At 39.3% G+C, this 139,704-nt stretch overlaps 22 protein-coding genes across 22 annotated transcripts; 11 read left to right on the forward strand and 11 right to left on the reverse strand.

The window, feature by feature from the left end:
• Window positions 1-21,843: 21,843 nt before the first annotated feature.
• K441DRAFT_106234 (HET-domain-containing protein) lies at window positions 21,844-24,150 on the reverse strand. Its single transcript, XM_067639930.1, has 3 exons — window positions 24,058-24,150; window positions 23,365-23,949; window positions 21,844-23,298 (listed from the first exon to the last, which is right to left on the reverse strand). The coding sequence occupies exons 2-3, from the start codon at window positions 23,783-23,785 to the stop codon at window positions 21,968-21,970; spliced, it is 1,752 nt and encodes a 583-aa protein (XP_067510117.1). The 5' UTR covers window positions 23,786-23,949; window positions 24,058-24,150; the 3' UTR covers window positions 21,844-21,967.
• Window positions 24,098-26,103, forward strand: K441DRAFT_719801 (peroxisome biosynthesis protein Peroxin-2). The gene is made up of 2 exons (XM_067654031.1): window positions 24,098-24,708; window positions 24,846-26,103. The coding sequence occupies exons 1-2, from the start codon at window positions 24,409-24,411 to the stop codon at window positions 25,929-25,931; spliced, it is 1,386 nt and encodes a 461-aa protein (XP_067510118.1). The 5' UTR covers window positions 24,098-24,408; the 3' UTR covers window positions 25,932-26,103.
• A 332-nt stretch (window positions 26,104-26,435) lies between these two features.
• K441DRAFT_533324 (6-phosphogluconate dehydrogenase C-terminal domain-like protein) lies at window positions 26,436-28,152 on the reverse strand (the record flags this gene model as incomplete). Its single annotated transcript, XM_067642274.1, has 3 exons — window positions 26,436-27,254; window positions 27,374-27,888; window positions 28,026-28,152. The coding sequence occupies 3 exons, from the start codon at window positions 28,150-28,152 to the stop codon at window positions 26,436-26,438; spliced, it is 1,461 nt and encodes a 486-aa protein (XP_067510119.1).
• A 550-nt stretch (window positions 28,153-28,702) lies between these two features.
• On the reverse strand, window positions 28,703-31,120 carry K441DRAFT_702461 (glycoside hydrolase family 76 protein). The gene is made up of 2 exons (XM_067653403.1): window positions 30,803-31,120; window positions 28,703-30,748 (listed from the first exon to the last, which is right to left on the reverse strand). Exons 1-2 carry the CDS (start codon window positions 30,905-30,907, stop codon window positions 28,895-28,897), a joined length of 1,959 nt encoding a protein of 652 aa, XP_067510120.1. The 5' UTR covers window positions 30,908-31,120; the 3' UTR covers window positions 28,703-28,894.
• Window positions 31,121-31,914: 794 nt separating this feature from the next.
• On the reverse strand, window positions 31,915-33,075 carry K441DRAFT_106239 (RNA-binding domain-containing protein). Its single transcript, XM_067639931.1, has 3 exons — window positions 32,635-33,075; window positions 32,092-32,515; window positions 31,915-32,041 (listed from the first exon to the last, which is right to left on the reverse strand). The coding sequence occupies exons 1-2, from the start codon at window positions 32,869-32,871 to the stop codon at window positions 32,285-32,287; spliced, it is 468 nt and encodes a 155-aa protein (XP_067510121.1). The 5' UTR covers window positions 32,872-33,075; the 3' UTR covers window positions 31,915-32,041; window positions 32,092-32,284.
• A 1-nt stretch (window position 33,076) lies between these two features.
• K441DRAFT_106265 (uncharacterized protein) lies at window positions 33,077-34,692 on the forward strand. The gene is made up of 2 exons (XM_067639932.1): window positions 33,077-33,143; window positions 33,220-34,692. The coding sequence occupies exon 2, from the start codon at window positions 33,238-33,240 to the stop codon at window positions 34,543-34,545; it is 1,308 nt and encodes a 435-aa protein (XP_067510122.1). The 5' UTR covers window positions 33,077-33,143; window positions 33,220-33,237; the 3' UTR covers window positions 34,546-34,692.
• A 1,174-nt stretch (window positions 34,693-35,866) lies between these two features.
• On the forward strand, window positions 35,867-37,185 carry K441DRAFT_106311 (uncharacterized protein). Its single transcript, XM_067639933.1, has one exon. It carries the CDS (start codon window positions 35,949-35,951, stop codon window positions 36,813-36,815), a length of 867 nt encoding a protein of 288 aa, XP_067510123.1. The 5' UTR covers window positions 35,867-35,948; the 3' UTR covers window positions 36,816-37,185.
• Window positions 37,186-37,845: 660 nt separating this feature from the next.
• Window positions 37,846-39,565, reverse strand: K441DRAFT_683890 (uncharacterized protein; the record flags this gene model as incomplete). The annotated part of the gene is made up of 3 exons (XM_067651734.1): window positions 37,846-38,748; window positions 38,910-39,313; window positions 39,400-39,565. 3 exons carry the CDS (start codon window positions 39,563-39,565, stop codon window positions 37,846-37,848), a joined length of 1,473 nt encoding a protein of 490 aa, XP_067510124.1.
• A 252-nt stretch (window positions 39,566-39,817) lies between these two features.
• On the reverse strand, window positions 39,818-41,143 carry K441DRAFT_702464 (ubiquitin C-terminal hydrolase L3). Its single transcript, XM_067653404.1, has 2 exons — window positions 40,694-41,143; window positions 39,818-40,606 (listed from the first exon to the last, which is right to left on the reverse strand). Exons 1-2 carry the CDS (start codon window positions 41,073-41,075, stop codon window positions 40,236-40,238), a joined length of 753 nt encoding a protein of 250 aa, XP_067510125.1. The 5' UTR covers window positions 41,076-41,143; the 3' UTR covers window positions 39,818-40,235.
• Window positions 41,144-42,124: 981 nt separating this feature from the next.
• On the forward strand, window positions 42,125-43,969 carry K441DRAFT_692411 (Aminoacid dehydrogenase-like protein). The gene is made up of 5 exons (XM_067652572.1): window positions 42,125-42,733; window positions 42,784-43,005; window positions 43,055-43,258; window positions 43,311-43,439; window positions 43,488-43,969. Exons 1-5 carry the CDS (start codon window positions 42,527-42,529, stop codon window positions 43,707-43,709), a joined length of 984 nt encoding a protein of 327 aa, XP_067510126.1. The 5' UTR covers window positions 42,125-42,526; the 3' UTR covers window positions 43,710-43,969.
• Window positions 43,970-48,416: 4,447 nt separating this feature from the next.
• On the reverse strand, window positions 48,417-49,202 carry K441DRAFT_683892 (60S ribosomal protein uL14; the record flags this gene model as incomplete). The annotated part of the gene is made up of 5 exons (XM_067651735.1): window positions 48,417-48,449; window positions 48,504-48,581; window positions 48,705-48,951; window positions 49,050-49,100; window positions 49,189-49,202. The coding sequence occupies 5 exons, from the start codon at window positions 49,200-49,202 to the stop codon at window positions 48,417-48,419; spliced, it is 423 nt and encodes a 140-aa protein (XP_067510127.1).
• A 446-nt stretch (window positions 49,203-49,648) lies between these two features.
• Window positions 49,649-50,771, forward strand: K441DRAFT_651620 (uncharacterized protein). The gene is made up of 2 exons (XM_067647225.1): window positions 49,649-50,055; window positions 50,143-50,771. Exons 1-2 carry the CDS (start codon window positions 49,868-49,870, stop codon window positions 50,405-50,407), a joined length of 453 nt encoding a protein of 150 aa, XP_067510128.1. The 5' UTR covers window positions 49,649-49,867; the 3' UTR covers window positions 50,408-50,771.
• K441DRAFT_106357 (uncharacterized protein) lies at window positions 50,545-53,218 on the reverse strand. Its single transcript, XM_067639934.1, has 4 exons — window positions 52,629-53,218; window positions 52,440-52,542; window positions 51,515-52,227; window positions 50,545-51,462 (listed from the first exon to the last, which is right to left on the reverse strand). Exons 1-4 carry the CDS (start codon window positions 53,007-53,009, stop codon window positions 50,683-50,685), a joined length of 1,977 nt encoding a protein of 658 aa, XP_067510129.1. The 5' UTR covers window positions 53,010-53,218; the 3' UTR covers window positions 50,545-50,682.
• A 2,540-nt stretch (window positions 53,219-55,758) lies between these two features.
• K441DRAFT_626410 (putative fatty acid oxygenase PpoC) lies at window positions 55,759-59,891 on the forward strand (the record flags this gene model as incomplete). The annotated part of the gene is made up of 15 exons (XM_067646130.1): window positions 55,759-56,142; window positions 56,197-56,241; window positions 56,289-56,341; window positions 56,394-56,442; window positions 56,494-56,521; window positions 56,571-57,512; window positions 57,561-57,776; window positions 57,830-57,986; window positions 58,036-58,082; window positions 58,132-58,417; window positions 58,469-58,639; window positions 58,693-59,107; window positions 59,171-59,628; window positions 59,696-59,757; window positions 59,811-59,891. 15 exons carry the CDS (start codon window positions 55,759-55,761, stop codon window positions 59,864-59,866), a joined length of 3,369 nt encoding a protein of 1,122 aa, XP_067510130.1. The 3' UTR covers window positions 59,867-59,891.
• A 160-nt stretch (window positions 59,892-60,051) lies between these two features.
• K441DRAFT_601340 (proteasome subunit beta type-1 precursor) lies at window positions 60,052-61,224 on the reverse strand. Its single transcript, XM_067645225.1, has 2 exons — window positions 60,939-61,224; window positions 60,052-60,888 (listed from the first exon to the last, which is right to left on the reverse strand). The coding sequence occupies exons 1-2, from the start codon at window positions 61,043-61,045 to the stop codon at window positions 60,201-60,203; spliced, it is 795 nt and encodes a 264-aa protein (XP_067510131.1). The 5' UTR covers window positions 61,046-61,224; the 3' UTR covers window positions 60,052-60,200.
• A 42-nt stretch (window positions 61,225-61,266) lies between these two features.
• K441DRAFT_692417 (uncharacterized protein) lies at window positions 61,267-62,382 on the forward strand (the record flags this gene model as incomplete). Its single annotated transcript, XM_067652573.1, has 3 exons — window positions 61,267-61,329; window positions 61,398-61,449; window positions 61,502-62,382. The coding sequence occupies 3 exons, from the start codon at window positions 61,267-61,269 to the stop codon at window positions 62,323-62,325; spliced, it is 939 nt and encodes a 312-aa protein (XP_067510132.1). The 3' UTR covers window positions 62,326-62,382.
• A 204-nt stretch (window positions 62,383-62,586) lies between these two features.
• Window positions 62,587-63,746, forward strand: K441DRAFT_601345 (proteasome endopeptidase complex, beta subunit; the record flags this gene model as incomplete). The annotated part of the gene is made up of 3 exons (XM_067645226.1): window positions 62,587-62,616; window positions 62,671-62,818; window positions 62,891-63,746. The coding sequence occupies 3 exons, from the start codon at window positions 62,587-62,589 to the stop codon at window positions 63,496-63,498; spliced, it is 786 nt and encodes a 261-aa protein (XP_067510133.1). The 3' UTR covers window positions 63,499-63,746.
• A 274-nt stretch (window positions 63,747-64,020) lies between these two features.
• K441DRAFT_651623 (putative alpha/beta hydrolase) lies at window positions 64,021-65,360 on the forward strand. The gene has a single exon (XM_067647226.1). The coding sequence runs from the start codon at window positions 64,493-64,495 to the stop codon at window positions 65,312-65,314; it is 822 nt and encodes a 273-aa protein (XP_067510134.1). The 5' UTR covers window positions 64,021-64,492; the 3' UTR covers window positions 65,315-65,360.
• A 1,722-nt stretch (window positions 65,361-67,082) lies between these two features.
• K441DRAFT_601350 (amino acid transporter) lies at window positions 67,083-69,352 on the forward strand (the record flags this gene model as incomplete). Its single annotated transcript, XM_067645227.1, has 5 exons — window positions 67,083-67,638; window positions 67,736-67,781; window positions 67,838-67,863; window positions 67,924-68,063; window positions 68,119-69,352. The coding sequence occupies exons 1-5, from the start codon at window positions 67,489-67,491 to the stop codon at window positions 69,350-69,352; spliced, it is 1,596 nt and encodes a 531-aa protein (XP_067510135.1). The 5' UTR covers window positions 67,083-67,488.
• Window positions 69,353-109,329: 39,977 nt separating this feature from the next.
• Window positions 109,330-111,876, forward strand: K441DRAFT_683900 (uncharacterized protein; the record flags this gene model as incomplete). Its single annotated transcript, XM_067651736.1, has 3 exons — window positions 109,330-109,932; window positions 109,980-111,737; window positions 111,787-111,876. 3 exons carry the CDS (start codon window positions 109,330-109,332, stop codon window positions 111,874-111,876), a joined length of 2,451 nt encoding a protein of 816 aa, XP_067510136.1.
• Window positions 111,877-112,063: 187 nt separating this feature from the next.
• K441DRAFT_673138 (uncharacterized protein) lies at window positions 112,064-113,288 on the reverse strand (the record flags this gene model as incomplete). The annotated part of the gene is made up of 2 exons (XM_067650621.1): window positions 112,064-113,224; window positions 113,274-113,288. The coding sequence occupies 2 exons, from the start codon at window positions 113,286-113,288 to the stop codon at window positions 112,064-112,066; spliced, it is 1,176 nt and encodes a 391-aa protein (XP_067510137.1).
• A 1,987-nt stretch (window positions 113,289-115,275) lies between these two features.
• Window positions 115,276-115,700, reverse strand: K441DRAFT_719812 (uncharacterized protein; the record flags this gene model as incomplete). The annotated part of the gene is made up of 2 exons (XM_067654032.1): window positions 115,368-115,700; window positions 115,276-115,307 (listed from the first exon to the last, which is right to left on the reverse strand). Coding segments are annotated over exons 1-2 (162 nt in total), but the record flags the coding sequence as incomplete, so codon positions are not given.
• Between the last annotated feature and the right edge of the window lie 24,004 nt (window positions 115,701-139,704).

The following is a 139,704-nucleotide window of genomic DNA, read 5'->3' on the forward strand; positions in this document are numbered from 1 at the left end:
GCTTTTACTCTACCTAGTATTTAAGTGCACCGTTTTCGGTTACGCCTTTTAAAACCCAGTTTAGTCTTCTTAGGAATCTAGTAAGCTGTTCATCTTCTCTTTTATAATCTAAGCTAGCATTAGAAACACCCGTAAAGTAGGCTTCATCATCACCTACTTAGCCGTTAGTGTAATTAAAAGATCTATAATTATTTGGCTATCTTACTAAGAGATATTAGAGAAACGTACTTAATACTAGCGACTATATTCGCGGGGTTAGATAAGCCTATTATTAGGTAAGAAATTCCTACCTATTTGGAACCGGATAGCTACAGGTAGTCCTTAACTAGAGAAAGCATAGCTAGTAAGAGCTTAGGGCTAGAATAAAAGAATTAAAAATTATAAGTACTATAAAGCAAAAAAACACTACGCGATAGCGCCCTTTTATACCCTCGCGCCTAAAACTAACGCCAAAAGTATAGCTTTAATCTAGAAATATTAAACCACATAAGCTGCTTCGCCGTAACACTAAGTTACATTAACAGTTATAGGATAATCTCTATACCGCCCGTGACCTCTAGGTATTTAAGTAGTTAATACCTCTACCGGCATTTAGTATCTAAGGTCCTTCTTATAATATCAAGTAAGTCCCCTATTTAATTTTAAGCGTAAAACTTAGCTTAGTTGGATTATTAGCTTTAAACGATAATTAACTATTAGGGCTACCCCTAAACACTAGTACATAGAGCCCCTTATTTAGTTCCAAATAGAGTAGGAACTATATTTCTAAACTTCTTCTTAGTTATATTAGAGCTAGCCAAATACGCCATAGCTTTATCTCCTAACTCCTTACTTACGCTATATACCTTAAAAACCGTAGCACAGCGCTTAAAAAGCGGCATTGCTTTTAAGGCGACAGGAAGTTACATTAAGGCGCGTAATGGGGCTTAAGTAAAGCCATATAACTAGATAGGCATTGCTATATAAAGCAACGCTTAACCGGCTACCTCTATATCACCATCTTAGAATAATTAGAAGAAAGGGGTTAATATTAGCCCTTACCGTTTAATATAACCCTCCTATAGAGGCATAGCAAAGTAGGGTGTAGATAGGGAAGGATTATACTCCTATCGTAGCTATATTATAGTGCATTTATAATACTATACTAGTATCCCTAAGTTAGTAAATCGGCTCAACTTTTAAGGCATAGTCAAAGCGGAGCCTACTATCAGCTCTCCTATTAGCTAAGCGGTAGAAAAGAGCAGGATATAAAAGGCCTCTATATTCTTTAACTAAACCTATATTAAGTATAGTATCCTTTAAAGAAATCCCTCCTTACTTTCTTATAAAGACACTCCGTAACCTTACTAGCACTAGCCACTCTAAAATACTTCTAGTCTTAGCCCTAAGAGTTTAAATAAGCCTTAGTTTTAAGTCCTTAAGTTAAGCAAACAGTCCTTATAGTGGGAGTAATGCCTTTTAGTATCTCCTTAATATTGGTAATAAAGACGCCATATACCTAAGAGCGGCGTAGCGCAGTATTATAAGCGTATAAGCGGCTAGCCTAGCCGCCCTATTACAACAATTATAGCATTATTAACCAGCTAGTTATCTTAGGCATAGTTATAGTCTCTATAGCCATATACTGCTAGGGTAAGTAGTAGTAACTTATACCTTACTCGGCCGCTTCTTATCCCCCTCCTCTTTATCGCCTATATTAAGAGTCCATCGCCACTTCCGGCCCTTCTGCCGTGCTATATTAGGTATAGCATCTTTTATAGCGGCGGAGACTCCTTAGGTAAAGCTAACGTGCTTCTTAATAAGGCGCTTTTTCTCCTCCTCATCTTCCCCAGATATCCTCCGCCGCTTCCTCCTATATAATATAGCTAAAGGGCTTTTAGCAGACAGTAGTAGTATTAAAAGCCAGTCTACTTAGCGTGGCCTCCGCGGCCTTTAGGGCCGGTTTAGTGCTACCACTAGTTTCCCTAGACCGACTTTAGCGTTAATATTATTACCGCCTTTATCTTTATTGTCATTATCGTTATCGCTGCCATTATTAGAGGTGGCCCCCTTAAGCTCTTCCTGCGCCTTTAATTTAGCCTTACACTTCTCTTTAACCTCCAGTAGCGTATGCCCTATAGGCCATTCGTTAGTGGCGCTATAATATATAACACTTTTATATATCTATTCGGTGATAACCGCATTAAGGTACTATTTAAGTGCGGCAGCGAATTGGTTATCGTAGGCTTCCTAGGATACTAGTATACCCATATAAGGAATAAGGTAGGCACCTTAAGTAGTAATAATATCAAGGTAGTCCTGCAAGTTCGCGCTGCTATTAGTTCAGTAGGCCGCATTGCGAAACTGAATTAAAAGGATACAGGCTTATGATAAGCAGATCTTAGCTAGCCGTAGTAGTGGGTAGGCTATCTAGCCGCGATATTATAGCTAGTAATGGCTATATACAGAGACGTTACAAGTTAAGCTGTTTTAGGTGGAGGTTAGAAAAATAGGGAGGTAAGCCTTTAAATAAGTCGGAAATCTATAAGTTAGCACAGGTGTGGTAAGGAGGCGTTATTACGTGATCTAATATGTGGGGCATAATAAGGGGGTGGTAACCCTAGGCCTTACTATAGTTAGAAGCGACAGAATATAGGGCAGCGGCATTATCGTTAAGAAAAACGGGAATTTAATTGCTATAGGCACTAAATATAATATATACACTAGTGCTACTAGTCTCTCTCTTGCACAACTATAATATATTAGCTAGGCGGCCTTTTAAATAACACTTACTTATACCTCCTTATCTTTAAGGCTATACTCTAACCGTTATCTCTTTACCTATAGAGATTCGGGTAACAACGGGCCCTAAGCTAAGTGCTAGAGAACCTTGTTAATATTAGGGCGCTATATATAGTTATTCGCTGCCTACTAGTATCTCACCATTTTAATAAAGAGACCGCTAACTATAAGTTTAGATTAGCCCGTCTACTACTAAAAGCCATTAAAACTCTATAACGTGGAACACTTACGATATATATAGCCTCTAGCCAGTAACGCGCACGCACTCTTATAATCCCTAGCTATTTTATTAATAGTATTCTAATAACTCTTCCGGAAGAAAGGGCGTAGCTTCTTATTATTCTTACTATCGCGCTATAGGTTAATAAGGAACTTCTATAGGTAGTAGTTGTATATTAGCTTAAATAAAATAATGCCTATAGACTAGATGTTAATAGAGTGGTTATAATCCTCTAGCTTAAGCTTAAAAGCGAAATAGCCGATTATACCAACTATGCCTGGCTTAGGCCGTAATGACCCACCTACCTAGATATACCTAGATATACTAACATTTAGTAAGACGGAACGGAGCGGCTTGCTAATAAGGCCGATATTAGTTAGCTTTAGGTTATAGTGCAGCCAGCGTCCGTTATATATAACTTTAACACCTAGCAGTACGGCGCGGAATGCAGTCACCGCCTCTATTATTATGCCCTTACACCCTCTATCGAGCTTATACGTTAGCTACATTCTCTTAAACTATAATTTTAAGAATATAAGAGGCTTACCCCTTACTCTAAGTCCCTACTAAGTCGCCAAAGGTCTAGGGCGTCATTGGCTTTAGGATAATAGCAATATTATTAAAGGCCGTCCTAAAGGAGAACTCCTTACTATTAGAGTAGATTACCTCTACTATACGCAGAATTTGCTTACCGTTATCTAACTTCTATATAAGATTAGTCACTTATATCCTCCGTTATCTTAAATTTATAAGCTCCAATCTCCTCCTATTCCCTACTAAGCGCCTTATCCCCGGCCTTAGCGGATATAATCTATATAGTTAGAAGTGCGACTACGTAAGTTAGCGGGACTAGTGGCTATAAAGGAGAGGTATTCTATAGACGTAAAATATTAAGCAAATGTTATCTTTTATAAAGCGTTCTTAATTACAGATAGCCGTTTAAGGAGGAATGGCGTTTAATTTAGGAATTTGTTTTAGAATAAAAGGCTATAAAGTATATACGTATTAAAGCATAACTATTATAGAAGATGTAAGTAATTAGGTATATACTGCGCGGGGTAGAATAGCTAAGCTAATATTTACCTTAATAGTAAGAATAGAATTGTTAGATAACTATAAGAGGCAAAATATAAGAAATATAAAAAGAGGTAGATCGTAGGCTTAAATAGAGAGTGGCTTTACGGAACTGCGCTATAAACGATTAACGAAGTAGGGTTAAAGGAAATTTATAAGGGTGTTGCTGCAGCTAATAGGTTTATAGTTGCTTAGAGGTTAGTGCCTAATAAAAAGGCTTATATAAAAGAATTGCCAAGCGGCTACCTTTTAGGCTAAGCTGTAGCCGATTTACCCTGCCTACTATTAAAGGTTTTTAGTATAGAATATCACGAATAGTAGAACGGGTAAGGCGTCCGCTATAACACGCATTTTAGCTGTATATTGGAGTCACTAGATATATATAGCCCCTCCGCCGACTAAAATATTTTATAAGGATTGGATTCTTATGGCTTGTTCTTATTTATAAGGCAAATTAACTAAAAACTAAGTTTCTGCAGCCAGTTTATGCACCTTTACGTCGTATATATAAGTTAATTAATTATTAATACCTGACTTTATATTATTCGGACTGCCGTTTAGTTTTAGCTATGCCACATAATTTAAATTAGCTGGCTAAGTCGTGAACGTAGTTTCAGCCTTACATTCTTTATCGTTTATAGTGCTGTAAGTGGTAATAAAGTAGCTCTTGCTTACCGCCCTCGAAAAAGTAATGCTCTTGCGGACCTTTTTATGCAACCCTTATATAATAGGAAATGCGCTATAAATAAATCGAGCTAGAAATGGAATATATAATAAGATATAGACCTCTAAGCCAAAAGAAGGGTAGTACTATTATTGCTGTCTCTTCCACCTAGCAGGCCGGCCCCTTTTCTTCTACACAGTAGGCTGGGCCTTCAATTTCGAATAGTAATGCGCCCGTAGTGATTTAAGACTTCTTTTTAAAAAGTGGTCTTTAATCTGTTCCTATAAAAGATCCTATTCCTTCTTTAACTTAATAAGTAGCGCGTCTTCCTCTTCCGTGAATTTTATTCTGGACTTCTTAAATCTTCCATACTAATGATATAATTACGCTAAGACGACCACTGACCGTAATATAAGCGCAATCGGTTTAAAGCTATAGTTAGATCCCACTATTATAGGCCTAAGAAGTTTTCTACCTCTTCCTTATACTCCCTTATAAGCGCGTCTTCCAAACTATCTTTAACTCTAGTTTTCCTAATTATGCTAGCCATGGTATAGTAATCCACGACAATTAAAGTAAGTTATAATTGGTGTCTCTATCGCGTGATATATATGCTATTAAGAAGCCGAGCCTAAGGGCAGATCGCGGTAATAACTAATAGAGCTATTATACTAGTAATATATAAGGTTAAGAGGAGGGTAGTCGTGTTATAGGCTTATAAAGATAAAGAGAAACCAAGAAACTGAGTGAGAATTCCGGTAAGCTTCCTATAAATATTAAAGACGTTCTATAGATTTCTTTAAGGGAAACGCCTAACGCCAAGTATATTGCTAGCTAGGAGCGGCTTTATTAAGGATTGTGCTTCTATTTACTCTCTTATATACCTCCTATAGGTGTAAAAAGCTAGAGTCTAGTTGGAGTTTAGTTAAAGTCTAGTTAGAATCCGGTTGGAACCTAGTTAGAACCTGGTTAGAGTCCTATTAGAAAATAGCCGCGAATTAGTAAATAACCGCACTCTAAACCTTATCCTATAAGCTGTTACATATTAATACTATCTATACTTCCTTTAAAGCATCTCTATTTCGTTATAATATACTATAATATACTAAACGTATAGAGGCCGAGCTAGATAAAAGGAATGCTCTAATCTTATTTATTAGAACGCCCGAACTAGCTCCTTAGCTTCCATTATTGATTTAAATAGCAATTTACCCCTTTAGGATTAGAGCCGCGATCCCTAGTACATAGCGATCTCTTCATATATACGGCAGTAATATGCCCATATATATACTCTAGCGTCTCCTAAGGGGGTACCAATAAAAAATAATACTATTAGCTTCCTCCGCATACTTAGCTTATTACCAGTTTTATATATATAAGCAACCTCCTATACTAAGTATAAGGTTCCTATAATTTACCACAATTCTATTAATTAAAGTAGTATATATATACCATGGATTCCGGAATAGCTCTAATATTAGAATCTACATATTGCCTATACTTTACCTAGACGGAAAATTATTATTATCACCTTATAAAATATGCGACTATATTTAAATAATGCTTAAATACGGCTATTCTATTAATAGAGTAAAAACGTAGTACCTAAAATACTATAAGACCTGCAAACTATATCCTTCTAACGTTATAGAAATGTAAGTATAGAGACCTTCTAATCCACTCTAGGGTTATTACTTACGGCGTGATTTAGAGAGGGCTACCTAGATAAAAACTGCGGTAAGCTTTAAAGCAGCTAAAAAGATTAGGCGGTTAGCTTATTAAAATATATAGCGGACTATTAATTAAAATTATAGATAAAGCAGAGGATATAATTTGGCTTTAAAATGAGGTTATTAAAGCTCTAAATGATATGAATTCTTAACGCTTTATTAAACTCCCCTATAGGAACCAATGTCCTATAGCTTCCGTTCTCCTATTCCTAGATTTATAAGCGATTTGCCCGCGCTATAGCCTACTATATAGGCTTTATTGTTATAGGAGCAAAATTAGCGAAGAGACATCCTCCTTGTAAAGGTAGCTCCTGTATTAGCTAAGTAAAACTTAAAGACAACATCTGCCTGGCTAAGTCTTTGTCCTTACAACACTATAGCTTACGCTTTACCTATTCTATAGCTTCCTCTCCGTTTTCTATTTTTTTAACTATATCTAATAGCACTTTACCTAGCTTCTGCGACCTATTTGAAAGAAAAATCCTAAGTAGGGTAAACCGTCTCCTATATAGGGGGGAAGTACTTAAAGTAGGGCGGAAACCAATTATGTCTAAGACCTATAAAACTGTTAACTTATAAAAAGCTATATTATTTATAATATTTACCTTAACTTGCTTAAGTTAGTCATTAAAGGAGACCCACTTAAAGAATTTTTGAGAAGATAGAGCATTTTTTATCTAAAGCCAATTATTCCCATTCTCTACCTTACGTTCTACCTGTTTAATCATTTCTAGCCCGCCTTTTATAAGTATGAGATCACCTAAGAATACCGTGCGTTTAACTACTAGACTATTAAAATTAAATATCCCTAAAAAGATACGTTCGCCGTAATATAGGTGCGGGCCTTATTACTAGCACTGCCGTATATAGTAGAGGGCAAAAATATCTTTAACCTATAGAACTATTAGACTAATATAACTAAAGGGTATATAGTATCTTTTACCTTAATACCGTTATAATCTATACTAGGTTTATTAAAGCCCTATAGGAAATCTTAAGGAGAAATAGAAAGACAATCTGGTCTGATAATTAAATTATCCTTTATAATTTCTGGCAGCTTTATTATAATGTTATTCTTAAGGTAAAAGTACTAGGTGAGGATAACGACGGAAGTGGAGATTTAGTGGCCTCTTTATATAGGACTAGAGGATATATATTTATATACGCTCTATAGCACATTCTCTTCACCTATAAATATTAAGACAATTTCTATAAGTCGCCCGCACCTCTTCCGTAAGGCGCGTTAGTGCGATAACGGTTTTTAGGAACGGGCGGTGTTATATAGGCCCTGCCTAACCGGAAATCAGCCCTACTAAAAATCAGCCCCGCTAAAGAAAAATCAGCCCCTTTAAAGGGTCTTAATATCTATTTACTAATACGTTCATTACTTACATCTTTCTTAGACTTATTATGTCTGTACTATAAATAGCTTTTGGCATAGATAGCAGATATTTAGATTACTTACGCGCCTTTCTATTAGCATAAAGCCAATCCTTATCCTCTTAAAAGGAGGATATCCCCTTTTATAAAATACCTAATAGTGAAGCAACGTCACCTTATATTTTACTATACATTAAGGTATTGCTAACGCTAGGTAGATCAGTAGTATACTAATAAAAAATATTTAAAAAGTCGCCAGGTAGCACGCTACTAAAATCCTCCGTACTACTAAAGACGCGGTCTCTATCAAAAACCAATATTTAGTATATTATAATAATATAAATAAGGAAATCTGGGCGAACCCCAGGGATAGCGCGGTAAAGGCTATAGTAATATTAGCACTTAGCCAGCTAAGTTTAGATAACAGTTTACTAGGGTTTAAGATTTTTACAAAATATAAATACCCTAAACTTTAGAGCGGCAATATAATAGGCGCACTTAATAATACGCCTTAACACTTTATAGGAAAGGGGGGTGGATATATTTATATATTTATATAGGTTTATACAGCCGCAGCCTTATAGGAGCCATTTAAGGCTATAGGTTCCTTAGAAGTAGAGTAGAAATGATATTAAAATATATAGGGTATACTATATTGCGAATTCTAGTTTAGGTTAAGGCTTGCTATATATAGAAATATAGGGTACGAATTAAGCTAGTTATTTATCACTATAGTAACTAGTGGAGTAATTAGCTAAAGATTAGAATTTAAATTAAAAGGAATTAATAGAGGATCTAAATAGATTTTAGGAATTAATAGAGGTTTAAAAGGGGAAGGTACTTTAGAATTTAAGTAATAGTCCAGGTATATATTAAAAGGAATTAATAGTAGATCTAAGTAGATTTAAGGAATTAAGGTAGGTTTAAAAGAGAAGGATATCCTAGGGGTTAAGTAATAGCTTAGGTCAAAAGGGATTTTTAAAGGGTACAAGTAGATTTTAGGGATTAAGGTAGATCCAAAAGATAATAATATCTTAGGAGGGTCCGAATAAAGATTAGCTAGTATAACTATATTATATTAATCCCTTAAAGATATTAAAAATATTTAATTAGAACTTCCGTTAGGGACGGCTTACGGACTACTTATTTTAGATAACTCGCGCCTAGTACGTTTAGTATTAGGCTACTTAGTAGTAGTTAATCTTTTTATACCCCTAGGGCTTTAGATAGCGCTGCTAGCTTTAGGCTGACTTATAGAGTTAGTATTAGTATAATAGAGATATATATCCTTTAAGTTCCTCGCTAAGGGGGACAATTCCGTTTATTTTTGGTATTATAGTTATATTTCCATCCAAGTAATTAATATATCGAATTCTTTGGGTACTATATACCTTTTAATACTATTATAGGTTAGTCGTTAATTTAATAGAGATAATTAAAAACTAATATTATACTAGAATCTAGGTTGTAAAGACTAATAAGTACTCTAGGTTTAAGATAACTCTATTTTTAGCTAGCAATATTATTTAGTTTAAGGCGCTCTCCTCCTAATAAATAGGCCATCTCCCGTGCCAAAGCTCTAAATCGTTAGCCCTTTTTAGGCTTATAACCTTTTTTCTTTAATTACTCTACCTTATTATTTAGTGTCTTAGATAGAATAGACTTTATTAACCTATAACTAACTGCATTTTTGCCTACGTTAAGAATATTAGCTAGGTTACGAATTATTACCTAGTTATTAGCTTTTATTAGTTTAATATATAGTTCCTAAAGGGCTTTAAGTGATTTGCCCTTAGCCGGATTATAAAGCTTAAGAAACTGTTCTAATTCACAATTATCTAGAGACTAAATTTTCGTGCAAACTATAACTAGTCGCTCTATAGCTGCTGGCAATAAATTCTAGTATTTTATAAGCGCGGTTTCTACTTCCTTAGAGGTAGGGCTTCCTCCGTAAAGTAGGTCTGGGCTTTTATTAGGAGGTAGGGTTCCTTATCTTTTAAGAATCCGGAATAATAAAATTAATTTAACTATGGCTTTCCTAGTCTCTGGATCTATAGGGGTCGTTAAGGCCTTTAGGGCTTTCATAGCTTTTAGGGCTTTTACAGCTTTTAGGATTACTAGGGCGTTTTAAGGGCCTAAAACTATTAGGGTTTTATTTAAGCTAAGCGCCTCTCTATAGTTAGTAGGTAAGGCCTTTAGAATTTTATCTACTACCCTTTTATAGGCTTTCACTACTTCGCCTTTATTAGTGGAGCGTAGGAATTACGTAAAAAGCTCAATTTTATTTAATAATGACTATTATCTATAAGTATCCCTTATAAGAGGAGTAATAGAAGGTAAACCTATAGTATAATAAGGACGGACGGTGCAAGCAAGCTATAACAGTGCACTAGGAAGAACTACTTCTCCGTTCTATAACAAATAATAATTAGCCTTAAAAAGGGAAAGGCCATAAAATAGAATTATTATAGCGCTAAAATCTATTTTACTATACTTCTAAAGTAAAGAGGCATTCGTAATCCTATAGGCTAGTTAAACTAAAAAAAGAAGGCAATAGAGTATAAGAGTAAGGGAAGTAGAAAACGTTATAGGGGATTATTATTGCAATCGCAATAATAATACCCCTATAATTTTAACTTGGTATATAAGAGTAAGGGAAGTAGGAAACGTTATAGGGGATTATTGTTGCGATCGCAACAATAATACCCCTATAATTTTAACTTGGCGTATATTGGCCCCTCGCCTTATTATCCCCAAGACGCCACACTATGCTAAACTCTACTACTATAACTCGTGCTCCTCTAAAGATCTATAATGGAAAACTAAATAGCTAATTAAAGTAAGGATTTGCAGCTATTTCCCTAGTTAATTAGACATAGCTTACCTACTACTATAAAGTCTAGAAGCTCCCGTTAATTTCTTTTTAATAATATAATAATGCGTCCCGCAAAAATTAAAAGCTAAAACGCCTTAATAAACCTAAGAATGCTTTAAATCTTAAGGGTATAAGATAGAGATAAGTGATATATAAAGCTAATTTCGCCCTATTACTGGGGATATATAGTTGCCTTTATTATTTACTTTACTAGTTGCCTTATTACCTTCTTTTATAGCTTTTATTCGTTACTTCCTTAACTTTACTATTTTTACCGCTCCTTTTAAACTATTCCCTAGTCTGTTTTGTTTCTGCTAGCCATTTATAGCCACTTTATTCTTTAATATAGATGCTACTTCTTTAACAATTAGCTTGCTCTTTTAAGCCGCAATTCGCTAGACCCTACTAGTCTTAGATTAGTATATTTGGCAGCCTCTTATAACTACTACTAGTAGCTAGGATTAAGATTTGGGCTATAGTGTATTAACTATTAACCTTGGCCTAGGAGTAAGTGCCTTATTATATACCGATATTAATTTAGAAAAGGCGTCTTCGATTATATTGGAAAGCTATTCTGGATTAACCACTAAGTTTAAAACTTCTTCGCGTTCCGGTATTTACTAACTTAAGGGTATATAAGGCTAGTAAACGGAACCTCTAAAGTTATATTCTAGTACCGGCCTATTAGGGTATCAAATTACTATAGGCCTAAAAGACTAATAAATAGTAGGTGCGGGTTTAGGAAATCCTAACTGCCTAAAATACTAATAAGTCGCTTAAACACCTAATGATTTAATATTAAGTGAAATTCTCTACATCCATCTAGATAAGAGGACTGTGGATAAACTCTTTTACTTCTTAATTTATTCCTTCTCTAAGTCTTAACGGGAGTTCCTTAGTACTCTTTATAGAAAAACTAGAGAGTAATAAGTATAGGATGTTATCTATTTACCTACTTTTCTTAAAATAATGTGTAACTATTCTAACGTATATACGTTTTAAGTACGTTTAATATCTCTTATATAGTATCTATTTTAATTAAATTATAGACTATAATTTAGGGGAATCTCTAAGGTTTAGAGAACTATATTAAAGAGAAAGGCGTAAAGAATATTTTAAAGTGGAGGCCGCGTCTATCTATTATAGACCCTTAATAGTAGTTATTTGTATCTAGCTTAGGAAACTAAATCTTTTGCCTTAGCACCTTATCTTTGCATTTAATAGTATTCGGCAGCGTTAGGCTCACATACATATATTCCTAGAGGTTAAGTATTAGGTAATACTAAGCAGACATAAAATATATAACGATGAATTAGTATAATGCGTACGGCGATAATTTTTAGCTATGCCTACTATATGGAATCCTTTACCAAATTCTATCTGAAGGAAGGATAGAATGGTAATACTAAAGAACCTAATTCCGTTAGTTGGAGTAGGGGCTATAGCTACTATATCTGTAATGGTCCCAATAGCTCTTATCTAATTAATATTGTAACTTCTTCGTATATCTTTTAAGGGTGCTCCTCCTTTTACTACTAATTTTACTTTCCTTTACTCTCTTTTGCGATAGCTACTTGCTAAATTCGACCGCTTACACATATAGATGTATTTCGAGCAACCTATGTTATTATTTCAGCTTTTAAAACCTCCCTATCTTTTAAGATTTGGAGACTATATTTTAAAGAATTCCTAATAGATATATACGACTTTTACGCAGTTGATCTTATTAATGCGCTTCTTAGTTCTACCTTAAGGGTTTATAGTGTAGAAAGCCTATACAATGAAAACGAAGCTGAGGTGGTTAAGTCGCTATAGGCTAGGCAAGATTTAACGGTGTTAATTGGCGAAATTGTGATTTCTGGCGTCCTTGTTATAAGTGGCCTAGAACCCTAGCCACCGCCTAAGGAGGGCATTTGTACAGTACTACTATTTATTTAGTATAAGTTTGCAAGCTAATAAAACGAAGGTATTCTTAATAGCCTTTTAGAGGGTATCGAAAATCTATATTAAGATAAAAACCTAAATAATATTGAGTTTTATAAGGAAAAAACTTACGCTAAGGGGTATTAGTATAGGTCTTAGGTTATAGGCTTAGGGGCGTAGCTAATTTTACGCTAGGTACTCCTAAGATTGCTAGATAAAAATCTCTACTCTTGCTATATATAAGTCTTATTAGAAGTCTGCCCTAGGTAGAATACTTATTAAAATGGCAGTAAAAAAGTAGGATAAAGAGGGAAAGAGGATATGGGTATTAGCTATACTAGTAAGCCAACTTATTTTAAGGCACTTTAGGTTTAATATTAAGACTAAGTTAATAGAAGGTCCGGTAGAGTATCTATATAGTTTTAGTGCTTATAAACCATAGCGCCGCATTATAAGCGTATAGCTAGGAGATAAAGATTAATGTAGGGTATAATAATGTAGAAAACTTGTAAGTTACCAGCTAAAATAAAAGATTTATACTCTTCTCTTTTTTTATTTAGTATTACCTAAAATTATAGACGGTATTAAATACTTAATCTAGTAATAGAATGGAGAAGGTAACTGACCCCTATACGCCCTAAGTGCCTTCTTTAGTTATTCGTCGCCTAAGGTTTAGGCAACAACTTATTAGAAAGCCGCTTAGTTAAGTTATTTAGCGGTAATAATATAGCATTTGCATAGCCCGCCTTATTTCTTAGGAATAATATTGTTATAAGCTAGCCTGCTCCCACTTTTATCTTCATTCTTTTCTATTTTCTTAGATATTTGAGATTATAGCTCCCTTTAGTAGATTTACCTACCCTGCTCTTGCCCTTGTTATAACTGCTTGGTTTTTACAGTATCTAAACCCTTCTATTATTGAAATAGTGTTATATAGTGCCTTTCTCTACTTATTTATTATTTTCTTCTAGGTAATATACCTCTTTAAGGAGTTAGCCGAAGATTCTGAGGTCTAGCGCGTCTGGCTTTATTGCGTTAGTATTGCTCTTAGTTAGTATTTGCGATTATAGCTTTAACAGGATCGCCCTAAATACGCATTTTCTATTTAGCTATTAGGTTTCTAGTATATAGGCATGATTAGGATAGTAGCGCAAACCACTAAGACGGAAATTAAGGCCGTAAGGTCAATTTTAACGTACAAAGCCTCCCCCCCCCTAATTTTAGCTATTAGTTTACTGATATATAATATAGTTATATAGGCCTCACATTGGCCATTTTTATAATTATACAACATTAAGAGTTCTATTTTTGGCATTGGAAAATAGTATAAAGGTAATCTTTTACTCTATAAGAAAATTATTTTTCTGGCTTATATAGAGCGTTAGGGAGGTTTTGCAATCTACGAAATAAATTGCCCCTCTAATAACTAGGGAAAATGTAACTATTATTATTAACTTAGCTATTGCACCTAAGAGCCCTGGCTTCTTTTACTTCTATAATATAGTAAGCAACTTCTAGCGCTTTAACTCCTCGTAGTAACCCTAGGACTATTAGTATAAGAAAGATCTAACGTATTAGCTAGGGGCTGCCTAAATCGTAACCTTATATAGTTCTTCTGCATATTCCATAACATAGTAGAAGTGCTAGGTGGGCTGCGTTTAGCGCGGCTGCCAGAACTGGCGGTGTTTAGCTAAATAGTTAGTGCGACCCTAGGGAAGGCGGGAGGACTAGTCTTATAAAACTAAACTAGTAGGGGTGATACTGGTGGCGTTAGCTAAGACACTTAAATAACTTAAAATTCTTTGTTCGCGAAACCCTACTTTGCTATAATATATTAGGACCTAGTAATTTCACCAATACCTATTTCTAAACGCCACTACGTATAATGGATATTAGGGCTAATGCTACTGCAAAGTAGGTATAGGATGTAGTTTAGTATAATTTAGAGTAGTAGTAGCGTTTTCTGGCAAGTATATAGGCCTAGGCTAAGGCGCCTTTTTTTAATAAGGATTAGCAGAAATTTATGAATAAGGAAGCTAGAAATATTATTATATCACGGCGCGGCTAGAATGATGTGAATTTACTTAAAAGGGAAAAAATTCTAGAACGCGTAAACGAAAAGCTAAGAAATGATAGGTTAAATAAAGTAAACTAAAAGGCTATAAGCTGGCGTATACTAAAAGCTATTAGAAGTGCTACTGGTTAGTTTTAATATAAATATTATAACTAGCACGTTTTTACTAAGTTATGTTTTAGTTCTAAGGGATAAGGAATCCTAAGGGGAATTAACTAATAAACCTATTTAGAAGCTCCCGTAGAATCCTATATAAGACAATATACAAAAATAAGTAGCGGGTGGTGCGTGTAGGTGTATAGCTATATGGATTATTAAAGATAGGCGCTTAAATTAAAGCCTAATGTAAGTAGTGCCTGTCTCGCCTTATGAAATTAGCAGCGTATTATGCCCTAATTAACGTAGCTATGCCTTATGCAAATTTGTGCCGTATAATGCTGCTACCTATATAAGCAGTACCCAAAAATATAGGACTTTTGCTCTTTTAGTCGCTGAGTTTTTACCATAAAATTGAGAATAGAATATCCTATATAGGCCGACCGTCTTAGCGCAATTCTTTAAGCTCTAAGAACTATAGGAGTAGGCCTTACTATTTACTTCTTATATTTAAACGCTAAGCCGTTCCATTAGGGTATAATAAGGTATTTAGGTATAAGTGCAACTAATAATAAACCTTATATACGAACTTCTGCAGTATTTCTAAGTTATTACTATATTTCAATTTAACTATAGGCATATACGCCACGCGCTTTAGCTTATAGAGGATTTAGGCAGCCCTATATATAGGAAGCCGCTTAGTGCTAGTAGCTCCGCTATACTTCCCTTATATAAATACTTACTCGGTATACTCCATTTCTATTTTCTATAAATACTTTCCTTCTATAACCGGTAACGAAAATCCATTAATAACTTCTTATAGCAACTCCAAACTACTAGGCTACTAGCTCTATAAGTAACTAAAGGTAAATTATACGCACTAGAGACTTATTATTAGATAAGGCTAGTAAGAGCACTACTAACTCTTACGTTAGTAATATAATAAGCGATATCTAGCTTTATCTTTCTCCTCCCCCTTTAGTAGATATTAACGAGGAACTAATACCTACTAAGCTTAATAGCATTGGGGAGATAGTAATTACTACTAACTCTAGTGTTAACGATATGACGATAAGTATTTAGCCCCATCTTTCTCACCCTCTAGTAGATATTAATGAGAAATTAATACCTTCTGAGCTTAACTCTCCCAGCGGTATTAGAGCGACGGTGACTCCTTTTAGTGTTAGCGCGCTAAGCTATCCCTTTCCCTCTTTTACGAATGCTACTGAGGACCCAACCTACCCTGATAATAATAATACCCCCTTTATATACTTTAGAGTGGAGGATAGACTTGCTTAAGACTACTTTAAGGGGGAACTAAGCGCATTTTTAACCCCTATATAATTATCGCCAGTAATACTAGTTGGGGGTTATACCCTTTAGCCGACCGTTTTCGGTTTGGCTATAGGAGCAACAGCTAGGGATAATATTATTAAGTATTTAAAAGTTTATATAAGTAACTAGTTTATATTTTTATAGAAGAAAACTAACCGTTATAAGAATTTTGTTACCACGTTTTGTAGAACGGCAAAACTTTATTTTAATAATTGTTAAACGTTTAGGCTTAAAGCGGTATTGGGATATAGACGTTGCGGTATAAAGATTATCCACCAGTTATTGGACGATCCTAAACTCCTAAAGTATATTAAGATAATCTATATAACCTATAGCCCTACTAGCGAGTAGATACCGACAGGAATTTCTAAAGATAAAGATAAGCCGGTATTTACGCTTAACGGAGTAGTAGATAGATCTTATAATAATTCTCTAAGGCGCTAGCGTTCTTTTGTATGTATAGTATAGACTAGAATAAATAAGGGTAAAGAGGAGATAAGGATAGTCCAGTATCCATCGCTAGGGGCGGTTATTACGCATGCGTTGGATAAGGCCGAAAGAAATAGGTGGTCACTAAGATGTAGTTTTACGTTTATTAGTTATATAAAGGATAAGCGGTATAAAGGAGTCCTTAAAGCCATTGAGAATTATATGCTGATAGATAGGATATTCGTACTAATCTAGCTATGCAATGTATATTCGTTTCCCTGTAGTGGACTTTCTTCAATAACTAGGTGCTTAAAAGTTAGAATGGGATAAGCGAAAGGTAGGATATAAAGCTATCCGTGCGAGCCGCTATAGGAGATAAGCCGGGATGCCGAAGGATTAGCTTTAGCCTTTTTATAGTGAGATTTACGGCGCTTAATAAAGTAGGTTTGTGGGGGGTGATTTTAGTAAGGGGGTTACCTTCTTAAGGGATAACCTATTAGTAGAAGTAATTACTAGATCTTATCTACCTCGCTAGTTTATCTAAGTACTAAAAGTATATTTTATACCTAAGCTAAAAGCAGTTAGTTAAGTTACCAAATATAAAATACTAAAAATGTTATTCTTTCTTTAATGCCAACGCTAGATAAGGAATAATAAAACTATTATAGTTAGTAAAAATACCTAGTTACCTTCTCTAAATCTTCTGACCTTTACTTTAGTGTTTTAGTTAGTAGCTTCCTGCTTCTTCCGAAGCTGCTACTCCTACTTCTCCCCTCTATATTTCTCCCTAAATAGTTTCTTAGCTTATTTAAGTAGATCTTCTCTAAGATTATCCTCCGCTACCACTAATAACGCTTATTTAACAGTGTATTGTATAGATCTATCCTCTATAACGTAAAGAGCCTTAATATACTTAACTATGTAATCGTTATCCTCTCTATTATGTGGATATCTTACTATCTTTTAAAGCCGCTTCTTCTGTTACAGGTCCTACTCCTTTTCTCTAAACTTTATTTTAAATAAAACCTTAAACTGGCTATAATGCTCTTCTCTTACTAGACTATCCGTTAGTACCTCTAACGACTTTTATTTTATAGTGGATAGTATAAACCTGTTATCTGTAAGATAAACAGCTTTAATATGTTTAACTATATAACCTATATTTATTTTATTAGGTAGATATATATAAAGAGGCATTTTCTTTTTATAAGGATCTAATAACGGTAATTACCCTATTTTCTTTACCTTTTTAGCCTTTACTCTTTTCGCCCTTAAGATTTTACGTCACTTGGCGGATTAATTATTTTAAGGGGGCGCAGAGGAATTAATGGACGAGGTAAACCATTTTTGAGTAGGAGTATTCCGAGGTAGAGTACTAATACTAGATAGTAGAGCCTCGGTTTAAAGTGGAGCGTATTAACTTTGCTATTTTAGTAATAGTTGGTAGATAGGGTTTAATCTATTAACTTTCTTAGCTGGACTATACTTATTAATAGCATTTTCTAAGGAAATATATTAGATAGGCTAGGATAGTTTTAGGACTATTTTGGTATACCTTAATAAGGTCTTTAAGAATGCTCTAAATGCTAGTTACTATCTTATCTAGAGTTGACTTTTTTACTACAAAGGTATTTGCTATAAACGTTATTAGTATCTACCTTAGTCGGACTTAGTGCGTAAAAATCGTTAACTATTACTATAGATTTGTCCTATAGTTTTTCTCCAATAAGTTTATCGCGGGAATTAGAACGTCCGATTTTAGTTATATGGGTATAGTCTAGTCTATTTTATAACTTACTCCCTTACTTCTAAAGAGTATTAGCGTTCTAATTACTTATATAGTTACTAGCGTTATTAGGGCTAGAGCCGCTTCTCTATATTATTTTGGAGCGATTAGGGACTAATACCTTACCCTAGGCACCTATATTATTTATAATTCTCTTAAGGTTACCTTAATTAAAATTTTTAAAGGGGGTTAGAGAGTATTCTAAGGCTAAAATGATTCCAACTAGCTTCTCTAGCCGCTTGTCTACCTTTTTAAAACCAAGTTAATTATAGGGTACTCTGTTAGTACGGTTGTAGGCAAAAAGGTTACGGGCTACTACCTTAGCTAAAGCCTTATTATAAGCTGATTCCCCAATTAGGCTGCTAAGCGGACCGCTATAGATAGAGTTAGCGTTATTTAAAGAATCTGGACTGCGTTGTCTCTGCTTATAATAGCGGCTTTTAGGCGCCGATGCCTTTTAGTCTAGCTTATTAGTACTTTTACTAGTATTATAGGTTTAGTCATTAGGGCTCTAACTACTGTTAATACTGTTAGTGCTCTTTAGGTTAACACCTAGGTAACTAACTATAATATTACTTAGAATACTAGAAATAGAAGTAAAGTCGGTTTAGTCGCCAACGGTAATAGGCTTAAGGCTTTAAGTGCCGTAGTAGGGTATACCACTATATAGTTTTCTAGTATTTAGTGTAGCTAGTTTATCTATAGTATAGTGTAAGCAATTTTCTTAAACTAATTATAAAGAAATTTTAAATGTAATATGTTTACCTTTACTATTAACTAATACTCTAGTCTTAACTCTAGCTTTAGCTCTAGACCTAGATCTAGATTTATACCTATTATAGAGAATACTATTCTCCTAGCCCCTATTGCCGGCCGGCTACTTAGCGGCTATACACCTAGGGCTAGGACTAGCTATTAATACGCTTCTCTAATGTTTCCCAGAAATAAGGTCTTCTACCTTTAAAAGAAAGTTATTATTATTGTTGTTGTTATAATCGTCATTATGGCCACCAACACTAGTTTTCCTAATAGGATTATTATTTATAATAGATGATTTTCCTACGTAGTATTAGATGCTGTTACTATAACTTAGCTGCGTATACATCTACCTTAGGTCCTAGTTAAGCCATCTCTAGCTTTCTAGCGCTCTATAACTTTTTTTTCCGGGATAGGACCTATAAAATCCACAATTAGTATAGAATAGTTGTTTCCCTTAGTAGGTTTCCAGCTTTGCCCGCTAGGTTTTAAGGCAAACCCTTTAAAGTAGGGCGATTGAGAAACTAGTCTGGCTTTAGGTAATTAGGTAGTTAATCTTACAGGATTATAGAAAGTCTGGGAATTTATTTATAGGTTAAAATTTAGGACGAAAAGACGTAGAATGGGTAAGTAGTCTTTTTAAGTGAGATAATCCAGAAATAAGTAAGAGAGTGTATTCTTTATAGGCGTGCTTTTAGCATAGGTTAATCCTTAGCTTGCCTCTAACCTTACTAAAGTAGTAGCTTAGCTTAGGTAGCTTCTAGCGAAGACATTATAGTGTATAAATATTACGCCCATCCCCTTAAAATTAGTAGTACCTCTAATACTAGAATCGGCCTAGTAAGTTAGCCCCTAGCTAGAGGAACCACTTATAAAGTTATCTAAGATTTGCGTATTATTCCCCCTACTAAATCCTTTAAGTTTTTTTGTAGAATACCGCTTCTTTTAGCTAGCAAATATATAAAGGGGTATAACTATTACTGTCTGCGCCTTGCTATATTAGGGCCTATATTAGTAATACTTTATCCATAACTCCCGGAAGCAGAGGCAGCATTAGTATTTATTAGTAGTGTTAAGTCAGCTTACTCCGCCCCTTTCGGCCATATTACTACTTACTTTCTCGCTAATTTAAAAGTAGATGCTTTAGGTGCCCCTTATACAGTATAATATAGCTCCTAGATAGACAACTTACCACAGCATTACTGTTAAATTAAGGCTTTATATCCTTAGCTATTTTTTATAAAGTTTAAATCTAGCCTTTCTAAAGCGGATTAAAGCTAATGCTTAAGATTTAGGGGGTTAATAGTAAACCCTAGATCCTAGTATATTGGCCTTGGTTTATAGTATTTAATTACTATAGTATATTACCCGTTCTCGTATAAGATAGAAACTCCGTAGTAGAGACGGAGTCAACTAACCTAGAATTATTTGGCGAGCACTCTATATTAAGCATTAATAGGGGTATATAGACCCGTTTTGCCACTATAGTAGCTTTATATAATAAGGCATTTCCTTTGCAGTTATAAGGTTAATATAGTGGTCCTTTAACCAAGTCTACCCATCCTCTAAGCCTCCTGCCGCCCTTTACTGCCTCCTTCTACCCCACTTACACCGTACTGCTGCGGCAGCTATATTTTAGTAACTAGTTGCGGTTTAGGCTCTATAACTTCTTAATCTAGCTATAGCCACCTAAGTTATACTCTTAAAGCAGTAAGAATAAGGCGTGTTCTTTAGTTATCCATAATAATGACCTAATAAAGTGCTAGTGCTAAAGCAATTTCCGGTACAACGTATAAGGGTTAAGTTGGTGTTTTAACTCCGGGGCAGATAATCATTTATTAGAACTAAGATGATAGAAAATGGGCGAAATAGGGCTATATAGATGTTAGGAGCAAAGGCTAATGTAACGTGGCCCGCCTCCACGTCGCCATATGGCCAAAAAGACTGAGAGTGCTTGCGAACTTGTCGCAAGCGCGGCGGGACCTAATATATATACTCTTACAGCTAAGAACGTAGACAGCTATAAAAAGAGTACTAGAGAGGAGAACAAACAAAAAGCAAGGCGGAGAGGAAAAGAGGCTTAGAGGATACTTAATATCAGTCTCCCCAAATCTAATGCGATGGTAGTATATAGGCCCTAGAAGCAGAAATAATAGTTAAATATTTAGAAATCAGCTAAAAGGGTGCGCATCTCAGTATTAGTCGTGATTGGAAGGTCAGCGTTAAGGGGTGGGCGCAGGGCAGCGAGGGTGGGGCCTTACAGTAGGGGTATAATGAAGGCAGAAGTGGAATTTAAGAGAGAAAGAGCTGGTAGAGAGGGCAGTAAAGGTGATAAAGCATTTTATAGACGTTAAAAGCAGCGGTCGACTAAGCGAGAGAGCGATACCCGAAAACGGGTGTCGGGGCCCCGCTAAACTCAAAGAGGTAGCGCACCTGGACACAGATTACCAAAGCGACTTAGGCTATGGCTGAATCGAGAGGCGAGTTGATTAGAATGCTTATTTGTAACTGGTCAATGAGCCTGGGGGCGGCAAGGAAGTAAAGCGCATGGGCCAGGCCAAGACCCGGGGGAGGTGTCCAGCCGCTGAGCCAACACGACAGGCAACGGCCGTCTTGGCGACGCTTCGGTTTCATCTGCACATACTGCAATCGCCCATCTTGTGACATTTAAGACCGGACCTCACATATACCCACTCATTAGAGTGTAGTGGATAGGTGTAGTAGAAGCAGAAGCTTTGCTAATTGGCTACTTCCTTCAGAATGAAGAGCCATGAACTATGAAGGCCTTCACAAGAATTGTTCCTTGACATTTTCTAGGAGCAACGTAGCACCCTGCACAGCGTTTTAACGCAATTCGAAGGAGTCCAGTTCGTACAATCCATTCTCCAAATCAGCAATAGCCTCTCCGTCGGTCAGATTATCCACGTAGACAGCTCCAATGAATATATAGTGGTTGCCGTTAGGCCGAATCACAACAGGAAAACTGCAGCCTAGAAAGACACATATCATGTCACCCTCCCTTATCCCAGATCTGCCAGCTCCCATTAGCGGAATTGCTGCATCCGTCACGAGAGGGCCGCTAATACTCGTTTCGATCAGGAAAAAGACCATGTCCCCGCAAGAGCGTTGAATGTTCAACAACACACCCTCTCGAGCCATGGTCCGCATACCGTCGGGGCGGTTACTGCGTCCGCTCGGAAAATGTGTGCTGCCGCTGCTAGTGTCAAACAGTTGAAGAGCTTTCACTAAGTCGCTGTTTGACTCTGCTGCCCCGAACGTAATAGTATTCAGGACATCTGAGTCCAGGGTTGAGGAATCACCCGGTATTTCCAGAAGAAGCTTTCGCCACTCAAGAACGTCCCTTTGTACGGCATGGAACAATTCGTGTTCATCGTTTGTCAAATGCTGTCGGGCCGTCATGGACGCTCCACACTTCTTTACCGTGCCAATGCAAAAGCCTGCCGCGCAAAGTATCCCCTTATCTGAGCGGAATCCTACAGATGCTGGGGTATCTCCCGCCGCATTATTATCAGATATACTGCACTTGTAAGGAACCAATGATGGGACGTAGGTGCTCCAGTCAGGCACCCAGGACGGCAGAACGGTCTGGCCGGTGCCTAGGATTGCCTCGGGACTCCACTGGATGGCGCTGAAACATAGAATGTCAAGCTTTGAGGTTATATCAACGATGGCCTGCAAAACCCCAATGTATACGTCGCGCATCGTCCGGTTATAGTCTATTTCCAGTCCAGGGTGAGTACTAGAAGACAGATCAGAGAGCCCTAAAAGTCCGAAGACTTTGTCTTTTGGGTCGGATGCGAGCTTCCAGCGGTTCTTCCACAACAGGTCCAATAGCGGCATGCCCGGAACGAGTTTTGTCGAAACCTCGTTCAGCTTGATCTTATGGAGTACCACGCTCAGCGTGTTTACGCCCTGAGTGCCACTCTGCGACAAGACCTCTTGGCGGAACTCGTCATGGTGCATAGGATTCGGAATGAGCATCTGTATGAACCTTTGCACAGCCCAATACGGTATGATGCTATCTCCGCATTGGAGAATACCATCCTGGGCAAAGGCGATCTCTTGCGTGATCCACAACCGGCCCCAGTAGCTCTGCATTTCCTCGGAAAGATGCAACCCCAGACGGAGAAGGACCTCGCGCATATCGCCGTTCTCTAGGAGTTGGGTTTTCAACCATTCTATGGAGAAATCCTGGTCAATAGCTTCAGAGATAAACCTACCGGCATAAGCTGCATTTTCATCCTCATTGCCAAGCCAGCTTACGACCTGATGAGCGTCTCGGTAGATATTCTTCATCAGCAGTACTTGGGCACTGCGCTCGTCCAAGTCATCCTGGTTGACGCAAATCGCGTCGATCCATAGCGTCCTGTCATCTGCGGGTAGTCGTAAAAACCTGAGTGCGAGGCCTAGATTCTGAGTGACTCTGAATGGATGCTCATCAAGCAGAATAGATATACGAATGCTTGGGTCACCCCAAACATAGGAGAGCGCTTCGTATTTGGGCGTATCGTCCAGGGAGACATAGCTAAGGCTGCATCGAATCGGCTCTAATTGCGTTCCTGGCTTGATGGTGGCAAGGCGAATTTCTCTTTTGTGAGAGTTCAAGGGAGTATATATCCTGCTAGAGGATGACTTGTCCATTTAAATGAGTTTATAGATTACTCACCGAATAGGAAAGCCTCTCCTAGGATTAATAATTTGATGCAGTATATCTGCGTAGGCTGCACGAGCTAGGCTGCTAGTATGACGGGTAATAAGGTCTGAAAACGGAAATGGAATTTGGAGAGGTCATTCTTGGTGATCGTCTATCGCGCGAAAATATTATATCTCAGGCAGGCAGAAGTTTGCGAGAGATTATTGCGAAAGATTAATTTGCATAAAAGTAGTGCATGCCTGAACGCCTGGGAACTTACTCTAGTTAGGCTGCTAGGTTGATCGTCCTGTCAGTATTTCTCACCATATCTCACCATCCCCCTAGCTCGGAACTTCATCCGGATGTCTTTACGCGGTTGACCGCAGTCTGATTTACATTTAAACAAAGGGCCTTCTAAGGAGACCTTTCCTTGGTACGGCATGGCACATACTACCCTCTAGATCTTTCTCAGACCTTCCTCAAGCATATGTTGTGCGGCAACACCTAAACGAATCGTCAACCTCGGCCCAGAGCTGCAACTCCCAAAATCTCATGCGACCTGCCAGCAACACCTACATGCACATCATACCTCCCACACCTCCACACCATCCCAACCCCCAATGCCGCGCAGATGGCCTCCGCCGACTTCGCCGCCGCTCAAGAACGCATTGCAGCTCGCCGCGCCCAACGCGACTCTGAAGCCCGAGCACGCGCTACTGCTAGGAACGAAGCACATGCCTCGTCGGTAGCACGGCTACCATACCCATTCAACAGACTAGGAGGCGCTGGATTTGGTTTATGGGACAGTGTTGGTGGACGAGAAGGGACAAGGCCTGCGTTCAGGGTGGGCCAGGTCGACGCGGAATTGCTGGATGAAGAGCTGCTAGAGCTGTTGAAGGGACAGGTGGGGGAGGGACTGAAATATTTAGGCGTAAGTGTGCTATCATTTTCTCTGTCCTTTTAGGTGTTATGTGGTATTCTTTCACTGCTACCCCTACGTCCCCCGTCTCTACAGCACCTCCCAGGAACGCTAGAATCGAGCAGCATGGCTAACAAGCAACATCACAGTCCCACCTCACCGACACCTACACCCCGGAAATCCTCCTCGTCCTCCGCGCCATCGTCTTCAAACTCTCCATATGGGACCACAGCGCCTCGTATGGCGCGCTCCTCCAAGGCCTCCGCTACACCGACGCCCGCTCCTCGCTCCCCTCCCGCCCTCCCCCAAAACCATGGCAAAAAGCCGTGTACGGCGCCCTAACAGTCGGCGGCCGCTACGCCTGGACAAAATGGGAAACGCACCTCCTCACCGCATCCGAAGACTACACCAGCGCCCCATCCCCGCGCCTCCGCCTCGCCAACCGCGTCACCGAGCTCCTCAACTCCGCCCACGACATCGCCAGCATGGCCTCCTTCCTCGTCTTCCTAACCAACGGACGCTACCGGACGCTCCTCGACCGCCTCCTGCGCCTCCGCCTCACCCCGACCTCGCACGCCGCCTCGCGCGAAGTCTCGTTCGAGTACCTTAACCGCCAGCTCGTCTGGCACGCCTTCACCGAGTTCCTGCTCTTCCTGCTCCCCCTAGTCGGCATCGCGCGCTGGCGCCGCATCCTGTCCCGCGCCTACCGCCGCACCGCCGCCTTCCTCCTCCCCCTCTTCCGCCGCCCCTCTTCCGCCTCCCGCACGGCTTCTCCGGACGCTGAGGAGGCCGCCGCCCCGACGGGCGAGCTCGGCTTCCTCCCCCCCCGCACCTGCGCCATCTGCTACCGCGACCAGAACCCCGCCGCGGGCAGCGAGGCCGCTGCGCTGGCGGCGAGTGCGGCTGGCGGCGGCGGCGTTGTTGGGTCCGCGGCGACGGATATCACGAATCCGTATGAGACGGTGCCGTGCGGGTGTGTGTACTGCTTCGCGTGCGTGGCGCAGTGCATCGCGAACGAGGACGGGGAAGGGTGGACGTGTCTGCGGTGCGGGGAGGTGGTGAGGGAGTGTAGGCCGTGGAGCGGGGATGTGCTGGAGGAGAAGGCGGGAGGGGGAGGGGGGTGGGAAGAGTGTGGGGTTTGCTGCGGCGGCGGAGGGGGGTGCGGATGCGGAGGGGGAGGGGGAGCTCAGAGAGGTCGAGCCGGTACCGGAGGAGGAGGGGGAGTCGCCGATTGAGGTTACGGCGTCGATGGTTGCGGAGGAGGTGCAAATGGGGCTGGAGGGGAGTAGGGGGTTGAGCGAGAGCTTGGCGCTTGCAGAGACTGAGGAGTGGGCGAGGGGTGGGGCGAGTGAGGATAGCCAGAGCGAGGAGTATGAGGAGGAGGAGGGGGGCGTAGATGAGGGGTTTGGCGGGGGTTGATGCTGAAATTAGGGAAGTACCGAGTAGAATTGGGGAATTGGCTGATTTTTGGAGGTTGGGAGTAACTGAACTTACTTGAATGCATGAGCGGCTTTGGGGAATATTGGAGTGTATCTTACTAAAGAAAGGCGCGCGTTGCGTTAGAATGTACTTTCTCTGTATAATTTTATATTGTTTGACATGAGAATCACGCAGCTTGAGCCACCTAGGAATAAAATCTATTACATCCGACGCCATATCATAAGACACATCCTTCGTCTATTCATACTCATAACACTCGTGACCAGATCTATCCTTTTTCACAAAGCCAACCCTTAGGATCAGAGATCTACGAGCACGCCCTTCGCAGGCTTCCACTCATAATGATGCTTCCCTTCTGTCGGCCCCTCAATCTCCTCCTCGCCCTTCTCATCGAACATATGATGACCAAAGTAATCCAGCTCCGCTCCATAAAAGCTCGTCTGAAGATCCGTGCCCGTGACAATCTTGAAATACTCCAGACTAGCGCTCAGGGCGGGGACGGCCTGATCCGTCTCGACGCACTTAGCGACGACTTTGCGCAGCGAAAGGAAGCACTTCTTCACGTCCTGCATGGCCCTCTGGCTGAAGAGCAGGTTAAAATTGTCGGCGGACCTGTTCTTGTCGGTCAGCACCGGCGCGAGAATCTCGGACGAGATGTAGTCCGCTTCTATGATGCAGCCGGCCTTCCAGATCTGCACCACAGCCGCATAGTCGATCTCCCACTTGTGCTCCTTGTTGGCTGCGTCGATGGCGTTCAGGCCCTGGATGAAGCTGGCCAGGCAGGCGGTGTAGACGCTCTTGCGCAGCGACTCGAGGAACTGCACCTTCTTGAACTTGCCCAGCTCGATCTTTTGCGGCGGGAAGCCACCGCCCATGGTCTTTTCGGCGCACTCGCGGTCGCCGAGATAGGCGGAGGCGAGGCGGAAGGTGTGGGCGGCGTTGAGGGTCGGCGCGGGGATGTGCCGCTCGATGGCTTCGGTGTTGGACCAGATGCCTGTGCCTTCTTCACCCGTGATGTCTTGAACCACTTTGTCGGCGACGGTGGGAAGAACCAGGTTGTTGGAGGAGTCGCGTTTGTGGGAGAGGTCGGCGCCGATGGAGATGAGGTATGTGCCGCGCTAGTTGAGTGGTGAGCATGCTAGTTGATGTATCTACTGCTATCTCTTGAAGTTGTGCGTAAATGGAAAGGGGAAGGGGAAAAGGGGAAAGGGGAATATCTCAAATTTAGCACACCTACAAGCTCACCACTTTCATTCCACCTCCCAAATACATCGCCAATTTCTTCATATTCCATTCCCATTGCACGCATGATACCCCAAGCCTCACTGATCGCACTCATCATCCCATGCTCAATGCCATTGTGGACCATCTTAACATAATGACCAGCGCCTCCTCTTCCCACCATGCCCACACACGGCTTGCCCTCCTTACCCTTCGCTGCTACCTGCTCCAATAGAGGCATAACGGTATTTAGCGCCTCTTTGTCACCACCAGGGCACATAGAAGGCCTAGCTCTCGCAGCTTGGTACTCGCTGGAGACACCGACGCCCAGGTAGTGGATGCCTGTGCCCTTACATTTAGCCTGACGATGCTCAGTATTGGCATAGTGCTCATTGCCGCAGTCGAGGATGATGGCGTTAGAGGTCAGGTGGGGCATCAATCCTTCGAGGACCTTATCGCCGACATTGCCGTGTGGAAGAGAGAAGATGAGAAGTTTGGGGGAGGAGAGGCTGGCACAGAGAGATTTGTAGTCTACCAAATATTAATTATGCTGCCAGTTATGTCTCGGCATACAGCACCGACTATTCCGGCGGTTCCGAATAATAGGTGTAGATACAGATACGTAGAAATGCCAGCAGAAACAATGCGTAAGCTGAACATTCTCTCACCTTTAAACTTCTTGATCCTCTCTCCAAATCCATCCTTCTTCGCCTCGTCAATCACCTTATCCATAGCCTGTTCCGAAGAATCCGACAGCGAGACTCCAAGGCCATTCTCGGCGAACAGCAGCGCCATACCGCCGCCCATGCTGCCACAGCCGATCATGGCAATCTGTACAGAACCGCATCAACACGTCCGCTTCTCCAATCGCAGATCCAGCGCGTCCTCAGCCCTCCATCTTACCTTCTTGAACTTAACCGAGTGTCCGGTCGTCTTCCGCGTGCTTCTACTGAACCTGGTAAGATCGAAAGTGATTAAGAAAGACGAGAGAAGAATAGTGAAATAGAGATACGCGAGAGAAGAGAAGGGAGGAAGAGAAGGGTCAGTACTGGGAAACAGCTCCATGGTGGCTGGTAATTATAGGTGAATATCACCATACGCTACGCTGCGTTTCGTCGTTCGCGAGCGATGATTACCTTGGGAAACTTTCATAGTGGCGTAGAACCTTCAGACCGAGGCTAAGCTTTCTGGCAAGCTTGGCAGTCGATGGCTTGCTTACCTAGGTAGATCGAGCAGTGGATAGCTATATATATAACTTACATAACATTTTTTGCCGAAGTTTCTTAGGTCGTCTTGTGGCTGTTATCAGATCCAAAATGCACAGGAAAGTACCACCTTTAGATATACGACCGTATTTAGAGCTAACATCGCCCTTTAGACTGTGTGTTCAAAGCGAGCCTCTTTTTTACGCCAAGGTTGGATTCATAACACACCACCGCCTTAGGATACACAAATACTGAAGTCACAAAATCACATTCCAGAACCCATATATAAACTACATGTACTTATAACATGAAAATGCATTCCCACAAACCATTTACTCCTGCCGATACATATTCACAAACTCCCACATGGCCCTCACAACCGCAACCCCACACCCCTGCGTCTCGACCGTGCGGCCTCTCCCCCGATCATTCGGATCCGCCTGCGCCTGAACGCCTCTCCGCACGTACCGGCCCTCCGACATCCCACCATACAGCGTGCCAGCACGCTCCGCACCGTCCTCAGTCCGCTCGAGCAGCGCGGTGGGATCATTACGGTAGTCAACCGCGCCAGCCGGGAGCGGCGGGACGGGATACTCTGCAGGAGCCCGATCCGGCCTCTCCTCCGGCCTCTCTTTCTGCCCCTGCTTCTGGCCCCCCGCCATCCCCGCACCCCACCACATGCCGAACCTGCCCATACGGTCCCTCGTGCTCAGCGCCGCTTGCGCGTTCCGCACGACCCACGGCGCGTACTCCTTGCAGCTCTGGGAATGCAGCATAGCATGCGTCGGCGTCGCCGCGTGCGTCTTCCCCGGCACAAGCGGGTCCAAGGGGAGCGGAGCGCAGAACAGGGTCAGGTGATGAAAGAAGATGCCCTTGAAAGTCTGCGCGTCCTGTGAGCACTTGCCGGCCGGGTCGCACAGCTCGGTCAAGATGCCCGACACGCCGAGGCCAGCCCATTCGCCGCCTGACGCCGGTTTTGGGAGGGGCGGAGGAGGGAAGTGGTGGGGGGTGAAGGAGGCGACGTGCAGGTCGTAGCCCGGCTGCCACCCGGTCGCGCGGATGACGTTGCGGACGAGCGTGTGGCCATCCTCGAGGTAGGCGACGTCGCCGGTGCCCTCCCACAGCCCGCGCAGGCCCGATAGCAGCACGCCCTGGTTGTACGTGTACACCATCTCGTTGCGGACGTCGCACTGCCCCGTGCCAGAGCTGCCGTTCTTGCCCCAGTTACGGATGTGAAAGCCGTCGACGTATAGGCCCTGCGCGTTCGTCATGTTGGAGCTCTTCAGCCACTTATACCCGTTCACAGCGGCGGCCAGGTATATCGGGTCGTGGGGGACCGCGGGGCCGTAGGGCGGCGAGCAGCAGCCCTCCGTAGTGTAGTCGCGCGTGCAGGCGGCGTTGATATGGCCGGCGAGGTAGGGCGAGCAGTTGGAGTCGCCGGGGAAGTGGAGGTACATGCCGACGCTGGCGGTGATGAAGAGCTCGTTCGTGACGGCGTTCTTGTACGGTGTCGTGTGCGGGCTCCATTTCATGCCGCCGCCGCATAGCTTCCAGTCCCAGCCTTTCTGCGCCAGATCGTAGAAGACGCGAGCGCGGTGCGCAAACGCGGATTCGAATTGCTTGCCATACCATTTTGACCCGCCAGCCGAGTGGCTTGTTGGCGGGTAGTGCAGATCATCGTGCTCTCGAATGAACCTGATGTTCTCGAGCCACCCGAGCACGACCCACAGCATATCGTCGTAGGCCTGCGTGCGGATTGCGAAGTGGTCCTCCCCGAAGAAGTAGGTGATTGCTTGCGAGAAGTACTTGTTGATCTCGTTCTCGATGCGTTGTCCCTCCAGCTCTAGCTCACTGTCCTTTTTCCGCATATCTGGCGTATCCTTCACAAGCGTACCGGGCATTATGTAAGAGAGCGAGCGTGTGAGAGAGTAGAGGGCGGCAGAAACGTGCGTGCCCATGACTGCAGCCGTCCAGTCAATCGCGGCGGGCCATTTTCCCAACCATATTTCGAAGTAATCGCTTTGCATCGTCTCGAGCGCATGGTGTAATTCTTCAAGGGAATTGAGTGGAAGGTCGAATGTGGGAGATTGTTCGCCGGGCTGAGGTATCTTTGGATGGAAAGGGGTTTGCGTATCCGTTTTAAAATCCCCAAGAGAATGCAGCGGGATTCTAGCTTGTCGTTGCGGCTGATGGTAGTTAGCGCGTGATCGTCCTAGATGCTCACGCAGAGAGATCCTAACGTTACTGTCTACATGACTAGCTTCAGTTACCAGAAGGAAGAAAGCACCAAGTACCAAGGCCCAGCTCCAGGCTGAGACCCCTGATGGTGCTATACGCAAGATCATGTTTTTCGGTGAAGCCCAGTATGAAATACGTAGAAGGCGGAGAAGGAACAGACGCAAAAAAAGCCGCTCCACAAGAGGGCGGACTAAAAGTGTTATATGGGAAGCATTTGGGAAATTCGAGCGGTCAGAAAGCTGTTGGTGTAGCTTCAGACCAATTGGGATTGAGTTCTGGGGGTTGAAAGGTGTATCGAGGCTTGCGATGGAGGCTGACCGCTCACGTGGTTTAGTCATACAACCACTTTTAGTCACCCCGCCTTCCACAAATATCTAGCCCAGCTGATCCAGGGACGCAAGGGGGCCAAAAGGAGACCTTGAAAACAAAAAGAGAGTGTCCCATGTTGTCATATTGACAAGAGTGGGATTCACCCACGCATCTTTCGATACTAGCAGTTTCCTCAGGAAAATCCCGAAGCTAGCGCCATAGACCGCGCGGCCATCTTGCCATGGAATAGAGGTATTAAAATTTTATAGTGTTTAGATTAACTTCATTAATGAGGAGCCAGACAGCTTTTTCAACTTTCGCCAAAGTTGGTTCACGCAGCTGCAATGGTAGAAGTTGACGAGCGAGCCATGGCTATGTGCGAGTTGAATGGTTCGAAAAACATGTAACATATTGAAGAATAAGATATATAAGGCGTATATCATGACGTAGCACCAATCTTCTAGGGGCCTATTATAGAAAGCCATGCGTCAAAACGCTATGGAATCACGTAATCTGACCGCTATGATTGGTTTAAAAGGCTATTTATTGTATGTGCGTATCTTAAGCGTCGTAAGCTAGGCTCCTTAAAATCGAGGTCATGGTAGTTGTAGCTGCCTGTAGAATGTATGGAGCAAATTCCTACATATTACGATCTCTAGAATATTTCCAACTAAGGAAATAGCAAAACAGCCCTCCTTTTTCAAGTGAGAAGAGCATTCTGCGAGATTTAGCGACTCTTTTAAATTAGTTCAATTAGATGCCTTTGAGACGATCTTGAGAAATACCGCCTTACCCAGTGCTAATCAACACAATTAGTACAATCAAGAGTCGAGTAAAGTTCGACTTAGAAGAACTCGAAGGAATAGAGCGGCCTCTTCATACACTGTATGGATATAAAATAATCATGAAGTTTTCAGTATCAGAACATGCGCCTATAGACTTATTAGACGCGTTCTGTTAGTGGATTCGAGCAAGTACTTACAATGCAATGGTAGAGAGGCCAACCTGTCTTGATCGCAAAACAGATTGGTAAGCTTGATTTTCCTATGACTCCATACGCCTTGTTAGGTCGGGAAAAGGCCGAATTATTTTAGCCCTCATTTTAAGATCATGTCCACTATGTCTCCCAACCGACCTCACTCGTGGTAGGTAGTCCCCTAAACCAATAGTAGAACTCAATCATCTCTATCATCTCTTGCTTCTCCAGGGCTCCTACTTCGCGCGCGCCCGGCGCCTCTGGCGGCGCCACCACCTCGTCCACCTCTTGCCTGTTGTCCCTTCCCAGGTGGCGGCCGCACAAACGCAAAGTCAACAGCAATAGTCTGATCTAAAAGCTTTTGACCATTCGCGCCTTCGATTGCAGCTTTCGCTTCTGCGAGGGTCGGATACTCGATCAAAACATATCCCTATATCCCAATTCGTATCAGCTTTGCCCCACTAACCCACAAGACAACATCCAGGTGCAGTGCAGCGGAGCGATACAAACATGCGCATGCATCAGCAGGGGTAAAAGAAAGAGTTGTACCTTCACGTAACCAGTCCTCCGGTCCAAGTTCAGATGTAGATTCTTGATTTCGCCGTAATCTCCAAACATATCCGTAAGATCCTCTTCACTAGCTTCCTCATGCACGTTCATGACCATAATAATCCAGCCCTCGATAGAGCGTACAGCAACAGCGCCTGCTTGTGTGCGCGCTTCGCTGGCTTTGGGCTCGGAGAAGGCTGCCTGTGGTTGGTCGATGTCCATTTCGATATCGGNCATGGTGGGCAAGGTTGTTGGGAAGGGTTTATCTAGATGGCGAGGCGAGTTTTAAAGACAGAGGTCCTCGAGGGTCGAGTGAATTGAAAGGTTGCTTGACAGGGAGGGTTTCAATATTGTGAGCTGTGTGAAGGTCTGAATAATATCGAGGATCGCGAATGGGACTTCAAGGTCTCCGCCTTCCAGCACGGGCCAACACTGGAAGACCCTTCTACCATCGAAGTAACTCTAATGAAGAAAATCTCTATTACTACTCGTTTGAAAATTCAATAATTGTAAGTAATGCTCATAAAAGCTTATGGAAATACCGCTCTCGCTATTACAATGATCTAAGCCTGAACCTTCATGCAGTGACCGGGCCCACTCAAAATGGCATTTCGTATCAAAGACCTTCCGGCAGAACTCTTCATTCATGTTCTTGAAAAGTTGCTTGAGTGCTCCTCGTCAGGTATTTTCCTTCGGTGTATACGATGTTGCCGTCACTGGTACGAAACGGGGATTCCCATCCTATACGAAAATATCATCTTCGAGCTTGATAATCGCTCGCCCTCGCGAATAGAACAATTCTTATCCCAATGCGTGAACCTCGAACGCATACGGTCAATCACGTTCGGTTTTGACTCCAAGAACATGTTCGCTGGCCGGGCTACCTTCAAGCATTTGATACCATTTTCGAAGCGGATCATGCCAAGAATGTCTTTTTTAACAACTTTTTCTTTAGTTGTAGCGGGCGAACACAGGCGGAGATGGGGAGTATATCCCAAGTTTCTCACCCGAATTCTCCGAGCACTTCCAACAACGGTTGTCAACCTTGAACTAGACACGCTAGGTCTTGATTTTAATGAAAGCAACACCATCCAAGAATACTACTTGACGCGCGACACCTCCGGTACCTTTGTCAAAGTTTTCCGTACCCAGGCACAAATTGAGGAGATCAGGGTCAACAATCATATCTGTGCCGCAGTTGGTGCCATCATACCTCGTTTACACCATTTGCGTTTAAGGATTTCCACGTTGTGTCCTAAGCTTCTCTGCCACCTTTCCCAAGATACATACGAGGGCAACCTCAATCACAACAGTAGCAGACCTCGAGTTTATTCATCACTACGGTCAGCCATAATTAGATTAGATCCGTGTAGCAATCGGCCGCCAACTCACCGCTGTGGAACGGATACCGTGTGTCCCGAGTGGCATGACGAGAATTATATGACTACCGGAGCAGAGCTAAAGTCGAATCTTCGAAAGCTGTACGAAGCTGGAGCGTTCCCTAACCTTCGATTATTGAAGATTGTACAACTCGTACCCAGTGACCCCAATGAGGACCTTACCATTGCCGAATTCACCAGCATCTGCAATATTGTCGCTGGGTCCGAAAGCCAATACCCAAAGTTCTTCTCCGCAGCTTACCTGGAGATTCACGACATCATCCTGGACTCTGTAACAAACCTTCCATTCCTGCGTACCGAGCGCCTGTACGCCCGCTTGCGAGAGGACAGTGGCGCTGCCATAAGGGAGCCACTCTGGGGTTCTGAGACTTTGTCGACACAGCCGCCCTCTCATACCGAACGGCTTCTCACGTCTGATATTGCATTAATAGCGCGGCAGCTTGGCTATAGGCGGCTTTCATCAAGGGCGTACTCCCGATTGTTGCACCCGAGAGACTCTGACTCTCTTTAGCTCTATAACCTATCTTCGCTCAAAAGCGTCACGTACTAGAGTAGGCATATTTGGACATCAGTATGAGTTACCAAAGGCTTCTCCAACGAGGCAGGACGTTGAGATTTGTTAGGCACGAACCTATGATGACGATATACATTTTTATTTACGCATTTACTTTTATCGCGGCTGGTTGGGTTATTCTATCATTTCAAGGTCTGATGAGCCGTAGCAAAGCATTTCAAGGCGTCTTTGGGATATCGCCTAGCGCCATCATACTTGTGAGTCTTGGCGTTGCGGAGTCCCAATACGGGAATGCGGTGCTTCATTGCACCCGAGCGTATTTATCTCATTCAAATCACCATTTATACATTTGGCTTTATTTCACCATCATTGCCTCCTCCCCGCAAATATTATTCAATTCTATGCCATCGAAATATTCAATTTCTTACCGCCAATGCTAGCCTTGCAAGGCTGAGATCCGCTCTCTTCTACTTATCCTCATCTTTTTACGGTGTAGCAAGCTGTTCAGAATATATTCAACCAAATTCATTTATCCTACTCAATTGACATATCCTCCATTACCATGTCCATAAGTTCTACGCCCAAAAGCAAGGGCTTTAAGCTTTCCCGAAAATCTGCCCAAGCAAACGACCCGTACGATCCATATTCCGGCATCGAGTTCAGCCCAGACAAGGATTCTGACGAGCTTTTCGAATGTCTCAAGCGGTCTTTTCCTGCTGGTAAGACCCATAAGGAAAGGATGAAGCTGGCATTGATGGGTTTCATTATCAATGAGCATAAGGAAATGAACCCACGGCCATTAAACCTTCCAACCACGAAGGGTGCCTCAGAGTCATTAGCTAGATCTTCTCATAGTAATTCGAATCCCAAAGCTTTGTCGCGGACGATCGGAAAAATCAGTCAATCTCGTAACTCGCAATCTGCTCCACACCAAGCGGTATCCACAATCACTGCAGCTACTGCACGTCCAACGTATGCTGCCGTCTTAAAAGGAGAGCAGTCTGTAAAGGCCTCCATTAACCCTAGGGAAATTAGCAGCGCCACCCCTTCCTTAGCCGCGATGACCGATGTCTGGAGGGCTTCCGACGGCGCACAGCTGAACCCACGGCGGAAGAAACCTATGACTGCGCAAGAACGAATTGAGTATCAAATTACGAGAGTCAAGGGTGCGTGTGTCAACTGTAAGAAGAAGAAACGCAAGGTACGCCTCTTCTCCCTGTTTGGAGCCAACTGCTAATAAGGTTAAGTGTAAACATGGGCTACCGCAGCTGCCGCACAACCAGCCACTGCACATCCAGCCGCTAGAAGAATGGTAGGTTAAGTTTGGTCTAGCTCGTCGCAATATCCCATGCTAAGCTATCTTTTACAGTCCCGAAGACACCGGCCTAGAAATTGGCAGTATGCAGCATGAACGTTCCCAGAAGATTGCACAGTACGCCCCGCAGCCAGAGCAGCATAAAGACGACAATGAGAGCGGCGCGCTCATAAGGGAAGGTCCCGTTTTGTCTCCAAGGATTTGCAACCCTACTCCTCCGCTCCATGGTTCACCGAAAGGTAGTCCTATCAAAACACTGGCTGGCTTGCCAGACCTGGGAGAGTCTCAGAACCCACGGCTTAGAAGTGCAGAAAATGACACTTTGTTACGGAGTGGTCCCTACCAGCATGCACACGGGCATTACGGGCTAAATGTTCTCAGCCCCCAAATACAAAAAAACTTCATAACTAACCCCCAGCACACGCTTCACGAAAAGGAAGGCACGACATTTTACGGTGAGCATCCGGTCCAATTCCATCCTACCGAAACTATGTTCAATGAGCTTTATACCAAAGGGTTAAAATCGCAACCTTCCAACAGTCCGCAACCCCTTGCTTCTGCTATCGGGGAACACGGCGGACGTAAATTACACACCTCTATCCCCAACAACGCCAATGCGGAAACCTGGGCCGACACAAGATCTATCATGGACTCACCACCGCTAAGCAGGTTGTCGGATGTCCACCACAACCACGACTTCAACGGAAAGACGAATGCAGAGTTAGATGATCCAGAAGTTGCGCGAGTTCCAGTAACTGAACCACGGAATTCCTCCCAAAACTGTCCTGCCACACAAAACGGAGTCACGGAACCACCAGGGCAATTCCGTTTCTCTAGAATCACCCCTCCGGAGATAGAAGATTGGGAAAATATGTTCGTCTGGACTTCTTGGGACGATATTCTTGATGACATTTTCCCCTCCGGAAATTTTGATCAGCCTAAGACTTGGTAGATTGTTGCAGCTCTCTACAAACTCCGAAACAAGTGTGCGCGACAATGGGGGAATCGGCTAGTAGAGTTAATTAATGGAATATTTCCTAAAATTAGCTAGAGGGTCCTGCGTGGATTGGCGGGCGCCCGTGCCACCTTTAATTGATTAACTGCGGCTGATCAGTAGCTAACGGCCATGAAAATTTGCTTGTGGAGCAGCTCGCGCTTCTGAATTTACCAGTAATATCTCGGGGCCGTCTACGATAAATTAATCGAAGCAGCGTATTTTACGTTCTAACAAATAATGAGTCGAAGTGTTGAGTGTAAATACTGCCTCAGTGGAAAAGATTGTTCGGTTGAAGAGGACAACGGATGTGTGAATATGCGTGGTGCTACATGATTAGAGACCTAGGGAGGTGAACACGGAAAGGGTTCGTTACTTTTTGGTTAAATTGTTCTAATAAACACGTCTACAAAGTCACAACTTACAGCAGTATATACCATCTAGCCATGCATGGGAAGCAAGTTTCAGAGCATCTATGGAAGGGAAGACCAACCGTTGTTCAGACTTACATTGGTAGTAGTGAAAGCAAGAAGCAGGTACCAGGAGTTGTTCGCGGCAGGGATGATGGGGAGGAGGCCTTCCGTCACCCAGCCATCAGCCTCTACGCACTGATCGAATTATCCGAATGAAAAAATAGGCAGACACAAAAGAAAGAAACCAACTAATCCACTCACCGACGCTGGATCGTCAGAGTGATTATGACTCGCTCAACCCGTAACCGTGGTTACCTCCATACTCCAAATCTCGTCCCCGGCTGCAAAGTATCAATTTTCAACACCAGTAATTGGAATTGTATGTCGGAAAAGCCAGCAAACTTAGCTGCTCCACAGCATTTCCATCCACCGGCTGCTGCAAACTTCGCCATTCCCTCCCAGTTGAGGCACACTGCGGTTTGTAGATCCAATAAAACGAGTCATGAAATGTAAGTTGACAAGATGAAACGTCGGACTTCGTAGGGAATACGTGAAAAGGCCGTTGGGTAGGTGTTTTAGGCGTCCACTGTTCCAATGACAGCACCTTCGGGAGTTCCTAACACTGTCTCTTCTTTGCGATCTGGAACGAATGCGTACCTGGGCAGTTTCGACATCTTCTCCTCGGGACTTACTTCTTCGTCTGAGTAGACAAGTCTAGTAGCCTTGTCCTTGTCTTTCTTAGATTTCTTCTCCGAACTAGCTTCGGCGTTAGGAGTCGTCGGAGTTGCTGCACCTTTAGCTGTTGAGATAAGCTCATCAACAGAGGCCGCAATAGCAGAGCTAGATAACTCTCTCGGCTCAGGTATGTGCTCTTGATTTGTAGCGTGACCAGGAGCGGTATTAGCAGAAGGCTGGCTCTGAACTGTTCCAGGTGGAGCATTCGGAGCGCTTGGAAGGTGGCCTTGATGCATTTGTTGCAGCTGGAATGCGTTGACATGCGGGGCACCGAAAGACGGGCGTTGTGGAAGCCCTGGTGGCGCAGGTAGACTGCCTTGTCGCTGGGGTACGGCTCCATTCATTGGTGGAGTCCGACTAGGCGCAGGTGGTTGCTGATTCTGCGCCGCGTGGAATGGCAGAGGTGGAGAGCCAGCACCAAATTGGTGTGGTGGACCCGTTTGAAATGGAGGCTGGTACTGAGGTCCACCAGGTGGAGGAAATTGTTGACCTGAAGCAGAGTATGGTGCACCGCCCGGAGGTGGATATTGTTGTAAAGGTGGTGACGCAAACCCAGGCTGTTGGTGAGGAACAAAGGGAGGCTGTTGCTGGGGAAATGGCGCCTGCGAAGGGAATGTAGGTTGTTGGGCTGCCTGGGAAAATGGAGGCTGCCCATAAGGTTGAGAGAAGGCTGGCTGTGGACTNCCATGCACTCCAGAGAAGCCTTGTTGGTGTGGCATAAATGGAGGTGAGCCAGCGGGCGGCTATTATGATTGTTAGCCCGATGTGCTAGATGGGGGAAAGGAAACATTCAAAGGCGACAATGAGTGAGGATAACTGGAAAACATAGGAAGAGAACCACACGAGGTCCAGGAGAAGTATGCACGAGATTAGGCATGGAATGAGGTCAACGAAAAACACTCACAAATCCACCAGGGCTATGACCTACTCCAGGACTCTGCGTGCCTTGCCCGGCACCCAGCGGCGTTACATCCCCACTACTACCGCCCGCTTCTTGTACAGCTTTCTTTGCTTTGTGCTCAGCTAGACGCTTCTTTAAGTCTGAGGGGCTCTCGAATTTTGGTCTCTTGTTGGCGTTGCCGGCACCAGCACCATTGCTACCACCAACCGGATTGCCGGTTACTGCTGCTCTCTCCTGTTCATCTGCGTAATGTTGCTGGATGACGCGCTGGTTGTGCGCCTCAACGACATCACCCGGGATACCCTCCATTCCAAAAATCTCGATGTCCAACCCTTGACGGTTAGGAAGCGCGTTTTCGACATTTGCAAGAGTCTCTTTATGGACTTGATTCATATGAACATTGAGCCCTATCCGAAAAGTTAGCTCTGTCAAATGACTAGTATGCTGCCGAGCTTTAATGCGACGGAGCTTCGAAGAGCAGAATCAAACATACCTCCAGCCGTGTTCAGTCGACGGCCGCATCGCTCACACTTGAAGTGCTTAGCCTTCTGGTGCGATATAAGAATCTTCAAATCGTCAAAGTCACGCTCACAATAGTAGCACCATGGACGGTCAAGCTTCTCTTGTAAATCGGGGTGGCCGCGCTTCTTTTTCGTCATGTTAGAGATTTCACGTCAGGAACTGGGAGTGAACTGGAGTATGAAGCAGTATTTAAAGCGAAGCGGCACACTGACGTAAGTTGTTGGTAGGTTGTTGATGAAAGGATATGAGGGAGTAAAGGTTAAAAGTTGTGAGCGCAGGTGAGGTCAAGTCGTGCCAGCTAGCGTGCACGTGACTCGTTATAGTGCTGAGTCACAATTCTGCTTCATGAATTTTTCTTTCCTCAAGCCCTGGAAGACCAACATGCTCAAGCGTGGTGAAGAAGGCAATGATATCAAGACTTGCCCATCTCACTACTAGAACTACCACTAACCGTTTTATGAAATGCTCTCCTAGTAAATTATTGTAGTTTCTGTGCTAAGTCCGCACCCGCAACTGCACGAACCGGCCACTTCCTCCTCCAGGAGACAATCGAGAAGTTCTTCTTCGAAGAGCAGCCCTTTTCATCGCGTCCTGCGTTGGATGGGGTTGTATGGCCGGGGTTCTACCCTCGTGGTATAAGTGCGCTTGTTGCAAGATGAATTCAGGGCTTTCATAGTTCACACTTCTTGCTCTTTGGAGATCTACAAAGAGTGTGACTCCTTGCGCCCTACATATACCCAGTTCCTTCAAATAATCTGGGAAGGCAACGAACCTTTGCTGTAGAAGAAGTTTCTTGTACTGCTCAAATTACTCGTTCAACACTAGAGCCATGAGGCTAAAATTCAGATTGCCCTTCTCTTTAGTAATAAAATCTCGTACTAGGTTTAAGCAACCTTCGGATAGCATGTCCTCTGCGCCCTCGAACTTCCCTCGATCTATTGGGCCCTTCCGGTCACCGTCCAGCTCATATATGTGACCGCTCTTGGATGACCTGACGAAGCAAACATAGTGAAAGTCGACTTCGTCCTCTGGATTCTCAGGGACTTCTGAGTCCCCTTGCCGAGCTACTGTCGCATAAGCAGATTCTACCTCTTCGTTGTCTTCAAGGATCTTAGCGCGTTCATCTGGTTGGAGAGACAAGCCTTCTTCTAGCAGCTTCGAAAGTGTCGAATCTGAAGCTGTGCGTGGGCTAGTTAGAACGGGGCACGTTTTGGGGAAACATTAGGGGGTATAGGGAGCACGAGTAAATGAGTTGCATTCCTCACCAATATAACTTCTAGCGGCACCATTGCACACTGCGTGAAGTATGCCGTAGAGTCCACAGGCGTTATTGATCGTTTGCTTGAACCATACAACTTCCTCTCCATCACCGCTGCCATGATACTCATTCCGCATGGCCTCCTCCATGGCCTTTTGGTTTTGGTAAGCATCAGAGGTTGGAAATATTAGTACCAAAGCAAAAGCTGGGCGTGGAACAAATGCCAGCAGCTCAGGATCGTCCAGAGATAGCACATCTTGAAAGCAGAGAGAAGGCAGTATGCCAAGCTCGTGAATCAGTTCAGTAAAAGGTTCTGGATTGGATTCAAGTGGGATGAAGTGCTTTCGGTAGATGGGTTTATTTGTTCCCAGGGCCGATTCAGGCTCCATCTCTGTGAATATTACTTACGGAGTTGTATCAGGTGGGCAGACGAGCCAGATCTGCAAATTGAAAAGGGGTCTGTGCTTGTGGTCCGTGAAACTACAGAACCAAGCGTTATCTCATAAATCAGACCCTCGGGGGAGCGTTGGTACGTGCACTACGCGCACGGGCGGGCATACTGCTCCTTATTAACCAACGAAATTCTCCCCCGAGGGTCTGAGAGCTTATGGGCGTCGCTTTGGTGAGAATGCAGCGTTAAAATGCAGCAAAAATCACCTTTTTCACTGCTGTATCTCAACTATTTCACAACGTCTAGTTATTATAAAAATACTACGAGGTAAGAGCTCTTTAGCTTCTCTATCTATTGCATTAAAAAACAACGTTGTAGCTATATTATATAAAATATTAGATATNGGCAGTCGGTCGCATTTATGGTCAGTATTTTGTCGCAATTTTGTTATAATTTTGCCTCACTGCTATACCTTACATACTTCTCTACATCTAATTATTTCTAAAATACTATAAGCTAAAAGCTCTTTATTTTCTCTATCGCCTCTACGTTACGGCAATATTATAGCTCTATTTTATAAGAAGTTAGATATAGGTAGTTGGTCGGTTTTAGTTAAAATCTACAGATCCGTAAAAACATTCAAATTGAACATCTGACTTACGTTCTGCGACGATGTATCTCGCCCCCTAGTATTCTTAGTAGGGGGTTATAATTTATAAATATATAGATATAATTACCTAAAGAATCTATTGCATCAATAAAATATATAATAGGTCTTGTGGTTAGGACGTCGCTCGTAAAAATACACAAAATTTAATTTTTAAAACATTCAAATCTCACCAAAGCGACGCCCATAAGCTCTCAGACGCTCCGTTCAGAATTTTTAAATATAGGGAGCAGATATGAGTGATTTTCTAGTGTGCCCGCCCCGTAACCAAGCACGTGTTGATCTAACTGAGTTCGGTTAAAATTCTGCTACGGAGCGTCTGATTCATGAGATAAACCAAGCGACCCCGCCCTCCCAATGGTCATACCATACGGAGATTAATGTAGACCGCGCATCCTTCATCTAGCCACCATCCGTTTAAATTTTTTCTCTATTCCTACACCTTGTACATGCCCAAATAGGCAATGTATTGCTGGAACCAGGAGATTTAGCCTCAACAAAGGCTCACCATTCTTTGTACGTTCTTGATGAAATATAGGGTTGAGTTGCTTAATTGCATGCTATCTACTACGGGAGGCCGTCTACTTATAAAGCTAGTAGGGTGGCTTCCAGTCACCTTACTTACAAGGGTATATCAGCCACCGACAGTTCTCAGGATTCATGCACGCAAGCTAGCGACGTCATAATGTCGCCTACAGCTATCAAGTTCTTGCTAAAGATCCCTGAGCCAAAACAACAAGATATTATAGCCATATAAGAGTCTTCGGTTCTATGCTGACCGCATGTCGCCTCAATTGCAGCTTCTAGGGCTCAGATCACAGTCGCCAGTCTTCCTGCGACCAAATCTTTTTCTCTTATCAAGGCACCTCCGAGCCTTCCGCCCATTTCACAGCACATCAATTATGGGCTCAAATCTAAAGGACAAAAAGCACCCAAAATTTGGTCACCTACCGCTCTCTACTTCAGGCCCTCAAGAATGCGCATTGACGGTATTGTCCTTTCGCACTGTTCATCGGCAAGCTAAAAGTAATACCGGCAGGGCAATGCTTTACTGCGGACACCTTATTTTAACAAAGGCTCTGCCTTCTCTAAGGAAGAGCGGAAGGTGTTCAAACTACATGGTCTCCTCCCTCCGAACATCCAAACTCTAGAAGAGCAGGTTCAACGAGCATACGAACAATACAGCAGTCGACCAAACGACCTAGCAAAGAACTCATTCATGACTAGTATGAGGGAGCAAAATGAAGTACTCTTCTATAAGGTATACCGATATATATTTTCCATATTCCGGCTTGCTGATTAGTGCCTAGCTTATCCAAAATCACCTAAAAGAGATGTTCTCAGTCATATACACCCCAACTGAAGGAGAAGCTATCCAAAACTACTCGAGGCTTTTCCGGAGACCCGAAGGCTGCTTCCTGAATATCGAGGATCAGGATCGGATAGAAGATAACATAGATCAATGGGGCAATCCAGAGGATATAGACGTCATTGTCGTTAGCGATGGCGAACAGGTTAGTCAACTACCGCCTTCGAATCCGAAATTATTTTTAACAAATACAACAGATTCTTGGCATCGGCGATCAGGGCGTTGGCGCAATACTTATCAGCGTTGCGAAGCTGGTCATCTACACTCTATGTGCCGGCATTCACCCTTCACGGACCTTGCCCGTAGTATTAGACTATGGAACTAATGTATGTCATGGCTGACTTTACCTAGAATTTTGACTGACCGTCCCATAGAATAAAGAGCTCTTAGATGATGAGCTATACCTTGGATTGCGTCAACCCCACGCGGCCGGAGAGAGGTACGATGCATTTGTGGCCAGATTCGTTAAGGCCTATCAAAAGAGATACCCAAAGGGCTATTGTCGACCTGAATCGAAGTTCCTTACTACCATCATAATACTGTCTAACGACCTAGATCGTCTATACGAACTATGTCTCAGTTATCTCATATCTTAAGCTCATATGTCTCATCGAACGTCTTATTACCTATTTCTCTTAACTATAACCTACTACATGACGACGTCATCGTTATTGTATTTGGGACCTACCTAATGTATATAAAAGAGCTTCTAGAGCCCTCTTTAATAAAACAGAGTTCTTATTCCTAATCGTCCATTTAATAGTTATAAGCCTAGGCCGTCTACTGCATCATCTTTAATTCTAAAGCCTTTATTCCTATTAATTTTAATTATTATCTTAATTATAGACAACTACCCACAATGACTTCTTAATAAGAAACCCCTCCCGTTATTATATTATCTGTTATCCTTGTAAGCCTAAACAATTAGGACGAATGGATTAAGGTTATTAAGTTAAAAGCGAATAATAATTGTTTCTGGAAGTATGTTAACCTATTAACACCTAAGACTAATCTGCTATAGCTTAAAGAACCTATTTAAGCCTTACCTAAGGATGCCAATAGCTAGGGGAAGACGAAGCTCGCGGACCTAGATAAGGAGGAGAAGAAGGAGCTCTGTATGCTTAAAGCCAACTATAGGGATAATATAAAGCTATATAGAAAACAGCTATTAGCTCTTAATATGTTGCGCAGCTATATCCTAAGCTCTATCTTATATACCTATCTTATCTACACGTTTAAATGCACCACTACCTATAACGTCTTAGTATCTCTTAAGAAGAGAATTACTCCAACTAACTATGCCTAAAAGCTTTAAATAGCTACTTAATATATAAAGCTCAAGAAGGCGCCTTAAAACTAGAACTTTAAGGTCTAGTTATAAGAGTGGGAGAAGGTATACACTAAGTATAAGGAGTAAGCTCTACCTAAGGTAGATAGTAATTGTTTAGTGAAAGACTTTATATATATAGTTAAATTAATTATACTAAGCTGGTTAGAATATTAGAAGAACGAGCTTAATAAGCGTAAGTAGGAGAAGAAGACGCTTCCTACCTTCTTTAAACTAGTTAAAATATACTAAAACCACCGTTATATGGACCTCGCCTAGAAGGGTAAAACCCTATAGGGAGGATTATTTAGAGTTACCTTTAAAGACGAGTTACTAAATTTAAAGCCTAAATTAAAATCTTAATTGTTAGCAGATAAGTAGAAGAAGGAAAGGTAATCGCCGCTAGAGTGCCTATACGGAAAACGTTACTACTTTAATAAATACTAGTATATTGTAGAGTTAATTCCTCGCCTATTATAGTTTAAACCAAGTAACAAAATTTAGAAGAAGGTGGATAAGAAAATTGCTAATATAACGCCCGAAATTAAGGCTTATATTAAGTAAATTAAAAAGGATAATTAAGCTAATAAGAAGGACAATTAAGCTAATAAAAAGCTAAAGGAAGGCAGTAATTAGAGCTTATAAGGGCCTACCGGAAACTTTATAATTCATTATATAGGATCTAATAACACAACTTCCAATTACGAGCTTCGCGATAGTATAATTCTTAACTTAGGAACTAGCCTACACGTCTTTAACAATAGAGCTAGGTTTATTAGTAATATTAAGCCTACAATAGAACGCGTTTATATGGGCTTACATATAGAAGAAATTATAGGCTATAGTATAGCTGTAGTTATAATTAACAACCTAAAAGGGAAGAGATAGATATAGCTCTTAGGAGTAGCCTTTATACCAGGCTTCTATACTAACTTAGTATGTCTTAATAAGCTTAATGATAAGGGAGTCTACTAGAACAATAAAGAGAATATTCTCTTCTATAGTAACAATGAGACGTACGCCTACTGTGGCCGCTACTATGGTTAAAACACTATCGAATATAATAAGCCAAAAAGTGACTTATTTAAGGCTTTATTTGCGACTTAATTAAAGCTAATAAAGCATTCATTAAAGCCTCTGCTGAATTAGGTAGAAGGCTATATATAGCACTAGCGAATAGGCTATATAGGAAAAGACGCAATTAAGCAACTACCTTAGTTAGTAACGGGCGTAATTGTAAAAGGCCTAACAACGGTAGAATGTAAATCGTGTGGAGTAAGTAAAGCTTATAAGGTGGTATCTAGAAGACCTCCGACTTGGTCACTAGTTCCTTTTTATAGAATCCACCTTAATTTAATACCCGGAATAGTCGCATTTAATAGCAATAAGTACGCGGTATACTTCCTTAACGACGTAACGTAAATGAATGAGGTAGAGATGATGGCTAAGAAGTCGTCCCTTACCTAAATTGTCATTAAATATTGTAATATCATTGAACGATGATATGGCTTTAAGGTAGCCATTATCTATATAGATAGAGAGACGTCTCTTATAGGCGAATTCAAGGAATAGGCAGCTGAACGAGGAATTAGTATTAAAAGATTAGCACTTAATACTTAATTACAGAACGGTCCAGCGGAATGATTTAGGGGGGTAATTATACAGAAGGCTTAGTATATAAGAATTAAGGCTTATTTACTAGAGGAGCTATATTCTAAAATCTATAAAGCAGCTGCCTATCTACTTAATTAAACGCCTAGTAGAAGACTTAGGTGGTAGACGCCTTTTAAAAGAATCTAGTTAGCTATAGGTATATTACCACTAAAACTAAATATAGGCCACCTATAAGTCTACAGCTATAGGGCCTACCCTTTTAAGTATAATATCTTATGCCTAAATAAGCTTACGCTAAGGGCCTATATAGGATATCTAGTAGGATATAATTTAATAAATATATTCCAAATCTACATTCCTAGTTAAAAGAAGGTTATAAGAACTAGAGATATAAAGTTTAATAAGCGGTTACTTTATAATAACTTATAGCCAGATCTGGCGAATATACTCTAAGTTAGAACTAACTAAATATTAGAAATTATTAATATCTATTAAATATAGGATCTCTAAGACGAATTAGAATCGTCGTTTAATAAAAGCAATAAGACTTAAGATGAGATTTGAGTTAATACTAAAGGGAGATAATAGGTAGAATCTGGTGGAAATAAGGAAGAGCCTAATATTAAGAGTAGTAAGTAATAAGATTTAAGCTCTAAAGATAACTTAGCTCTAGGGCTTTCTACCCTAAACAAGATACTAAAACCTAACTTACTGGAGCCTTTACTACTATCCTTAAATACCTTAGTAAAGAAGCTGCACTATATCCTAGTTTTAACTAATGAAGCTAAACTAAAGAAGAAGATTAATAGTAATATAGGAGAGTAAAACGTGGTTAAAGGAAAGAGACTTAAAGGATAATTAAAGATCTACATAGGCTTTCTTGCTAATATTACTGACTAGAGCCTTTTAGCTTAAAGATTAGCCTTTAATATAGGGCTTATATTTTATAAAAAGCTATACTGCGATTAGCTTTTACCGCCGCCTAGGAATTAGAAGGAGCTTTAAAGACATTAATATAAGGAAGAGTTCGCGGCTATTACTTAGAAGGAGTATATAGACCTTTAAAATTAAGGAACGTTTTAAGTCGTTAATAAAATAATCCATATTAAAACTGTACCTATTATCTGGGTATTTATATATAAGACTAATATTAACGGATCTCTAATGAGATTTAAAGCTTGTCTTTATATATAAGGTGATTTATAAAAGTTAGTTTATAAGGACACCTATACCGCAACTTTAATAGTAAGATTATTTAGAGCCTTAATGGCTATTGTTATAATATTTAACCTAAACTACTAGCAAGGTGATGCTATTAATGCATTCGCAAATAGCGTGATTAACAAGGTTGTATACGTTAAGTGTCTAGATAGATTTCTAGTTAAGGGTAAGTGCCTACTTCTTTAAAGAGCGCTCTACGGATTAAGGTGATTACCTCTACTATAGTATCCCTTCGCACGTTGGAGTCCTACACTTGGCGCCAAGCCTAGGAACATCGTACACACGGGCGCCCAACGGGCGCCTCTTATTGGCCAGGCCCTTATCGATACCGTAGGACGCAAACCAACGTGCGAAGGGATAGATCATGATAGCCGGCGAAATGATTCTGAGGAATCGTACTATCAGTCTGCTTGGAGTGACGACCGTCATAACGTCACCTAGGACGACTAAGAGAGCTAAATTAACGAAGAACGCTGGTCCGGCGGCTATGGCTTCGACTGAGCGATAAAACTGAATTTGATCTAATCTAATTTGTAACGTTGTGGGAGCCGTGAGGCCGCGAGATTGCCTGGAGCTTTAGCATTCCTCGTTTCTTTTCTGTTTGTGGGTAATGTTATGGCAAATATAAAAGGTTGTCTTATATGGAATCCATAAACATTCGCCGCTACGGTAAAACACTTCCATTGAGCCGCCTAAATATAAATGTCTGGAACCCATGTCTTTTGTACTTCACACATTAGCAGAGCATACTTAGTTCCGTAACAGGGAATTGATGGAGAACATTGCTGAAAATCAACCTGCGAATTCATTGGATTGAGAATCATAAGCTAGAATCCAGACTTTCAATCTTGGATCCGATCAAGTAGAATCTCGATGTTGTAGTTGGGTTTTGTGCATGACGGCGATAGTAGTGTGCACATGGCCTAGCATAAGCTAGTAAGCGGGGTTCTAGCTCGCTTTTTCGAATTCTCGAGTTGATGAAATCCGTCGGCATATCATAATCAATACGAGCGAGCACAACCGTTTTTGATGTTCGGTTCAATTGCTACCAGATGCAATGATAAAAGTTTGAACGCAGCAACCAATGCTAGTTGCCTATCCCCGAGGAACCCAGAAACCAGAGAGCAGCAAAAGAGACACCTCACATCACCACACCGGAGTTGCTTGCAATACGCTAAAGGAATCAGTATCATCCAAAACCTGATATGCTTTGATAGGATAAGCTTACTGGCCAGAGCTCTGCCGCCTCCTTGCCAACGGGTCCAGTGATAGCCGAGCCCTTCATCTCACCCTTGGGGTTGACAATCTAAAGCCTTCAATTAGCAAATGCTTGGAAACCCATGATGCCGACTGCCCGAAAATGCCGACTGCCCGAATTATCCGGCAGCACTCCCATATAATCCCTCTCGCTCGCCTAGGAATCACTCACCACACCAGCATTATCCTCAAAGTATAGGTACACGCCGTCCGCTCTCCTCCAAGGCTTGCTCTGCCTGACCACGACCGCGGGCATGACCTTCTTCCTGAGTTCCGGCTTTCCCTTCTTAACTGTTGCCATAACCATGTCCCCCACACCAGCAGCTGGTAGACGGTTGAGACGAGCGCCGATGCCCTTGACGGAGATGATGTAGAGATTTCGTGCGCCGGAGTTGTCGCAGCAGTTCATGACGGCTCCGCTGTTCTCTAATCAGTTTTTTCTTCCAATGCGCCTAGACTTCGTTCCATAACTGTTCTGGGCGGAGGAGTGAAGGCGGCTTTGAGGGTTTCCACATACACAGGCAGACCGAGGGTCATCTTCAGCTTGTTACCGGACGCACCACCACGACTACAGGTTCGAAAGTGTTAGTTTATGGTTCCTTCGCTTGGGATTCACCAATATAGTAGAATTTAGGGTTTCCGGAGCAGTATCATACCCTCTCTTAGACATTTTGGATGACTATTGTTTGAGCAATGTCGTAAATCGTAAAGGGCGCTTCGTCGCTGATGTCGTCGAAACTGTCGTCTTAAAAATCCAAGTGTGTCGGCAAGACTGCTTAAGCGAACTTTCGGTGCGCTACTCCATTATGGGCCTAGTGTTTTTCTGCAGTCTCGCTAACGGCCCCGTCGGAATAGCTTCCCCCAGTGGCACCGGAGTCTGTACAGGCTGTATTGCGAGAAGTGCCATGTATCGAGGGCAAAGACAGGATACCATGAACCCTAGGAATAATTTCAGGGAGCATTTTGACATGTATTATATTCCTCAAGCACGAGCAGGGGATGGAAAGAGTTGACGATGTTGGCTTTCACCCCGTGTGATTCTTGCAGAACCTTACTGTTCCGGAATAGTAAGATCTAACCAGATTCAAAGTACCCCTCCTCAACGCATCCCATGCATCGTACTTCCTACGCAATTGCCAAAACTTTACGCCTTTCATTTTCATCACCAGGAAGTGACCGTCCAGTCGCCTCACCATCGGAGTTCGTTCATTAATTCTTATGCTCTTGATAATATAGATAGTACTCAATCAGACCCTCGCAGTGGTCAATACTCCTATATTGTCAGACCAAATTTTCTCTCAAATCATTGCAGCAAAGACTACCCTTTATCTAAACATGCCTACACCGAACTCCCTCGATCACATCGCTATCCAAAATACTCTTGCACGTTATTGCATAGCACTCGACGACAAAGATTTCGCGGCACTATCCGATGTGTTCGTTGCAGACTGTGACGCACACTACCCAATTCCAGGAGGTGACTTGAAAGGCGTAACAGCGGTGCAGAATGCCATTCAGGCAAGGTAGGCAAGCTCTTCTTCCACAGAATGCCACAGTTCCAGGCACGTGCAAACCTAAAGGACTACCTCAGGTAATAACAATCTACATAGACTTAAACCGGTAACTAGTCAACACGCTCTCACGACTCAAACGATTACGATTAGCGAGGACGGAATGACCGCGTCTGCGGTTACCTATTTTACCGGAGTCCATTTTGGGACGGGCGTCAAGGAAGGTCAATCGGTGACAGCTTACGGGAAGTATCTCGACGAGTTGGTTCGTAGTGAAACTCAAAGTGAGCAATGGAGGATCAAGCGGAGGGAATGTAAGTTCATGGGACGAGTTGGTGAATCGGGGGTCATGGACCCTCAGTGATCAATGCTATTATGAATCTTGCTGTAACCGAAATATTTACAGCTTTCTGATTGACACTTCAATTCTTATATCGGAGGAGAATGTTATTAGTTTGTGGAGTTTCCTCTCTTGCATTCGCCCATATATGTCGAACTGTCTACCTCGCAACAAAACTATTTGTAAGGAAAATATTGAAATTACATAACAGCGCTGCAAATTCCGAATAACGCGTCCACTATATGTCACATCTGACCGTTCGTAGCGGCATAATTAGAACAGAATATAATATTAGCATATCACGAAGAAATCTGTAATCCTTGCGGCCCTCCTGGTGAAGTACTTAAATGGTTAACTCTATTCTCGCTCTTCTTTTTCCCTGATGGAACAGCCCTCACGACTACTTCACCAATTGGGTCGTCTTTCTCCCGAACGACTTTCCATTTGCCCATACCAAACTCCGGAGGAGCTTTCCTTACTCCTCTTCCTCCACCGCCGACGATGAGATTGCCAGGCCGGTAGTTAGGATCCGCTTCCATTCGTTTGATTACTGAATTATGCACGACCGCATCATCTGGAACATCCCTCACTTCACCTTTGGGCAATGGCCAGGTGATACTCTTCCAGGAGCCATCCTCCTGTAGGTCCATCCGTCTGAATGGTAAATACTCCATAATGTTCCAAGATATAACTGAAATAGTCCCAACACCGTTCTTAAATTGGAGAACATCGTGAATCTTTCCGCGAATTGCAGAAGCATGCAATGCCGTATGAAACCGTGAAGGCGCTGGCTCGTTCGCGCTTGTGGATGAATCGTTGCGGTTACCCTGTCCCATGAATCCCGTTGAGGGTTCGCGTCCAGGGTCCGGAGAGGCGGGACCAATTTCAATTTGAGGAATTGGAGTAGCGGTCATTCGTCTCTGTTCTTGTATTTCTTCTGCCCAACAATTTAGAGCTCGAAGTTTGACTTGGTCGAACTGAAGTCCTGCGCGCTGAGCCTCTCTCACCATCCATACAAGTGGAATATGACTAAGAGCTGAGTCTTCCCCTGCCTCGAGTGGCCAACCACCACCAATATCCTACCCAAGTTAGTCATTGCTAGCCTGTGGATATTTTCCGTTCTCAACTTACAGCATGGCATCCGGCGAACCACACCTCCTGTATATCTTGTTCAGCCTCTCCGTCGAACTCATCGTCATCGTGATGTCTAACCGCAGCAATCGATGCTTGAGAAATTGATGTTGCAGTAGATGGTCGATCCATTTCAAAACTCTTGCCAGCGGGCAGCCCAGGGCTTAAGGAACGCACCCCGGATATCTCTGAACGGTCGCGGAAGGTCTCCGGAGGTGGTCTAAGAGTAACGTCTTTGTGGGATAGGTTATAGCCTTTAGTATCTGTGCTAGGTCGGCCTCTCTTCTCTTGTTCAGCTCGTTCAATGGGTACGAAACCGAATGTATCTAGAAGCTGTCGCCGTCGGTGGTGATATTGAATTCCCTTAGTAGGTTTCACCTCTGATATCAGATCTTGCCTGAACTTTGCGCGGCGCTCGTCAATTGCTACGGCATGCCGAACAACCTTTGCTGTACTTCGCGCAGTGTATGGGAATTTGCTTCGTTGCATCCATGCGTTCTCAAACCTAGGCACGCTGTTCACTGTATCAAAGAGGCCTAAGAATCGTATGCGACGAACTGGGCGGCTGAAGGTCTCTCGAAAAGCGCACATGAAGTCGAGAAGATACTTTTTTTGCTTCTTCTCCTCTTCGGTGCGTTCTTGCCGAATCTGCCATTTCTGGAAAGTCTTCCATGCGAAACGAGCCATCTCCTCATTGCCAGCCGAGAGAAGTCCTGCATGCCCAATACTTAGTAGCTATTTTTCGAGGTATAAAAGAATAAAGAGAGGAAGCGCATTTAATAGTAGAGCTGCATCACGAAACGGAAACGCGCATGTACTGGGAAGTGCAAGGTAACTTTGTAGTGAAGTTACTAGGCTGTAAAGAATGGTAATATGTGGCAATTTATCGTGGCTGGGGAAAAGAGATGTCTGAATATGTACATACCGATATGATCAAGCATTTCTGCTAGGAATCTCGCAGTATACGCTCCCCTCGAAAAGCCGAAGAAATAGATATCATCTCCAGGAATATAATATCGCATAAGAAACTGCCGCGATCTACGAGTTAGTATAAATAACATGGCATGGTTGATTCATAGTCGTGGTAATGAGATCAGGTCAGAAGTAGGCTTACCCTATATCCACCCATCACATGCTCGTCGAAGGATGTTCCCACAGCAGAATCTTTTGCTTTAGCATACCACGACTTAAATCGATCAATGCGACTAGTATGCGACAGCGATTTCGTGGTAACATATGTTCCGATTCCAGGTTGATAGTAGTGAAACTGGCTTTCATCGCTACGATCAAGCATGCGATAAATCTTCAAAATATTCGAGTCTGCATCCGTACCAGAAAATTTGTTGCCAGTACCATCAAAGCAGAGGATAAATTTTTTGCGCTGTCTCTGAGGATGGGGATTGGGGTTTACCGGGACAGCAGATTGGTTGTTGTCGCGACGCGGACTTGCTTGTCGCTGCGAAGTAGGTTGCTTATCCGGTTGCAATGCAGCCATTGTATATATAGGGAATAAAGGTTTCAAAAATGTACAAATCAAGGTATTTGATAGGAGAGTTCAATAGTTGCTATATGAGCGAAAGCACAGGCGAACTGAAGACGTCACAACCAAGTAAATGGGCTGGAACTCTTGGGGGAGGCTCTGCCGGTGTTCACGGTGGCTGGTAAATAAAGCTCAAAAGGAAGAGCACAGGGCTTTCTCCGTCCACTGGTATGGTCTTGGATGTGACATCTAATGCAGATGCACATTTCTCAACCGAAAGCTCGTGTGGGTGGCCGTTAGCCCTGACGGATACGCATTGGAAGTTGCTCTATGGCAGTGTGGGGTTAGTGCCATGCCGAACACATGCGACTGCTGCTGTGACATTAAATTGGCCTTGATTCGCCGATCGTCATCCATTGGAAAACTACTCTCAGAGTTGTGCCGCCTTCACCATCGCGGGCGCAAACAGCAAAGGCGATCACCCATGTTCGGGCGCGAACGGCACTCTGAACCTCGTTGTGGTCAGAAAGGGTCTAGTTGCATCCTAGATAGTGTTGGCTGAAATCGAGCGAATTGGCGAGCGAGATTGGCCAATAACGTGGCACGGCCATATCCAGTAATGGCGCTGTTCATCAACAGTTAGTTTCACGTATGCAGTGTCTCAATATCTCGACTTGCAGCTGCAGCGTGAGGCCTGGAGGAGGTGAGGTTGCGCAAGACGGGTGAGGTTGAAACAAAGGCAAGATTGGACAGGGTTTTGTTCCGCGGTTCGATCCGACCCAGATCTCGTCGCGGCCGCCGAACACCATCTCCGATTCTGCACCCATCTCCCATAGTTCTAAAACCTATCCGCCATTGCCCTGCGATAATTCGCCGCCCGCGCCCCCGCTCCAGCTCAGTACCCATGGTCTGCTGGGAAGACTCTGCCGGGCGAAAAGGCAATAGCCGATGCACGAGCCTTCCATCGATGCAAAGACCCAAGCGAGCTGCCCTAAAGAAGCGACAGACACATTGCACAAGGGGTCTATTCTGAAGTGCGGACGCTACCGGCATCTCATTCGACAGACCTAGAGTCTTGTGATGTCCCTCAGGCCTCCACAATCTATGCTGTGCTGAATCGCTCGCCTAAGCCAGTGAATTGTCTACATCATCCGCCAGCTCCAGTTAAGATCGAGAGGTACTGGATCAACCTGCACGGCGATCCTCATTATCCACTTTCTCTTTTGGGCGCCGTGCTGCTACGAAGTGGCTAGTGTAAGGTCCCCAAGGGACACCCACCCGGACGTGAAGCTCCATGCGTACACAATCTCCAGCTTAGTGTCGCGTTCATCCTTGATGGATTTGATGAAGAGTAAGCTCCTGGTGTTGATCAATCTCACAATCTTCTGCATGCTAGACGGACTATCCTTATAACGTCACATAGCATTTTCCTACCAACTTTGCGTACGACTAATAGACGGATTTCGGAATCCTTGTAGAGTTGCTTACGTTGCTCGATCGGGAAGTTGAAGCGGTCGATTGAGCCTTGATTAACGCTAGGTGGCTTGACGTTAAGTGGGTGTACGACGTCGTACACCCGCTTGACGTCGTACACCCAGGCTCGTCGATCCGCATAAAATCGTTCATAAAAAGCCTCTCTACAAAAGACCCCTACACTTGCATAAGGAAGTGTAACGAAGGACTATAATACTTCACGAAGTAAGCCTATATTCTAAGCCTCCGTTACTGTCACTTATATACCTTGATTATGTAGCCGTACGGTAGGTGTGGAGACTCATCGTCTTGGCGGATTCTTATTGCTCTCATTTCTCGTCCTTTTGTTACCTCATCAAGCTCGACGTAAGAGAGACTTATTATACAATTTTGAAACCTTGTAATTTACAAGGCTCGGCGCCAGCTCGTGCATGGAGCCCAGCATGGCTCCCCTGCCTAGCCTCTCACCTAAATTGATACCATCTAGCCGTATTCGAACTACCCGTAGGCCTCCTAAGTTATAACGCTGTAGACAGTGCAAGGAAATCTACGAAATTCGTCTAATTGCTGTCTCATTCTGAGTTGTTTTCCTATGCGTTGATCAATCCGCATTATAAGCATTATTTTGGCGTTCATTAATCTATGGCTTTGTGGCTGCACATTGACGCCAATAGTAGAACCTTGGGCTAATACACTATCTTGGCGATCAAACGGCACAATTTTATACCTTTGAAGTAATAGGCACGACCATTTTGACGTATTTTAACGTATTTTTGGGTATAAATCCGCGTAGTTTGATCTGCGCGATCAACCAGATGCGTCAAGGTGGTGTAGATGAGCTGCAAGGAAGAAGGAGGGGCAAGCTACGTAGGTTTGCATCCTTGCCGAGCGCATTGACCTTCACACGAGTTTGTGCAACAAATCTAGGATGACTGTGACCTCAGAGGGGCCACATACTACATGGTATCAGCCAGCCACATGCAACTAAATTGGTTCTTCCCCTTCAAGTTCCAGAAGGTTGTACCGTCAATTGGCCCGTGTTCGTGCTTGGGACCCACGATCGACATCATAAGATTTGCAGGCTGGATATTTTACTCCATATCATGGCACCCTGAGGGCCCGGGTCCCGGGAAGAGATCCAAGGCATTTCGCCAAATATTGGCAGGAGTGTATTGGCCGATTTCGCCGGAATCCCATATCTTGCCTGAGTCGCATGCTAACAGTTGTTGTTTCCCTCATCTTCTCCATTCTCTTTCTCTCTATCATCATTTCTTCCGACATCACGAACGCAATGCTACGCAGGTTTTCCACAAATTTCCGCAAGGACAAGAAGAAAGAGAATGGCCAAGTTAATGGCTTTTCTGCTCCACCTGAGAAAAGCGAGAGGAGGAAAAGTCAACATGAAAAATCACAGCCAGTTGATCATTCGGCGAAGCGGGAAGAAGTGAGCTCAACATTTGAGGAATTTGCTCAAGTTCTTCATGCGGCAAAAAGGCCTTTGCCATCTCAGACTGGTGATGGCTCGTATCTCAACAAAGAAGAGCCAAGTGGGCTCATGGCTGATCTGAAGAGCCTTGGCTTCAAAGATCTGAAGACCTTGAGAGAGGTGATAGAGGGCAAGGCGAAAGGAGAACTGGTTGACGACAAGACCTATCTTATGGAGCGCGTGATTCAGGTAATTTACTAAACTAAATGACAACGAAACGGGGCTTATTCTGTGTTATTGTAGCTTGTCGCTGGATTGCCTTCATTGTCAAAGAATCGGGTCGAATTGGTATGAGAATTTACCAGGCATACGAAGCGTTGCTAACCTAGCGGCAGACAAATGCTTTTGTGGACGAACTATGGAACTCTCTACAGCACCCTCCACTCTCGTAAGCGATTGGCCGTCTGTCCATTGAAATCATGTTAATTTCTATCTTTTAGATATATGGGCGATCAGTTCTCTTATCGCCAAGCGGATGGTTCTTACAATGTAGGTATTAGAATGGAGCAAATACAGTGTTTTTAGACTAATTGTCATTAGAATATTATGTACCCACATCTTGGAGCTGGTGAGTGAATTTCGGTATTGTTGAAATGCTGCAGCTTATTCTTCCGAAGCAAATACACCTTACGCGCGAAGTGTCCAGCCAAAGACTGTTTCCCCAGGGGCTCTGCCTGATCCAGGTCTCATATTCGATAGTATTTTTGCCCGGAATGAATTCACTAAGCATCCAAACAATGTTTCCAGTATTTTGTTCTACTGGGCTTCGTTGATTATTCATGATCTTTTCCAGACAGATCACCACGATATGAATATGTCCCAAACGTCCTCATACCTCGACCTATCTCCACTGTATGGAGACACCCAGGACGACCAAGATCAAATTCGAACATTCAAAGACGGCAAACTCAAACCTGATTGCTTTTCAGAGCAGCGCATGCTTGGGTTTCCTCCTGGATGTGGTGTACTTCTCATTATGTTCAACAGGTTCCACAATTACGTTGTTGAGCAGCTCGCTATGATTAATGAAAACGGTCGATTCAGCAAACCTAACGATAAATTGCCTAAGGAGATGGCAGAGAAGGCATGGATCAAATACGACAATGACCTATTCCAGACCGGACGTCTCATCACTTGCGGCTTGTATATGAATATTACACTTGGCGATTATTTGAGAACTATTGTGAATCTCAACAGAAGCAATACTACGTGGACTCTCGATCCGCGTGTGGACATGGACAAACTTTTTGGAAAAGATGGCACGCCTCGAGGTGTGGGTAACCAAGTCTCTGCGGAGTTTAACCTGGTTTACAGGTGGCATTCTGCTACCAGTAAAAGGGACGAGGAGTGGACAGAAAACATGTACAAACAGATGTTTGGGAAACCCGCCTCAGAAGTTCCAATGCATGAGTTGCTGGCTGGTCTAGGTAAATGGAATGCCAGCTTGGACAAAGATCCACACAAACGACCTTTTGCTGGTCTCCAACGAGACTCGGAGGGCAGATTTAGCGATGACGGGCTTGTCAAAATTTTGTCAGATAGTATTGAAGATTGCGCGGGTCAGTTGCCATGAAATCGGGTTATTTATATCACACTAACAAGTATAGGTTCTTTTGGTGCCAACAATGTCCCCAAAGCTCTGCGAGCTGTTGAGATCCTCGGAATGATGCAAGCACGAAAATGGGGTCTTGCTACTCTGAATGAGTTCCGCAAATTTTTCGGTTTAAAGCCACACGAGACATTTGAGAGTGTTAACTCGGATCCTGTGGTTGCCGACCATCTCCGTCATTTATATGACCATCCTGACTACATTGAGATGTATCGTACGTCTCGCCATTCTAAACTGCTCAAACAACGTTCATTAATAATCTTACAGCGGGTCTGGTTGCCGAGGAAGCTAAGGTGCCAATGGTTCCTGGTGTTGGAATTGCGCCAACATTCACTATCTCAAGGGCCATTCTGTCCGATGCGGTAGTACTTGTTCGTGGTGACAGATTCTACACTATTGATTACCATGCAAAAAATCTCACAAAGTAAGTAGCACATGTGTCTCCCTTACTAGCGTAAACTAATATTCATCAGCTGGGGCTTCAATGAGGTACAATATGACTTGAATATTGAGCAAGGCTGTACGTTTAATTAATCCCTCTCTCTGGTCCATTACGTTAACGGATTTAGGTGTATTCTACAAGCTGTTCCTTCGCGCTTTCCCCGCACACTTCAAGTCGAACTCAATCTATGCCCATTATCCAATGACCATTCCGTCTGAAAACCGCAAGATTATGAAGACGCTCGGTCGTGAGACACATTACTCTTATGATCAACCAGCTTTCATAGCCCCACGCATAAACCTGACGACTTATGTCGGGGCTAAGTCTATCCTAGAAAATCAAAACGTTTTCAAAGTTACATGGGGCGCGACTACTGAAGAGCTTTTCGGTAAGGGCGGTGCTAACTTTATGCTGTAAGTCTAGTCATGAAACTACACCTCATTATATCTAACAGTGTTTTCCAGCTCTGGAGACACTCCTCTACATGCGAAGCAAAGGCAGATAATGGGCAAATCCTTGTATCGCGAGAATTGGCACCGTGATATCAAGAACTTCTATGAGCACGTCACTTTGAAGTTGTTGCACGACAAGTCCTTCAAAATTGCCGGCATTAATCACGTGGACATCACAAGAGAGTAAGTTAAATGTCAGTGTATCATACTCTAAGAAGTTGCTAAATCGCGTGTAGTGTCGGCAATCTTGCCCACGTCCATTTCGCGGCCAACGTCTTCTCTCTTCCATTGAAGACAAAGGAACACCCACGAGGCGTGTTCACTGAACACGAGATGTACATGGGTGTGGCCGTCATCTTCATCTGCATTTTCTTCGACTTGGATGTGGCTAAGAGCTTCCCTCTTCACATGGCAGCCAGAGCAATTGCCAAGTCTCTAGGAAAGCTTGTCGAAGCCAACGTCAAGGCTGTTAATATGACAGGCTGGATTGCTGGTATTGTTGATGGCATGTCGCAGAATCACTCCTACCTGACAGACTATGGTGTACACATGGTACGGCGTCTTCTCGAGTCAGGTATGGGTGCAGAGGAGGTTGCCTGGTCCCAAATTCTGCCAACTGCCTGCGCGATGATACCGAATCAAGCTCAAGTGGTATGTTATTTTAGCTCTGCAATAAGAAAAGTATAAGAAGGGAGCTAACATCTGCCGGCCTAGTTCACTCAAGCCCTCGACTTTTATCTCTCCTCCCGTGGCTCTAAATATCTCCCGGAAATTAACCGCCTAGCCAAACTTGATACCCCTGAAGCCGATGATGCCATTCTGCACTACTGCATGGAAGGCATTCGTCTCAACGGTACCTTTGGCTCTTACCGTGAAGCCGCCTCGGCAGCAACTATTGACGACGGTGGACGCCAAGTCTCGGTGAAGGCTGGAGACAAAGTTTTCGTTTCCTTCGTTGGTGCAGCAAAGGACCCTGTGATGTTCCCTGATCCGGAAGAAGTTAAGGTTGATCGGCCATTGGAGAACTATATCCATTATGGTGAGGGCCCACATACGTGTTTGGGTAGAGACGCAAGTAGAGTCGCTTTGACGGCAATGCTGAAGACAGTTGGCAAGTTGGATAATCTGAGGAGGGCGCCAGGGCCAAAGGGAGAACTAAAGAAGATCCCTAGGTAAGCTTACTCTTAGACTATACGCAGGATGTTTTGTTTTGAGACGGGTACTGACTGAGATCTTTAGGCCCGGTGGCTTCTATGTCTACATGAAAGAAGACCATGGCAGTTACTTCCCATTCCCTCTGAGTAAGTTCTTCCATGAGTTGCACAGTATAAAACAGAAGATTAACTAGACGCAGCTATGCAAGTGAACTGGGATGGCGAACTGCCCCCGTTACCAACACCATCGAAGTAAGCTCTGGTGTGATTGGTGTTCTGAGGAAATGATATATACCCTGTGGTTGTGACGTTCATCACTCGCTTGAATTTAGGATGTTATAGGTTATGGGAATAATGCATAATAACACTATCGTTCGTGTTGTATGAATCATACGTATTCCCTCGATGCAATAAAATGATTCTAGAACACTACGCACGCTGGTTTTGTGAATAATAATTTAGTCTCGTAAAATTAAATTAAGCCAGAGTTGGAGCAATGGGCCAGTAAATTCTATATGCTCGCTATCACGCCCTAGCATAACTAAATAAGTATACAATGCCTGTCCATACCTTCGCCCAACAGACCCTCTTTAGTCCTCCTTCAACTTGTTGAATGTCTCGTAGATTCCATCCTTGGTAATAATCATCATCTGTAACCCGTCGCCCACCTCGATATGCCTCTCCACGGCACTTGTGAACGCATCCCTCACTAGTTCCTCTACATCCTTCTTCGGTAACGGCTCCGGCACCCGCTGCTCTAGTGCATGTCCCACCCCGCTGCCCGGCATATACTGATTCTTGAAGTTGACCTGGTTATCTAAAAACGGCATGATCAAGCTCGCCGCAGCGCCCGCCGCTCTGCACTGCTCACGCTCATAGCTACCCACCGGATCATACGAGTACAAGGCTCCACGGCCCTCCTCATCTAACCCACCCAAGATCGCATGTACGTAGTATGGGAAGAAGCGTTTATTGTACAGGATATGCGAGAGGCGCTGGGCGCACGCGGCGACCGACATAGGCTTGCCGTGCTGGTACTTGTACATCTTGACGATGGTGTCGAGGCGCTCCTTCAGGGCATCGCCGTCGGCGGCGAAGCCGACGACCGATAGCACGATGCGGGCACCTGCACCATCTGGGCCTTCGCCACCAATCTTGAATAGCTTCGGTGCGTAGCGTGTGTTGATGTTGTAGCCAGATGTTGAGCGGGTGTCGCCAGCTAGGATGGTGAAGTCGGCACCGGAGATGCCTAGGGTGGAGCCGCCGTTATCAGTATAGCTGGGAGAGTTAGTCGAGAAGTAGACGAAGGAGCTGAAAGAGTGCTTTACGGATAGAAGCTATGCTCTCTATTGCCAGAAGAGGCGACCGTGGGCGTTTGTTTGAAGGAATAGCCTGGGCCGCTCATTGGCGGTGCTCCGGAGAAGACAGAGGCCATTGTGGGAAGAGAGAACGTATCGTTCAGTAGAAGAACTTAGGGTATGAGGTAGAGGAAGGTTTAGATCTGTCCTTATGGGGTATACAGGTGAAGGAAGCTCTGGAGTTGACGCGGAAGCTTGGGTTGCCTGCTCAATGCCAAGGCTATATAAGCGCGCGTTTAATGAATCTCGGATCAAGATTCACCAGCAGAAGACTCGCGCTCTTCGCTAGACTGCAACAATGCTGGGACTAAACTACGAGAGTAGCGATGAGGAGGATGTTGCCGCGCCTGTCATCCATCGGGTAAGAGCCCCAATGAAGCAGAATGTTGCCATCGAAGGCCGGATAGCTACTAATAGACCAGACTTTAGACAAGCACGAGTAACCAGCAAGCCATTACGGATTCCACTCAAAAGCAAAGTAGTAAGTTAATTATGTTCACATAGTATTATGTAATGCTGAATTTCGAATACAGACGATACTCCGAATCTCACGGGTCCACCTCCAGGTCCATTATTACAACCTGATCGAGCCGAAGCACAACCTAAGACTGAAGGCCCAGCAATAGGTCCAACACTAGATCCTTCCGTCACACCACCACCTGGATTATCTCCGGATGGCTCTGGTTCTGTGCCCCAATCGCCATACTCTTCTGCACGGCTGGCGGTTCGAAACCTCACACTCCCTCCAATTCCCAATTTCGAAATCCCTCCATCGCCGCCTGGATCCCCCCCTCCAGGTCCCACAAAGAAATTTGCGCGGTTTCTAGATTTGAAGAAACAAGGAGTACATTTCAATGAAAGGGTTGAGAAGTCATCAGCTTTGAGAAATCCCAGCTTATTAAAGCAGTTGATGGATTTTGCGGGTATCAAAGAGACAGACCAGTATGCATCCACCCTTTCGAAAGACGTTGCAGTCCCAACAAGTTTTCCGGACTGGGCATACGTAGAGCAGCTAGCAGCAACACAAAAGGACATTACAAAGAAGAGGGAAGAAGAGCAAGCCAGGGTGCAAAGAGAAGCAATTGAATTTGTGCCTGCCACTAGTTCTAGAGTATCAAGTAGAGCTGCTACCCCTGGAAGCAAAGCCCCTCGAGGTAGTGCTGCTGAGAGAGTCATGGCCGGACTAGACAGGGAGAGGACTCGGTCGCCCATGGTTCAGGAGAGTAGTAAGCGAAAGGAGCTTGAGCGGAGAGGTGGACGGTTCGATGATTCAAGGAGTAGATTTCGGAGTAGATCACGGTCACCTCGACGAAAAGGTCGAGATCGCGGTGAAGTAACGCCAGGCATATCGCAGTAGCAGATAGAATACCATTCGGAAATCCAGAGACGGCTCCGTGATATTATTGAAAAGTCCATGGGTGATAGCTTAGGTTACTCATTGGCGCAATTAGCCGCTAGCCGCGTTTAGGTAGCTTTTGCGTCCAAGCTGCCTTGCTAGACCATCAACGCACAGCTGCCTCACACTTCCAACTCTCTGCTAGTATTTACTGAAATTATTTGCGGATTTCCTTGACCTTTAATACGAATTAAGAATTGTAGCTACCCCTGACAAATCATCATGAATCACCTTCCTCAAGCCTGGGGCCGTGTAAGCAACCTGTCAATCCAGTTCCAAAGTTCTCACCATCTAACAAGACCATAGCCACGAGACGATGTATATGGCGCTTACGACTCCTCACATCTCCAAACCTCCGGTCCAAACCAGCATACGCAATCGCCAGTTGTAACTGGCACATCGGTCATAGGCGTGAAATTCAAAGACGGTGTGGTCATCGCCGCCGACAACCTAGGTACATAGCCATCGACGCACCCGTTCCATTTTGTCTTTCGCAGAACAAACTCCTAATAACCTTACTCTACAGCATCGTACGGCTCTCTTGCTCGATTCACAGATGTGAAGCGCCTCCGCCGCTTCAATTCCCAAGTCATCGTCGGCTTTGGCGGCGACGTCTCGGACATGCAATACCTTGACCGACTTCTCAACTCCCTCGACATCCGCGAGAACTACTCATCTGCTTCCGACAGTCCCCTCCACGCAAAAAACCTGCATACCTACCTCTCCAAAGTTATGTACAAACGGCGCTCCGACTTCAACCCTCTCTGGAATCATATTTTGGTAGTAGGTCTAGACGGAGAGCAGAAGCCATTCCTAGCGAGCGCAGATCTCCTAGGCACAACGTTTGCATCGCCGACACTGGCGACAGGCTTTGGTGCGCATCTCGCGCAGCCTATTCTGCGGAGAACGGTCCCGGATGAGGAATCTGTGCAGAAAGTGACTAAGGAGCAGGCAGTTGAGCTGGTCAAGGAATGTATGAAAGTCCTGTTTTATCGAGATGCGAGGAGTATGGATAAGTACTCGATTGCGGTAGTGACGAAAGAAGGGGTGGACCTTAAGGAGGATGAGAAGTTAGAGAACCAGAGCTGGGCATTCGCGGAAGGTATTAGAGGGTATGGCACACAAGTCAATTAGAGATCCGGCCGAATGAGGGTAGACGAGGAGAAGGCAAGCCTTAGCTTGGCTGGGATGGTTTGGAATGGCTCAGTGAAAGATAGACTTGTATGTACTATTTGCAATGGAGCATAATGGTGCTGGTCTGCTTCTTAAGCTCAAATTTGGGCTTGATTCAGTGCTACTTTGCAAATCGCTCACGTCGTTCAATAGAATAAGTCCACATGCATGATTTAACCACTTATCTTAAAATATAATACACTTCTTCCGGTCTTCAGCATATCGGGTTTATTTACAGTTAAAGAAGTGCAAGTACATAAGCATAAGTGTATCACCAGTAGATACCCATACTAGAATCTCAAGGATCCTAATTGATGAAATAACCCTATAGCTGCTGCTTTGGTAGCATTAAGTATGGAGTCAATGAGGTAAATAGGCTTTAACCTTTCAGTAATTCTAACGACCGTACCTTTCCATACAGCCCTATCACCCACATGTTTCGGGATGGTAGATGGTTCTTCCGACAACACCTTGTCTAAATTTAGAGAATAACGCTTTCAACTGCACAGTAAGTGTTTCCCTTTGAATAAACGTGTCACTATATACGCCTTAATACAGAGAGATCATTAACCTTCCTGTGCGGCAAAATATGGGAAGTTCATCCGCTCTCGCCCTCCCGCCATCAACGGATTCATTCCGCGGACAACCCTTATCTATTCCATCAAACGGAGCAATTAATTCTCCTGAAATGTAATCCTTTATCCTAATTATAGCTTGGAATCAGTATCTTACCGCTAGATTTGTTCAATTTCCTGATTACTAACGTTGCATCGGTCGTAGTCCAATCGGCCGAGGATATATTCCAAATACCATTAAACCATCATTTTTCGCGGGGAGAAGCCGACTATGTATGCGCTTAAGTGACTAAGACTCGACACGTAAATAAAGTGAAAGGATTGAGGGACAGAGGATGTCATTTCTCAATTACAGTACAACGCAAGCTCATTCCAGAAAAATGGCATCAACAGATATGCTGCTCGAAACAGCCCCTTCCACAACTATCCACTTGCAACTAATCGATCCGCCCATCTCATCCTCCAAGCCAGCGCTTCTATTCTTACATTACTGGGGCGGTTCATCCAGAACGTTTCACCACCTCACTACCACGCTTTCAAACTACACTACCATCGCGTTGGACCATCGAGGCTGGGGTCTTTCCAAAGGGCCGGACGGTGCGGAAGCGTATTCAATACAAGCTCTTGCCGATGATGTTTTGGAAGTCCTGAAGCAACTCGGGGAGCACACGCGCAACGGTTTTATCCTTGTTGGTCACTCCATGGGGGCTAAAGTCGCACTAGCAGTCGCTGCCTCAAAGCCCTCTGGATTGCGAGGAATGGTTTTGATAGCTCCGGCACCGCCGACACCATTTGCATTGCCGGAAGAGATGCGAGAGCAGCAAATACACGCTTACGATAGCGCTGAATCGATCAGTTGGACGATAAGTAATATTCTTGCGGAACCGAAGAATCTTTCAAGTGAAGATTTCAACATTTTGTGCGAGGACAGCTCGAAGGGAAACCGCTGGGCGAAAGCGGCTTGGCCGACGTATGCTATAGGGGAAGATATTTCGACGGACCTTGGTGGTAACGGTCAAAAGGTTTTAGTTTTCGCTGGGGAACATGACATCGTAGAGACGAAGGAGAAGGTAGAAGGTTTGGTGAAACTGTTGGATGAACGCCATTATGCGACGAAGTTCTCCGTGGTCCCCGGAGTAAAGCACTTAATTCCGTTGGAAACCCCGAATGCCATAGTTGGACCCATTGAACGAGAGTTTTGATTCGGGACGTAAAAGGAAAGCCACTCTGAAGAGTAGAAGAATCAAAGCTAATTCTTGAAATGCACTGTAAAGGTCTTAGCAATTGTGAGGGTTACTCTGAAAATGCTCAGCACCTGTATCCCAAGTGGTGAATAAGCCTTAGCACTGCCAACGCCAAGAGAAAACAGCTTCGAAAGGTTTTCTAATTGAACGAAGCTCAGCTACCAGGGTAGTTTTGGATAAATCTTATCGCAATAAGTCTTGGCATACCCCGAATAAATTTTCAGTCGCCTTGTTCTTCTTTATTATCGTATAAAATATGGCATTAGAAGTGGAATTAGAAGCTCTTAACTCTATTAATACCTCTAAATTAAAAAATATAAGAGGTTGCTTCATCGGGAAATATTCACAGGCTGGGGTTCAAACTACCCATTAAGTGAAAATCAATTAGGTCAATTGGGCGCCAAATGGCTGCAGTCGACGCCACTGATGTCATTGACGCATTTGACGTTTTTTGACGCGCAGCCTGCGCGCAGCCCGCGCAGAGCCTGCGCAACCTGCGCAATTGGCGCATTTCACAGCCAACCCGCGTGCAGCTTGACAGATTTTACTTATTTTCGCTTAGGCTCTAAGCCCCCTAGCAACGCTATAAAAAAAAATACGTAATAATTTTTTTTATAAAAAGTTTACCTAGGGAGGTTGTATTATACGTGTACTATACTATAATAGAACTTAAAAGACTTTAGTGTTTTATTAGTAAAAAGGCAAATTAACGAAATCGCCAATTGCGCAGATTGCGCGCGGGGGGGGTACGTGCTGGGTTATGTAACCGCCAATTTCTTGCGAAGCGGCTGAGGCACCTGAGATAACGCCTCTTCCGCCCTACAAAGACTTTGCCCAGCTATGTGCAAAGCTTGCTTTATCTCATCGAATAATTTGGCCAGCCCCTTCGGACTGTCACCCCTTTCAAACCTCTCTATAGACTTCAACGCTGCCTTCGCCTGCTTAAGTTCATGGAATCAAACGTCCCTGATCTCCAGACTTCGTCAACAGGGGATGGATCAAAGATAGCGCGAGCGGTGAAGCGGGCAACGGGGTTCGGTCTTCCGAATCGACGGCTTAACACTAGAAGAGAGATCCTGTATAATATCTTATATGGTAGTCTCAACTTCACGAGAGGGTAAAGATTGATTTGGCATCGTGTAATGTGCCGAGGCTTTTTGATTTTGATATAATTTGCTATGAAATTAAAAATGGTAGGCATTTCCTTGTGCGGCTCACTTCGTGGGGTGGCTCGCTCCCCGGTCAGCTACGTTATTAAGTTCGGTGTTAAGTGCGCCAATTGCGTGTTAAGTGTGCCAATTACGTGTTAAAAATGTCAAATGCGTCAAATAAGTCAACTACATCAACGACAGCCATTTGGCAGCCAATTGACGTAGTTGACAGTATTTAATTTTACTTGACATGTAGTTTGAATTTCAGCTTGCGAACATTTTCCTAATGTTTTTACTTAGAGCTTTAAGGCCTTAACGCTAATACTAAGTTTTAGCTTATTTAATTTAAAGCTTCTAGTTAAGCTATATATACTACTAAAAATTTTAGTTCAATTTAACATGGTGTAGCAATTTATATAGCTTCAGGTTTGGTAATATAATCTGCCAAGAAATCGTGCACGAGCCGGCCGAGTCTTCTACCGCTTGCCATCTCGCGACCGAGCTGTCGTGATCGTGCTGCCACGTTCCTGCATTTCAAGGCGGTTTGCCGCTCTGGTAATGGGGGCCAGCGATAGCGATGAATGATTAGGGAAGGAGGTTCATCGCAGTTTTACGAAAAGATAAGCTCATAAGCCTTTTGAAGGTCGGCATGGCGCCCAACCCCCATGTCATGCTTCCCTCGCTCCGCATTGGTATACCTTAGCTGGCTAGGTTCCCCCGAGCTGCGAACCACCAGGCCTGTCCCGCTTATCAGCTGGTATCCAAGATAGCTTTCGGGAGTCTGCGTAGCATCGCGCCTCGGGATCTGGATCAAATATCCCACCATGCATTCTCTCTGTCGCGTGTCCGGCTCGTCTTATTTCAACCTCATCTGTTTCATCGCGCCTTCTTCTCCATTATAGTCTGCTTCGAGGCCCTCACCTTCATCTTTGGCACTCAAGGGCACAATAGGAACAAAGCGTGCTGTTAGGTTGGGTAAAAATGTCGTTTTCTCGTCGTAGGAGCAGCGTTGCCGACGCTGCCGAAGTCCTTCACCACGATGAAGACAAGCTTGCGGAGCTTGGATACAAGCAGGAGTTGAATAGGAGTTGGAGTCTCTTACACAATTTTGGCGTGTCATTCTCTATCATCGTAAGCCAAGCATCTCCGCAAAACTATCTACATTTTCGACACCAACACCTGAGCTCCTCGATGCTATGTAAATGCTAATTTGCCTTTTCCTTTCTAGAGCGTCGTTACTGGTATAACAACCTTGTTTTCCTATGGCCTCACAGGTACGCCAAAATCCATCTCTTTACTTAGAATTACTAAATTAACTAACATCTTACAGTCGGCGGACCTGGTGTGATGAGTGTGGTGAGTAGTGGGAGATGTGTTGCTCTCATTACAGTCTGTCTGACAGGTCTTTCCCACTAGGGCTGGATTATAGTGACTTTCATGACAACTTTTATCGGCTTATCAATGGCTGAGATTGTGTCCGCTGTGCCAACCAGTGGAGGCCCGTATTTCTGGTCAGCTATTTTAGCACCAAAAACTCAAGCTCCCTTCTGGTCCTGGTAAATTATACCCCAAAGAAGCAGACTTGAAGCGAAATTTATGTTATCATTTTAGGATGACGGGCTGGTTTAACCTCCTTGGCCAGGTCGCTGTAACTACCGGAATCACTTTTGGTTGCGCCAACCTCATCTCTACTCTGGCCGCTGTCAAGGGAACGTATACACCGACTGCCGGACGAACTCTCGGCATTTACGCCGCCCTTCTTGTCTCCCATGGCACCGTTAACACTTTCGGCGTTAACATTCTGAAGTACTTGAACAACACTTCGATTGTACTACATAGCTTAGGTGTCTCTTCTATTGCAATTGCTGTTCTAGCCAAAGCTCCTACGCATCAATCTGCTCGATTTGTTTTTGCCAAGTTCTACGATGGGACGGGAGACCCAGGGTGGTCCGTGCGTGCATCGCCTGCATATGTGGCTGTGTGTGGCTGTTTGCTGTCGCAATATACGATAACGGGATACGATGCGTCCGCCCACCTATCAGAGGAGACCAAGAAGGCCGAATGGAGCGCTCCCATAGGCGTTCTGACATCGATTATCGTCTCGGGTATCTTCGGATTTTTCTACCTCCTATCTCTCCTATTTTCTATCCAGGACTTTGACAACACCGTTAACAGCAGCGTCGGCCAACCTGTGCTACAAATATTCATAGATGTGTTCGGAGTGGATGGTGCTATCGTACTCATGACCCTGATTATCCTGTGCGTCTGGCATTGCGGACTCTTTTCCCTGACCTCCAACAGCAGGATGATGTTCGGTTTCTCTCGTGATGGTGGCCTCCCTGGGATGTTTCACAAGGTTGATGTCAAATTCAAGTGTCCTATCCATACGGTATGGCTAGCTGCATTCCTGGCATTCTTGCTTGCCATTCCATCTCTTGGATCCGCTGTCGCCTTCAGCGCTGCAACCTCTATAGCTACTATTGGCTTGTATATCTCTTACGGTCTTCCAATCCTTATCGGTCTGCTCTGGCCTAGCAATTTCAAAAAGGGCCCTTTTAATTTGGGTATGGCCTCTCGGCCGGTCGCCCTCATCTCTTGTCTTTGGATCGGATTCATTGCTATCGTCTTCTGTTTGCCAACGGCGAACCCTGTTACTAGCCAGACTCTCAATTATACTCCAGTTGCAGTGGGGATTATCCTCTTTTTCGCCCTCACTGCATGGCTTCTGTGGGCACGCAAGTGGTTTACTGGGCCGATCAGGCAGATAGAAGTGGCGGAGGAACTTGGGATCAGTGTCGAGGATCCCGTTGCGGTTGCGGAAGCAGAGAAGGAAGGAAAGATATGATCTAGACTAGCACGTTAACTCTTTATCCTTATGATGTTAGAATTGTGTAGAATTGTGACGCTTTGTTATCTCATGTCGGGATCCTGTTTGTGAAGTCCAGTGTTTTTATCAGTATTTGGTACTGATTATGCTTACTGAAATATTAAATATTAATATTTTTATAGTTAAGGTAGTAAAAGTACGGCTTAAAGGCTTAATAAATAACTTTTAACTTCTAATAATATATGTCAGGTAACGGGCCTGTGCGTCTGGTCCCCAACCGTCACTAGCCTTATATATTGTTCTACGCAGCGGACCTAGCAAGTGCGCCAGTTACTCGCTTACCTTTTTGGTTTATAGGCTGGCTGAGTGGAGTAGAGCTTGCCACCTTATAATATATATATATATATATTAAAATTACTTAAATATTAAAATTGGTATTATATGTAATAGGGCCTTATGAAAATCGGCCTCTGCACCTCCACGCGATGGGGCCGGGAACCTAGCAATTACTATTGGCGTTCAATCAGGATCGTGCCAATAGACTGCTAGAGCAAACGCAGAGACGTGTGTACGGCGCGCAGCGTCGGCGCAGCGACGTGGGAGCAGTGATATAACTGGTCTGGTTGGTTACAAATTTGACCTCTGTAACCAACCAATAGCCTATTTGAAACTCCGAACCGGTTCAACCAGATGATATTTGATATATTGTAAGGCTTGGCATGGCGTTGAGTTGCGATCAATCGTCGACAACGATATATTTGACAGTGTCTTCCTCCTGGCTCTCATCGCTCTTATCGCCCTACCCTTCTTACCCACCTCCTTACCCACCTTCTTACCCACCTCCTTACCCACCTTCTTACCCATCTCCTTCACTAGCTTCCTAATCTACATTACCCTATACACTAGAATCCTTTTTAGCAGCGGCTTTAGCGGCAGCTTTAGCAGTAGCCTCTTCCTTATATAAATTATTAACGTTAGGATTGACGCCTTGCTTAAAGGCCTTTGGTTTTAGGCGCCCATACTAAGATTTTAAGCACTCGTTTGCTTTAATAATGTTAGCTTTAAGGCGATTACAAGTATTAGTAACTAGGTATTTTATAGAGCTAAATACTCTCTTATACTTAGCGCTTATAAATAATATAGCTAGTATATTAAGGTCAAATTGGGCAAGCTCTAGCTATCCCTTGCAACGCTGAGGTCTGACGCTTGGGCCACATTATAAGCCCATGCGAGGAACACCGCTCAGCTGTGCGTAAGGGAATTAGAACTCAGGGCTTCCTATTAGCTAAGCCTTATCGATACCGTCGTGCCCATCTCAGCGTTGCAAGGGATAAGAAATATTACAAATTCTAATAAGCTAAAGGATCTAAAATAGGCTTAAGCTTAGTTTAAATATAGGTTTAATAGGCGTTAACTCTTATAGTAGGTATAGCCTTAATCTACTTATATATAATAATAATTTATTGCTTAACGTCCAATTCGGATCCCTATTGGGCCTATGCGGACTACTCCTTATTTATATATAGGGAGAAAACTTAACTTAAGAAAGACTTAACTTAAGAAAACCCCATAATCTATCTCCCCGCCTCTTGGGACTCGCCTATAAGGCGCCTGCGAGGCGCCTACGAGTCACCTATAGTGCTCTTACTACTTTACTTTTTAACCTTCTTGGGAACCACTGCTGCCGTAACTAGCCTACGGACGCGCTAGTATTGTATACTTTACTCTGCTACTATAAAGTTATTAGGGGGCGCCTATTACTCGCCCTCCTACCCTCTATTATTATTTCCTTTATAACCTGGAACTAGTTTAGTATATTTTAGCTAATAAGCTACTAGGTAACCGCCTTAAGGCCTTTTTATATTAAAAGCAGTGTCTTATAGTTCTCTATACTAGCTACTAAGAGTATTACTTTTTAGTTAGTGCGTAAGGGGTATAACAGTATTACGTATTTTGGTGTCTGTCTTAGCCAGCTATATTTATATCTTAGGCTACCTACTAGGACACCCACCTAGTAGAGCCAGTCTTTTAGTCCTATTATTCCTATTCTTAAGAGCGTTGCTATTATATTTTCTACCTTTATTAGGCCTTCTCGGAGCCCTAGGGTGTTTACCCCCTATAGCGTTAACTATGCTACGGCTTGGGTTCCTTTTACCTTAGTTAGCCTCTATACCTTTAACTTCTATATACCTCTCTAGCGTTGGTCTAGCTAGTATTATATTACAGTAGATAGTTTTCTAGCGTTCTTTTATGCTCTACTTTAGCTCCTTTCTCTCTCTTACTGTTATCCTTACTGGCCTCTTACGCGTTTCTCTTTCTCCTTTATATAGGCCTGGGCCCTAAAGTAGTACTATTTTTCTTCTACTTTCTTTACCTGTTTCTCTAATATATCTTCCCTACTTTAGGGTTATTAGTTTATTCTCCTATAAGGCGCCCTAGGGTCCCTCTATAGTTTATTTAGGCGTGTCTTAATATACTTTATAATATTAGAGTTGCGTTTCTTTTACGCCCTTTACATTACAGCGGCTTTAACATATAGTTATAGGGGGGGAATATTAGCTTCCTTCTTAAGTAGAGCTGTGGCCGTTTGCTTATATCCGCCTGTTATACTTTAAAGGTAGGCTATTTAGACCTTTTAGAGTAGTTTAAGGAGCGATTTAGGGGGGCCTTTCTTAGATTCTCTAATGGCCTAGATACTAGACCTATACGTTATAGTTAGCTGGATAACTGCTATATATAGTAGGCGTGACCTCTAAAAGCATAGACCCTATATGGAATTAACGATCCTAGATAATATAATATACTATACTTAGCCCTTATAGGCCGCTTACGCCGTATATACGCTCTACTAGAGCTTACTGTCTACCTATACTCCTAATACTCTTAGGCCCTAAACTGGTTAACCCCTAAAGCCTTAGATGTGAATTATATACTAGAGATCTGTAGATTAGTTGCGTTTTCTTATAAAATGGATTAGCTAGTATTTCTCTAGTAAGAATTAGACTCTATATTGTCTTACCTATTCTATATAGGTGTTATATACTTTCTCTAGTGTTCTGCAATTCTCTACAGCTGTTAGCCTATATATAATTAGGTTTATATTATTAATAAAGCCTATCCCCTAGGTTACCCCTTCCTTAAAGGAGTTAAGCAGGTTATTTATAAAGAAAAGGAAGAGTATAGGTGAGAGGGGTAATTTTTATGGTATTCCTATTACAACTGCAATAAGGGGGCTTTAGTATCCGCTAAAGACTAGTAATATTTCTTTTTAACCTATAAACCCTTAAATAAATTATATAATCTATTCTAGGAAACCTTTTACCCTAAGGATATATAGAAGACGCTTGTAGGGTATATTATTATAGGCGCCACTAATATCTAGGCTAAGTATTAATACTATAAAGTCCCTTCGCATCGCCTATGCAGATTTAATGGTGGTAGCAAGTAGCGTAAGTGCTAATAGTGTTAAGCGGTTCTTTCTTGCCCCTATTTAGCTTTATAGTAGTAGGGCGTGTTCTTTAGCCGTATCTACTATATAGTCCGCTATTACCCTTTCTAAGATCTTGCTAAGGGTATTCTTTAAGGTAATAGGGCGGTAGCTTCCTGGGAGTAAGTAGTCTACTTTACCTTCTTTACGTAGGATAAACGTTGTTATAGCTCTTCTAAGTCTTAGGTAGTAGCCTATTATAAAGTATACTCTAGCTATATCCGCAAGCTAAGGTGCTATTAGTGGTCCATAGGTCTTTAGGGCTTTATTTAGGATCCTATCTAGTCCTAGTGCTATATTATTTAAAAGGCGGCTAATAGTTCTAGCTATTTCTTCGGTTGTTATATTACTGTTAACCCTTAGGCGAGTCACTAGTGCTTTACCCGTGATATCGCTAAGGTCTACTAAAGCTAGTTAAGGGAAAAATCTTTCTATAAGGATCTTTACCTTCTTATCATTGTCGCTTATAGCTAGTAATTCACTTAGTCTTCGCAGAGGCGGAAGGTATAGGTCTTCTACTAGACGTCCCGCCTTTTTCTTTACCTATTTTGCTATCCTTTAAAGACCTTTATTATGGGGGCAGGTAGTTATATATTAGCTAGTAATATAGTAAAGTTTAATATACCTACTTATTTAAGCCTCTACCCCAGTTTTCTAGTGCTTTAGTCCTAGTCTGCAAGCAGTTAGCTACTACTACCACTTATATAGGGAATTTTACTATTCTTTTCGATATCTTATAACGGGTTATTAGCCTAAGTACCAGTTTACCCCTTAGTAGTCTATATAAAAGTCTCCTCCTAGAGTTAGTACGCTTTTATATAGCTTAGAAGCCTTCTATAGCCTTTAGTTTTACGCCTTTTTTATTATTTCCACTAGTATAGGCATAAGCTGCCATTTCTAGGGGTCGCAACTCCTGTCTTACGCGCCTACTAGCGTAGTCCTATAAAGGCGTTATGGCTGCATCCTGTAATATAGACTTAGGCGTACTTTCTACAGTTAGGCCTAGCTAAAACCTTCCTACTTAAGTAACTCCTGTTTACTCCTTAAGTATATCTCGCTAGCATACCACCCTAGAGATAAACGGTTCTATCTATTAATATACTAATACGTATATCCATTCTCTTAAGCTATATAGTAGTCTCTCTAGCTAGGACGTAATCCTACCTACCTACTAGGTGCATTAAGGGTTAGAGCCTAGTTAAGGGGTAAGGTCCTTAAAGCCAGTAGTGGCTATTACGTACTACGCCCCGCGGGAGGTTTCCGTTTCGCGTTGCCTATAAGAGTCTCCTTATAATAGGCCGACCGTATCTTATAGGAGAGGGGCTATAAAGATACTAGGTCCTACACCAGATAACCTACTCCCCCCTTTCCTACTAACTAAGCTTATATCCCCCCCTTTTATAAGCTAGCCTATATCTCTAACTATTAAAACCTTATCTAACTAGCCTATATTTCCCCTATAGCCTCCCCTATATATATGCATTAGGTTATATACACTACGCCTATTAAGACCCTCCTATAAGTCGCCTTATATATATACGTATTAGGTTATATGCACTACACCTATTAAGACCCTCCTATAAGTTACCTATAAGTTAACTATAGGTTAACTATAAGTCGACTAAGTCGTACGCCATAGGGCCGTTAAAGCTGGCCTGTGTTTCCGCTGCCTAGAGCTTTACCCGTGTTTCCACCTCGTTAAGCCGTCTGGTCGCTATCGCGTTGCCATTATATTACTGTCGCGTTACTGTTGTCTAGGTCGCGCGCACTACGCCTATTAAGACCCTCTTCTAAGTTACCTAGGTATACTAGATACCAGATAGGCCCTTATAGAGGGGCCTTAATAAGTTCTTTATAGTGGCCTTAGGGCCTTAATAAGTTTTATACAAAGTATCTGTAACGCGTTAACCTTAACAAGTTCTTATAAAAAGAGGTTCCCTACGCCCTTGCTATATCCTCTTGGTCTTAGAGCTAGTGCAAGCCTAAGGGTGTCCTGTTGTACGCCTAGGGCGCGTCCACATTAACTAGCTAAGTAAGGCCAGTTTTGGGCCTGGCTGTAAGCTAGGTAGTCGTACGTCGGGCGGTTTTCGTATCCCAGTTTCCCTTGATGGCCCCCCTAGATGGTATGGCAGGAGCCCTAAGCAGGGGCAGTAGGACTCCTAGTGTTATTAAGGGCGATATACGCGTCGCGGGCTCAACACCACAGAGTCGCAACACTAGCGCGCTGCGCGCGCTGCGACGGCTCTCCTCTATTGCCTCTGCACTTAGCCATTATAAGGAATGATTTCCCGATAATATTTCCACCCGCGGCGACGTGGACGCGTGCAGTAGGGCTTCGCGGGCTCTACTTATATATATATAGTCTATTAAAAGTTTCGCCTAGTATAGACTTAGTAGTAAATAGCTCTTAGGCGGCCGTAGCTATATATTTACCTTTATATTCCTTTAGCTAGAGGTCCTATAAGGCCTTATATACTAAAATCCTTAAGATCTTTAGGGCTACTACGTAGCTAGTTCTTCTTTACTTTATTCTTTTTAAATTCTTACTAAAACTAGGCCTATTTCTTTATTGGAAAAATATTCGTAGGCTGATATTTAAACTACCCGCTAAGGAAAATCAAAAGCTTCGTATTTCTTAGTACGGGCGTTAAATTCAGCTCGATTAATTGGCTAGCTCTTATCAATAACTATTAGGCGCGAATTAATGGAGTCTGAAGGTCGGAGAGTGTAGCCGAAAGCTCCGGGAGTGTTCAAATACGCCACGTCGCAAAATCTTACACTTTATGAACTTTAGCCCCGTGCGCGCACACCTAATGAGCTTTTAATACAAAATTCTTTAAAATTATCGCGATTAATATATTAAAGCTATATATTATTATATAATATTATAACCATACCTTATCTTTGGCGTATTTAAGATCGTGTAAATATTAGCATTAAAAATAGCCAATAATATATAAGTATTCTAAAGTACGCAAAGATATATCTAGGATAGATTAATAATATATCTAGGATATAATCCAGATACCCTTACGCACCTACCTATCTCGGGTAGTTCTTCTATACTACTGCTAATAGAAGAAACTTAGCCTTTAATTAAAGACTTAGAATAATTACGGGAGGACTTCTTCTATAAAGGGTAATAGGTGCAGGAGGAACGCACATATGTGAATATTAAAGATGGTAATTAGGATATATCCGGCTTATATCGGGAGTACTACTAAGATATTTAATCCTAAATGCCCATGTTATAACGATCTGCTAATGCCTCTTCTTTAATAATAGTAGTAAGTAGAATTATATAACGCGAGCTATATATAATATATAAACTAATTATCTCTATAATATAGCTAGGCTTAATATTAATTATATAAACTGGATTACTTGTAGTAAAAAGACTTATGTTTAGTTAAGAGATACTAGAATATTCTATATCCTTTAAGCACGGGATTAGATATATTATAGATTTATCTGGCCTATAGCTAAACAATAAGAATATTATAAAGATGTATAAAAATGTAAGACACTATATCCTAGATAGATCTTATATATAACTTAGTTCTAATATAGATAGATATAATACTTATATATATTAAAGAACAAAATAAGTATAATATACCCTCTTCTTGGCCTCTAAAAGTGTTTTAGAAGACAGATACCCTATTTAGGCGTGTTTTATTATAAATATTTAGACCCTTAACTATAAAACTTTTATCACGAGCAAATTACAGTAGAGGACTAGAAAAGAATATGTAAATTGCAAGAAAAAGTATAATATATCTATAATATTATACTACTATATCTAAGTTATAATATAGAGGTCGCGAACTCTTATATATTTCCTTGGCGATTTAATAGAATTAAATTAAAATAATATTAAACAGAGAAACACGAACACGTAAGACATTTATTTATATTATCTATTTTTATTAATATATATATAGGCTTTATAATAGTATTTATTATATATTTTAGTACTAGATTGCCTATATAGAGCAGAGTGCTAGTTATAAGCCATATCTTTATATTGTAAAGTATATAGTTAGTGTTTAATAGATCCTAAGTATATTACTACTATAACTAAGCTATAACTAGTTACTTATAGATAAACCTGTGGTAAGTATATACTGTACTAAGGGAAGTTAAATATAGAACCATAAAAAACACTACTAAAAGTCTCTTTCTTTAGTTTTAAGATACTTATTAAAATATTTAAGAGATTTACTTAACTAAGGCTATTAGGGTACCCTAGAAACCTATGCAGCGGTAGAGCACAGGAAGAAAAGATTAGATAATTACGGTAAGTTATTATAATATGTATATAACTATGATATAACTATAATATAATACTAATATATCTAGGTTATAACCACGCCCAAGGGCCTAAAAAATGGGTACTAGCCCTATATAACGTGGAGTTTAATTATATATAGCTAGATAATATTAAGGATTGCCCTTATATTATTTTAACTTCTTATAGTAAATATATATATCCTCTAGCGCCTCTATTAAAGGTTCTAATATAGCTTATTAAAGAACTTTAATAATAAATTTAGCGATAGTTAGGGCCAGGGCTTACTCTAAGTATATTATATCTAAGCTATATTAATGCTCTATCCTTACTCTATTAGGCTCTTTTATATATAGCCCTTTAATAAAAAAGTTTTGCAAAAAATATAATGTCACTAGCCTTCTAAGCCTTTATTAAAGCCTAGTAAATCTTAATAAGATTTAATATATAATTAAAAAGCAACAGCTTTTATTATTTCCATAAGGTCAAGATATATAAGGGGTAATATTTAAAAAGTATCTGTATTATAAAACTGGTCCTAAATATATATAAGATATATTCCACGAAAATAGTAAGCTAATAATTACATGCTTTTAAAAAGGCTAGGCAGAAATACTATTAACGTTAAAAACATTTAAAATTAATATATTGTTTAAACAAGTTAGTATAGCTAGGCTAGATAAGGTTATAATTACTATAAATATCCCTAGAATTAATAAAGGTATTATATAACCTAGTTATATTATGGTTATATCTTTATTCTAATAAGGCTATAGTTATTACACTAATAAGAGTTTTTATAAACTAAGCTATGGGCCGATTAGCAGAGATATATTAACAACTTTTCTATACTATATTCCGCTTATATAAGAATTGCAGCTATCCAACTTATTGGAGTTATATTTATAAACGTGGATTTTATATAGCTCTTATAGATATAGATAGGGTGTAGGTAAAAGGTATTTTATAATGTGTATATATTAAAGATATTACTAAAATATATTAGGGCTTGGCCTTTACCTAGTAGATATTAACCCCTTGTAGACCTAGCAGGGCTATATAAAGTCTGCAATTGTATATTACTAAATCCACATTCTTCGCAGTATTTATTAGGTTATTAAAGCCGGAAATATAGGCTAAGATAGTGTTGGGTAATATATAGCTTTAATTATAGAGGCTATAAGCCATAAGCAATACTACGAAATTTTAGACGCGATTAAAGGTATAGAGATATTATATCCCTAATTAATCCATACTATATCTATATTCTAACATTTACGGTTATAGAAAAGTATAGCAATAACTATAAAATCGTAAACTAGTGTCAATATAAGCGATATTGTTCGTACTAACTTAATAGCACGAGTGAGTTGTATCCACGGGCACGAAATACATGTAGTATCGTATGCTTGTTTAGATGGTGACTGTCGATTGTATAAAGCAGACTACGTGGTCTATATACTGATGCACCTCCCCCCTAATTAGTTAGTGCTTTATAAGTGCACCAGACGCGTAAGCGAGTGGTTGGTATACTAAACGCGTAAACGCGTACCTAGTATACCAAACGCGTAAGCACGCGTTTAGTATAATAGGTGCTATAATTATACACTAGCAGTACTTAAAAAATAAAACCACCTGTATACAGCCTCCGTAATTGCTTTAATAAAACCATAGAACACAAAGGAAAATACATAAGAAATCTCCCCAAGGTGCTGTCTAAGCTGCCTTCCAAACGGTGCCCCAGGCTAGCCGTAAGTTCTGCTTACGGTCCGTAAAATAAACCGTATGGCCTTTTAACGGGCAGTAGACGAGCCATAGGTTAGATTTTAAGGGCCGCTAAGGCGCTAGTGCTAAGCAAACCAATAGCAATTTTCCATCCTAGGGATGGAAAATCGTAATTAGTTAATTCAACTACCCTATAAAATTCGGCAGGTCACGTAAGTCCACCAACTTCCACTGTAGCTTTCTACCGTTTTCCACCTATACTGTATAACGAGCCGTACGGCCTTCTAACGGGCCGTAAATATACCATAGGTGCTCCATTAATCCCGTTCTACCCATTTTATAATTTTTAGGTTAAGCTTATTCGTGTTAATTAGGGTTTTAAGGGCTTAACACGGCTTTACCTTAGTTATAGCGTCCGCTGGGTTGTCTCTACTACTAATCTATTTAACCTCTATAATTTTACGTCATTTATAGGCCTAATATAAGCATATTAGGTCGACTATAAGCCTCTTCTCTTATATCGTACCTAGTTTAACTAGGCAGTCGTAAAGGGACTTTAAATTAGTGTATAAAACTAGGGGTAACTGCTCTAGTTATAGAATCTTCTAGACCGTTAATTTAATTACAGCTGCTATATTAAATCCATAAGCTAGTATATATAGTTTAGAAGCTAGTATACTACGGGTTACTTATTTACACTTAATTAAAGACTAGTATAGTATATTTGCGTCCTAATTGCGGTCCGTAAGTACAATTACAAAGCTAATTTATAATAATAGGTCTTTGTTATTAGCAAAGGAGGCGTCCGTAAATGCTAGTAAGCTAAGGGAATTTAGGTCTAGTAGTACAAAAGTAAATCCCCTTACTATATTATCAATTTGCCACTAAATGCGCTTATTAAGCTGCTTAATATTTTCTTCTTACGGATCTACTACCTAGGCCGCAAAGGATAAGTTATCAGATTTAGGTTGGCAAACTATAGCAATATAGGCGCCTCTTGCACGCTATACAGCATATTAGTCCTTTATATTTACGGTCTTACAGGTCTCTTCGCGGGAACTAGTAAGGTCCGTAGGCTTTACTATAATAAGCTTTAGGTTTTAAGCTTAGCGTTCCTAAGTTAGCTTAATTAGGTTGCCCTTTTATATAATTAGGCCTCTATTAAACTTAATTAGATTCTACTTAATTAACTACTCTTATAGCTTTACCAAGAACTTGGCCTTTTATAGTTTAGTTTCTTTAACATCTATAAAGGTCTAGTCTACTAGGAATAGGGTATTATCTATTTAAAGTCTAATAATACCAAGGCCGTTTAATAGGCTGTATAGGAGGCAGGGGTTGTAGGTCAACTATTCCATTTTAAGCTTACTAATATAATGCTAGCGGTACGTTTTAAACCAGTAGTTCCTAGCTTCTAGTACTCCATAAAGAGGTTTTACGACCCATAAAATTATTCCTAGTTATAGGTTAAGCTTATAGGGTAGTCGTATAAAGATATTCCTACTTAGGTAGGTGTTAGACTATATATAGGCTTATAAAATATCCCGTAAGTATAGGGCTACGGGTTTAGTTTGCTATAGTCCCAGCGCAAGTGCAAGTATAATTCGTTGGCTGACTTATTAAATTATAGGCGATTACGTAAGGACTAAGTCCTTTCCCTTATTATTATAAGCTTATATAACAAGCCTTAATTTCTTAAAGGCTTTATTAGTACTAGGGTGCTTAATCTTGTTAATAAAGCATAAGTTAAATATACGGACGCCTTACGGGACGTCTTTCTCTATTATAACCGCAAAGACACCCTTTTTAAGTAGTCCGTTAATCTCTTTACGTCATAAGTCCGTAAACGGGGTTTCCTATACTAGAACTAATATATCCGCAGGCGGAGATTGCCTTATAGATATTCCTACGGAGGTCAGGTAATTTTTTATTACGGTGTTCTTAGTTATAGGGTGCTTTTAGGGGCGTCCTTAACCACGCTTTATAGTAAGTTTAGTAGGTTTAGTGGGTTTCTAGGGGACTTCTAGGGTAGGCAAGGGTGCTTCCAGTTTATTTTAATTCGGCGGGTGCTTCCGGTTCGTCTAGTTCGACAGGTGCTTCCAGTTCGTCTAGTTTAACGTTATGGGTATTTTCGGGCCGAAAGTAGGGTTTTACGGACGTACTTCTAAAGCTAGTTAGCCCACTAGGAAGCTATACGCAGCACGTCTCGTTTTCTACGGCTAGTAGATAATAAGGTCTATTCTAACTGCCGCTTTTACACTATATAAGGACTTTAGAGTTAAGCGGGAGGTTGTATACTAGGGTTATGTTAAGTCCGTTACGGTAGTATAGGGCGTTATTAATAGCTTACTTGGCCTATAGCTTAACTATTTTAGTTATTGCCTTCCGTATTATAGCTACTCGTTCCGTAATAGACGGGGCAGAAGGGCCTAGGTTGCTTATCCTTAGGTAGGCTCCGTAAACTAAAAGGGTAGGTACTAGTCCGTTAGGGCTAGTGGTGTCGTTAACAGCTTTTACGGCCATCTGTAAAGCTAGTTCCTTTTAAATGTCCTTACACTCATCCGTAATAATCTGGTAAGCTCTCTATAAGGCTAGGTAAGCTTACTTAACAAGCCCAATAGACTAGTACGCCTTAACTAGAACAGCTTTTATTAATATAGCTATAGCCGTAGCATACTACTAGAATTTCTTGCTAATAAAGTTCCTACCGGCGTTATAGGTGATATACTATGGAGGTTCGACGTATATATCAATCCAGCAGGTCCGTAAAATATCCCAAGTATATTTTACGGATATATTTTATAACCAACGGGCGGCTTAATAGCGGGTTGCCTTGTCAATTATATATAATACTAAACTACCGTTAATGTATATAATGTCCACGTACACTAAGTAGTTAAAGTTAAGGTCCTTATAAAGGGTAAACTTAAATTGGCCTAGGGAACGTCCGTATTTCTAGCAGAAGGAGCAGTATTTAGTTAGGTAGTTAATTGCCTTCCTATTAACGTCGTTATGTCCAGAGCGTTTAAGGACTCTATACAGCTTTTCGGCTAACGGGTAGCCGAAACGGCGGTATAGGCGGTAGATCTTAGTACTAGTAAGGTAGCATAGGTTATAGTTAAAAGATTCCTAAATATAGGTCTATAAAGTCTCTCCCTATATAAGGAACGGGTGTCCAAATCGTTATATAATTAGTAGGGTAATATACTTACTTTCTAGGGCAGTTGCGGGGCTAATTAGGGTGTCCGTAACATTATTATAGTACACCTATAACCTATTTATATCCGCAAGGCAGAGTAAGAAAGGGGTGTCTACTTTTACTATATGGAAGTTAACTAGGCTAATTGGGGTCTTAACTACAACTAATCTAATTAATACAGTTAAGCTAATGCCGAATTAGACGTTTAAGGCCCTAATTTGCGTAATATCAATGTCCGTATTATTATTTACGGTAGTCCTATATACGAGGTATTGTCCATAGCCTACGGTAGACTTCTTAGAGGCACCTATGTCGATTATAACACCGTAGAATTCCTTAGGGGTATAGCGTTCTATAGTAATATATGCAAATAGGTCCTGCTCGTAATCTATAATATCTATAACGGGGGTACTTACGGAATGGTTTTTGGGCGTAACTAAGTGTATAAAGGAATGGTCGGCTAATATAGTCGTAATATTAAAGGCTTAGCTGTCCATAAAAGGTCTAAAAGTGGTTAGGAATATCTCTAAGGTCTCTTATTCCTAAGCGTCTAAGTTAAAGTCAATTATAAGGGCTTCTATTAACTTATTAGGGGGCTCTTCTACTTCCTCTCCTTTATATTCCAAAATGAACTAGTTAATATAGCTATTAAGTCTCTTCCTAGACTTATTATATTCTTTCTAGGTATACCTTATAGACCAACATCCTTCCTTACCGCATATAAAGCACTTCTGGCTAGTTTATCTGCGGGGGTATATTTTTATACCGGGGTTGCTATGGGGGTTACGGGTAGGACTTAGTTGGTACGGGTGCTGCTAGCGGTAGCGGCGGTCCGTAAAGTAGACGTCTAAGTCTATTTGCGGATATTAAATATCCGTAATAAAGGCTTAAGTGCTGCCTAGTGGGTTTAAGACTTTATACGTTACAATAGAGGAGCGTAGGTTATTAATAAGGCCAGCTAAGGTATCTATAGGCTTATAGTAGGCGTACTTATAGGGCTCTACTTCCTAGTAGGCTGTAATAAGTTTATTATATAGGAAGTCATCTGTTTAAAGCTTAGTGTTAAGGCCATACTATAGGTGCCAAAGGTCTTTAATAAGAATTTACAGGTACTCTATAGTCAATTTTTTAGTGTTCTTATCAATTACGGTCTATAGCTTAGTCGCATTCTATTGGGTAAAAATATCACGCTTATATTCCGGTCCTTTAAAGTAGTTACGCGTAGCTTTATATAGCTTATTAAAGGGAACACTAAGGGGGTTACTCTTAAGATTAGTATGGTAGTAATTAAGTACTAGGCCGCGCAGTATAGTAGAGTAGGCTTAGCTGAATTTCTATTTAGGAATATCAGCCTTCCAATAGAGGTCCGTAAAGATAGTAAGTTTAAAGTTAAAGTTATCGTTTTCACTGCTATACTTAGATTCGTCGGTATAGAGCTTAGCTAGGTTAGCTAGCTCCTTACCATAGGTCTTTACTTAGGTAGGTTGCGGATCTATAACTTACGGATCTATAGCTTGCGGATATATAGTTTATGGATCTATAACTTAAATAACGGGGGTAATTTGGTCTATATTTTAGTTTACAGGGGTATTATAGTCCGTAACTTAGGTTACGGGGGTATTATGGTCCGTAACTTAAGTATTAGGTATACTTTAGCTAGTAAGATTAATTCTAATGCCACTTAGGTTTATGGAACGAATTCGGTCAAATAGGTTAGCTATAAGGCTAAAGATTCTGTTAAGTTTAAAGGAGGCAAAGAGGTTACTAGTTTTAATATAATTTAAGATCTGCTCTTTAGTCTATTTCGTTTGGTCCTCCTTATATAGTATATCGTATAGAGACCGTGTAACAGTAACTTGTTTATCCCTTTTAACCTATACACCTTAGTGACATAAAAGGGTTCGTAGGTTATAGATAGCAGTAGGGTTGCAAGCCTTAAAAATAGCTTCCGTAAAGTCCGCAAAGTCTTCCTTATATTGCTCCTATAGGTTATTATTTATAAGCTTAAAGTATCTATATTTAAGGATTTTAAAGCTAATATAGTCGTTAACGTTATTTATAGACGTAATATCGACGCCTTATCTCCACTTTTTTTAACCTTCGCTAACTTACTTGCTAATGTCTGCCATACTATATAGTACGTAGTAGGTGGTAGAGGTCTTATAGGGTCCGTAAAGGCGGTTAGCGGGTCCATAGTGGTTTATAAAAGGGTAAAAGGTCTCCGTAACGGTCCGTAAAGGTAATTAACGGGTCTATAACGGTTTGCAGAAGGGTAGGGGGTCTCCGTAAGGGGTCTAAAAAGACATCAGAGGTGTTAAAAGAGGGTGTAGTAGGAATAGGGGTTTGAGGTTCAAAGAGGTTAAGGGTAGGGGTTCTGTATAGGTCTGTATTTGCGTCTATAACTTCTAGTAACCGTACTAAGACTTAACTAAGTATACAGGGTTGGTGATAGTCCGTAATCCCCGACTTTTAACCTTCTAGTAGGTCGTACTAGGAGTCTAAACGGGTGGTCGCTATTAAGTATCGCTCGGGGGAGGTATCAAGTAATTGCTGATCTATGCGCGCTCACTAATCAGTATTTGTACTAACTTAATAGCATAAGTAAGTCGTATCCACGGGCACGAAATACATGTAGTATTATATACTTATTTAGATGGTGACTGTCGATTATATAAAGCAGACTACGTGGTCTATATACTGATGCACCTCCCCCCTGATTAGTTAGTGCTTTATAAGTACACCAGACGCGTAAGCGAGTGGTTGGTGCACTGAACGCGTAAACGTGTACCTGGTGTACCGAACGCGTAAGCACGCGTTTAGTACAACAGGTGCTGTAATTATACAGATATATATATATTACATCTAGAATAAATCCACATTATAGTAAAATGGACAGCAATATATTCTTTACAATTATAAAGAATATAAACGCCGTTAAATACTCCCATTTTCGAGTAAATAATCTTAGGCGTTAATTAAGCCTTTTAGCTGCTATTTTAATATTAGTATATCTTATATATCCGTAATATAGTATTATAATAATAATTATAGTGGACAAAGAATTAATGTTTTTAATTTTAAAGCGTGGAAGGCGTATTATTAGCATGGGATTTCATATACATCGCAAACTATATCTATCGCCGAAAGAATGGCTCTGGCAAAGAAGCGTAAATATATGGATTTATTATGGCTTTAATATAGATATATCGCTAATATAATCTGCCATAGTTCTATAAGTTTTAAAAGAGCTAGAAAAATCAAGAAAACAGGCCCGTACTAGCAAAGGAAAAGCTAATGCTATATTTATAAGTATTAAAGAGGATAAAGATTTTAATTTTAATAATATTATATTAGATATATCATCTTCCAGAACTAGTATACGCCCATAGTCGCAATTATAAAGTTTGCGAGGCGTACGATTAAAATCTCGCTTATAATCTCTTGCCTCTATTCGCTCCGGTATATTATATTCTAGATCTTACTAAATTCTATAAAGCTAATATTTTTTAGTATCCTCTATTATAACATTAAATGATAGGCAGGTTTCGCTCTCTTCTAGGCCTATTTTACTATTAGGTAGGATTATCTAGATATATCCTTAATATATCTAGCTTATAAGCTAACTATATCTAGGACATAAGAGTAGCTTATAGTCCTTACTTCGTATAACTATTACTTAACAAGCTTAATTCTTATAATAGTTAACGCTATAGTAATCCCAATTAAATATTCGTAAGCAAGAAGCCCGGGTTCTACGTATAGAAGCTAAAGTAAAAGTAATTAAACTATAAAATTGGAAGATGGAATTAGAGCTTAGAAAATTAGAATAAGAACTTAGTTAATATAAATTTTTATATTTATAAGCATAAAGGGCAAAGGTTATATTAAGGTAATTACCTAGATAGAGTAATATTATAATATCCGAAAGAAAGCCTAACCCAAATTCTCCACGCTATACCTATGCTCCGCGTAATGTTCTATAGCCCACGTATAATACTTTATAGTATCTATAATATAACTAGGATATAACCAGCATGTATCTGAGATATATAAACGCCTTAACCTATTTAACCTATATAGCGTAGTCCTCCTTAGCATTAAACAACTCCCCATTATTAAAGTCATCTGTAACCTCTGGTAGCGTTATATTAGGTAAAACAAAGTTCTATTTATAATTAGATTATAGATATATTAGTAATATAATTAAAAACTATAAGCATACCTTATTAAACTAGATACACGTACCCCAGTTAAATAAGCATGCTATTTGCGTTAGATCTAAGATATAACAGAAATATAACTAATAAACTTACTCTTACCACTGGTCCTATATAAAGAATATTTCTAATTCTTAGGCTTGCTAATAACCTTAAATATCGCGACGCGATTAGGCTATATTAAAGTTAGATTATGGTTATATAGTAATTATAACTGCCTAAACTTACCTTGCCCTTAGAGGTCAATAGAATTCTAAAACGGAATATAATATATATCTACTTAACTAGCTCCTCTATATAATCCGGTTAGATCTATAATATAATAAGATTATAAATAATAACATACCTAGATCTACTGAAGTTACTTTACGTTTTTTATAACCTTTAGCTATTAAGGGTATATTTTTAGTTAGGGGGGCTAAAATATATTAGTAATATATCCTAGATAGAAGAATATTAGTTTAAACCATTATAATATATTCCAGCCTTTCTTACTACTTTACTAATAGGGCATATAACCTGCAGTTCCTTCTTCGTATAAATAGCTCTATAAAGTATTTTCTAAACCGCTAAGATAAGTTAGATTTAGGATATAATATAGATATATAGATAAACATACTATCTAAATTATCCAATTCCAGTTCTTTTTAACCTCCAGGCTTTATACTCCTAATTATATAGCCTCTACCTTTCTTTATTTTAAGGTTAGAAGGAGGTTATAACGTAGACATATCTAGGATTTTACTAGAAAATACAACTTAATATGCTTAATTAATCCTCCACAACCATTTGCGAATTTTTTTTCCTAAGCGCAAACAGTATACTTGGCATTTAGATCCTATTATAGTTAAATCTAGGATATAACAAAGATATATAGCACTTATAACTTACAGTCTTCCTAATAGCATAATCCCATTTATAGAAAATCTCCTCTAGCAGAATATAGACGAGGAAATGTTCGCCGCGGGGCTATATTTAGGTTACATCTTAGATATAAGCTAGATATATACTAGATATTACCTTAATATAAAAGAACGGAATCCACTCTAGGCGCTTATTAAGTCTAAGGTACTATGCCTTAGTATATTAAGCGGGGGCACCAGAAATGCGCCTCTTTATAGTATTTAGCTAAAGAGCAGCATTATAAGTGCCAGAACCCTCGCCCTTACTACTATCTAAGTCTGGATTAAAATATAGCCTAAAAGCTGCTACTATATTCGCCGGAGTGCCATATATAGCTATTATAGTGGCGTCCGGATCTTATATAGAGTCGCTAGGGCTACTAAGGACTTTGTTAATAATCTATTAAGGTTAGATTATAGATATAACGTGGTTTTGTCTAAAATATAACTTATATCTTTTATAACCTCTATCCTAGTAAAAGCATTTACCTTCCCATTTTATAAAAAATTCTCGGTCTATATCCTAATTAGATCCTTCTTATAACTACTAAAAGTTACTTTACCTCATTACAAAATTGCGTATTTAGACTATTAAGTAGTGTCTATTTTATATTAGATTATAGATATAAACTAAATATATACCTGCGCTGCTTATATAGGAGTTATCGCAGTCGTTCTCTAGAGGCTAAAAGGGATTCGGCGGCAACTAATATAGTTAGGTTAGATCATAATAATAATAGGGATAGAATATTAATAAATACCTCTCCTACTCTAGATTGCTGGTTCTCTAGGCTCTATAGCTATATTAGATCCTTAATAAAACCTTAATATAACCTTAACATAACCTCCCAAAACTTACCTCATCCATATCATTACTGAGCTCTTTCAAAATCGTATTGGATGGTAGGAAGTATTTAATTAAAGCTTGCAAACGGCTGTAATGACGTTATAATCGAAATATAATTGCGTTATTAACTCTAAACGTAATGTAATAAGAATTCAATTGTGTACCAAGTGAAGCTGTATCGGAGTCAAAATATCAACACTAGCCGAGGTTTTAGTGCCTTGGCGGGCACTAACGGAGCTTTTAGCAACACTGGCCGAGCTATATGCTCGAATTAATGGGTTAAGGGATAGCTATCTATTAAATTCTACTAAATTCTACTAGGTTCTACCGTTTTCTGCTAATATTGTAATACTCTAAATATTTAGAAACTTTAACTATTAGTTAAAGTTATCTAATTAATTGGATCCTTACTAAATGTTACGGACGCTTTAAGTACGATATTACGACTACTTGGAGAAGAGTTAAAAGAAGCTAGTTAGTTAATTAAAGTACGGTCTAGGATAGAGCCAATAGAGCTATATAACGAGGAATGGTAACTAAGGTCACGTGACGTAATCTATATAATCCGTAATAGAGTAAATAGAGTATATATATTATGTATAAGAAGGATTTTATAGGAGTACGGTTGTATATTTAAGGACCCTTAGTCCCTACCTAGATAGTTCCTTCCTTATAGTAATTCTTAAAATATAATTAAAGTTAATCTATTAGGCAACTACTCCACCAGTTATTATTATGTTGTTAACTTAATTTGTATTACCTATATACCTAGCCTATTAACGAGCCTATTGTGGTTCTTACTATAAGGTTCCGTTACACAATTACTACTTAGTTACGGTATTAAATATAGAAGTTAAATAACATGCCACTAAAAGCAGCCACTATAACGCTATTAACGGCGGTAACTACTTTAAGGTTAGGTAATACCAGTATAGTAGATACTAACTTATAGCAACCTATAACGGTTGGATAGTTATAAGAAATAGTTAACCAGTTAATAATAAATAATGCGGCGCTAAAAGAAAGGGTTAATAGAATAGGAGCAGTAAAGATTAAGTTACTATTAATTAAAAGGTACTTAGGAGAAAAATTAAAGCTGAAAGGATTCCTTATATAAATATACTTTAAAGTTAATTGAATAGCCTATGCAGGACTATTTCTATTAGGAAGAGCACTTAAATAGTTTAAACCTTACCTTACGGAAATATAAGTAAATGGAATAACAACTACTAATTAGGAGGTGCGGTTTATATTCTTAAGCTAGAAAGGGTTTATAGAGTAACTTATATAAATATTTAGAGACCTAAAGGTAGCAACTATGGCGAAAAGAAAACTCTAGAATATTACGTAATAAACTTTAGCAATTAAGTATATAACGTAATTCTAGACGCTAGCGATATAAGTTAAGTAGAATAATAGGGCGCTTATAGTACAGTATAAGTAGGGACTTAAGGCTAAAGTCTAGGACGTAATTATTCTAATAGAAGATGCGGATACCCTACGGGAATTAATAGATTAAGCGATTAAGATTAATAATTGGATCTACCAAAGAGAATAGACTAAGAAAGGTTAGGATAGAGTTTTATAGTTATATAAGGCGCAGAGTACGCAACAACTAAAGCTAAGTTAGAAAATATAGTATAGCGTAGAGCTAATAGACCTAAGTAGTACTAAAAAAGCCTATAAGAGATAGAGTAAGAAACTATAGAAACCTAGAGGTTAAGGATTTAGTAATTATAGGACTAAGAAGCAGAGGCTAAACTAGGGATCTTAATAGCAGAAGATATTTAGGCAGACTTTATAGCAAAGTTAGTAGTTTAGAAATAGAGCTTATATAAATTATAGGAAATAGGGTTACTTTGTAAGGGATTATAAAGATAGTTAAAATTACTATATAATAAAGGGAACTAAACTAATAGCAGAAGATATACACGTATAGAGGGATAATAGTATACTACAAGAAATAAAAGAATGTTTAATTAGAAGTTTTGCGTTTTGTTATAACAACGCATACTAAATTTATAAAGATGCTAAGTATAGCGTAAGCTATTGGCTATAGGAGCTAAAATCCTTAGAATATAAGGGAACTAATAAACTATTATACAGATCGGACATTAAGGACGATAAGTTTAATATAGGTAAAACATTTACAGACAATAAGGTAATAAAGGCAGCTTACTAGAAGCGTGTAAACCTTAAAGAAGTTATATTAGAAGTAGAGACTAAGACCGCTATAAAGCAAGGTTTAGTAACGGGAATTATAACACTATTAGATACGGCATCTATTACTTTATAAGACGGAAGAAGTAATATCTAAAAGGAATTAAGCAAGTAGACAACTACTAGTGCTAGCTTACCACTTAATAAAGGCAAAAGGCTAAAGGCTTAAGATTCTTAAAATAAGATAAGAGATAACTAAGATTCTTAAGACAAGATAAGGTAAGCTTAAGGACCTATAATAAACAGAAACCGATAAAGTAGAGTAGTAGCTTAGTTTAAAGATATATAAATAAGCTTAAGATAGAGTTTCCTATAGGTATAAGATTCTTAAAATAAGATAAGTAAGATTTGAGACTCTTAAGGCGAGATAAGAACACCTAAGCCTAGTTAGACTAAGGCAGGAGCTAAGCTTAAGTTAAAAGCAAGCTTAAAATTAAAGAATTTAAGGGACTAAGAATTCGGAGAATAAATAAGGACACCTATAAGTAAGAGGCGAGGAGCTTCTTTATAAATTAGAGAATCTGTAATATAAATAGCAGTTAGACTAGGAGACAGATATATAGACCCAGAGGATTTACTAAAAAAACGCAGTGTTTGGCCTAAAGATTAGAAAGTTAATACCAAGATTAAGAAGTAAGAAGACTTTAGAGATCTACTTATAAGATATAAAAAGAAAGAAACTATAGAGGAATTTAGAGCAAGAATTACCTTATAGCGAGATTAGAAACCAAATAAGAGATCTAGTACGTTAGGTTATATAAGAGATAGAGTACCGGTATAAAGAATTACTAATAGGCCTAAAGTAGGCATATTAAAAGCTAAGTAGCTTACCGAATTAGAAAATAAAGAGGATTTAGGGATTTTAACTAGGTTTAAGGAACGATATATAAAGGGCTGTTATAATATAGTAATAAAAAGATACTTCCTTATAAACAAGCTGTATATACTCTAGTAGCTATACTAAAAGTAGTATAGGTAAAGGCGCAATAATAAGTAAAAAGATTTCTATATATAGTTAGATAAAAAAAGTTATCTAAAACCACCTAATTACGGAAAAGGCTATAAGTTATATTAAAGGAGCCTTAATTATAACGTTAAAAGATCTAGAGGAGTAATTAGAGGACTAAAGAAGTGAGAGGTAAATCTTAGTACCTGTAAATAAAGTCGTAACGCTTAGATTAATATAAGAAAGGTTTAAACTTAAGGATAAAGATAAGCTAAGAGTTAACCTAAGACACTAAGCATACTATATATTAGTATAGATTGTATATATAGATAATACGTATAATATATATAGAGCACCCAAAAATAAGAACTAGAAGTACTTAGTAAGGATATATTAGGTACCAGATAAGGCAAAATATTAAAACGCTAGGTATATATATAGTTAGTACTTAACGGAAGTTTAAGAATAAGGGGACTTAATACTTTAGCTAGGAAGATTCCTTATAGAAGAATACCTAGACGGATAATAGTAGTGGGAATGCCTAGAGAATATATGTCTATAGTATATTAAAGACAAAAAGCGAACTAAGTATTAGCTAAAAATAAACTAAGTATAAATAGGATTAAGCAGCTAATAGTTAGGAAAAGTAGAGGCCTATAGAACTAGAGGGAACTAGTAGTAGAGCCTTAGACCCTTAAAGGAATTTAAAAATAATACCTAAATTTATAAGCTAAGTAGTAAGATTAACAGTTTAAAGCACTAATAGATAGTAAAGTAATAGGAAACTATATCTTACTAGCAGCAGTTAAAAGAATAGGATTACCTTACAGACAAAAGGAGCACCCTTACCTATTAGTAACAATTTTAGGAGATCTAATAGCCTACGAAGGAAGAATTATTAATTTTAAAACAGGACCTATTTAGTTAACCATTAAAGGGAGATAAATTGAGATGTCTTTTAATATATTACCATTAGGGAATAATAAGGTAGTATTAAGAATGCCTTAGTTATAGAAATATAATTTAAAGATTAATTAGGTTACAGGTTAGGTTAATATTAAAGATACTTAATACCGTAAAATGCGATAATAAGCTAAGTTGGTATAGTACTAAGTAGGAGCAACCTATAAGGAAATGGAAAAAGGATTAAGTTATATACTAAAGAGATACCATAAGTATGGCAAGAAATTATAGTTACTAGAAAGTAAAAAGCTGTTAAAATATGCAGTATAGGACTATAAAATAGAATTAGAACTAAGAATAAGTCTAAGGTTCTTTCCAATCTATAAGCTTACTAAAGAAGAAAGTAGAGTATTAAAAGAGTTTGTTTAGGAGAACTTATAAAAGGGATTATTGGGAATAGGGCAAATTGCCACCATATAAGGCAAATTGCCGTCACGTAGGGCAAGTTGCCGTCACGTGTCGCCGCGGCGCTAGCGTGGCAAGGAGCCTTAAGCTCTTCGCCTTTCCTAATGGAAGAAAATATACAATTAATAAATAAATATTATACTATCTACGAACCGTAGCTACGTGATATCCCCTTGTGAGTCTAATACTAATCAGTAGTTAACTTTACTATTATACTATAGAGCAGCTAGGTATCACTAAAAAGAGACGAGCTACTGTACTAGTGCTACTCGTGCTAGAGGAAGCTGTCTTTTAAGGTCAGAACTGGTCCTAAACCTTAAATAGAACTCTTCTACGAATTTAAGGATCTAAAGGCCAGAACTGGTCCTAAGCCTTCCCCAGATTATAAATTCTTGCGTTTATTACGTAGAACAATATGCTTTATAAGTCTTCGTGATTTAAGGCTAGAACTAGTCCTAAGCCCTATAATCGCAAATATACGTCACAAACGCGTACTAAATGATAATCCCTATACTACTAATATTCCCTTCCTCTGAAGATATAACTATAGCCACTCCGAATAACTAGAGAGACTTCTTACTACTAAGGGTAGCTATATACGCAAAACTTATTAATAAAGATTAGGACGTATTTACCTTTAATGTAATAACCTATACCGTAAAATAAGTTAACGGCTTTCTCCTATACTATATTCTATTCTACTAAGATAGCTACTATACCGATTTATAGTTATGGGAATACTTTAGGGAGAATTTTATAGGATGGACCGCCGATACCTAGGCACTTGGCAATATTAATATTATTTAGGATTTTTAAGACTTCCTCTAAAGGAATAGGGTGTATGTTACTAAGGATAGTAACCTAATTACTAGTAATATTTACGCCGTTCTTACTAGTATAGAAAAACTAGTATAGACAAAAGCTAAGATTATACGTTAACTATGGAAACCTAAAACCAACCTATATTCTTTAAAAGGCAACTTTAATTTAGAATAAAACCCCTAGAACGCTACTCTCCTACCTAAAGGTACTCTCCTACCTAGAGGTGCTCTTCCTCTACCTTTACTATTTTTAACTCCTCTATCCTAGCTAACCGATAAGCCTTTATTTTAAGAAGTCACGAATCTAATAAAGGTATATTTAGACGAAGAGAAGAAGTTTAAAGGAGAATTATATAATATACTCGGAGCAAAACTATAAGTCTTTTATAACTGCTGTAATAAAGTTAGAATTTAATACCACTAGTTCTATTATGCTTTCTCTATTATATTAAAGGGACGGGTAGTAATATTCTATTACGACTATATTATAGGTAAAAACTATAGCTTTAATATAATACTTTAGCTTACTAAAGCCCACTTTAAAACTAATAAAAACTGCTAACTCTATATATCCAAATAGCGGGAGACTATATTCTAGAGAGTTATCGCTTTTAACCCAACAATAACTTGCCTAGAGTGTCTTTAACTACTCTTTAATAAACTCTAGAAAATCTAATATAGTCTTACCGAAACCTACTAAAATAAGAATAGTTTAAGGGACTAGGTTATTTTAGCATGCCGTAGCGTTTCTAAGTGCAACTTAGCGCTATATAAACCTATAGATATATTTAAAGGAGTATATACCGAACTACGCTCCGCTATAGGCACTATAATATAAACATAAAAACCCTAATAATTCTATACTAAAAACCCTATTTAAACCAGGATTCTAGACTAATACGATTATAACTAGACTAATTAAATATATAGTGGCCGGAGTAGGGGATATAGTAGAGGGTATAATTAACGTTAACCACAAAGCAATTGTAGAGGTTTATTTCGGAACAACCGTTAGAAGAAGTACTACGTTTATAAGAAGCCAAATTGCTAGTTAAATAGACACTCTTTTAATAAGCGAAAGGAGGCATATAATAAGTTCTAATAGAGTGTAAGAAATATCGGAAATTATAAGGCCACTGCGGCCTACTTCTAAAGCTTTTTAGTCTAATATAAAGGTATAGAAGACCTTAAGGATAAGGTTAATAAGGCCGAATAGCTCCTTATAGATATAGATATTAAGGACTACTCTCCTAACCAATACTTTACTAAGTATAGTAAGGTAAATGGTATATAAACCGTTGCTATCCTTAATAACTAATCTACATTCCATTCTGTTATAAAGTTAGATATCTTTAATAAGCTAAAGGAAAGTTCCGCGTTCTCCTTTAACAATAGATACTCGGCAAATGTCTTCTATAGTATTATGCTAGATACTAAAGCTATAGGAGTATCTATAGTAGGAGAACCTTAAGTTCGAGCTCTTTAGCAGCTTAATAGCTCTGTTTAAATTAACTAATTAACGGCAGGCTAATATATAATTCGCTTTAGTAAAGGTATTATAATCTCTCTTAGTATAATTAAGGTCTAAACCCTATTAGGATATATTACCTTCCACGTTATTCCTATAAATACCCCATTTCTATTCTATATCTAAGATATAGATAAATTAGGCGTTAAGCTTAATAACCTTAAGAATATACTTATTTAGGGAGATAATCGGGTGCCCGTTGTATATAAGTGGGGTTACCCTTAGTTGCTCCTCTAATAACTAGAAAGGAGCGTTGCTTAAAGTTACTTAACCAAGTTAAAGCTACGTTAACTACACCATCGTTTTAGCTACCTATCCGTTTACTAACTACTTAGGGTTCTTTAATAAGTAGGTTATAAAGTTAAGGTTAAGGTAATTAAGCATCTTATAAAGTACTACTATTACTGCTAAATAAACTAGAAGTCCCCTAGCCGATTTAAGTTTACCTTTAAAGATAACTACAACTTTAACTTCTGTATTATTATTAATGTTATATATCTTAATAGTAAGCCAGTCCTCCAAGCTGTTAACTTATTAACCTCCTTTTAAGCTATATATTTCTTAAGGGATATATTAGCTAGGAATGTATAGGATACCCTTTAGTTATACTAGATTGATGTCTACCTAAGACCCCCTAATTAAATTATTTATAATATAGAAAAGAACTTCTTATCTATAAAGTTTTAATAATAGGTAAAAATAATGGTAATTAAGGTTAAGAAAGTCCCTATTAAGGTATATAATAGTATTAGAAAAGTAGAATAATACTATACGCCATTACGCTAAGTATATAAGATTATTTCTTTAGAACTAGAGGACGCTAGTGAAGAAATTATCTTATAGATGGCTATTAAGGCTGTTAATAATTCCGCTGGCCTAGATAGGCTTATACCTATATTGCTAGTCTTTAGCGCCTACCCTTAAATAACTAACAATTCTCTACTATCTCCTTCTATTGTGTAATAAGCTGAGGCTATTCGCAAAGTAATAAAGGAGGTACGACATCTATACGCTACGCGCTAGGTTAATAACGCACTAGGAATAAGAAATGGCCTAAATACCTTAACTATGCTTAATCTACTACTCTAATCTAAAGTACGGGTATGGCGTAAAAAGGGAGGATAGTTAGGCCTATATAAAATCATTATAATTAATAGTTAAACTTATACTCTTTAGATGCCCTATAGACCTACTTAATTCCGTTTAACCGTTATTAGGCCCTACTATAAAGATAACAGTTCCGAGCCTTTGCAGGATACCCTAGAAGATGCCCTAAAAGATGCCCTAGAGAAGAACCACAATTAACGTGCCCTAGAAGGCGACTGTGATCCTAATACAATTGTAGTAGACGTGCCGCAACCACGACGCGGTAGAGGTCGCCCAAAGGGATCACGAAATCGCCAACATCTTATTAATTTTGAAGAGCAATTTATTGCTGCTATAGAGAGTAAAGTTGAGTTATTAATGGCCTTTATAATAGCTAAAGAGAAGGCTAACTTTAAGCTCGCAAAACAGCTCTAAAAGGAAGGTCGTATTATAACTCTAAAAGCTCCTTTCTAAGTATCTAATAAGCAGGAAATCGACAGTCTTATTATAAGAGGAGTCTTTAAATTTAAGAAGTATGACCCTACTAAGTTCGATAGAATTTGTATCTTTAAGTTAAGAATAGTTAACGAGATTAAGGGTAAGGCTACTAATGCCCTATTTAAGAAATTAAGGCTTATTATCTAAGGCTATAATAATAACGGTAAGGAGACGATTCTTACGTAATCCCCTATGATTTAACGAGCTAGTTAGCGAGTTATTATTGCACTAGCTTCCTCCTTAATAAAGAACGGAATAGCAGTTTATTTGCGAGATATTACTTAGGCCTATACCCAATTAGAGACGCGCCTTTAGCGCTTAATACTGGCATATCTTCTAGAGTAAATTCGCCACCAATATCCTAAAGATATAATTATGGTTGTGCTTAAGCCACTATATAGAATTGCAGAGGTAGGAACTTATTAGTAGGCTACCTATAGCAAGCACCATAAAGAGAAGCTTCTAATAACTACCTTTATATTTAATCCCTACTTCCTTATTATAACTATAGGAACTCTATTTGGAATTATTGGTATATAAACCGACGATATAATTATTTTAGAAGACAATTAATTCTTAGCTCTTAAGGAAGATAAGCTAGTAAAGGCAAATCTTATAGTAAAGCTAAAGGAAAGACTTAATATAATAACGCCATTGCTCTTTAATGGATGTATCCTTTCCCTAAATAAGGACTCTATTGCTTTACGCTAGAAGGGTTAAGGCAAGAAGATTGATGTTATTAATATTAATTCCCTAAAGTAAGGATATGTAGAGTAACGCGCTTATAGAGCTTATATTACTTCTATCTATTAGCCTAAGGCTTCCTTTAATCTCTTTATTGCCGCTTAATACTAGGAACTAACTAAGGAGGACGTCCTTGCCCTAAATAAGCGCCTTTCCTGGCAAATAACCTATCTTAATTGGGGACTACTCTATATGTCTATTAATCTTCCCGCCGCTAAGCTCTTTGTATTTATTAATAGGTCGTTTATAAATAATAAAGATTTTAGCTTCTAGCTAGAATATAAAATTATTATTACAAACAAATCTACCGAAGAGAATAACTTTATAATCTATAGTAATCTTATCTATTAGAGCTTAACTAAGAGTAAGTATATTACTTAAAGCGTTCTAGCATTAGAGATATATAGAATAGTTAGCGGAGTTAATATAGCAATTATAATTAGAACTACCCTTAAGATAATTACAGATCGGCTTAAACTTCCCGCTATTCCTATAATCGTATGCACTAACTTATATTCCCTCTATAAGTATTTAGTTAAGCTTAGTACTATAAAGGAGAAGCGTCTTATAATCGATATTATAGCCCTTTAGTAATCCTACGAGCGTTAAAAACTCTTTAAGATTTAATAGATTAATGGCCAAGATAACCTAGTAGATGTAATAACAAAGGCAAACCTAAATAAGGCACTAGAGACGTTCGTTAACATAAATACTCTACATGTACGAGTTAAAGGTTAGGTTAAAAGGGAGTAGAAGGATTCTATAGACCCTAATTCTAAACAGCCAATTAGGATTTTCTATCCCCGGGATAGAAAATCGCTATTGGCTCGCTTACGACTAGCGCCTTGGCGGCCCACTCGTCTTTACGTTAACCCCTAACGCCCTTCTTCTTCTTCTTCCTTTCCTTAGCTTTGTACCTTTATATAATAGCAATCTATAAGTGTCTATAGATAGCAACTACAAAAAGAAGAGTTGCTAGTATTGGGAATAGGGCAAATTGCCGCCATGTAAGGCAAATTGCCGTCATGTAGGGTAAGTTGCCGTCACGTATCGCCGCGGCGCTAGCGTGGCGAGGAGCCTTAAGCTCTTCGCCCTTCCTGATGGAAGAAAATATACAATCAACAAATAAACATCATACTATCTACGAACCGTAGCTACGTAATATCCCCTTGTGAGTCCAACAGGGATATATTAGACTATTATAGTTATTAGCGGGTTATCTAGTACTATTTATACTAAAGAAGAATAGTAAACTAAGGCTGTGTATTAACTATAGATAGTTAAACAGTATTACCAGGAAGGATAGGTATCCTTTACCCTTAATTAGCAAAATCTAAGATAGGATAGGCAATATATAAATCTTTACAAAGATAGATCTAAAATAGGCGTACTATTAGATTAGGATTAAGGAAGGCAATAAATAAAAGGTAGCCTTTAGGTTAAAGAAAGGACTATATAAACTATTAGTTATACAATTTAGGCTTATAAACGCACTAGTAACGTTCTAGAAGCGTATTAATAATATATTAGAAGAGCACTTAAATGAATTTNTTATAGTATATCTTAATAATAATATTATCTACTTAATAACTAAGGAAGAATATAAAGAATATATTAAATGGGTTTTAAAGAGACTATAGGAGGAATAGATGCTAGTAGTAATTAAAAAATACGAGTTCTTTACTAGGAAGACCGATTTTATTAGATTTATTATTAAACTAGGCCAACTTAGTATAGATCTAAAGAAGATTAAGGCTATAGTAAATTAGTAGGAACTAAAGAACGTTACGCAGTTAAGATTATTTTTAGGGGTTTATAATTACTGTAGGAGGTTTATAGCGTAATAGTTAAAGGATATTAAACTATTTACGCGGTTAATAAAGAAAGAAGAACTATAGGTATAGGGAAAGGAATAGTAAGAGTTATTTAAATAAGTTAAGGAAATATTTACCTAGGAGTTAGTTCTTAAGATCTATTAACTAGGATTAGAAACGGTTATAGAAATAGATATATTAGACTTTATACTAGAGGCGTACTTTATACAGAAATATTAAGATAGATAGCATCTAGTAGTATACTATAGTTAGAAGATAATACTACTAGAGTTAAACTATAACATCTATAACAAGGAGTTATTAGGTATAGTTATAGTATTAAAAAAATAGAGAGCATTCTTATAAGGTATAGAGAAACTATTTATAGTTAAGATGGATTATAAGAACCTAATAAGATTCCTAACAATAAAGGAACTTAATTAAAGATAGGTTAGATAGGCAGAAATACTTATAGAATATTATTTTAAGATTTAGTATATTAAGGGTATAGACAATACGCGAGCTAATGCGTTAAGTTAAAAGGCTAAACTATAAAATAATAAAAAGCTATTAGGGGCTTTACTGCAAAAAGACATAGATAGATTAATTAGGTATAATTATCTAAAGATTATAGTAACTTAAAAAGAATTAAAGAAAGTTTACAAGTCACTAGAAAGCTTTTAAGTATAAAGAATTCTAGAGGTATAGCTAAAAGATCTATAGATAGATATATACAAAAATTAAGAAGTAAAATATATCCTAAAAAGCATAGCAGAATACTTTATAGAAGATTTCTATAAGGGATTAACTTAAGGACATAAGGGAGCTATAGGCTTAGTATTAAGACTCTAGGAGGAGTATATTATTAATAGAATCTAGGACTTAGTATAGAAAGTTATTAAGAAATATCTAGATTGCTAGAAAAATTAACTAATAAGGTATAAGCTATATAGAGGGCTACAACTTATTAAAATACTAAAGAGACTATAGGAGGTTATATTATAGGACTTTATCGTTAAGTTACTAAAATTAAGAGATTTTATTACTGGATAAGATTATAACGCGATCTTAGTAATAGTAGATAAGCTTATAAAGTGGGGATACTTTATAGTATATATAGAAGAAATATTAGCAGAAGATATCGCTAGAATCTATATTAAGGAAGTATTTATAAGATATAGAGTACTAAGTAAAATTATATTAGATAGAGATCTAAGATTTATAGTAGTATTTTAGGAGGTATTCTTAGCGGAATAAGGAATTAGAGCAGCAACTTTTACTATATATTATCTGTAGATAGACGGTTAAATAAAAAGACTAAATTAGACACTAGAACAGTATCTAAAACACTATATTAATTACGCATAGAATAATTAGGTATCACTATTACCAGTTATATAGTTTATATATAATATAACACTATAAGAAGAAATAGGTATATTACTATTTAGGGCAAATTACGGATATAAGTTAAGAATATTATTATTACTATAATAAGTAAAAAAAAACAAGTAGTATAGCTAAAAAAAGGATAAAGATGTTAATAAATCTTTATATAGACCTTATGGAATTAATAAAGAAAGTATAAGAGAGAATAAAAAGGTACTATAACGCTAAGAGATTTAAGGGACTAGATCTTAAGGAGGGAGATAAAGTATAGCTACTATATAAATTTTTTAAAAGTTAACAATTAAGTAAGAAGTTAGACTATATTAAACTAGGACCTTTTAAAATTAAGTAAAGGATTTTACTGGTTATATTTAAATTAGACCTACTAGCTAAAATAAAGATCTACTCTATATAGTATATCGCGATACTAGAACTAGTATATAGAAATATTAAGCTACTAGTTTATAAGGCAGACACATATAGAGGATAAGAAAAGGATAAATAGTAAGTTTTAAAGATTATTAGTTATAAGGATATTAACAACGAAATATAGTATAAGGTAAAGTAAATAGGCTATAATAAGACTACCTAGGAGCTACTAAAAAACCTAAAGAACGCTATAGGAAAGGTATAGGAGTATTAAAAGAGATTAGGTTAGGCAGTATTAATAAAAAAGAATTACTAAAGAATGAGTTACCTAAGGGGAACCTAAGAAGAGTAGTTACTAAACTACTTAAATCTATTTCCTTCTTAGCTAGAAAAGAATCTATTCTTTTATTACTAAGTTTTTATAAACCCTATTCTATAAGTTTCTACTCCTTAAAATAAACCTTCTTATAAACCTTCTTAAGACGAATTAACTAAGTAGACGCCGTAAAACAAGAGTTAAGGGCCTATTGCTAAGCATTAGTAGCCTTCCGCTTTATATTATAAGAACTGTATAACTTTACTAGGGTAATAGATAGTTTATTATCTAGCTATATAGCAGTAGATTAAATATAAAACCCTAAAACAAATTAATTAGGGAATTAGATGACTATTAAGAGTAATAGGTCGCGTATATTTAGTATTAGAGATAGAGTAAATATTATAAAATAAATAAATATTTACTTTAGTATACTTTAAGTAAGAGGACAGTTGTTATAAAGATAGGTTCGCTAATATAACGTAAACTAACCCCTTTTTTAAATAGTAAAAATATGGAGACGGTATAATCTTACTAAGAGATAATATTGCAGTAATAGTGCGAATGCGACGGGCAGTTAAAGAAGAAGAAATTGCTTTAGGTATAATAAGTAATAATATTAACTAAATTAATTAGACAGATATTATACCTTTAGTAAAAAACTTAGAGATAATAGGAATCTTTAAGGACAAAAATAGAGAGGAGGGAGATAGTGTTATAAACGCTTTAAGTATAATATTATAACTACTTAGAGAAGAGTCGGAAGAAGCTAGTTAGTTAATTAGAGCACGGTCTAAGATAGAGCTAATAGAGCTATATAATAAGGAATGGTAACTAAGGTTATATAACGTAATTTATATAATCTATAGAATCTATATAATCCGTAATAGAGTAAATAAAGTACACGTATATTATATATAAGAAGGATTTTATAGGAGTATGGTTGTATATTTAAGGACCCTTAAACCCTACCTAGATAGTTTCTTCCTTATAGTAATTCTTAGAATATAATTAGAGTTAATCTATTAGGCAACTACTCCACTAGTTATTATTACGTTATTGACTTAATTTACATCACCTATACACCTAGCCTATTAATAAGCCTATTGTAGTTCTTGCTACAAGGTTCTATTATACTAAAACTTTTAATAAATACTCTTTCTAGCTTAATTACTAGCTATTGACTATACTAAGTATATTAACGCGTAATAGTTTAAGACGTTTAATAAGGAAATAGAATAGGTTTAGGTAAACGTAGTTAAGATATAGGGGCTGTTATAGTACGTAAGTAGGTGTTACGGGACGAACGTAAGTATAGGTAGGAACGTAAAAACGGGTAAGTCCGTAATATATATAATCTACAGTCGCCTTATATTAGCGACTTAGTCAATTAAGATATAAGTACGGCAAAAGGGTCGCGCAAGCCTATATAATTGGATTGTCTATAAACAAGAATCTAAAGCTAGGGAAAGGAAAGGAGAAGAAGAGTAGCGCCGTTTAGTATTTTATAAGATCTTCGCATCACGTGATCGCAATATGCGGCAACCTATAGCAATCTGTAGTAATTTGCCAGTGCGAAGTTCTACCAGTGCCGTAACATTACCCCCCCCTCTAAAAAAGCCTGCTCTTAGGCTTTGTCGCTAAAAGTCTTAGTAAGAGAATCTAACTAATTAGATAACTTTAACCGCCGGTTAAAGTTCCTAGATATCTTAACACCTTATATAACTAAGAAATTTCTAGGGCGTTTTTGTCCTTATATTCTTCTAGTAGCTTATTATCTTTATTATACTAGCACTCTATCTACTTATCTAGGTACTTTAGCGGTCTAGGTTTATTAGGGTAACAGCTATAGAACTCTTAAAGCTTATAGGGACTACCTATAAAGTTCTATATAGAGTACTAAGTGGGGTTTAGGTTATATCCTTTCCAACTAATACAATACTTTAATATTCCCTTTATAAGTTTATAGGCTAGCATTTCTTTAATTTCCTATTTATTATTACTATTAACTTAAATTAGCAGGGGAGGTTTATTCTTTTATCTAGGTAGTAAGTTATTTACAGCTTTCCGTAGCTTATCCGGTAAGAAAATAAAGTAAACTTTAATTAAGTCTAGGAGCTTAACCTTATACAAGTTGCCTACTTTATTAAGAATCTTATACGGTCCTACTATCTTATAGTCTAGCTTACGGCTAGGCCGTTCTATCTTTTAGTTCTTTATTATAACCTAGACTATATCGCCTACTATTTTATTAATTTCTAGGCCTTTTCTAGGTTCGTATAGGCTACTTTTTAAGCTTCTTCTAAGCGCTTAGCGTACTGCTGGGCTTCCTTATAAGATAGTTTTTCGCGTATAGTCTAGGGCCCTTCTAATCTTTCCTAGTTAAAGCTTATATAGGGTAGGTAACCTATTTCTAGTTAAATAGGGGCAAATCTAGTAGAGTTATAGGGTAGGGTCGCTTGGGCGTAGTCTATTAAGGGTAATAGTTTAGCCTAGTTATCCTAGAAGTAGTTAATAAAAGGCTGGAGTCTCTAGTCTAAGTATTGATTTATAATCTCCGTTTAACTGTCTATCTAGGGGTAATATACTATAAAAAGCTTTAGCTTAATGCCTAAGATCCGGGTAAACTTATTCCAAAAGGCTGATATAAACTACGGCTTATAGTTGGATATAATAGTGTCTAGTGATCTGTAAATTCGGTAGACGTAGTAGATATACAGTTAGGCTACCTCTTTAGCATCGATATTTTTATAATAGGGAATTAAAAACAGGCGCTTACCGAAGCGGTTAACTAGGATTATAACTATATTATATCCGTTACGGTCTAGAGGTAGCTTATAAAAGTCTATAGAGATATATTACTAGGGGCGGTCGGGTATTAGGAGGGGTTTTAATAGTCCTAGGATCTTATCTTGTGGAATTATAGACCTATGGCAGTTATTACAGTTCCGTATATAGCGGTTAATATTTATAATTATTCCAGGCCAGTAGTAGCGGTCGCTAATAATCCTATAGGTCTTATTTTTTCTAGGGTGGGCCGTAGAGACCTAGGTATATGCTTCGGCAATAAGCCGAGTCTATAAGTTCTGTTTCTCTACTACCACTAGCTGTTTACGGTACTTAAGTAGTCCACTTTTAAGGGACTATAGGCTAGAAACGTTCTTTGCCTTTTTATAGTACTCCTATAGAGAAGGGGCCGTATAGTTTACCTATAGTAGTTTATTAATAAGGTCTAGTTCTATAGAGTTAATAGGGCATATCTTAGCATCTAAAGAGTCTATATTTAGTTCTACCCGTATCTAGGAGTTAAGGTGCTCTGGTTATAGTAGCGCTTAGGTCTATAATAAGATCTTTACGGCTATCTAGTTATTTATGTCCTATTTACGCCTTATAAGAGCGTCTATACAGTTAGTTACGCCTAGCCTATATATAATTAGGAAGTTAAACTAAGATAGGGTGTCTGCCTAGCGCGCCTATTGGGCTATAAGGGCCTTTATTATTATAAAATATTTTAAAGCCTTATAATCGGAAACTACCTAAATAGACTTAGGGGTGCCTTCTAGTTAGGCTCGCCAGTGCTAAAAGCTAGAGATAATAGCTAGTATTTCTTTGTTGTAAATTGGGTAATTTAGCTTAGCATCTACTATAGTCTTTAAATAGTGAGCAATAGGGTACTATTCTCTATTTATCTGCTTTTGGGAGTAAACGCTAGCTATAATATTATCTAAGGCATTAGTTTCTAGCATTAAGGGCCGTTTTAGATTAAAGTGGGTAAGTAAGGAAGTAGAGACCAGTCGTTTCTTAAGCTTGTTAAAGGCCTGCCTATATATAGTATTAAAGTAAAAGGGCCGGTCCTTGTAGGTAAGTAGGCTTAGTGGCTAGGTAATCCTACTGTAGTTCTTAATAAAGTGTTAGTAGAAGTTATAGAACCCTAAAAATGACTATACCCCCTTTATAGTCCTTGGGGGTACCTATTAGTTAATTATAGCCGTCTTTTCTAGGTCTGCCTCGATCCTATTTATACTAATAATAAACCCTAGGTATTTTATACGCTTAACACTAAATTCTAACTTCTTAATATTAGCTTAAAGGCTAGCTTCCTAAAGCCGTTATAGGACTTTATAGATATGCTCTTTATATTCTAGTTCGTTTTTAGAGTAGATTATAATATTATCTAGGTATACTATATAGAANTNNTTAAGGTAGTTAAATAGTANGTCATTTATATANNNTTGGTATNTNGCCNGTCCGTTAGTTAGTCTAAAAGGCAGTACTTTATATTTATACGTTCCGTAATANGTNTAAAATNTAGTAAGGTNTTNTAATTTAGGGTCTATNNTAATTNNGTAAAAAGCCTAGCGGATATTAAGCTTTGTAAAGATCTTAGCTCTACTTATTCGGGCTAAAGTCTTATTAAGTAAAGGCAGTAGGTAGCGGTCTTTAAGGGTTAAATTATTAAGCTTATAGTAGTTAATATAGAAACAAAGTCCTCTATTTAGCTTTTTGGTAAAGAGAATAGATAAGTTAAAAGGGGCTTAACTAGGCTCAATAAAGCCCTTATCTAGGTTATTAATAAGATACTACTTTATAGCCTATAATTTAGTAGTAGATTGCTATTAGAGGGGGCTATAGCTAAGGGTAACTACCTTATCCGGCTTAATTTTAATTTTATAGTTGTATGGTCGGTAAGGCGGGAGTATATTAGATGCTACTTTAGAGAAAGTATCTTTAAATTTCTGGTATTAACGGGGCAGTTTTTATTCTACTAGCTCCTTATCTATAAGCTCGCCTTTCTCTTAGGCTAGGGCTTCTTTTTCTTTAATTATTTAATTAATTTCGTATAAGCTAGTTATAAAGGTAATAGTATTAGGCTAAACTAGGTTTTAGTAGAATCCTATAGCGCCAATATAATAGATATTAACTGGTAGGAGGTCTATAGGTTTCTTTATAGATATTTATTAGGCCGTATTTTATAATATAGGGTTTATAATCTTTCTTAGCTTACGTTTTATTTTCCGTAAGTTGTCCTTTTAGTTTATTAGTTTAGTATATTATCTAATATCCCTAGCCTTTCTTCGTGGCTACGTAGGGCCTAAGTTCTCTATTAGGGACTTAGCTAGGCTACTACTAACTTCCTAAGTCTTTGGTGTGGGTGGTATAATATAGGTAGTTTAGGGGCGGCGTAGTATATAGATCCGTTGCGGATTAAGCTATATATCCTTCTTAAAAGCCTAGTCCCTACGCGTTACATCGGCTTAATAAACGGTGTTTATCTGCGGCCGTATAAGGTTTTCCATTATAATACTAATCTCTTTTATAAAGGAAGGCGTTAAGGGTATAGTTTTAGGCTAGATAAGCTACCTATTCTGTATATTAAGCTATAAGCCTAAATAGGCTAGCTATTTTCTCCTTAAGATTATATTATGGCTTTTAAGGTCCGTAATAAGGAAGGGGATATTATACTACCTTCGTCCGTTAACGCGGAGGTAGACTTATAAGATAGTTATAATAGGTAGTCCTATCTATTCATTATAACCGCGAATAGGGACTAGTTTAGGCAGTTCTTTAAGGGGTGCATTTAAAAAGTTAGCCAGTTTTATAGCGCACTTTATATTAATTAAGGTAAAGGTATTTACTCCTAAGTCAGCTAAAGTAGAGGTTAAAACTTAATATCTATTACGAAATAAAGTATAAGGGATAGTGTAGCTTCTTCTACTAACTAGCCGACCTAAATTAATATATAATATATTAATCCCTTTTAACCCTAGAGAGGAGTCTTCCTCTAAGGTTCCTCTTTTTTTAGCTCTATGCTGTTCTCCTAAATTAATAGGACCTCGTTTATCTTTGCCTTTATTAGGTAGTTCCTTATAGGGTAGCCTATTTAACTATATAAGAAGCAAGCTCCTTAATCGCTAAGGGCCTATATATAGGGGTCACTATATATAGGCCGGGTATATACTAGGCCCGTAGTAGGGGTAGCTATATAGCTAGCTACCGGGTTAACTATAGGAGTTGCCAATTATACTAGGGCACTATGGGCCGTATTTATAGTACTTACGGCCTAGTTTATAAGGTTTCTAGTTTTTAGCTAGTTGGCACGTGCCTTAATTTAATAAAGGCCTTAATTAATAGCTAGGCAATAGTCTATAAGTTCCTTTAACGTCTATACCGTAGTATAAGCTAGTAATACGGCCTACTATAGGTCTAGGGTAAGCTTGTTAAAGAGGTCTAGTAGTAAGTCTTCCTAGGGGATCTAGGCCTATCCGGCTAGGTATAGAAAGCGGGTTTAGAAGGCCAAAAAGGTCTCCATTATTTTTATATTTAGGCTTTTATAGCTAAGGTGGGCGTTTTATACTTTAAAAGGGTCTTTATAAATAAAAGATAAGTATTTAATTATTTCTTCTTTAGAGATAAAGGGGTCTACTAAGTCTTTAGTATATTGCGGGCGTAAATATATCTAGGCATCTCCGCTAGTACGGCCAAAAACATAGGCTATTCTAGCTTAGGCGCTAGGGAAGTAGTCTATATTAACTTTAAGCTTATCCTGTAATTAAAGCTTTTAATTATTAAATATAGGGTTAGTTCCGTCTATAAGTAGTAGGGGATCTACGACCTTTACTAACCACTTTAGTGCTATATAGGCCTTAGTAGATCTACTAAGGCGCTAGGATAAGGCCTAAAGGACGATAGCAAGTCTTTAGTTATCTAATAATAACTTATTATTAGATATAGGGGTATCTCTAGCTTTAAGCAGCTCTTATAGTTGTTTAATTTTAGTATTAGCAGCTATAAGCTCCGCCTAGGGGGTTAAAACGTTAATTGTTTCTTTATTTAAAGTATTTAAGGGTCCTATAGCTGCTTTACCTACTACTATAGTTTATAGCATAGTAGTAGGGGTATTAGGTAATTCTAGGTAATTTCTTTAGGGGTTCTAGTCTGTGCGTATCTTATAGGTCCTTTCCTTAGGGTTTTATTCTTTTCTTTTAGGTCCTGTCCTTATAGTCTTAGTAATATCCTTAGGGTCCTATTCTATATTCTTATAGATATATTTAAGTTCCTTCTTAAGAAGAAAGAGTAGAGTAAGCTTTAGATAATATTAGCGACTTAGTTAATTAAGATATAAGTACAGCAAAAGGGTCGCGTAAGCCTATATAATTGGATTGTCTATAAACAAGAATTTAAAGCTAGGGAAAGGAAAGGAGAAGAAGAGTAGCGCCGTTCGGTGTTTTATAAGATCTTCGCGTTACGTGATCGCAATATGCGGCAACCTGTGGCAATCTGTGGCAACTTGCCGGTGCGAAGTTCTGCCAGTGCCGTAACACCTTATACACTTAGCCCGGACGCACTTACGTCTCCTTTCCTTCCTTATCTTATGTTTTACAGTCTAGTCTAGCCTTATTCCTAATAAAGCCTAAGGGTAGGCTTTTTTTTTAAAAGGGAGGGTAATATAACGGCGCTAGGGCATATTACCTACCAAATTCCGTCATATTCTACTACACTCTACGATTGGCTTGCCTACTACTAGCGCCTTGGCGGTTACCTCTATAAATTTGTTTATATTAGTCTTGGTGACCCCTTTTCCTTCTCCTTAGCTTAGTATCTTCGTAATACAGCATTCGTTCAAGCTTCGGGTCAGAGGCATTTGTTCGAGCCGTAATACCTTTCAAGCCGAATATATATAAATTTAGCGATAATAAAGTTTAATAATTAGGAAGACGTTAAGGATTACAATATATTATATATTATATAAGCTTATATTATACGGCATATAGAATATAGTATATCGGTGTAATATTCCAACTACACGGTGTATTTACACCCTTACTCAGATCCTTGGTGGAGAATTTGTTGGTGACAAGGAGCAGTATGTCCGCACGTGCGCGTAGTGCACGTACCAACGGTCCACCAGGGTCTGGTTTGAGTAATCGCTTTTTGCCCTGCACGTGACATTGACAAGCTCCTCGCTCGAAAGAGAATAGCCAGACTCTGCCAAGACAAAATCCGCTACTTCCATCCATCCTGTCTATTTAATATAATCCCGTACATGAGAAGAATGGTTTTCAATTCTTAGCTTCTTGGAGCAATACTATGCTCACGTAATTTGCCTCCATTGGCTTACACAACCGCGCCTTAGTCATGGACTGTCAAGTCCGAAAGTCCGATCTCCTGTCTCCGCTGGGCCATGTCCGAAGGCATATCAACCTTCATCGTCTCCGCGCTTTGTCTCCATGGCCGCAGCCCCCGCACTCGCCATCTTTCCCCCTAGCTGCCCAGAAATGTCTATCCAGAGCTCGGCTTCGCGCTCACCTTCGCCTGATGCCTCTCCGGGAAAGCGGACAGCAAAGAGGCGGAAGGTTCTCTCTTGCTATGCCTGCCGGAGCAGGAAGATGAAGTGTGACCGCGTTTTTCCAGTATGCGGTCGGTGTGCAAGGACTGGCAGAGCCAATTCTTGTGCCTATGACCCGAGGCTGTTGGAACCCCAAAATGGCAATGCCCCTCCGGACTTAACTGGCGAGCCTGATGCTGTGCAGCGTAGCCAACATATCCACCCCACACTCGAGCCACGGGTGCTGCCAGTGCCAGGAATCAAGCCCCCTGATACTGTCATGTGGAAACTCAAAGTGCAAGAGCAGAGGATCGAGATGTTGGAAAAGCAAATATCTATTTTAGAGGGCGCTAAGAATGCGAGCCATCCTCCCACGTCGTCTCCTCTTGAACACCAGGAACCCAGAAGAGGTGTCTCGGCTCGCACTGAGGCTATGCTGTTTAGAGGCAAAAGCTTTAAGACCCAGTTCTACGGTCCTACTAGCCCTTTAAGTCTCTTATCGCATGTATGTACGCTGCCATTTTGCGTTTGCGTTGTTATTAATTCTCCCAGTTTCCCGAGCTCCATAAATTTACTAAAGAAGCTATGTCCACGGATTCTTCATGGGCACGTATCGAGGCGGACTTCCAGACATTTCGAGGCCGACGAAAGGCTGCCAAAGTAAAGGCCCAAAGTGCCCACTACACTGACACTGAAATCGCCGCCCTGCTTCCAGAAAAGAATACGGTGGACGAGTTGGTGTCTGTCTATTTCCAGAACTTTGAAACTACATACCGCATCTTACATCGGCCTTCCTTCTGGAAAGACTACCAAATATTCTGGGAGGACCCTCAGCAACGCTCACCGAGTATGGTAGTAATCATTCTTCTCGTCCTAGCTACTGTCCGGTGTCTTTCTACTACAGAGGAAACAAGCTTCATCGGCGACAGCTCCTCCGGACGTGAAGAAGCGACAGCATGGATTGAAGCTTGTGAAGCTTGGCTCCATCGTCACAGCCGGAAGCACCTTACTCTTGCATTCTTCCAAATCCAATGCCTCTCTGTACTGGCGAAGCAAGTAAACTGTATCAAGATGAAACAAGACTGGGCCCATACCGGGGAATTAATAAGACTTGGAATAGCAAGTGGACTCCATCGAGACCCATCCTTGCTAAAAGTCGGCAAGACCTCTGAGTTCGACAAAGAGATGAGACGGAGGATATGGGCCACCATTGTCGAGATGGAACTGCAAGCCTCCATCGAAAGGGGTTTACCTTCATCGGCGTATGGGCTTGAGTTTGATTGTCCAGCCCCTGCGAATATTGATGATGAAGCTTTTTGTCTGGCCTTCCCATCCCCTGCTTCGTCTAAGCCTCTCGAGCAATACACTGCGGCATCGTATCTTCATGCAAGCCGAAGTAGTCTCCCCCTACGCATCTCTCTGGCTTCATTGCTCAACAACCGAAAAACCGGAATTTCCTACGAAGACATCCTCCATTATGATTCCAGAATTAACTCAACACTCCAATCTCTTCCGCGGTGGTCCGACCAGGCCTGCACAACTCCCAGCATTCTCTTAGACCTCCAGCTCCGCCAGTTTCTAGTTATTCTTCACACCCCTTATGCTACACTCGCCACATCTAACTCACGTTATGTCTATTCCGCTGTTTCCTGTCTCAGCGCTGCAAGCACTCTCGTCACACATCACTCCACTCTTGTAGGGTCGGGCAAAAACATGCTAAACATGCTGCGAAATGACGTCTTCCGCGCTGCTACATGTATTGTGCAGACTATCTACATAACATCCATACCTCAACATGCACTCTCCGACAACTCTGCTGGGCCGCCAGATTACTCTGGCCCTAATAACCCTCTCAAATACCCACTCCCAGCGGCAACAACCCCTCTAGTTCTTCCCCCACCATCACACATCAGCACTGATATCGGCATCGGCGACAACTTCATCCTCAGCTCCCTCCGATCTTCTGCCTCCTCTATCGTTGAGAAGGCTATCGAGATCTTCGAGCAGAAGATGATGCGTATTGGCACTGGTTACATGGAGTTCTGGCTCATGTCTGCTGCATATGGCATCATGCCCTCCTCTAACCCCCCTGCTGGCACCGACGATCTGAAGTGCAGGGGTAAGAAGGCCATTGAAAAACTCACGAGAATTTGCTACAAGATTTTAGCCCTGCAGGAAAATGTGACGGCGGGAATTGAATCACAACCTGTGGCCGGGAGAGTAGTTGCTCAGACAGGCGCGGCGTCAGACGTGGTGATGGAGGGGGAGTCGTTGGGGGTGGGGGTGGTGGGCTTAGATAATGCGTCATCTGTAAGAACTCCTCTACATTATCAGTGTTATGCGCTAATGCGATAAGCAGGAGATCCCAGCACCTTTTGCCGATCTTGACGACATGTCTAGTTGGACATGGACAGACTTCTGGGCGTTTGATATGCTAGGTGAAACTTGAGGCCAGCAATCTTGCACGGGAGTGTTAGGATATGAAGCTATATGGAGGATATTGTAGAGATACATAGTGCTCCATCCCACGAAACAAACTTTTGGGTTCCCCTTTGCCTCTAGTTGGAGAACGTGATTATTGTAGTACACAACCCTTAAAATTAGGCTCTGTTCATAAAAAGCCTGTGGAACTTTCTTCAGTCATCCCCTATATGGTTATTATACTCATCAACTAGATCCGAAGCTCCTTGAAGGTCTTCCCCAGTAAGCCAATCCTGCGCCTCCTCTTCTCCCACCCATTTGACGAGGTAATATCTCACTCCGTCAAGATCCTGGTGTTGTATGATGGCCTCTACTTCATACTCGACTTCCAAATTCTCAGCATCTGAGGCCGGCGGATCTCCCGTGGTGTGTTTTATACGATCCTTTTCTTTAGTATTGTTTTTGTGGGAGTGTTCAAGCCGGTTATGGCTGGTCGCACGACTAAGGGAGGGTTCGGATGTGAAGGAGGAGGATTTGGACATTCGTAACCTCTTGGTTTGATGGTGGTCGGATTTTGGCGGTAATTCAATGGAAGCTGAAGATGCGGCCCTTCGGGGGTAATCGAGGAAGCCGCTTTCTGCGCGTAGCTGTTGCGCTGGGTTTGAAATTGATGTTGAAGAGGAAGTAGATTTGATGGCACGGACTTCCCTGCTGTGTTTCGAAGGTGACTTGAAAGGGAGTGCACTGGTGGTCATAAACGTTGACATTTTAATGCCTGATGAGGGCAGAGACAGCTCGTCTTCGTCATCGCCAGTATCGGCTTCGCTGTCCGTCACACTGTTTAGACCTTGCTCCACTGAGCGATGTATATGGCTTGCTCCAGTATCTTCCGCAGATTCATTTTCCCCTTCATCATTGTCATGAGTCTGGATAGGTGGCTTGCGTGTAATAACTACCTGAACTATCGGCCTGATAGTTGCAGCTGGAGTCTTTAGTGGTCTCCTTCTCCCGATCGTTTTCTTCTCTGCCTTCTGCGCCTCGGTGCGAATTTTTTCCTCTTTCTCGCGCTTAAATTCGGCGTTCTCGAATCGTTCGAGCTCCAACGGGGATACGTATTCCAAGATGGCTGAGAGGTCGACTTCTTCTACAGTTACCCCTCTATCCTCCTCCACTTCGGTGCGATCTGAGTTTTTGGCAGCTGTACCCGATTCATATACGATACGAACACGGTAGATTGGCCTGCCCTGGAAGTTTTCGAAGCGGGACAGGATGGAGGTGCGAGCGCTAGGAATCGGCGAGTTAGACGATGGTGTGGGATTTATTGGAGCAATGTATGTCTTTGGAAGATATAGATATGCCTCTTGCGTATCTGTAGACTATATCTATAAGCCAGTGACACGCAATGGGGGAAGGAAGTAATGCTACCTTGGCTGAAGTCATGTTAGCGACGGTCGGACTGAAAGGCGAGGAACAAGAGGTATGAGGGGACGCCGATTAGTTAACAGGGAGGAGAGCAGTATTTGCACTTTGGAGGGAAACAAGATGATTGTAGCAGTCATATTGGCGTGAATCGTTGTGCGCTTACGCTGAGATTGCGGAGTGGTGCGGAGTGGCGGATGAGATGAGACTTCCAGGGCGGGTGGAGGACCCAACCGGGGTGCAGCTGAGCAGGGTCACGGAAAAGTTGAACAGGGTCACCGATGGGGGTCGGCGAAAGTTGAACGGGGTCACCGATGGAGCGCCGGGAAAAGGTCGGCGGGGCCACACTTTTAGCCATACAGAACGCGCATCAGCAGCCACAATTTACCGTAGTGACTGATACATTGAATATGCAATGCATATGCTCAGCATATATATGCACCCTATGAAAATATTTAAATGGCTTATTAGTGATATATTGGCGGCATCTACTTAGTATATGCTGAGCGTATACTAAGCATATGTTACGCATATACTTAGTATAAGCTTAGCATATACTAAGTAGATGCTATTAAATAGCCTATCTTATATAGAATACAAAGGCAATACTTTAAAAGATAGTATATAAGGGAGTAAAATCTTAAAAATAAAGATAAATTTAATATAGTGTGTAGACTTAGCATATACGTAGTATATGCTAAGTCTATACACTATATATACAGGGATATTTTAATAACTTAAATTATTAATTTTGTTATAGCATATGCCCCACATATGCCACGCATAACTTATAATTTTTATTTATTAAATACTTTAAATTCTATAAAATAAATAAAATTTTTTTATATATGCACTGCATATGCATAAAGCTCAGCAGGGTCAGAAGTTAAGCGTGGTCTGAAAGGTTCTGACCCCGTTCAACTTTGTGACCTTGCCGAGGTTTTCCGTGACCTTGCCGAGCTGTAAGCCCGGACCCAACAACAGGGGCCCTGACGCTTGCATGAGATCGAAGGCTGTCCTACAATATCACTCAACCACCAAACCAAGATATTATCTTCAGCGCCCGTAGCCCACTCTGGCCGCGACTTCTGGTTTAGGCTTTGATCTGGCTTCAACGCTCTATCGACGAGCGCGATAAACACGTATTCGCGAAAGCAGGTGGGGATATAATCGGTTCACGCGACTCTACTCAACATACGAAGGGCGTGCGTTTACTTCTCACAACCAGTTTCAAAAATCTCTAGTATGATTTCTCTCCGGCAGAATAGGATTACTGTTCTATGGGAGTATTGATTTGGAGAAGACATCTGATGTTGCAGTAAACTTCCCGGACAGCGTTAACACAACACCGATCCATCTAGTAATATCTATAGTGCTGGTACAGACCTCAGTTACTCGCAAGGAATCCGAATGGCGACTGTCAGCAGTAACGCAGTACTCTCAAACCTTCTCCTGCTTTTAACCATATCCCAAAGGCCGTTCGTCATTCGATACTGCTATTTCAAACGTATAGCCACCAAATCATGAAATTCAATCTACCACGAATTAATTATTCTCAACTCAGAATAAACGAAGATCACACTAGTGCAACCTCTCGGTAGTGCCGCAACGGTCGGGGCAGCATGGTATAATCTCTGAGCTGCCATACTCCTATTGGCATTGATTTGGCGTGTTTCAAAACCAGATTACAGGTTGGACGGCATTTCATCCTCAGGCAGCAAAGTTTATAGTATCCCCGCGTAATTTTCTTGTTCACTCCTACTTCTCGATATATCGATTACCATCAAACCGTCTTCTCTTTGAGTCTGAAGAACATATTATAATCTTTAATGTTATATCTATATTTATAATAATGCAATAGGACAAGCTCCTCAGATCAAAGTCGGCTTAACCAGTACTTCACTATTATATCTGCAATATTATTCTGGCATTAATTCACCAAACTTGTGCAGTGCTTGATATGAAGCAAAGCAACTCTTCCAACCCCATCATCACGTTAGCTTTTCTTAATATCGTCAGCGATCTTCTCCGCAAGGGCATCTATTACTCGTTAGCTCCCGCCTCAAAACTCCAGACCAGTGCGTGGTACATATCACATACAAATCGTGCTCTGCGGATTTCCTGGTGGCAACAGTGCAAATACGCTAACGCCCACCACTCTCAAGCCTTTCACACCAAACACCCGGGCCCTCGAATCCACTACCGCCATGGCATCCCCGGCTTTCCCCATCCTACATGTCCCTGCACCATGTGACAACGACCCGAAGCTTTAATCACAGAGAGTATTTCCTCATCCGTCTGGGTTCCATTCAATCCAGGAAATATCTCCTGGCTCAGCAGAACCCCCTTCCTAATAAAGAGGGTCTCTTATATAAAATTACAGGGCCGTTAAAATTGGACTCTATACCTATATAAGGTGGCCTAGCTTACGAACCTACTAGTCTTTAGATTTAGTAGAACTAACGTAAAGACGTCGCATAGGTATAGGTAGGGGGGTAGTAGTAGTTAAGACGTTGTGAGCAGTAAAAAGATTTTATAAGATAGTAATATTAAATTAAGGTTATAGAGCTAAAACTCTGTATATTGCTTATTTTCTATATAGGTAGTTAAAGAGATTTTAAGGAACTTTAACCGCCGGTTAAAGTTATCTAATTAATTAGATTCCTACCAAGAGCTTTCTCCACAAGTCTTATCACGTAATATCGTTGCGAGCTTATTTTCCAACACCCCCCCTTAAGTTTAGTTAACGATACCGCTATATACACTATATATAGGGGCGTAGGATTGCTTAATTAGGGTTACTAAAGCTCCTTTAAGGTGGAACAAGTATTCTATAAAACACCCCTTAACTTTTTAGCAGCACCTCCCTATAGGTATTCTATATTGCCTATAAAACTCTTAAGGCCCTATAGCCTTACCCTATATCTCTCCTAAAGTATATTTACCCTTCCTACCGGTATAGGTCCTTCGTAATATCGTGCCGTTAGATTCGGATTATAGGTTTAGATAGTAGGTTTAGGTAGTAGGTTAGTAGATTAAGGTTAAGTTCTATCGCTTGTTTTAAGGCCTTAAGGCGTTATTTAGCGCACTCTCTAAGGATTTACTAGTTGTGTACTAATTTCCTAATAAGGCCTAGTGTAGTTAATTAAGTCTCTACACCATCCGAAAGTATTTAAAAAAGGCGTAGAACTAAGGACCTATAAGAGGCTTAGTAAGGCCGTCGGCCGCTATATTAATTAAAGTAACGTATATAAGGTTAATCCTACTACTGTTTATCTTATCTCTTACGTAGTAAAACTAGATATTGATATACTTTATTTAATTATATTAAACCAGATTTTCGGCCAACGCCTTCGCAGCTTAGTTATTAGTTTTAATTAAGATTCTAGTAAACTATTTGTTCTAGTCTAGTACGCCTAGTTTAGTAAGTAAAAGTTAAAGCTACATAGCCTCTTTTACTGCAGCCGTTAGAGCCGTGTACTCTAATTAGCATATTAATAGCAAAACGGTAGCTTATAGCTTTAATTTCTATAAAATTAGTCCTCTGTTTAATATAAATATAAAGCCTAATATAGAGCGTCTTATAGTTTTATCTTATCCCTAGTTAGCGTTACTAAAGCCAATTAGTATAAGGTCTAGGTCCTTATCGCCTTTATAAGTAATTCCTCTATTAAGTAAGCCGGCTAAGTATTAAAGGATAAGCCTTATGGCCGTTATATGGGTAAAGGTAGGATTATAAGCAAAACGGCTTACCGTTAATACCGTAAAGGCAATATCTAGCCTTATTTCTATTATAGGAAATATAACTAAACTAACTATACTCTAGTATTTTCTAACGTTGTTCTTATTAGTAGTTTCTTAATTAGCTACTAGCTTAATTAAGTACTTTATAGGTACTAGTAAGGTATTAGCCTTTTATAATCTAAAGCGTTTAAAAGATTTAATAAGGTAGGCTCGCTATAAAAATATAATCTTCTTCTTTATTCGATCTCTTATAACTATTATACCTAAGTAAAAGCTTATTAGACTAAGATCTATTATTTAAAAGGCCGCTTTAAGCTCTACTTTCGCCTAATTAACTACTGCTATATCTTTATAGATAATCTTAGTATTATTAATATAGGCAGAAATAATTAAACCTTTCTATCCTTTGCTAGTGGCGAATATACTATAATCTATGTATAGGTAGCAAAGTCTAAGCTTGACCTTTACCGCACATGCAACCTTACCAAAAGGTAGCGCCACACTTTAAAACTTACGCATACCTATCTTACCATCAAAAACAATCGATTTTCTAACTTTTAAGACTTAATTCCTACTGCCTAGCGAGCTAGAGGTGGATTTATTTGTCGTTTTACCCCCTTTCCCCTAACAGAAAATTCTTCTTAGGGGTGGTCCTAGCTTATAAGCGAGGCATGGATAGGAACACTAAAACTAAATACTAAAACTACAAAATATAGAGGCTAGATTTTCTACTACCTTTTAGCCTAATCTCCCCAGAAATCTTCTAGTAGGATTAGTAAGGAGAAAGGGTATAAGGATAGTAAAAACTAGGAACCCCTATATAAGATACAAAATGCTAAGGCCTAATAGGTCTAAAAAAAAACCTCCTATAGAAATAAGTGATGAAGAGCCTATATCTACTTTTTCTCTCCCTTCTTCTTCTCTTAGCCTATTTAGGACAAGAGAAAAAAGAGGGCATCCTTAGTCTTCTCCTAAAAAAGAAAACTAAAAACCTGCAAAAAAGACAATAAAACTAATAACTACTATGGATAGGATACCTAGTATACCTTTTCCTCCCCTCTCTCCAGAACAACACCTATAAAAGGCTTTAGAAAGCCTACTCTAGGCCTATAAAAGGCTAAAAGAAGAAAAAGAAAAAGAAAAAGTTAGAAAGATAGGGAACTATATACAGAGTATCTTAGTAAGAGAAGATCCCTTTACAAAAGAAGAAATAGAAAAAGATGTCCTAAAAGGACTAGTTAAAGAAGTAAGAGCTCTCCGTAAGGAGGTAGCCCCTACTAAAGAAACCTACGCTAAGAGGCTAAAGAAGGACCTCCTTACTTCGTCCTCTTTACCCTCGTCACTACCGTCTCCTACTCCCTCTACTTCTACTAGAAGTAAGAAAAAGCAGCTATAAGAAAAGAAGCTAGTCCTAATTATAGACGAAAAGGACTAATTCTTAGATACATTCTCTATACAAAATAAAGTCAATTAACTATTTGCATTAAAACTGTAAGTAAAAAAGCTAGTACTAGCGTCTATAGCTAGAACTAAAGGAAAACAAAATATTCTCCTTATGACTATAGAAGAGTATAATGTGGATTTCCTAGTCAAATATAAGGAGATCTAGCATAACTGCTTTACCTTTTAAAGAGAACAAAAACTAGAACTATGGGTTTAAATTATAGCCTATAGGGTTCCTACTCTACCTTTCCTAAAAGAAGGAGGCTCTAAGCTTCTAAAAGAAGAAATTAAGACCTTTAATCCTATAAGGATATAAGGACTACCTAGATAGATCTTATCTAGCGAAAAAGACATAATTTATAGACTAGATTTGGCTCTATAGTTTTTACTATAGAGAACGAAGAAAAAAGACAAGAAATTCTTAAGTAAAAAGAGATATCAATTGCAGGTACAGCTACTAAGGTAGTTATTGGAAACACAGGGCAAATCACCAATATTACTTAAGTAGATACAGTGATGGAAAAGCTTATTATATTAGATAGGGGAGGGTAAGGAACTTAAGGTTCCTCACTACGCTAGTGCCACAACGGCACGTGACGGCAATTTGCCGCACATAAGGGCAAATTGCCTTATTCCCAATACTAGCAACTCTTCTTTTTATAGTTGCTATCTATATACAAATAGACTGTATATAATAATACAACAGTAGGTAGAATATAGCAGACTTTAGTAGGTAACACGCCTTATTCTGCTAACCCGGACTTCTGCTAGCCAATTACAATTTTCCATGCCCGGTATAGAAAATCGCTATTAGCTTACTTACTACTAGCGCCTTAGCGGCCTTTACCGCATCTTCTACTCCCTCTTAACCTAACCTTTAACTTGTATATATAGAGTATTTATATTAATAAACGTCTCTAGCGCCTTGTTTGGGTTTGCCTTCATTATTACATCTACTAAGTTATCTTGGCCATTGATCTATTGAATTTTAAAGAGTTTTTAACGCTTATAAGATTGCTATAATGCTATAATATTAATTATAAGGCGCTTCTTTTTTATAGTATTAAGCTTAACTAAATACTTATAGAGGGAATATAAGTTGGTATATACGATTATAGGGATAACAGGAAGTTTAAGTTAATCTATAATTATCTTTAAGGTAGTTCCAATTATAATTACCATATTAACTCCGCCGACTATTTTATATATCTCTAACGCTAGAACGCTTTAAGTAACGCGCTTACTCTTAGTTAAGCTTTAATAGATAAGATTGCCGTAGATCGTGAAGTTATTCTCTTTGGTAGATTTATTCGCGATAATAATCTTATATCCTAGCTAGGAGCTAAAATCTTTATTATTTATAAACGACCTATTAACAAACACGAAGAGCTTAGTAGTGGGAAGATTAATAGGTATATAGAGTAATCCTTAATCAAAATGGTTTATTTGCTAGAAAAGACGCTTATTTAGGGTAAGAATGTTATCCTTAGTTAGTTCCTAGTGTTAAGCGGCAATAAAGAGATTAAAGGAAGCCTTANGTTAATAGATANAAGNAATATAAGCTNNNTAAGCGCGTTNCTCTANATATCCTTGCTTTAGAGAATTAACGTTAATAACGTTAATCTTCTTACCTTAACCCTTCTGGCGTAAAGTAATAGAATCCTTATTTAGGGAGAGGATGTATCTATTAAAGAGTAATGGTGTTATTAAACTAAGTTTTTCCTTTGGCTTTGCTATAAGATTTGCCTTTACTAGCTTATCTTCTTTAAGAGCTAAGAATTAGTTATCTCCTAAGATAATTATATTATTGGTTTATATACTGACGATTCTAAATAGGGTTCCCGTAGTTATAATAAGGAAGTAGGGATTAAATATAGAAGTAGTTATTAAAAGCTTCTCCTTATGGTGCTTACTATAGGTAGCCTACTAATAGGTTCCTACCTCTGCGATTCCGTATAATAGCTTAAGAATAACTATAATTATATCTTTGGGATATTAATGGCGAATTTATTCTAGAAAATATGCCAATATTAAGCGCTAAAGGTGCGTCTCTAATTAGGTGTAGGCTTAAGTAATATCTTATAAATAAACTGCTATTCCGTTCTTTATTAAGGAGGGAGCTAGTGTAACAATAACTCGCTAACTAGCTCGTTAAATTATAGGGAATTGCGTAAGGATTACCTCCTTACTATTATTGTTGTAACCTTAGATGACAAGCCTTAATTTCTTAAATAGGGCGTTAGTAGCTTTGCCCTTAATCTTATTAACTATTCTTAACTTAAAGATGCGAACTCTATTAAACTTAGTAGGGTTATACTTCTTAAATTTAAAGACTCCTCTTAAAATAAGACCGTTAATCTCTTGTTTATTAGATACTTAAAAAGGAGCTCCTAGGGTTATAATACGGCCTTCCTTTTAGAGCTATTTTGCGAGCTTAAAGTTAGCCTTCTCTTTAGCTATTATAAAGGCTATTAATAACTTATCTCTACTCTTAATAGCGGTAACAAATTACTCTTTAAAATTAATAAGGTGTTGGCAATTTCGTAATTCTTTCGGGCGACCTCTACTGTATTGTAGTTGCGGTATATCTGCTGCAATTATATTAGAATTATGGTCTTTTTCTAGAGCACGTTAATTATAGTTCTCCTCTAGGGTATCCTCTAGGGCATCCTCTGGGGAATCCTCTAGGGTATCCTATAAAGGCTTATAACTATTATTTCTATAATAGGGCTTAATAACGGTTAAACGGAATTAAGTGGGTCTATAGGGTATTTAAAGAGTATAAGTTTAACCATCGCTTATAATAAGTTTATGTGGCCCTAACCATCCTCCCTTCTTACGCCATACCTATACTTTAGATTAGAGAGGCAAATTAAGTATAGTTAAGGTGTTTAGGCTATTTCTTATTCCTAGTGCGTTGTTAACCTAGCGCGTGGCATAGATACATCGCACCTTTTTCGTTGCCTTATAAATAGCCTTAGCTTATTACACAATAGAGGGAGATAGTAGAGAATTATTAGTTATTTAAGGGTAAGCGCTAAAGACTAGTAATATGGGTATAAGTCCATCTGGACTAGCGGAATTATTAATAGCCTTAACAGCCATCTGTAAGATAAGCTCTTTACTAGTATCCTCTAGTTTTAAAGAAATAATCTTATATGCTTAGCGCAATAGCATATAGTATTGTTCTACTTTTCTAACGCTATTATATGCCTTAATAGGGACTTCCTTAACCTTAATTGCTATTACCTTTGCTTATTACCGAAACTCTATAAATAAGAAGTTCCTTTTTGTATTATAAATAACTTAGTTAGGGGGTCCTAGGTAGACATTAATCTAGTATAATTAAAGAGTATCCTATGCGTTCCTAGCTAATATATCCCTTAGAAAACATACGGCTTAAAAAAAGGTTAAGAAGTTAATAACTTAGAGTACTAGCTTGCCACTAAAATACATAATATTAATAATAATACAAAAGTTAAAGTCGTAGTTATCTTTAAGGGTAAACTTAAATCGGCCAGGGGACTTCTAGTTTATTTAATAGTAATAGCAGTACTTTATAAGATGCTTAATTATCTTAACCTTAACCTTATAACCTGCTTACTAAAGGACCCTAAGTAGTTAGTGAACAAATAGGTAACTAAAACGATAATGTAGTTAGCGTAGCTCTAACTTGGTTAAATAGCTTTAAGCAACGCTCCTTTCTAGCTATTAAAGGAGTAACTAAGGGTAACCCTATTTGCGTATAACGGGCACTTAATTATCTCCCTAGATAAGCACGTTCTTAAGGTTATTAAGCTTAACGCCTAATCTATTTATATCTTGGATGTAGAATAGGAATAGGGTGTTTGCGGGAATAATATAAAAAGTAATATATCCTAATGGGGTTTGGACCTTAATTGTACTAAGAGAGATTATAGTACCCTTGCTAAAGCGGATTGTATATTAGCCTACTATTAATTAGTTAATCTAAACAGATCTATTAAGCTGCTAAAGGGCTTAAACTTAAGGTTCTCCTACTATAGATACTCCTACGGCTCTAGTATCNGGNATAATACTATANAAGANGTTNNCCGAGTATCTNTTATNAAAGGANAACGNNNANCTNTCCTTTGGCTTATTAAAGATATTTAACTTTATAACGGAATAGAGCGTAGATTAGTTATTAAGGATAGCGATGGTTTATATGCCATTTACCTTACCATACTCGGTAAAGTATTAGTTGGAGGAGTAGTCCTTAATTTCTATATCTATAAGGAGCTGTTCGGCCTCGTTAACCTTACCCTTAAAATCTTCTATACCTTTATATTAAACTAGGAAGCTTTGGAAGTAGGCCATAGTAACCTTATAATTTCTAATGTTTTATACGCTTTAGCGGAACTTATTATATGCCTCCTTTTATTTATTAAGGGGGTACCTAGTTAACTAGTAATTTGGCTTCTTACAAATATAGCACTTTTTCTAATAATTGCTCCGAAATAAACCTCCATAATTACCTTATGGTTAATATTAATTATACCCTCTGTCATATCCCCTACCGCGGCCACCATATGTTTAATCGGTCTAGTTATAATCATATTAGTTGGTTGGGTTAATTAAAGTAGGTTAGGGTTAGGTATTAAATTGCTATACTTCTTAAGAGCGCAGAGCTGTGCTAATAGAGGATCTTAATTAGGTATATACTCCTTTATAAGTGTTTATAGGATTAAAGAGAGCAAGGTTACATTCTTTAATACCTCAGCATGCGCTAATAACTTAATCGCGTAGGCTGAAGTTCTCTTAATATGATTTAGATAAACCACGCTAAATCATCTAAAGTTAATTGAAGAGCTTTTAAAGATAATTAAGCCAAGAGATACCTAGGTTTATAGTAATAATTCTTAAGAAGGTAGTCTCTCTCTACTCCAATATATACTGCTACTTATTCTCTTCTATTTTAAAGTGGCATCTTATCTTATATATTATTCGGTTAAAATTATATCCTTTTTCTACCAGATAATTATAATAGAAGGTACTAGCGCGGCCCTTAAGTATAACGGAATAGGTGTTATAATATTAGTTAGGTTCTAGTTTAACCTTCTAGTAATAGTCGTAGAAGATGCGCAGCTTTAAATTAAGGATATTATACAGTTCCCTGCCAAACCTCTTCTTTTGGTCTAAATAGAGCTTCGTAAGCTCTGTAAGCATCTTTAAGGTACCTTTAAGCGGTATTAAGCCACATTAAAATTGCATTAGAGATTGAGGTGGAGATTGCTTTATAGGCTACAGTGGAGATATAGAGCCTAATAGAATACGGCGTGGTACCTAGTCTTGCTTTGGTAGAGTTTAAAGGTTATTAAATCGCGAAGTAAGGGGGTCTTGTGCTTGCTTTAGAGTAATAGAATTAGAACGTGTCTCTATTAGTATATTGTTTAGATTCTATCGTGAGTTAAGCTTTCTTATAGTGCGTAGTTGGTGCTTAATTTCTTATAGAGTCTATTTATGCTCTTCTTTTACGTTAATAATATGCTCCTAAATATTATCTTTAATAGCGCCCCCATCTATAGGGACAAATACTTTATTCTCCCGAAGGAAGTTACGGAAGTCTTATACGATAACCTTTATCGCGAGAGCCTATGTTTCCTTTATCTATCTAATAAAGTCCTCCTTTATACAATACTAAAGCATAGTGTTGTTGTATTTGCTATCTTTATAGTGTGCCATACAGTATAGTAAGAATCCGTTTAGGTCCTGTTGTTTGGCATTTATAGGGTCAATATCTTTATGCTATATCTCCGGGTTAATGTCCTTCTTATACTTCTTTAGGTAGGTTAACGCCATAATTAGTGTAGAATTGACGGGGTGTCGTATGTTAAAGGTAGGTAGGGTTTTCGGTTTTGTAGAATCTCGTAGGTTTACTATTAAAAGGTAGGCAATTTAAGATGTTGTTTAACGCGTTTCGGACGTTAATTTAGAACCCTAGGTTTAGTAATACTTCTAACCTAAAGTACTTAACCAAATCTTTGTAAACGCAATTGTTCTACGTAATAGACGCAACTTGGTATCTCCTAGTACTTAGTAATACTTCTATTACTAGTTTTCCGTAAGTCTAAGGTAGTATAGTATCACCGGGATCCATTCCATATAAGCGTATATAGCACCCCTATACAAAACTATCTCTTCTATTAAAAACCTTGCTATTCTATGGTTAACTGTATATTTAACTACTAATTAGTATTAGAAATATAGGGCAAATCACCAATACTACTCGAGTAGATATAGTGATAGAAAAGCTTGTTGTATTAGATAGGGGAGGGTAAAGAACTTAAGGTTCCTTACCGCGCTAGTGCCACGACGGCACGTGACGGCAAGTTGCCTCACGTGACGGCAATTTGCCGCACGTAAGGGCAAATTGCCTTATTCCCGACAGTAGTAAAATACCTCAAAGTCTCTCCTACTACATAGTGCACCAGCTGCCAAAAATTTGGCTATATAGGAGACAGATGCTCTACTAGAGCCTATAGATTTTGTACGGCTGTATATTTATCTAAAGACTATTCCTTTCTACCTATATAATAATAGGCAAGCCCTACAGACATACTACTCCCCTTTACATTAACTGTAAAGAAAACCACTTTATAAATAGTAAAGACCATCAGGAAATTTTTTTTCGGGCTCGTTGTTGCAGTTTGCGGCAATTTGCGGCAAACTGTACGGTCGCGGCAGTCGTATATGGTCTTGTGCGGTTTGCGCATTTTGCGGCAAACTGCACAGAGCCTACGTATTTTATAGCAACTTGCAGCAAACTGCACAGAGCCTATATATTTTGCAGCAACTTGTAGCAAACTATATAGAGCCTGCGCATTTTACAGCAACTCACAGCAAACGCGTAGAGCCTGTGTATTTTACACGTTTTGTATATTTTATATATTTTATATATTTTGCACATTTTACATATTTTATACATTTTATATTTTGCATATTTTATATTCCTATATAACTATATAAAATATAGAGCTATTTATTAAGTAATTAAGATAAGGGGGATACTCTTTACAAAGGCTCTAAATTATTAATTGGCGGTATTCCTGATAATCTGCTAGCTGTGTACCGATTTCCTAACTAGGCCTAGTGCCTGCCTGCCTGCCTACCTACCTATCTGTCTATCTATCTATCTGTCTGCCTATCTGCCTATCTACCTACCTACCTATCTATCTATCTATTTGTCTATCTATCTATCTATCTATCTATACCTACCTATGCCTACCTATCTATGCCTACTATCTATGCCTACCTATCTATGCCTACTATCTATATCTACCTATCTGTACCTACCTATCTATGCTACCTATCTATGCCTACCTATCTATACCTACCGTCTGTGCCTTTTGTTTGTGCTACTGTCTATACCTACCTATCTGTAATTTAGGGGAAAGGTCGGCCCGATTAAAGGCTCCGCCTAATTCAATTAATTAATTAATTATATTAATTCAAATCGTTCTCTACGGCCGTTCGCTAGCTGTATATTCAAACGGTGGTTGTCTGGGGTGCCTACCTAGGAGGCCTTAATTCGATTCGGCGACGGGCCGATATTAAAGCTCTAGTTCAATTCGATTAATTAGTTAATTAAATCGTTTATGGCGTTTACTGGATAGTCGTTCGAACGGTAGTCGTCTGGTTCTGGCAACAGTTGTCTGCTAGCTATCGTTCTGGTGTCTCCCTAGGTAGGGAGGATATAAGGAAGGGTAGAAAATAAGGTGGCTACCTAGGTGTATATAAGGGGTATCTTGGCAGAGGTATATATAGAGGCTATCGGGAATATAGCGGGGACCCGATGCAGAGCTTCGTGTAGAGCCTCCGTACGCAGAGCTTCGCGCAAAGCCTCGTGCAGAGCCTCTATACGTAGAGCTTCGTGTAGAGCCCTATGCAGAGCTTCGTGTAGAGCCTTGTGTAGAGCCTCGTGCAAAGCTTCGTATAGAGCTTCGTGCAGAGCTTCGTACAGAGCCTCGCATAGAGCCTCTATACGCAGAGCTTTATGTAGAGCCTTGTGTAAAGCCTCGCGCAAAGCTTTATATAGAGCTTCGTGCAGGGCTTTATGTAGAGCTTCGTGCAGAGCTTCGTACAGAGCTTCGTGTAGAGCCTCGTGCAGAGCCTCTGTACGCAGACCTTCGTGTAGAGCCTCGTGTAGAGCCTCGTGCAAAGCTTCGTGTAGAGCTTTGTGTAGAGCTTCGTGTAGAGCTTCGTGTAGAGCTTCGTGTAGAGCTTCGTGTAGAGCTTCGTGTAGACTTCGTGTAGAGCTTCGTGTAGAGCTTCGTGTAGAGCTTCGTGTAGAGCTTCGTGTAGAGCTTCGTATAGAGCTTTATGTAGAGCTTTGTGTAGAGCTTTGTGTAGAGCTTTATGTAGAGCTTCGTGCAGAGCTTTGTGCAGAGCCTTAGTAGAGCTTTATGCGGAGCTTTATGGTATTTTTATTACAGCCAAAAATTAGGGTCTGCTTAAGTCGCGATTTTAGCAATTTTAGCAATTTGCAGTAACTTGCACAGGCTACTTGCGTATTTACAGCAATTTATACAGGCTACTTGCGTATTTATAGTAAATTGCTGCAAATTGCCGCAAATTGCCAAAATTGCGACTTACGCAGGTTTTGCAGACCCCAATTTTCGCTTGCGACAACGTGCCTAAAAAAAAATTTCCTGATGACTGCGAGGTTCTAAAAGCAGCTAAGCTAGTAGGAAGTACTAGCTTAGAGAGTTCTATAGAAGAATAAAACAAAACAAATAGGATTCTAGAAGGAGGTAACTCCTACTAGGCTCTTAGAAAAAAGATATTAGAGAGTAAAAGGACAGAAATAAATTAAAAAAGAACAGGGACAGGGGTTAGGATTTCCTATGGTTTTTCCTACCGTTTTCTCATTCCCTAGTAGTTGTAGTACCTTAGTGTTTTACTAAGGAGCTATAAACTCTTAGGGGTTTATAAACTACTAAGATATAGCTACTAGTATATATTAAGCTGCCTAGAAAGGATTTATGTATATAGAACTATAGCGCCATAGCCTAGAGGCTGCATGCGCAGTATTGTACGTAGTATAATACAACGGATATAAAAAATAAAAATAAAAAAGTCTAAGCTTTTTTAGTAGAAACTTTAAGAGCGTTTCGTATTATATTTAAGGTGACTGTTTTAGTCTATAGAGGGCCTTTTTAAGGCGGTAGACTTTGCCGGCTTCTTTATAGCCTTTTAGTATAACAATATAGAGTTCTTAATTAATTGGTCTATAAAGAAAAGCTATTTTAACGTCCATCTATTTAATTTTAAGGTTATAGTAGGTAGCAATCGCAAATAGAGCTCTAAAGGCTATAGGTTTTACTACCGCAGCAAAGGTCTAGTCGTAGTTAACCCTATACTACTATAGATATCCCTTAACAACCCATCTAGCTTTATAGCGTAGGACCTCGCCATCCTTTCCCTTTTTAACTTTAAACACCTACTTACTAGTAAAAGGTTTATAAGGAGGCTTAAGGGAGGAAAGGTTAACAAGTTCTTATTCTAGTTCTTAATTAGAGATCCTACCTCCTCTATTAATACTTTTATCTATTCTTCGCTGTTTAGGCTATTAATTACTTAGTTATACGTATAAGGTTTATCTTCGTTAATTAAGGTAGTAGATATATACGTTTTAAGATTAGGTGAGCTAGTATATTAAATATAGCCGACTAGTAGAGCTACAGGATTGACCCTATTACGATCGTTTAAGTAAGGATTTTAAGGTATAGATTATAAGGGAAAGGTAGATAAAAGGGCTATTAGTTTATCACCTACTTTATTATCCTAGTTACTTAGTAGCTTATTAATATTATCAGTCTATTAGTTAAGGCTTTAGTCTATACCTATAAGGCTTATAAGGAAGGCCGTAGAGTTGCTTAGTAGGTTAATTCTTAACGTCTAGCGGCCTAATCGAGTAGTAGTAGTAGTGAGGTTTTTAGGCAGAGACTTAAGCCTATAGGGCAAGCTATTATAACCTTCCTTTTAATTAATTTTTTATTATCTTTTTCTTAATAGAGGCTTCGGCTAAGAAGTAGTAGTGTCTTTCCTCCCTTACTTATTAGATAAGTTAATAGGTTCTTTTATAAATATAGTAGTAGTCTTTAAACTAATATCACCTTTATAGATTTTAACGTCTTTAAGCTGCTTAATCTTCTATTTATCTAGTAGCCAAACGTAATAGATTGTCTTACCGTTATAGCTAATTAGAATACCCTTTTTTGCTTATAAAGCGAACCTAGCTAATTTTACGCGATCTTCTTTAGCTATAAGGGAGTAGATAGTAGATCCTAGAGCCCACAGGTAGTATACTAAGGGAGGTTTACCCTTAAGCTTTTTATAAGGTAATATGCTATTAAGAGCTCTTATAGGGCGTCTGTTTTTAATATATATAGCTATAAGAAGTATATTAGGCTATAAAAAGTCTAGTATATTACCGGCGAGGATTATTAAGCGGGTAATCTTAGTAGAGGTTCGCTGCGAGCGCTCTACTACTCCGTTCTCTTCCTAAGTATATAAGGCGGCAGGTTTAAATTCTATACCTAAATCATCTATCTAGGTAATTGCCTTTTTGCTATAGAGCTCTGCTCTATAGTTAGTACAAATTCTAGTAATTTTAAGGTTAAATTTAGTATAGATCTAGTTATAGTACCTCTATAAAGACTAAGCCACTTATCCTTTATATAGATAGTATAAACTATAGTAAACCTTATATAGTCGTTGGTAAAAGATATATAGTATCTTTCACCTTTAAAACTAATAGGGGTAATAGGTCCTACTAGATCCGTATAAATAAATTAAAACGGCCATATAGCTTGTTCCTAGGGCATTCTATTATACTTCTTTTTGGCTTTAGATTAAGCGTAGGGCTTACAGTATTTATCGCTAATGTTGTTAAACTTAATGCTAAGCTTATTCAGGTGGCGTTTAAGGTTACTGTAGTTAAGGTAGCTAAATCGGTAATGCTAAATAGGTAAACTTTTATTATTTTCAATTATCTAGAGGATTAATTCTAATAAGTAGTTATACTGCCAAATTAGGTAGAGTTGTTAAACTTTAGGTACATATCCTATTACCTCATTATTGCATTTAAGTTTATAAGTCTTATTATTAAAGAAGACGCCTATTTCCTTAAGTCGGCTTTTAGATAGCAGGTTTATTAGTAAATATGGCACGTAAAGAACATTATATAGAGTAAGCGTACTTCTATAGCTTCTATTAGGTAGTACGGTTTATATAGAGATAGATCCTTTACCTACTAAATAAGCTCTATAGGGACCAACTATATCTAATAAGGTATCGTTATTAACGTAGTAAAAGAGAAGTTTATAATTCTTATAGCAGTAGACGGTAGCGGCGGTATTATAAATAAAGTTATACCTGCTTAGTTAAGCTTATACTACCGCTGCTACAAGCTTACGTTATAAATTTACTTTATATTTAACTTAATTAGAGTGTTTATTAAGCTAAATAGGTGGCCTAGTTATCCTCTACTTCTTCCTTACACGGATTTTATTACCAATTTTCTATAGTACGTTTTCTAGGTTTCTCTCCTAGCAGTCTTTTTTATAGTACGTAGTTAGTAGAGCTAACTCCGTGCAGAAGGGCCACTTAGATAAGGATTTTATAGTTAATAGGTTAGTTTATTTTAATAAGGCGATTAAGGTTTAATATAATATAGGAGACAAACTCCTTTACGTTCTTAAAATCTTAAACGCGTTTAGTAAAGAAGGTAGCTATAATATTAGTAACAGCTACCAAATTAAAATCCTTAAAGCGTTCTTTTAGAGCCTTTTATTTCTTAAGCGCCTATCTAGTATTTAATATAAACGGCTTATAGATATTACTAATATTCTAGTTAATAAAACCGACTGCATAGGCTAGCTATTCCTTATATTTCTCCCATTCTTTTACTAAGTTAGCCGGCCTAATTTTTAGCTATTTACTAGTAAAGCCTAAGTCCACCCATTTCTCTTTAATTAACTTAAGTATAGAAAGGGGCCGCGGTAGGTTATTAAGAACCCGCTTAATGTTTTTAGATTGGAGGTGGTTTTATATATTAATACTAAATATTAGCCAGTCTTCCCATCTAACGAGCTTTTGGATAGAGACTTAGGTGGTATATTTATCGCTTATATTGGCGAGGCTTTATATTATAGGTGGTTTATAATAGGCAATCTATAGGCCTTATTAAGACAACGTTATTAGATTGGTTTCCTTTATAAGGAGTATTTATAGTATAGGTTTTAACTTAGTATATTCCTTAGCTAGTATAGGTAGTTCTAATAAGCTTCTTTTAATCCGCTACTAATACGGTTATTATAAGGCTTTATTCTTAAAACTCTATTATTCTATTTATAATAATAGTAAGGTTATTTACTAAATAAGAAGTCCTTTTAAGCCTCTAGTGCCGTCGCCTAATAACGGACTATATTAGGCTTATCCTTAGTAGGATCCTCTTATATATTTAGCGTAGAGTCCATTATTGGCAGCTACGTAGCCGCTCGTTATAGCGTCGTAAGTTAGTTAAATGTTTAATGACTTTTTAACGCCTATGTAGTGGTATTATAATAGCAATTATCGTTAATAATAAAGCAATTAGATTTAGCCCGTTAGGTGCAAACTTAGGCTTATAACCTTTTAAATTAAGGTTATAGAGCTAAAACTCTATATATGTTACGGAACGGGGGTAGTAGCTATAGAGCGTATATATTTAAGGAGTCTATAAGACGTTACGCAATCAATCGTAAGGGTCGAGGGCGTAAGGAGGTAATATACCTACGCGTAGCTAATATAAGCTATACGCGAGGTGTATATAAGAGCACGGGGCTCTCCTATAGAGGCCCCTATAGTAGGGTTCTATAACACTACCCCCCCTCCTATAAAGGCGGAGCTCTGGCGACGCTATGGTTACTATATATATATATAAAAGGGGCACTTAAGGTATAAAAAAGAAGAAAGGGGGGTATTGCTAAAGGTTTAAAATAATGTTATATAATAAGGCTTAGCATCTAAAAATCCAACCAATTAGATAACTTTAACCGCCGGTTAAAGTTCCTAACCATCTTAATAATATTCCGGTTATATAATCGCACTTTACCGCAATCTAATAGTAATTTGCCCTTACGTGGCAATATATAACGGTTTAACTCTATAAGGGCTCCTATAGAGGATTAGGTATAAAATCTCTACTTAAGCCCAGTTTCTATAGGTTCGCGTAGTAAAAGTCGCTAATTAGATCCTTTGCATTTTTAAAATCTTCCTATAGTTGCTATTCTAGCTAATCTATATTAAATCCTATATAACGTGGGTGACAGGGTTTTAACGGTGTGATGAGTTTTAACGGTTTTAAGGTTTCCCATACAAACTTTGTCTGTGTCCTCTCGCTTAAAGTTTTAATATTCAAAACCGTCAAAACCCATCATACCGTCAAAACCCTGTCACCCACGTTATATAGCTTTATAGTAGAGCCGTCGTCCTCTACCTTTACTAAAGTATTTAGAGTTAATAATTCGTTTAATAGTCTACTCCTTATAGTTCTTATCTTTGTTCTTATCTCAGATTAGTACTAGTAGGGGTTTAGGCTATATCTACCCTAGTAAGGGGTTGGGCTAATAAAGGTATAGTAGCTATAGGTAAAATATAGGCTATATCCCACGGGTAGCTAGGGTAAGTAGGAGTTCTAGCTTATATACGGCTCCCCTATTAATAACTCATTTAATTAAATAGGGGCTAAGGTTCTTATAATTAAGTAACTTTATAAGCCTCTATATAGAGATATTACGTATATCTAGCTATACCTAGTCGCTAACACATATCTCCGGTAGTGGCGTTCTATAGTAGTTAGCAAAGTAGGCCTACTTTACTTAAGCCTAGGCCATTTCTCCCTTATAGTAGTTAAGTAGATTTTTTATATAGTCTATATACTAGTCAGCAAGTAGTATCTTAAGGCGTTTTTTATATAGCAGTTTCTTATTAATAGGTTTTAGTGGCTTTATGCCGGATTAGGGGTAATAACCCTTATTCGCGAAGAACGGAGTAAGTCCTGTAGTAGTTAAGACGTAGTTATTCGCTATAAATTTACCTAGTAGGAGGTAATCTACCTAGTTATCTTAACTATAGGCNACTACCTATNNTAGGTACGCTTTTATNCTAGCATTANCGTTTTNTNGTTACCTAGTAGTTTTNTAGTANAAGAATATANACATCTTAACGGAGATGCTAAGGCGTTAGCAGATTCATCTCTATATATTAGAGTTAAATTATATGCCTTAGTTAGATATAATCGAGTTAGGTAACCTATATAGTCGGTAAACTTCGCGGAAAAAGGCGTTAGTAATATTGCTAACGGCTACGCCTTTGGTTGGGACATAGTGACGCTCTTTTATAAGTCGGCATATTATTATAAGGATGTTCTTATAGGTATAGCCGTATTGTTTATAGGGTAGTAGGTTAATAACGAAATTTATAGTAATATCTGCCTATTATCGTATAGGTACTAATAGAGGGTATAGTAGTCCTTAGTACTTTATATTAAAGGCCTTAGCGCGCTTATAACCATAGCAGGCGCCTATAAAGCGTTTAACTAAGTTTATTATTTTTGGCCAGAAGTAGTATTGGCTAAGAAGCTCGTAGGTTTCTTTTCTACCTAGGTAGCCGCTTAATTGGAGGTTGTAGGCTATTTAGATTAGTTACTATTATAGATTTTCTAAGTTAGGGATAAATAGGCGACCTCTATAATAGAGCCTGTTTTCTTTTACTTTTAAGGCTGCTATATTAATCTAGCCTAAGCTTTAGAGGTTAGTAGGTAGTATATAGGCGCCGGCGGTCTTTATAGTAATAAGTTAATATAGTAATAGGTTAATAGAGATGTTATATACCATAGTAATAAGCTTATTAATTTTAGGAGATAACTCTAGTTTTATAGTATAAAGCTAAGGTATAGTTGGCTCTATTATAGGTAGTATGCCTAGGGCCAAATTTTATACTTTTAGGATTGTTTATTGTTAGAACTAATTATAGGGGTTATCTTTAGACTAAGGAAGGTCTTACCAGTGGCGTATTAGGCTATTAGGTTTAGTACCTTATACTCCTAATCTATATACAATTTTAAAGTTAAAACTAGAGAGGAACTCGTTCTAATATACTTAGCGTTAATTTAGCTACTTTATAGTTATAAAGTACTTAAGGTTGTAATAGTCTATAAGAACTTTAGTTAGCTAGTTAGGCTCTATTAAGGAGAGTTCTAGTTAGAATTCTTTAAACGCTTATATAATTATAAGGAGTTCTTTATTATAGATCTTATAGTTACACTCTTATAGTATAAACTTAGATAAGTAGAATGCGACTAGGTAAAGGAAACCGTTATTACCTATCTAAGAGAGGACGCCTACGTTAATGTAGTCTAAGGAGTTAGTTTTAAGATAAAGTTATCGTTTTAGTGTAAAGTAGGCTAAAATAGGTGCTTTAGTAAAGGCATTTTTAAGGTCTTAGAACGCCTTCTCGTATTTAGGCATCTAGGTAAAGCGTAGGTACGTTTTTCTTCCTTTTACAAAAAGACCCTTTATTTATATTATTGCTGTAAGTAGTATTATTACGCCTAAGAAGTTATATATAAATTTTTAATAGAAGTTAGTAAAACTAAGGAAAGCTTATACATCCTTAATGCAGTTAGGGGCTTACTATTTAGTAATTATATATACCTTCTTAGGGTCTATATAGACACCCTTAGTAGTAACAATTAGTCTAAGGTATTTTACTTCTATAACTAAGAATTTGTATTTCTTTAAATTAATATAAAGTCCTATGTCCCTAAGGCGCTATAGGACCTTTTAAATATATTTAATATACTTAAAAGGGTTATTATTATAAATAAGTATATTATCCAGGTACGTGGAGTAGAAGTTATTAAGGTAGTTCTATAAGGCGTTATTAATATAGCTTTAGAAGGTGCCTAGGCCGTTATATACACTAAAGGGCATAACGGTATATTTAAATTAACTGAAGCGCGATATAAATACGGTTTTCCATTTATTACCTTCCCGTATTTAGAAATAGTTAAAGGCGGTAATAATATTAAGCTTAGTATAGATTTTAGCTTAGCTAAGCCGTTTAAGGGTCTCCTGTATAAGCGGTATTAGGTATTAGTTTTTAATTATAATAGTATTAAGTCCTCTATAGTTAACGTAGAATTAAATACCTCCTTCTAGCTTCTTAGTAAGAAGAATAGAGGCGGCTATTAGTAATATACTAGGACGAATAAACCCTTTATTAAGGTGCTTATTAATATACTTTCTTATAACTAAAAGTTTGTCTTTTAATATTAGGTAGGGTCTCTTATAAGGTAGCGTTTTTCCTTATTTAATATTAATAGTATAATTATTAGGTTAATATAGGGGGAGTATATCTACGCCCTTTTATAAGCATATATTAATAAAGTTATAGTACCTCTTAGGGAGGAGCTTACGGAGTTCTTTATTAGTAAGTCCTTTTTTAAGTTTTATAAACCTTTTAAAGTTTAAAGGTAAAAGTCTATAGAGTTTCGCGGGGGCGTTATCTTCTAAAAGGTTAACTATATTCATTCTATTACTATAAATAATGTAATCCTATTCTTTATTAAACTTATATAGTTATAATTAGGAAGCTATAGCAATAGTCTAGCCTTTCCTACGTGCTATACGGTAGAAGGCCGCGGCACTTATATAATAGCAGTTAGTTATAAATAGGGTAATAAGGGGTTTCTTAGGTTAATATCCTAGTAGGTAAATAGAGGCGGCTAGGCCATATCCTAGGCAAGTCTCTCTACAGTATTTAGAGTTAAAGGTTGCTTTTTTCTTTTCCTAGTTAATAACGGGGTTGTATTATTTAAGCTAGCTTATTTTAAGGATAATAGGGTAGTTAGTAAGTAGTATAATATAGGCCTAGAGCTCTTCCTAGTGCCCATTTATATCTAAGTAGAGTTATACTATATAGGTAATCTTCTATATAGTATAACTACTATTAGTAAGTTATAGGGCGCGGGCTTTAGTAAGGGGTAAGGTAGGTAGGTTATAAGTGCGCATAAGTTAGGTATCTATAAATTAGTTAGTAGCTTCGCAGTTAATTATAGAATAGCTTTTATATTATTTTATGGCAGTAGTTCCTATTATAGGTAAAACTATCTATTTCCGTCTATTTATCTTTACTAAGTTATCTATTAAGTAGGCTAATATATAAATCCTTTTATTATTAGGGCGTCCTAACCCGCAACTTAGGGTTAGGACTTAGCGTTTTCCGCTTTTATATTTAATTCTACTACTATTACTTATAACGGAACCTTGTAGCAAGAACTACAATAGGCTTATTAATAGGCTAGGTGTATAGGTAAAGCAAATTAAAGTTAATAACGTAATAATAACTGGTGGAGTGGTTACCTAATAGATTAACTCTAATTATATTCTAAGAATTACTATAAGGAAGAAACTATCTAGGTAGGGACTAAGGGTCCTTAAATACACAACCGTACTCCTATAAAATCCTTCTTGTATATAATATATATATACTCTATCCGCTCTATTATGGATTATATAGATCCTATAGATTATACAGATTACGTCATATAACCTTAGTTACTATTCCTCGTTATATAGCTCTATCGGCTCTATCCTAGACCGTGCTTATATTAACTAACTAGCTTCTTCTAACTCCTCTCTAAGTAGTCGTAATATTGTACTTAAAGCGTTTGTAATACTACCTCCCTCCTCCTTATCTTCGTCCTTAAAGATTCCTAATATCTCTAAGTTATTTACTAAAGGTATAATATCCGTCTAATTAGTTTGGTTAATATTATTGCTTATTATACCTAAAGCGATTTCTTCCTCTTTAACTACTCGTCGCATTTATACCGTTGCTATAATATTATCTCTTAGTGCAATTATACTATCTCCGTACTCTCGCTGTTTAAAAAAGGGGTTAGTTTATATTACGTTGGCGAACCTATATTCGCGATAACCATTCTCTTACTTAGAGTGCACTAAAGCAAATATTTATTTGTCCTATAACGTTCGCTCCGTTTCTAATGCTAAATATACATAACCTATTACTTTTAATAGTTATCTAGTTTCCTAGTTAATTTATCTTAGGGTTTCGTGTTTAATCTACTGCTACGTAGCTAGATAATAAACTGTCTATTACTCTAGTGGAGTTACGCCGTTCTTATAATATAGAACAGGAGGCTGCTAATGCTTAGCAACGGGCCCTTAAGTCTTGTCTTATAGCGTTCACTTAGTTAATCTATCTTAAAAAAGTACGTAAGAAGGTCTGCTTTAAGGAGTAGAAGCTTATAAAATAGGGTCTATAGAAACTTAGTAATAAAAGAACGGACCCTCTTTTAATAGAGAAGGAAACAGATCTAAGTAGCTCAGCAACTGCTCTTCTTAGGCCCCCCTTAGGTAACTTATTTTTTGGCAATCCTTTTTTATTAATATTACCTAACCTAATTTCTTCCGATACTCCTATACCTTTCCTATAGCGTTTTTTGGGTTCTCTGGTAGTTCCTAGGTAGTCTTAGTATAGCCTATCCACTTTACCTTATACTATATTTCATCGTCAATATCCTTATAGTTAACGATCTTTAAAACTTACTACTTATCTTCTTCTTATCCTCTATATGTATCTACTTTGTAAACTAGTGGCTTAATATTTCCGTATGCTAGCTCTAGTATTACAATGTGCTATATAGGGTAGATCTTTATTTTAGCTAGTAGGTTTAACTTAAATATAACTAATAAAATCCTTTATATAATTTTAAAAGGTCCTAGTCTAATATAGTCTAACTTCTTACTTAGTTGTTAACTTTTAAAAATTTTATATAGTAGCTATACTTTATCTCCCTCCTTAAGATCTAGTCCCTTAGATTTCTTAGCGTTATAGTATTTTTTTTATTCTTTTTTATACTTTTTTTACTAATTCCATAAGGTCTATATAAAGATTTATTAACATCTTTATCCTTTCTTTAGCTATACTACTTATTTTCTTCGCTTATTATAGTAATAACGATATCCTTAGCTTATACCCGTAATTTGCCTTAAATAGTAATATGCCTATTCCCTCTTAAGGTGTTATATTATATGTAAACTGTATAACTAGTAATAATAATACCCAATTGTTCTATACGTAATTAATATAGTATCTTAGATACTATTCTAGTGTCTAATTTAATCTTTCTATTTAACCGTCTGTCTATAGGTAATATATAGTAAAAGTCGCTGCTCTAACTCCTTATTTCGCTAAGAATACCTCCTAGAATACTACTATAAATCTTAGATCTCTATTTAATATAATCTTACTTAGTACTTTATATCTTGCAAACACTTCTTTAATATAGATCCTAGCGACATCTTCTACTAATATTTCTTCTATATATGCTATAAAGTATCCCTACTTTATAAGCTTATTTACTATTACTAAGATTATGTTATAATCTTATCTGGTAATAGGGTCTCTTAACTTTAGTAACTTAATAATAAAGTCCTATAATATGACCTCCTATAGTCTCTCTGGTATTTTAATAGGTTATAGCCTTCTATATAGCTTATACCTCGTTAGTTTATTCCTTTAGTAATTTAGGCACTTCTTTATAACCTTCCGCGCTAAGCTTTAGATTCTATTAATAATATACTCTTCTTAAAGTCTTAACACTAAGCCTATAGCTCCATTATATCCTTAAGTCAATCCCCTATAGAAATCTCCTATAAATTACTCTACTATGCTTCTTAGGATGTACTTTACTTCTTAATTTTCGTATATATCCGTCTGTAGATCTTTTAGCTATACTTTTAGAATTCTTTTTACCTAAAAGCTTTTTAGTGACTTATAGATTTTCCCTAATCCTTCCTAAGTAGCTGCAATTCTTAGATAATTATATCTAATTAATCCGTCTATATCTTTTCGCAGTAAAGCCCCTAATGGCTTTTCGTCATTTTATAGTTTAGCTTTTCAACTTAGAGCGTCTACTTATGTGTTATCTGTACCCTTAGTATACTAAATTTCGAAATAGTATTCTATAAGCATCTCTGCCTATCTAACCTATCTTTAATTAAGTTCCTTTATCGTTAGAAATCCCGTTAGGTTTTTATAATCCATCTTAACTATAAATAGTTTCTCTATACCTTATAAGAACGCTCTTAATTTTTTTAGTACTATAGCTATACCTAATAACTCCTTATTATAGATGTTATAGTTTAACTCTAATAGTATTATCTTCCTACTATAGTATGCCACTAGGTGCTATCTATCTTAATATTTTTATATAAGGTATGCCCCTAGTATATAGTCTAATATATCCGTTTTTATTACCATTTCTAGTCCTAGTTAATAGATCTTAAGAACTGGCTCTTAAGTAAATAACTCTTTAATTTTCTTAAATAATTCTTATTGCTCCTTTCCTTATACCTATGGTTCTTCTTTCTTTATTAACCGCGTAAGTGGTTTAATATTCTTTAGCCATTATGCTATAAACCTTCTACAGTAATTGTAAAACCCTAAAAACGATCTTAACTATATAACGTTCTCCGGTTTTTACCAATTTACTATAACCTTAATCTTCTTTAGATCTATATTAAGTTGGCCTAGCTTAATAATAAATCTAATAAAATCGGTCTTCCTAGTAAAGAACTCGTATTTCTTAATTACTACTAGCATCTATTCTTCCTATAGTCTCTTTAAAACCTATTTAACGTATTCTCTATATTCTTCCTTAATTATTAAGTAGATAATAATATCGTTAAGATATACTATAATAAATTCATCTAAGTATTCTCCTAATATATTGTTAATACGCTTCTAGAACGTTGCTAGTGCGTTTATAAGCCCGAATTGCATAACTAATAGTTTATATAGTCCTTCCTTTGACCTAAAGGCTGCCTTCTATTCGTCGCCTTCCTTAATCTAGATCTAATGGTATACCTATCTTAGATTTCGCTAATTAAGGGTAAAGGATACCTATCCTTCCTAGTAATGCTATTTAACTATCTATAGTCGATACACAGCCTTAGTTTGCCATTTTTCTTTAGTATAAATAGTACTAGATATCCTACTAATAACTGCAATAGTCTAATATATCCCTTTTATAGGTTTTCCTAGATAAAATCTTTTAATACTTTACCCTCTTCTTCAGTAAGCTTATAAATAAAAAAAAACCTTAGACTTATTCCTAGTTCTAATTCTATCTTATAGTCCTATACTATATACTCTA

This window comes from Cenococcum geophilum (assembly GCF_001692895.1).
Source record: "Cenococcum geophilum 1.58 unplaced genomic scaffold K441scaffold_2, whole genome shotgun sequence".
NCBI classification, from domain to species: domain Eukaryota; kingdom Fungi; phylum Ascomycota; class Dothideomycetes; order Gloniales; family Gloniaceae; genus Cenococcum; species Cenococcum geophilum.

What these genes read in the sequence shown, in the direction of transcription:
- K441DRAFT_702461 (XM_067653403.1), bottom strand. Translation starts at nt 30,907, where the DNA reads ATGATCTTGCGTATAGCACCATCAGGGGTCTCAGCCTGGAGCTGGGCC. An exon ending in CTAGTCATGTAGACAGTAAC is followed by an intron (nt 30,749 to 30,802) that starts GTTAGGATCTCT and finishes AACTACCATCAG; the next exon opens with CCGCAACGACAAGCTAGAAT.
- K441DRAFT_106357 (XM_067639934.1), bottom strand. Translation starts at nt 53,009, where the DNA reads ATGGCTGCATTGCAACCGGATAAGCAACCTACTTCGCAGCGACAAGCA. An exon ending in ATGTGATGGGTGGATATAGG is followed by an intron (nt 52,543 to 52,628) that starts GTAAGCCTACTT and finishes AGATCGCGGCAG; the next exon opens with TTTCTTATGCGATATTATAT. An exon ending in AGAAATGCTTGATCATATCG is followed by an intron (nt 52,228 to 52,439) that starts GTATGTACATAT and finishes TTGGGCATGCAG; the next exon opens with GACTTCTCTCGGCTGGCAAT.
- K441DRAFT_702464 (XM_067653404.1), bottom strand. Translation starts at nt 41,075, where the DNA reads ATGGAGCCTGAATCGGCCCTGGGAACAAATAAACCCATCTACCGAAAG. An exon ending in TGCCGCTAGAAGTTATATTG is followed by an intron (nt 40,607 to 40,693) that starts GTGAGGAATGCA and finishes GCCCACGCACAG; the next exon opens with CTTCAGATTCGACACTTTCG.
- K441DRAFT_106265 (XM_067639932.1), top strand. Translation starts at nt 33,238, where the DNA reads ATGGCATTTCGTATCAAAGACCTTCCGGCAGAACTCTTCATTCATGTT.
- K441DRAFT_651620 (XM_067647225.1), top strand. Translation starts at nt 49,868, where the DNA reads ATGCCTACACCGAACTCCCTCGATCACATCGCTATCCAAAATACTCTT. An exon ending in CAGAATGCCATTCAGGCAAG is followed by an intron (nt 50,056 to 50,142) that starts GTAGGCAAGCTC and finishes CAATCTACATAG; the next exon opens with ACTTAAACCGGTAACTAGTC.
- K441DRAFT_719801 (XM_067654031.1), top strand. Translation starts at nt 24,409, where the DNA reads ATGGCCTCCGCCGACTTCGCCGCCGCTCAAGAACGCATTGCAGCTCGC. An exon ending in AGGGACTGAAATATTTAGGC is followed by an intron (nt 24,709 to 24,845) that starts GTAAGTGTGCTA and finishes GCAACATCACAG; the next exon opens with TCCCACCTCACCGACACCTA.
- K441DRAFT_692411 (XM_067652572.1), top strand. Translation starts at nt 42,527, where the DNA reads ATGTCGCCTCAATTGCAGCTTCTAGGGCTCAGATCACAGTCGCCAGTC. An exon ending in CTCAAGAATGCGCATTGACG is followed by an intron (nt 42,734 to 42,783) that starts GTATTGTCCTTT and finishes TAATACCGGCAG; the next exon opens with GGCAATGCTTTACTGCGGAC. An exon ending in ATGAAGTACTCTTCTATAAG is followed by an intron (nt 43,006 to 43,054) that starts GTATACCGATAT and finishes ATTAGTGCCTAG; the next exon opens with CTTATCCAAAATCACCTAAA.
- K441DRAFT_601340 (XM_067645225.1), bottom strand. Translation starts at nt 61,045, where the DNA reads ATGGCCTCTGTCTTCTCCGGAGCACCGCCAATGAGCGGCCCAGGCTAT. An exon ending in AGAGAGCATAGCTTCTATCC is followed by an intron (nt 60,889 to 60,938) that starts GTAAAGCACTCT and finishes TAACTCTCCCAG; the next exon opens with CTATACTGATAACGGCGGCT.
- K441DRAFT_106234 (XM_067639930.1), bottom strand. Translation starts at nt 23,785, where the DNA reads ATGGACAAGTCATCCTCTAGCAGGATATATACTCCCTTGAACTCTCAC. An exon ending in TGAAAATGCAGCTTATGCCG is followed by an intron (nt 23,299 to 23,364) that starts GTAGGTTTATCT and finishes CCCAACTCCTAG; the next exon opens with AGAACGGCGATATGCGCGAG.
- K441DRAFT_651623 (XM_067647226.1), top strand. Translation starts at nt 64,493, where the DNA reads ATGGCATCAACAGATATGCTGCTCGAAACAGCCCCTTCCACAACTATC.
- K441DRAFT_106311 (XM_067639933.1), top strand. Translation starts at nt 35,949, where the DNA reads ATGCAGCATGAACGTTCCCAGAAGATTGCACAGTACGCCCCGCAGCCA.